This window comes from Glycine soja, chromosome 9 (genome assembly GCF_004193775.1).
Source record: "Glycine soja cultivar W05 chromosome 9, ASM419377v2, whole genome shotgun sequence".
Classification (NCBI taxonomy): Eukaryota; Viridiplantae; Streptophyta; class Magnoliopsida; order Fabales; family Fabaceae; genus Glycine; species Glycine soja.
The window spans coordinates 7003000-7147178 of record NC_041010.1 but is presented as its reverse complement, the minus strand read 5'-3'; the positions used below and the strand labels follow the sequence as shown (position 1 = coordinate 7147178).

At 31.6% G+C, this 144179-nt stretch overlaps 12 protein-coding genes and 1 pseudogene across 21 annotated transcripts; 4 read left to right on the top strand and 9 right to left on the bottom strand.

Moving 5' to 3' along the window:
* Positions 1–4580: 4580 nt before the first annotated feature.
* LOC114425354 lies at positions 4581–6793 on the bottom strand. The gene is made up of 5 exons (XM_028392249.1): positions 6686–6793; positions 6515–6593; positions 5455–5954; positions 5155–5338; positions 4581–4995 (listed from the first exon to the last, which is right to left on the bottom strand). Exons 1-5 carry the CDS (start codon positions 6689–6691, stop codon positions 4976–4978), a joined length of 789 nt encoding a protein of 262 aa, XP_028248050.1. The 5' UTR covers positions 6692–6793; the 3' UTR covers positions 4581–4975.
* Positions 6794–20713: 13920 nt separating this feature from the next.
* Positions 20714–25750, top strand: LOC114366940 (protein LAZ1 homolog 2-like). Of its 4 annotated transcripts, XM_028323982.1 has the most exons (10): positions 20714–20802; positions 21364–21583; positions 21990–22046; positions 22963–23071; positions 23471–23655; positions 23732–23820; positions 24010–24259; positions 24622–24855; positions 24972–25210; positions 25663–25750. In XM_028323982.1, exons 2-9 carry the CDS (start codon positions 21434–21436, stop codon positions 25206–25208), a joined length of 1311 nt encoding a protein of 436 aa, XP_028179783.1. In that variant the 5' UTR covers positions 20714–20802; positions 21364–21433; the 3' UTR covers positions 25209–25210; positions 25663–25750. The 4 variants fall into 4 exon arrangements, with proteins under 4 accessions (XP_028179783.1, XP_028179781.1, XP_028179784.1 ...); XM_028323980.1 differs by lacking the exon at positions 25663–25750 and having other exon boundaries at positions 24972–25387; XM_028323981.1 differs by lacking the exon at positions 25663–25750 and having other exon boundaries at positions 20801–20861; positions 24972–25387.
* LOC114366939 lies at positions 25540–31933 on the bottom strand. Its single transcript, XM_028323979.1, has 13 exons — positions 31369–31933; positions 30019–30171; positions 29656–29868; positions 29477–29572; positions 29267–29383; positions 28904–29173; positions 28383–28539; positions 28126–28203; positions 27601–27701; positions 27089–27259; positions 26519–26593; positions 26265–26369; positions 25540–25993 (listed from the first exon to the last, which is right to left on the bottom strand). Exons 1-13 carry the CDS (start codon positions 31762–31764, stop codon positions 25646–25648), a joined length of 2280 nt encoding a protein of 759 aa, XP_028179780.1. The 5' UTR covers positions 31765–31933; the 3' UTR covers positions 25540–25645.
* A 14028-nt stretch (positions 31934–45961) lies between these two features.
* Positions 45962–49954, top strand: LOC114368787 (methylthioribose-1-phosphate isomerase). 2 transcript variants are annotated; one of them, XM_028326043.1, is made up of 9 exons: positions 45969–46174; positions 46351–46406; positions 47372–47527; positions 47706–47805; positions 47929–48068; positions 48290–48395; positions 49081–49219; positions 49308–49576; positions 49676–49954. In XM_028326043.1, the coding sequence occupies exons 1-9, from the start codon at positions 46091–46093 to the stop codon at positions 49742–49744; spliced, it is 1119 nt and encodes a 372-aa protein (XP_028181844.1). In that variant the 5' UTR covers positions 45969–46090; the 3' UTR covers positions 49745–49954. The 2 variants fall into 2 exon arrangements, with proteins under 2 accessions (XP_028181843.1, XP_028181844.1); XM_028326042.1 differs by having other exon boundaries at positions 45962–46174; positions 49308–49954.
* Positions 49955–52496: 2542 nt separating this feature from the next.
* LOC114367681 (ATP-dependent DNA helicase Q-like 3) lies at positions 52497–66480 on the top strand. Of its 6 annotated transcripts, none has more exons than XM_028324878.1 (20): positions 52497–52588; positions 52674–52842; positions 53360–53467; positions 53552–53595; positions 53703–53786; positions 54069–54209; positions 54296–54330; positions 54774–54857; positions 57147–57235; positions 57595–57747; positions 57834–57930; positions 63254–63257; positions 63376–63525; positions 63595–63687; positions 63784–63849; positions 63928–64061; positions 64579–64673; positions 64769–64896; positions 65160–65266; positions 65671–66480. In XM_028324878.1, the coding sequence occupies exons 4-20, from the start codon at positions 53593–53595 to the stop codon at positions 66149–66151; spliced, it is 1944 nt and encodes a 647-aa protein (XP_028180679.1). In that variant the 5' UTR covers positions 52497–52588; positions 52674–52842; positions 53360–53467; positions 53552–53592; the 3' UTR covers positions 66152–66480. The 6 variants fall into 6 exon arrangements, with proteins under 6 accessions (XP_028180679.1, XP_028180677.1, XP_028180678.1 ...); XM_028324876.1 differs by having other exon boundaries at positions 52498–52588; positions 53588–53595; positions 57846–57930; XM_028324877.1 differs by having other exon boundaries at positions 52498–52588; positions 53588–53595; positions 63376–63504.
* Positions 66481–67566: 1086 nt separating this feature from the next.
* On the bottom strand, positions 67567–72487 carry LOC114367682 (protein STRICTOSIDINE SYNTHASE-LIKE 4-like). The gene is made up of 6 exons (XM_028324882.1): positions 72279–72487; positions 71955–72170; positions 71632–71702; positions 69638–69874; positions 68484–68616; positions 67567–68155 (listed from the first exon to the last, which is right to left on the bottom strand). The coding sequence occupies exons 1-6, from the start codon at positions 72423–72425 to the stop codon at positions 67883–67885; spliced, it is 1077 nt and encodes a 358-aa protein (XP_028180683.1). The 5' UTR covers positions 72426–72487; the 3' UTR covers positions 67567–67882.
* A 3349-nt stretch (positions 72488–75836) lies between these two features.
* Positions 75837–79294, bottom strand: LOC114367616 (annotated as a pseudogene).
* Positions 79295–80226: 932 nt separating this feature from the next.
* LOC114367858 (aldehyde dehydrogenase family 7 member A1-like) lies at positions 80227–86310 on the bottom strand. The gene is made up of 14 exons (XM_028325086.1): positions 86062–86310; positions 85848–85934; positions 85446–85577; positions 84674–84746; positions 84481–84503; positions 84334–84397; positions 83676–83721; positions 82474–82654; positions 81731–81907; positions 81462–81626; positions 81146–81286; positions 80964–81061; positions 80648–80797; positions 80227–80524 (listed from the first exon to the last, which is right to left on the bottom strand). The coding sequence occupies exons 1-14, from the start codon at positions 86197–86199 to the stop codon at positions 80470–80472; spliced, it is 1530 nt and encodes a 509-aa protein (XP_028180887.1). The 5' UTR covers positions 86200–86310; the 3' UTR covers positions 80227–80469.
* Positions 86311–98713: 12403 nt separating this feature from the next.
* LOC114368100 lies at positions 98714–99456 on the bottom strand. The gene is made up of 2 exons (XM_028325460.1): positions 99156–99456; positions 98714–98871 (listed from the first exon to the last, which is right to left on the bottom strand). Exons 1-2 carry the CDS (start codon positions 99454–99456, stop codon positions 98714–98716), a joined length of 459 nt encoding a protein of 152 aa, XP_028181261.1.
* Positions 99457–106003: 6547 nt separating this feature from the next.
* Positions 106004–107533, bottom strand: LOC114367458 (protein LURP-one-related 6-like). The gene is made up of 3 exons (XM_028324650.1): positions 107184–107533; positions 106534–106782; positions 106004–106372 (listed from the first exon to the last, which is right to left on the bottom strand). Exons 1-3 carry the CDS (start codon positions 107406–107408, stop codon positions 106229–106231), a joined length of 618 nt encoding a protein of 205 aa, XP_028180451.1. The 5' UTR covers positions 107409–107533; the 3' UTR covers positions 106004–106228.
* A 1737-nt stretch (positions 107534–109270) lies between these two features.
* LOC114367298 (guanine nucleotide-binding protein subunit gamma 3-like) lies at positions 109271–112993 on the top strand. The gene is made up of 5 exons (XM_028324455.1): positions 109271–109998; positions 111150–111202; positions 111329–111373; positions 111459–111503; positions 112375–112993. Exons 1-5 carry the CDS (start codon positions 109846–109848, stop codon positions 112730–112732), a joined length of 654 nt encoding a protein of 217 aa, XP_028180256.1. The 5' UTR covers positions 109271–109845; the 3' UTR covers positions 112733–112993.
* Positions 112994–114359: 1366 nt separating this feature from the next.
* LOC114367679 (subtilisin-like protease SBT1.8) lies at positions 114360–117209 on the bottom strand. Its single transcript, XM_028324873.1, has 2 exons — positions 115469–117209; positions 114360–115367 (listed from the first exon to the last, which is right to left on the bottom strand). The coding sequence occupies exons 1-2, from the start codon at positions 117114–117116 to the stop codon at positions 114703–114705; spliced, it is 2313 nt and encodes a 770-aa protein (XP_028180674.1). The 5' UTR covers positions 117117–117209; the 3' UTR covers positions 114360–114702.
* A 22451-nt stretch (positions 117210–139660) lies between these two features.
* Positions 139661–143367, bottom strand: LOC114425795 (serine/threonine-protein kinase RIPK-like). Its single transcript, XM_028392754.1, has 5 exons — positions 142604–143367; positions 141720–141855; positions 141454–141590; positions 141108–141231; positions 139661–140540 (listed from the first exon to the last, which is right to left on the bottom strand). Exons 1-5 carry the CDS (start codon positions 142985–142987, stop codon positions 139930–139932), a joined length of 1392 nt encoding a protein of 463 aa, XP_028248555.1. The 5' UTR covers positions 142988–143367; the 3' UTR covers positions 139661–139929.
* Positions 143368–144179: the final 812 nt, after the last annotated feature.

Here is a 144179-nt window from a genome sequence, read left to right as displayed (position 1 = left end):
TTGCCGACCACCCGAATAGTTACGCTTTAGGGTTAATTCGAAAATTATTAAAAAAAATTTAATGTGTGGAAAATAAGGTTTATGATTTAATTCACGTGTGTTGATATAAGCGGTTCAATAGTAATATAAAAAATATTTCAAATAAAATTGGCAAAATAAAAATGTTGTCAAATAAAATAAAATGATAAACATTGTGTGTACACATTTGCTAAAAAATTCAAAATGTCTTTATGCGTCCTCCATGTGCCGCCTTTGTCGTGACCGCACATATACATTGCAATTCACAGTCACACCTCTAGCGATCCTTAGACAGTCTTGCATGACATCGTATGTTTCGGTGGCTTCAGCCACTATCCTTAGGTTGAGCAACTACTCCAACCTTTCGACTATTGCTTGGCAAACCTCTTATGACATTCACAACAATGGATAAGGTTTAACCATATTGCATGTTTAAATAAAATGAAATTAAGAGTAAGATGAATATATATGTTACCACTGCATGTCTAGGCTGCTCGGCATGAGAAAATGCATGTACAGGTGCTTCCTCTATAGCTACTGCCGCCATCGGGTACTGAGGCATATTTGGTTCGACATACGTGTCATCTGGCACGATAGGTGGATGTCTGATTGGATCCCCAGGCTGTGTCAGCCTCATGAATGGATGCGAAATCATGTAGAACCAATCTATGTAGTGGTGCACATTGTCCAAGCACAAGAAAAATCTGGCCCACCGGTGCAAGGTAGTCAGAGAAGTGCATCCATCTGTCGTCAATATCTTCTAAGCATAATCTTGAACATGGAGAGTGTGGAGGAATCATCTGAACATTTCCAAACTACCGCACAACCCTCTCTCGTCGGTGTATGACAACAATGAGACTCCATCTGATATGTCCAAAAAAAAAAAAGAAATGAGCTCGAACTCTCTATCTGCACGGTGGTCACTATAAGGCATCTAGCAAACATCATCAGACGTCACTCGATCTAGACGCTTCCAATACATCGACACTGGTAATGTCTTCGTAGAGGTCCAACGATAGGCACGTGTATTCCTTTCATGATAGTCTTCAGCAATAATAGCCCTTAACAACAGATGGAAAATTCTCATAAATTAAACACTGCACGTATTTTCAAAACAAAAAAATAAATCAAATTCAATTACAATTACCTGTAATAGTGTGATATATCCAGCAAGTTGTTTGTCATTGCTCTTAGATGCATTATTCAAATTATCGTACATATGCATTAGGGCGACAACTCCTCATGCATAGCTTCCACTATGACTGAGGTCTCGAAAGGCGTCCAAGAACACCACATGTACGTGTGTTGCACTCTTGTTAGCAAAAGAATGCAACCTAGCAAATGCAACATATAAGTTCGAGCTGCTACAATCCAGTGTGCGACATCACATTTGCTACGATAAATGTCTCGTAGCCATGATAGTCATACATATGCCCCATGACACTGTACTATCTCAGCTCCAGCTTCATCTGCACTGACTTCAAGTAATTCTACTAACATCAACACCACTTTGTCAACATGAAGAGTCTCGAAGCTATGGAAGGCGCCTGTGATGGGCAGATGAAGCAAAGAGGCCACATCATCGAGGGTGATGGTGACCTCTCTTATTGGAAGATGGAAACCGCTAGTTTCCTTATGCCACATCTCCACAAAAACTGATAAGTCCCCAATCGTTAGTGTCCAATGAACATGCGATCAAAGGACTTAATCTTGTGGCAACAACTAACCCTTCAATCTCAGCAGCAGGCCTCCTGAATATCTTAACCTTCTTTTCATGGGAGGATAACTTCAATTCAGAACGTTCCTAAAAAAAATTAATTTTAACAATAATAACAAATACTTATTGAAATATAATTTATTTAAAACTATAAATACTTCTCCATTCCAAACAATGATTGCTACATGATCCGCATAGGCAATCAGAAATGATGTGTCACCAAGTGATGAACATCCTTAGCAACAGTGGCAACTTCCTATTGCCTACGTGCAAATGCTGTGGGCCTTCACAGGTGGAGAGCTTTATCTAAATCACGATTATCTTCTCTCTTCAGGGCTTTTCATATAACTCTGCCTAAAGCACGACCCAAATCTCTTGTTCTAACCATAATTTGCAAATTTGAATATACATACAAATTTATGTCAAAATTCAAACAATATTTCAATCAATTATTATACAATCATTCATAAATAAAAGATTATTATATATATATATATATATATATATATATATATATATATATATATATATATATTCAAATTTTATTTTTAATTAATTATATGTAATCAAATAACTTCTTTATTAAAAAGAAACTTAAAAAAACACTATAATTAATTAATTACATAAAAAATAATATATAATAATTATAAATATATTTATAATTAAAAATTAAACAATAAATTTTACAAAACAAAAATTAAAATAATCTATTTTTTATTAAAACATATTAACTATTTAAAAACGATATTCTAAAATAATACATTTATAAATTAAAAAATACAATAACTATTTGAAAACATAATTCAAAATAATATATTTTAATTAAAACAACAATAACTATTTGAAAACATAATTCAAAATAATATATTTTTTATTAAAAAAATTACTATTTCAAAACAAAATTCAAAATAATATATTTATAATTAATAGAAACAACTATTTCAAAGCAAAAATCATAATAATATATTTATAATTAAAATAACAATAGCTATTTAAAAAAATAAAATTAATATATTAACAATTAAAAAAATAACTATTTGAAAACATAATTCAAAATAATCTATTTTTATTTAAAAAAGAAACAATAACTATTTAAAAACAAAAATAAAATTAATATATTTAAAATCAAAAAACAATTACTATTTAAAAACATAATTTAAAATAATCTATTTTTATTTAAAAAAAGCAAACAATAAATATTTGCAAACAAAAAAAATAATATATTTACAATTAAAAAAACAATTACTATTTAAAAACATAATTCCAAATAATCTATTTTTATTTAAAAAATAAAAAAAAACTATTTACAAACAAAAAATAAAATAATATATTTATATTTAATAAAAAAGTAACTATTTAAAAACAAAAATCAAAATAATATTTATAAATAAAAAAACATTTACTATCAAAAAAATTAATTTATTAATAATAAAAAAATAACATACAGATTACGTAATCCGTATGAGTTATACGGATTAGTTAATCCGTATAACTCATACGGATCCATATCACTCATATGGATTAACAAATTCGTATGTGTTATATGGATTCCAAACAACAACCATTAAAGAGAAGAAGAAAGCTTATCTCGACGGCGGAAACGACACGGTGGTAGTGGAGACGTCCTCGACAATGGAAGCAACAAACGGTGGCGACGCGGCACAAACCAAAGAAGACGAAGGAAGAAGACGATAGAGGGAGGTGAAGGAAGAAGATGGGCTACAACGACGTACAAACGAACAAAGAAGAGGGAGGGTTTTAAAATTTAAGTAAAGGACATTTTTGTCACTTCACTTAAATTGTTGGGTGCACTATTGCTAGGTGCACCTAGCAACACCCTATCCACGTCATGTCCAAGCCCAATTTTTTTTAAAAAAAAAATCAAAACACAACAAAAGGTGTCTAACATTATGTTTATGTCATAAACGTGTCCAATCCCTGAACATGACGTTTATCTAATGTATTCATGCTTCCTAGGTCTCGTGTCTAAGTCCGAGTTTGTGTTTCATAGATGACAATTAGTGGTTAAGTTTAGAGATTTAGATGAAATAATTAGAAATTTTAGGAATATATTTAAAATTTTCTTACTTTTGAGGGACTAATGTGACAATTTTATATACACTTTTGAGAACTAAAATAATTATTTACTCTTTACATAATGTTTCGCAAAATGAAGTGATGTGGCTATAACAAAATTTGAAGTTAGCTCTTAACTAAAGTTAACCCTTTAATTATTTTACACAGATATGGAAATAACTAGGCCTTAGTTATTGTCATTGATGGTCCTGATAAATGGTCGTAAACTTTCTTTTTGTTTATTTTTCTTTTGGTGGAGACTTTCTTTCTGTTTGTTGTGCAAATATAAATTTATGTCATCATAAAGAATTGTTTCTTGTTTTGTATCTTTTGTTAGGAAAATAGTAGTTAAATTACTTTAATTCAATTTGTTTTATATGAAAAATCGAGTAATCCAAAGACTTTGGAGCTAGCAAAGAATTTCGTAGCTGCAGCTAAAGTGTGAGCTACGAAATTAGCTTGCCTCCTAACACCACTTAACTCAGTATTAGAAAAGACTTAGTTTGTATTTGCATATTTGAAGTATAGCACCTAACTGAGACTGTGCTGTACACTATTTACTCCATCTATGAAACATCAATGCTGCCCCGTCCTCTAGCCTTATTTCTCATCCTGCCAGATTGTAAAATAATGTACACCGGAGAAATTATTATTATTATTGTATCATCTAAAATTAATTTGGTTCCAATCAATTTTTGTCAGGTATTCAGTTTTTATTAAAAAGAAATTCTGGAAAATCGAATATATGTCAGGTAAAGATTAGTCGATATTATAAATACAAGGTGGTGTCGGACCATGTAATAATTTATCGTCCACAAGGCTTTAACACCATAATACAGTAAACCTTCAAAGCTTGAAAGAAAAAGAAAAAGAAAAGCTTGTTATTGTTGAATTAATCACACTTTATTACAAATATAGAAGTTAAGATCTCTCTCCTGTATGAAGCTGGAATTATGTTCTCTGACATTCATGTGCTACAAAGTTTTTTAAGTATAGAACTTTCTTCCCGATTCTTCTTCCAGTTTTGTCACCTTTTCCTTGGCGTGATTCATACATCCAAAAGAGTAGGTACACTACTTCATCTTGCATGATGTTTATGCTATACTATCTTCCATGTGCAAAGTTGAGCAAGTATAATCAAAATTGTACAGGAGAAGAAGCCAATTATATCTCAAGAACAATATCTGTTAAGAAAAAAATAAATTGTCAAAAATAGCTGAAATTAGCTTTGTTCCTAGATTGAAAAGGAGGAAAGCATTCTCACTAATTAAATAACTCAGACAAGATTACATGAACTTAAGTATCATATGATATAAATAAATTAATCAATGTGTAGAACTTACATTCAGAATCAGTCTTGACCCATTTACATCCATTTTCTGCTGCAGCAGCAGCAAGCTCCTCTTCATCATCATCATCCTCCCCATCATCAGAAATTGGTGTGGCTTCAAGATACTTCTTTACAAACGGTGTTGTTGAACATGAACCTTGGGGATATATCTTTTTGTGAAGTATTGCCCTCAAAATCTGTGATCACAAGCAAAGTAACAAGAGTAAGAAAAGCAATTTAAAAGGAGTAACTAAGTTAAAAGGTGAGAAATGAACAAAGCTTTGCATATATGGTTTATTGTTTTCTCATCTACCTTTTCCATTCTGGACTCAGTGGAAAGTAGATCTTTGAACAAAGGGGTAGGTTGAAATCCACTTTTGCAAGCAAGCATCTTCTTAAGAAGAAAAGAAAGTGATTTCTTCCCAACACCTTTCTTACTGCTATGATCCAAACTACAATCTTTTCCCCTGCTGAATATTATACTATTGCTTGGACAGAAATTACCACGGCTAACATTGGAGCCATCACAAGGAGACTCATTTTCTTTGATAAGATCATTGGTGTGTTCTTCTTGTTCACCTGCCAAATTTGGCCCCTTAAAGAATATGCTGAACTCATTCTGAAGATTGCCAACATCTTCAAGAGTGATCTCTTGTGTGCAATCCTGAAAGGAAGACGAATCCTCTGCGGTGTTGTTACTCCTTCCACCCGAATCTTCTTTCAAGTTGTTTCCCCCAAATGTTCCGATAGCAAGGAGTGCTTGAGGCCAGTCACTGAACTCTTGTTTGCAAGGTTCATGCCTCATATTGTAATCTGATGGAACAAAATCAATCATCAAAGATGATAGAATAGAAGGTGATATAAAATAGGAAACACAAAGTTGAAATGGATAAATGTTTCAAGTGCTTTAGAATTGAAGCTAGTTGGTTTATAAGTTATAACTATATCAACTGAATTATTTTTTTCCTAACTGTTACTTTCTCTTGTACTACACTTTTATTGAAAAATGTAATAATTGAAGCCTAGAATCTCCCTCTACCCAAATCTCCACTGACTCTACCTAATTAAGCTCAAGTGGCATGTTTCTTTTCCTGTAGAATTGAACAAGGTTACCCAACACACAGTAGACACCAACCAAACCTTAATTCTGTGAACATTGTTTTGTTGTTCTTAGCCGTGAGCATTATTGTGTTCTTAACTCTGTACAAAATAGTGTTTTATCATTATGTGCATCTAGAAAACAAAACTCATAGCTAGCCAACGTCATAATCAAGACCCGAGGAGTATACTAAACCATGTAAAAACTGTGGTAAAAATGATCCTTTCATTGGAGAGTGATGAAAGCAAAGAAAAAGAAATAAAAAAAAGCTTACTACTAGTAGTTGAAATTGAGCCACTTTGTTTCTTTTTTCCATTGCTCCCATTGATCCTGTTTTGCATCCATTCAAAAATCTGCAAAGGGACACATAACTTTGCTTAGAGATGCATGATAATTGGCAATGGACAATATAATATGAACATAAGAGAAAGCAAGTTTTTCTTACCTTCATTTTTGGTGAATCAGCTTTTGGCGATCCTCTAAGTAAAATATATAGAAATTTTTGCAAGATTGCACTGTCAAGAATGTACAGTGCTCAGATCCCACAATTGAGCCAAGTCCAGCAAGTGATGAGCTGCAAAAGGCTTTAAAGTTTAAATAGACTTGCTAATTAGTGGTTCAAGTTCCCAAACAGTGACTTTCGCATTTTCTTGATTTCTCTACGTTGTCTTTTTATCATCCCTCTTCCCAACCATATTTTTTTTTATTTCTTGTCTCCTTTATTATCTGATTTTTTATGGAGGAAAAGCTAAACAAATGTGGCCAATCACAAATGAAGGATCTAAAACCTTCAAGAATGATATTATGTTGCACCCAAATATTGAAGAGTTCAGTTTAGAGCCAAATGCATGGCATATAAGTTCATAGGTGATTATTTTTTCCATCTCTCCCCCTCTTTTTTTCAAGAGAGTTCACTAAGGAGTTTGCCCTATTCCACATTCATAATATGTCAAAAACTTATAGGTGTATATTTTTTTGGTGAACTCATATATCCCTTGATTCAGAACCAAGTTCTTAAGCATCACAAAGAAATCAAACCCTTGACACATATTTAAAGAGTAAGGTTATCTGCTAATTATGTCACACTATTTTAGTAACTTATAGGTGTGTAAAAAAGTAAACCTAAATATTTTAATTATGATTTTTTGCTTTGGTAGCTGGTTATAATTTCCCATTTTTTTAAGAAATTGAAATAAGTTTTAATATTTTTGTGGTTTTAAATTTTAATAGTATCAAATTTTAAACACATTATAAAAAAAATTGCCCTGATACCAAATGTACACCAAGATACTAATCTAAACATGTGAACAACTACCTAATGTATTCTTAAAGTATTATAATTAGATCAATACAACTAGGTTGACCCTGGACCCTATTCAAAGATGCAACAACACAAGGCTTACTTCTCCAAGTAATCCAAAAAAATGATTTTTTTTAATATATTTTTATGTTATTTTTATAACTAAATTGTAATTATTAATTTATTTCATATCTTTTTTATTCAAATTAAGATATGATATGTGATTAAAAAGTATTATCGTATTAATTGCTAGTTTATTTTTTATGTATATTGTCTTCGTAAGTTTATATTGAATGAGTTTTCAACTCACCCTGACATTTCAACATATAATGGATCTATGGTAATAGACTTAAAATATTTGCTTTTTTAACAAAATACAAAACACAAATAAAAACTCAAATTATAAAGGAATAAAAAAATGACAGTATATTAATATAAAAACAAAAATATATTAAGCTTTAATATGAAATAATATCTTGTCCATGATAGAAAAGAATGATTATACTAAAATATTTTCTTTTGAGAGACAAAATATAAAATTAAATTATAAATATAAAAATAATATTTAAAAATATATAAATAAATTAAAATTATAAAAATGTGAAAACTTCCTCACATGTATACCTAAATTAGATAAAACCCATCCGAGATGGGAATGTGTTTAAAAATATAAATTTATCTATTTTAAACTTGAATATATCCCACCTTCTATAAGAATAGAGAGGGAGAGAATGTTAAATATTTAGTAAGATTAAATTATTTATAGGCTAGTAAGATGGAGTGAATGTTAAATATTTAGTAATATTAAATTATAAGCTAGCTAAAAAGTTTGAAGCTTAATTTAATTAAAAGTATTTGATAAATAATAAGTTAATTAATAAATATTAAATTACTTCAAAATATATATTTGTTTTTAATAAATTGTCATCTTAAAAAGTAGGATAATGTTTTTTAAAAAATTGTATTATAAAAGAATGATAAATATTTGATGATTTTATTAATATTGTCTCAAATTAAGTTTTTCATGTTGATGTGAGAACTTTGTTGATAACCAATCTTGTAAGTATTTTAACAAGTGTTCATTGAACCATGAGGTCTATTCTGATCCTTGTGGGTTCTCAAGACTCAACTTATCTAAACTTTTATATTAAAAAAATCATTTTTTGTTTTGTTTTTTTAAAGGGTAGAATTTAATTAAATAAAACTATGTTGTTTAAAATCATTTTTCAATTTTTAAATATTTGTAATAATACTATCTTAAAAATTATATTTTTATTTATAATTTTCATTTTTCATCAACTTTTTATTTAGTCACTAAATATTTTAAATAAAAATAAACAATGTAATAAACAACATGCATGGTGCGGTGCAAGTAAAAAAAAAGTGTGTTAATAGATAGTACAGTAAATTAATGATCAAGGATAATAAAATTGACAAAAGATATTTTAAATTAAACAATAAAGTAAAAAGAGATTTCAAATAAATTAATGATAAAGGATAAAAGTGAGAAAACAAAAAAAGGCTAGTAGTTCATAAATTAGCTTACTTTCATAAGCTAGTTAAAGTAGCTTATAAAAGTAAGTTATAAAATACTCAATCCATTCATTTTTATAAGACTTTTTTCAAAACACTATTCATCTATTTTTATAATAATATTTTCTAATTATTTGTTGCATTAATTTTTTTCATTAGTATATCCTTAATTAATTAATTAACAATTTTTTAGCCAAAAATAATAAATTATAAAATTAATGAAAGAAACTATTTCTCTCTTTAATTGGGGTTGGAGAAGATGAATGTAACAATTGGGTGAGAAACAATTAATTAGTAAAAAAAGAGTGGCGATTAAGTTACAAAATTAAGAGAAATTTTAGAAGAGTATTATAAATTATTGATAAATTTAATGTTATTTCTTAAGGAATATAAACTAGTTGAAAAAATCTTATAAAAAATATTAAAATAAGTTTGTCTATCACACACTTTTAATTGAATCAGGTTTTAGGAGCTGTTTTTTATATCTAATATAAATTGTATTAAATATTAGTATTGTTCTTCAACATTGTATATATTGTTTACTTGAAGATAATTTTTATAAAATTATATTTATTTTATTTTCACAATTATTCTCAAACAAATTATATATCCACGTCATAATCAATTAGTATAAACCGTGCAACCAACGAGTCACCAATCCTCCATACTTGCGTGTGTGTGCACCCGCATTATTTGTTTATATATACTCTACAATACATCTAAATCAAGAATGCTTAACGTACGTGATTTAACTTATGGATGCTGGCCAAAGGAAGAGTTACATTGGTAAATAGAAGGATATGATGTAAAACCATCATGAATTAAAAAGCAAACTATGTAAAACGATGCACTGCATGCTGTGTGGCATCAGCATGAACATAATATTGGGGGTGGTGTGTCATTGCCAATTAATAATAAGGTATACTAATTGCTTTGCTTATCTTTGACCAACCAAGTAAAAAATTTCAACCAAGAATTTAGATGAGAAAATGATAATATACTTGCATGTAAGGTCAGGAAATGACAAAAGTTTATAATAAAATTTACATATTGTCTAGCTATCAACAGAAGAAATTAAAATCTGACACTTGAACATAAATCACAACTGATATGATGAATAGAAAATTAGACCAGATGTAGCAAGTTCTGTTGATTGACGAACAATGCGAGAAACGTGATGAAAAAATAAAAAGGAGGTAAAATGTATGGTGATAAGTTAATGTTTTTTTCTTATAGGTAGGAATCAAAATTTAGTATCAAATTATTTATAATAATTCATAAATCATTTTTAACAAATTGAGTTAGATCTTGTCCACTACAACTTAAAGTTATGCATTCACAATTAATTTGTAGCAGTTTTTGACATGCATGCTAAATTAAATCACGGGGAAAATATATTTTGAAAATCTTTTTCTAGCACAGTAAGAAGACAGGTGTAAAAATATTGGAAATTTGGAAACAGAAAAGATTTGGGGGCCAAAGTTCCCGTTAGCTGTCCCTTACTAACCGAACCACTATAAGTCTGCTTCATGTCATTCCCATCATCACCATATCTCCACCATGCATTTCATTGGGCAGTTTCTCTAGACAGTACCAAATTCCACTACCCTCATCATTTTATATCTGTTTTTATATCATAATTTTTTTTATTAATGGGTACCGTACATGCATGTGGTCATTGATGATATTTTGATAAATTTTATTCCTTCAATTAGTTTATGTACATTTTAAGGCTGAATTATTTAATTTACATGGAAAAAAAGTTATTTTGAGACTAACCAATATACTTTTCTAAGGCATGGCTTTAATGAAAGTTAAAGTAGATTTGCAACAGTTCACGTATCGATCATACCATGTATTTAATCAACTGTGTTATTCATAATAAATTATAACGTGAATAAAATTTAATAAAAGTAAAAAATCTATATCAATAACATTTTGTCAACATGCTTTAGGCAAAGAATATTCAAAACAAATTTTGGAATCAAAGATGTTATTCTATAAACCAAGTTTTGATAGGATACATACATACATATATATATATATATATATATATATATATATATATATATATATATATATATATATAATATATAATATATAATATACAAAGGTTTTAACATTTAAGTTAGTGAGTGTTGTATTAGATAATGGAGTGTATAAAATTAAAGAGAATTATTTACTTTAGAATTACTTATAGGGTTCTTCTTAAGTCAAAGTGATCGTAAATGAGACACGAGAGACATTTTTGAAGTGAACCCCTTAATTAGTGGTATTTTATTAAAGAATTGTGTTCGACTCTGTACTTTACATTTATAAGTGTCTTAGTGTATGAGAGAAAGGTTTACAAACCATGAAAGACATTAGGTTATAGTTAAATAATTGGGTATCACACAGAGACAAAGTGTTTGATTTATTCATTACATAAGCCTAAGTAGTCTTGATTAGGGAAGTTTAAAACACATTTAAAATTAACACAATTAAGATTCTTTTGAAATACCTACACGTCAAATGTTTTTTTGCTAGCTATTACATATATTGGGTTGTTTGGGTATACAAAATTGGGTGAAAAGGAAAAGAAGAGCGGAAAGAAAGGATAGGTGCCTTGTGCCGTATAGAAAAAAAAATTATGGTTACATGAAAGGAATTTTTGTAAGATTTTCCTCCACATATTTCCTTATATTTTTCATTTATTTATATTTTTATTTCATTTCCTCTATTGATAGTGAACAACTAAACATGGTAGCTATAAGAGAGATGTGAAAGCAATATGGCTTGATGGCCGTTCCCGGACTTGCGGCTTTTCAAAGTGGTTTTTGTTCCCTGCCTCTTTGGATTCACTAGTCTAAAGGTTAGTGAAGACTAATAATTTTGGTTGATACATAGAAAATTTTCATCTTCTCATTCATTGTTTTGGATTGAGCTCAAGCAAATGAGGTAGGCCACCTCTTGGAGTTTGAAAATCTGATCGAATTGGGATAATTGACACTGACTAAGATTATACTCAGGATCGATGGAACCTGCCCAAAGTCACGTTTGCCAAAGATTTGATTATAGACATAATAATATTTAAGTATTATTTATCTATTTTTTTATAAAATATTTTGTTTCCTTTTATAGTATATATTCATCGTGAAAATAATGATATTTTTTCTTCTTCTAGACAAATATATTATTTTTCTTTTTTTTAAGTCTTCATTCTAATTAAAAATACAGTTAATATAATTTTTTTATTATAAATTCATGAAGGTTATATACTTATATTTGTCCCCTTAACTTCTATACCTGGGTCCATCCCGGATAACATGTGTCTAAGGTATTTATTTAGACAAAGTTTGGGCAAAGGACTTTTGGGCAGAGGACTTAAACAAGCTTTTCTATAATAAAAAAATGACAATAAAAAATTAATTTTAAATTTGGAAGATAAAAATGCACTTATTTTAAATTTGAAGGACTAAAAACATATTTAAGACAAAAAAGTATATGCACTAATATTATAAAAAAAAAACTTTGTATTGTCATCCAATCATAAACTATTATATATAATAAGTTTATTGATTTTCATAATAACTATTCTAAAAGTTAGGGGTGATTATGGATTTTGATCAATTCGGTAACTCAATAAACATGAATTGAACCATTTTGAATTGAAAATTTTGTATCCATTTAGATCATTGGTTCACACCAAATTGAAAAAATGAAAATCTAATCAGATGATTCAGATATCAAATTTTAATTTTGAGGACTTGAATCGATCTGATCCATCCTATCACATAATATCTTTCATTTTTTTTATTAACCTTTAGAGTTTAAGGCTTTAGCCTTTAGGCTCTAGCCCAACTCATTTAGTTTTTTCCATCCTTAACAATCATACATTTAATTCTCACTTTACACTTCACACTTAATTTTCTAATTCATTTATTTATTATTTGAATAATAAATTTAATGGTAAGATCCAAACCTATATAATCATAGTTGAATTGGAGACCCATAATAAGCATAAAAATGATTAGTTATTTTTTTTAGTTCACAATTTAAAAGAATAAAAATAAAATCATAGAAATAAAATATAAGCATTAAACATAGAAGAAGAACAATAATAATCTTTATTGAATAAAAATAAAATGTAATTACATGAGTAGTAGTCTAATTATATTAAACCCTAAAGAAAGATGAACTTAGCTACTCATAGTCATATAAGGGAAGTAAAATTTATTGAAGAAGAAGAAGATGGAGAAGATCCTTAGGGATAGATATCACCATGAGCTTTTCTCTCTTAAAAAATAGCCAAGAATCAACTTCCCCTACAAAAGCTAAACCCAAATTATTTATAGGCTTAATGGGCTTGCTGAGTTGCAGGGAAATGCATGGGGTTCTGCATATTATGCATGGGATCGTATATATTTTCGAATCAGAGCCTAATCTGCACGTCTCATGCATTGGGTTATGCGCGTGGTTATGCATATTATGTAGGGGTTGTGCACAATTTTTTAAGCGAAGGTTGATCTACATGCCCCATTCCTGGGGTTATGCAGGGGGATCGTGCATAATTATGCAAGACGCCATGCTAATTTTCTTGGAGCCAAAATTTATACTTTTTTAGCTCTTTTTTCCTCCTTTGAAGCTTTCCAGGTCCTTCACTTTTCTTCTAATATCATTGACAATGCTCCGAGCCTTCTCCAAATTGGCCCTTCAACAAATTCCTTTAAAACTGACAAAAAATAAACAAGATCAAGTAGAAGGAAATAATACTAAAATTTAAACAATGAAAAGCATTTATTCAAAACTTAAACAAAAAAAAACAACTCAAACAAAGTTGAAAAGAATAAGAGACATTACATAATTGTACAAAAATGTAACAGTATATGACAATTATCACTATTTTGCAAAGGAAAAAGAAAGGATAGGTGTCATTTCTTTTCCAAAAATATACTTACCCTCTTTGAAAGTGTGTTCTACTTTTTTGTGCACTTCTACTTCTGTCTTCTTGTACTAAGCCTCGAATAGTAGCCTGCTTTTGACCAGAGGTTGAGTTTATAGAAATCTTTGTTTTTTTATTTATTTATTTAGAGCATATTCGAAAAACAAAGGAAATAACGGTATAAGGTTATACAAGATAGAATATAATTAAGCTCAGTAAACGTGAGCTTAATTAGCAATCAAACTTTATACAATAAAGAACTCTAGCACGTGTTTGCTTTGGATGAAAAAATTAAGTAAACATATAAATCACATGTGAGTTATCTTAATAAACATTGGACGAAAGCTTTTGAATGCATCTATTTTAAAAGCATTGGATGAAATATTAGCGTGTTGGACACTGTCTATATAAAAACAACTTTTTGTCTAAGGTAAAAACAACTTTACTTATATCCTTAAATTTATCCCAAGATGTATGTATACATTATAATTCAATAGTAAATACATAAAGTATAACAATTTCCATATATTAATCAGTGTTTTAAAAAGGTTATAATTTTCGTCTTCTTTTGTTTCTCTCCTTCTAATTATCAAGTCTACAAGGAAATCATTACGATGCGGCTTAGCCACAACATATGTCCCCCGCGTGAGATTCGGGCCAAAGTCGGTGGCCGTTGTAACATTATCCTTCCATGCACATAGTCTAGTTACCATCACAAAGATTGATAGGGATTTCTAATTACATGATAGTAGCAAAGAAAGTGACATTTTGACAAAATTAGTTGACATGATCATATTATATTAATGGTATAATCCTTGTTTCTCTTGCGTTGTATGTATACAGTACACTCCATTCATTTGGGGTATATTGCTTTTTCTTCTTCTTGTAATGTTCCTTTTTTTCTCTACACAGCACGTTTTTTGTCCTTGTTTTTGTTTCCTAGCACCTACACCATTGATTGCCCTATTATTTTGACTTTAACAACTATAATGTCATTGACTAGGAAGGCAAAGGATTTTTTTTATGAAATATGCATCCAATATGATCATAGTGCGTTACATGAAAGCTAATGTGAGCACATGATTGAGAAAATTTATTTTTCAAGAAAAAAATTGTTCTAGATCTCATCAGAAGACTTAAGATAAATGAACAAAGTCAATACGCTAACCCAATACTATTAGTTAGTTCAGTTGAAGGTTTGTAGACCCAATACTCTATAGAATTGATAATCTTTCAATCCTATATTTACGTTCATGCATGAAGCATAAGATCTGGCATATAAACTGTTGTCAATAAACAATATGAATACCACGAGATTGACTCCTAGATATACCATTCACATCTCATCAAGTAAGAATAACTACTATAGTCTAACACAAATTATATAAATGAAGTTATAAGTTTCACTTGTTGGTAAAAGAAGAAGGAAGAGAGGAAAAGATCATGAGTTTAATTTTTCTTGCTAATAATTAATAATTAATATTTATTGATAAAAAAATAAATTATATAAATAGATTATAAAAATTTGGGGTATAATATTTAGCTTTTGTACACTCTTAACATCCACATACAAATACTAACTTGGGCGTTTGAGGCTTTGTATGTATGTACATCTCTAGAGTTTGAGTTGAGTGGAATAATAAAAAAATTTATCAAATATTTCTTCTCTTGAACTGGTTCTAAGCACAATTATTTTCAAATTCTCTATCAGAGCTAAGAAAAAGAAAACAATTATTTCTCAAAATAAACTAAATGAAATACACACTAATTGATAGAGTACACATTCAAAGGTATATATCTTCAAAGCAATTTCTATCCTTTAATGAATTAATATAGTTAGTTTTATATCTTTGAAGAATTTACAACAAATTATTTATTTTGCAGATATGATTAGTTTAGCTTTGCAAAGCGAGGGTATTGGCAAATTAAGGAAGGGATTGGGATTGTTAATCAAACTAGCGTCACCACATATAAAAAAGGTGTGGAATTTACGCCGAAAGGGATCAGTGTGTTGCATCTAAGTTAGTAAAGAAATAATTAAGGTTAATTAATATCATGGCATACACAAACAGTGTCGTCGTGGCTCGAATGCCTAACTTTGTAAGGGTAAAACAAACCCTTTAAATTAAAAATGTACCCTTTTTAATCTCTAGAAGTTTGTCAAGTGGAGTAAAACAGAGTTTTCTCATTTGCCAAGTCCCAGATTTGAGTCCTTACTTGTCTTTTTTAAGTGAGATAAATTTAAATAACTCTCAAAATACTCTTTAATCTCAAAGGCTTTTTCTGTTTTTTGATATCATGGCATTGATGCTTGATTATTTTTGTCAAGATCAATGACAAATATAAAATGCATATTTATCTTCTAACATAACTTATTTCATACTTAAAAATTTCAATTCTGAATTACTTATTAAGAGACACAAATTATTATCACTTATATCAAACTGTTAATAATAATTTTTTTTTTATTTTCCACTATGGTCTGATTCGTTTCCCTAAATTAAAATATAGATAAAAATATGTTCCTTGCTAACTAACTAAATTCTTCAAGTGGAACATTTTTGTTTTGTACGGAACAAAACATAAGCATGTGAAACAGAGACTAGTTATGGGTTTTTTGCATTATAGTCGTGTGTCTGCCTGTCCCCAAATGGAAGTCTTGCCCTTAATAGAAAGTACGTAGCTCGCATAGCAAGGAAATACTAAGAAAAGTCACAAGCATTAATATTTAATACTAGTAGCTAGTACGTAATGATCATCTTTGCGTGTTTTCATTGGCCTTAAAATTCTCAAATAGGAACATTTAATATAGATAGATACGGTTTGAAAAAGATAAATTCCACCAATAATGATTGTGAAGGGTGCAAAATATAGCTATGATTTCTCCCGTGAAAATTAACCGAGAAGAGTGAGGTTATGATGAGTTAGTTACTGGGATTCAGTACTATAGGTCTTGATTACTTACTTGTGGAACTTGATATCCCCTCCCAATAAGTTATAATAGTGACATTCACCCACATTTTCGAACTTACAACGGGATTGTACTGTAGTTCACATCAGCTGCAGATCCAAGTAAAAGCAAAATATTAATGAAAAGAGAAATTCTAATAACAAATTCTTTAACATAATCTTTTAAAAATATATCTTTTCTTTTTAACTAAAATTTATTAGAAATTGTTGACGTCTTGAAAAATATCTGCAAGCGATGAAATCCAACTACGAAGAGTTAAACGGAATTGGTGCCCACTAGTGTGAAATTTAACTAATTTTAGTGTTGACTGAATATGGATAAAGTCAGTTAAATTGAATGTGTGGCTAACAATTTTTTAGTATTAGTTAAATACGAAGGTTAGCTGAGTGTGAATAAGATAAGTTCAACTGTTTAAAGTATTAGCTAAATGGGTACCTGATGCAAAAGTAAGTTGGCGAGCAGCATAAAAAAATTAACGAAATTAAGTTAAATTTAATATTAATTTCATTCAAAATTAATTATGCAAACACCTACTTACTGCTACTCACTTACAAAACAAATCACATTTTTTGACATACTTTTTAATTATATTTTTTATGTAAATTAACTCCGTGAAACTTCTGTTAGTAAATTTATAATGATTATTCATGCACTTGTCACCGTAGAATACTTTTAACCTCATTTATTAACTCCGTGGAACTTTTGTTAGTAAATTTAATAAAAGAAAAAAAAAACATTTATTTATGGAAGAAAAAAATAAAGGCAAAAGAAAGTGATGTTTAAATAGTGATATGAAGAATTTTATCTGTAACCATTTTAATACTTAATTACATGTAATTTTTTAGTTTACTTAATTGAACTTTAAATTTTGATTCTGTTTGTTGAAATTTAATGTGGACTATTTTACACACATGTATTTCTCGGATGTCATTCATTTTAATGTGAAGCAATTGCGAAGTTAAAAGGAAAAATCATGTGACAATCTTGTAACACCCTCAACCCTTACAAATAAGGAATAAAAGGAAATGAAATCATGCGAAATTTTTTTTTTAAAACACATTGACTTTAAATTAATTTCAAAAGATAAAGGGTTCACACTTACTTAATAAAAACATTATAGAAATTGTTCGAATAAAAAAAATAAAGTTATCCCGGCTTAAAACAAGGTCGTCCATGCTAAATAAAAAAAAGAAAACTAAAATAGAAAACATAACACAATTATATCATTTATGGAAATTATAACATGCGAAGTAAAATCCTATGCCCCAATGTCACACTTATCAGAGCATGTGGAAATTATAACATGCGCTTAGGAGTACATAACAAGACACACCACACAATGGGTATGCCATGTCACTCTCACTAAGTAAAATCATAGGGAGACCAGTCAGGGTTACGCTGTTTTGCGAGAATGCTCCAACCATATGGGATTGACACAGACTTAAAGGAGCACTCAAATCGAATGACCCCCAAAGCCTACACTCTGAAGAGTCTGTCAGGGCCTCTCCCTCCTAATTCAGGTCCAACCCCTAAAATATTTTTTTTTCTTTTTTTGCACGTAGACACTGTTCATGAATTATAAAATATTGACGACCTCACACTTATATTTTCAAACATGTTTAGCAAGTTGCGCAACAGTTCAACCCTTTAGAATTCTAACTAGGAATCCTACAATTTTCCTTTAACACTGCACATAAAAAATTTCTCGAGATAAACACTGGTCGGGTTACTGTATAACTCATAACTCACAAGACAAGTAATATTATAACAAATATCAATCACACTCTCATTCACAACCATATCCCATGTCTACAATTTAACTAATTACAAAATATACTTAACAATTAGGTAACAATGTATAATAAAAATAACATAACACCTCTAATTTCAAGACTTATAAACAAATATATATAACATATTAGTGCATAATTATGTAATATATATATATATATAACATTCACGTAAACATTTAAAATATTAACATAATTATATTAAACCATGTAAATAATATATTATATTCAATATAAATTAACGTAACATACGTTAACGTAAGATATTAAAATCTTAATATAAACTTATAATATATATATTGTATATATTAATTTGAACGTATATATTATATTATATATATATATTGTTTTATATGAAAAACATGTATACTCATATTCTAAATATATTTCAACTAATTCGCCAACATCAAGAAAATGCCTAATTACAATGTGAACACAGCTTTAGTTAATTTCTTCAAATAATTTTAGTCAATTCAATTATCTTATAATTGTTACACATGTGAATTTCATGATGAGAAATCAGCTACACAAAATAAAATATGAAGTTTCTAAAATAAGAGTGTCAATATCTATATGTATACACTGCGGTGTGAAAAAAAACAATAAAAACAAAAAAAATTGAAAGGCCAACATATCTGGTATAAACAAAATTATTACCACACAAATTTTTATGCTATTTATAAAGAATTCTAATTCCTAAGCTACACACCTAACATAGGAACATGTCAATTTTACAACAAATTCGCATCAGAACACCAATTAGTTCATCAAACACACTCAATCCGCGATTAAACATGAAAACATAATTAAACTTCATAAACACTCCGAAATAACCCAAAAATTGATCCTCTAGGGATCCCTACACATGTTCATTCTAACCCCCAAGCATGAGTAACTCATCTCTTATCTCGATGTAGTCACTCAAACATTCTCTGTTAACAAGTGTGGCGTCTCTGATGCTCTCTAGAACTTTTCATCTGATTGCTTTGTTAGGGTTCTTATGGTCAGAAGAAGAAGAAAGGAATAGAATGTGTTTTCTAAAAGTTGTTCTAGGTTAACATTTGGCTTGGCTTATAGGAAAATTATGACCTATTTACTTTTACTTATTTATTTATTTATTTATTACTTTATTCTAAAAGTTACTGCTGTTACAAATCTCAAACTCACGTTTCTCATGTATAAAACATGAAAGGGTGGCTTCCAAAAAAAAAAATCAAAGGGTGGTTAGTGAAATGAAAAATAACAATTAGAGTGTTTTTTTTTAAGGTTTAAAAGAAGGAATATCCAATATAATAAAAGCAAATCATAGGAGTGATTATTGTAATTTACTCATTAGAAAATGTAAAAATTATATGAATCTCGTAGCATTGTTCAAAAGTGAAAGAATGAGCTTACTTATGTGGAGAGGGAAAACTTTGGCTAAAACTTCATGTACTTTCACTATTTGTTTTTTGCACTTTTCATTATGTTTTGAAAATTTTATTGCGAAATATAATTTTTCACTTTCCATTATATTATGAAAAGTTTATTACATTTTGGAATCAACTTTCCAGAATGCGAAAGTGCAGTAAGCAATAGTTGCGGTGCACGAAACAACACCCGAAAACTTTTATCTGTTGGGCTTATTGAGCCCAGTATAAGTGAGTCGGCCTCAAACAGCACTTCAAGAGAGAAAAACATAGGTTGAACAAATATTTATTTAACTTAAAAATTGTATAATTTAAAAAATGAAAGAACATTGATTATATATTTTTGAATTATACTAGTAACCGTTAAGAAAACAAATTAAAATTGAAGGGAACAAAAATGTGGGATCCGTTTGTTAGACATGGCATGGATTTCACGATGAAGCTACACACGTGTCCTTTTGTAAAGTGACATAGCAAAACGTGTCAGTTCGTTGCCCAAACGTGTAAAGATCCCTTGTTAGATATGGCATGGATATGCATGGTTGTTACTTGTTTTGTTGCACTTACAACACTTTGTGAAGAGGTTTCGAGTTTGGCTTTATTGGGACACATGGTTGCCTCAGTAACATTTTCAATAGGTTGGTTAGTTGTTTCTTTTTCTGACTCGTTTAGCTTCATGGATTCCCTTCTTTATGTGGTAACTGATTCTTTATTCGTGTTTTTTTTTATTGCGTTAATTGAACTCCATTTGTTACACTCAGCATGAGCTTCAAATTTGCTCATTTATATTAGCAGAGTATAAATGTAAAATATTCCTTTTGTATAATGTTATCCCCGTGTGTTTCCTTAGCACAATGGTATTGATAAATGAGATTCATGAAGTGGCATTGACTTAATTAATTCTAATAAAGATGATCGATGGAGTTATTGATGAATGATAGTAAATGCAGATACTTAACCTTTGAATGGTTTCTATTAAGAACTTGAACCTTAATCATGTATTTTTTTTAACCACAAATGTTAATCTGTTAGAATGATAGTTTTTGTTTGCAGAGCGGATCGAATCCATGACCTTTCCCCTCTTCCCTTCTCCTTTAATCATTCAAGCCACCTTATATCCCGCCCTACTCATGTATCTTGTATTTATGAATGTTACATTTTGCATGCTTTGGTGTGATCATGGTCATTGACACCAATAGGACAAGCTACCATACATGCCTCTTGACTTGCAAAAATTCTGAAGTGCTTGGAGAGAAAGATGCATGAGGAATGGCATCAAATCACTTCTCAAACTTTGAAGGAACATACAAGAATCTTCGCCCACCTGCTCTCATAATTGCGGGGTGTTCTGTGCTTGTAGCTCTAGTGCTCTCCATTCTTCTCATTCTGCAACATCTTCGATCATATACCAATCCTGCAGTGAGTTATTTTTCTCATAGCTATTGAATCACTGAAGTTGCTTTTTTTTTAATTTTTTTTCTCTTGGCCTTTTTATATGCCATGAGGTGTTAGTGAGTTCTATGGTTCTTGGTCATTGAAATTTTATTCAATGAAATAGCTATTGAATCACTGAAGTTGTTTTTTTTCTCTTGGCCTTTTATATGCCATGAAAGTGAGTTCTATGGTTCTTGGTCATTAAAATTTTATTCAATGTAGTGCCTTCAATTATCACTTCTGCTTGTCTGGGAAGAAGAAAAAGAAAAGTAGAAAATAACACATTATGCGCTTTCACATATTCAAGTTGCAATGCAACCTTTCTAGCTTGAATGAAATATTTAAGGAGTTAGGAATAACTTCGGCTAACCCGAAATTGGTTTACATTCAGGAGCAGAAGTGGATTGTTGCTGTTATTTCAATGGTCCCTATCTATGCTATCGAGTCTGTAAGATTCTATTACTCTAAAACACATTCCTGACTTCTTTTTGGCATGGTTGGATTAGTCATTTGAAGGAACAACTACATCTAGTCTTGGATTGTTTTAAGGTTGTATTAGGATACAAGCAATTGGTAATAGACTGATAGGCCTTTCCAATTGTCCTAGAGTTTTTTCCCCCTTGGATTTCCATAAGGGGATCATGGAATTCACCAAATTGTGTTTTTCCTAGGCTGGTAGAATTTGGCTTTGCTTTTGCATCAACCACGACCACTACCCTTACAAGGCAGTTTTAAGGGTGGAACCTGAGGTAGCCTTGGCAGAGGAAATAGTTAATAGGTGTATGGAGGTTATTTTAAGCCAAAAAAGACTATGCCCTGACAGTGTAAAAAGGTTTACAGTATCATCCAATCACAACTCACCATTTACGGTAAATTTGTTAACTTTTACCAGATTATCTTAAAAGTCACGGAAATGGTGATTTGTGATTAGATAACAGTGTGTGTGGGGGGGGGGGGGGGGGGGGGTATATATGTCAGCGGTGAAATTCTCTTGAAATCAGAGATTCAGATGACACAGATCTATGATAACTAGTTAACTACAATTCCTATATTCTTCAAGAAATATGAACTATTTACAGTCCAAAAAGGGAGGGGGGAAAAGTTTAGGAAACCACCTAGATTGCAAACTTTTAGGCTCATGGTTTACTTTTGTGCCTCTATAGCCATGCAATTGCATGATAAATTGCATTGGTGCATGCTCTCATCTTTTCAATCCGTGTTACATCTCCCTTGTTAAACTAAGTGAAAAGCATATTTCATGATGATGTCTTGATCTAATTTCTACATCTAAAGAGTGTTATAAAGTAGCTACACAACATCAACATAACTCAGAGCTTTTGTTTTCTCTCTCCCTGTCATTCCAGATTATTTCTTTGTGGAATCCGAGATTATCTCTAGCATGTGACATTTTAAGAAACTACTATGAAGCCTTTGCTCTGTATTCTTTTGGCAGATACCTGATTGCTTGTCTTGGTAAGTTACAGTAACCTCAATGCATTAAGAATATTGCTAGGGATGCATTAATATCATGCATATCTAGTCTTCTTCTCAGCTAAAATTGGCTATTTGTGAAATTCAGGAAGTAAAAATAGAAGTTGCATGTGTTATATATGCTACTGAAAGCCGTTCTGTGGAACTGGAAATAAAAAAGGTTTTTAGAAACACTTCTGCTTCTCAAGTCAATATGCTGTGCCAGTGTTACTTCAGACACCTCATCTTAAATTTCTATAGCATTTTTTGGCTCATATTCTCTCTTTGTTTTACTGGGCATGCAATCCTGTTTTAGAGAAGACCACATATCATGATACATTGATACTCAATGCCATAACTATGAAAATATTTCACTTTATTTTTTCAAATACAATCTGCCAGGTGGTGAAGGAAAGGTTGTAGAAGTACTTGAAGATGAATCTGCAGAACAACTAAGTAAATCCTTGTTGGATGGTTCAGATGAGAATCACGGCATAGAAAATAGATCATTTTGGAACTTCTTTTGGTATCCATCCAAGCTTGGAAAAGATCTTCTCACAACAGAAAAATTTGGTCTTGTTCAATATGTAAGTCACTGAAGTTTCCCTAAATGTGTTCATTTTAGTTCTAAACTGACACTAATGTCACTTAGATATAGAGCAGATGATCCTGAAGACTGTTTGTGCATTGTTAGCATTTATATTGGAATTGGCTGGTGTTTATGGTGATGGGGAATTCAAGTGGTACTACGGGTATGTTTTTCATACAAAGGTGGAATCCAAGATCAGTTTTATCATTGTCTCACATCATAAACTGATATATCCCTCGTATGTTTTGACCATGCATTTTTCTTTTCTGTGAAATTGTACACACTGATTAATATTAAGCAAAGGAGTCTTTAACTTTGATCAACAATAAACATGGTCTTCCACATTTTGCAGGTATCCATATATAGCAGTGGTATTGAACTTCAGCCAGATGTGGGCATTATACTGCCTTGTTCAGTTTTATAATGTTACTCATGAGAGACTTCAACCAATAAAACCACTTGCAAAGTTCATCAGCTTCAAGGCCATTGTGTTTGCTACTTGGTGGCAAGGTGTAGGTATTGCAGTTTTGTGTACATTTGGAGTACTACCCAATGAAGGAAAATTTCAAACGGGACTGCAAGATTTCTTAATTTCCATAGAGGTAGTTCCTCAATATACTAAATCATTGCGGTCTGTTTACCTAACACTGACAAAAGGGATTGTGATCCATTTTGTTAGCTCTTAGAACTTTGTTAGGTTTATCTCCATTTTCTGCGTGCAATCCTGGAAAAATGTTATGAGTGAATGAAAAATCAGGGTTGACTCTTTTCAATATACTTGTTTTAGGGTGAAAGGTTTAAGCCTAGATGTATAGAAGTGAATATTTGGGTTACTGAATTCTACGAACCATTGCAACCCCAAATTTCTTTTACTTATCAGAAAATAGTCCTAAATTAACACACCTTAAAATATTTTTCAATACCTTTTTCATCCAAGACTACTTTCATGTCCATGGTAATGCAGATGGCCATTGCAGGTGTTGCTCATGTGTTTGTATTTTCTGCAAAACCATATCATTTTCTTCCTCCTCCTGCATATGGAAAAGTCTCAAAGGAAACAATAGAAGCAGCCTTGGAGATAGATGAAGGGAACAAACAGAAATCAGCTGTGCTTAAAGAGAAAATAACTCAAGTTGAGGCTCCAACAACTAGTGTCACAGAGAGCGTCCAGGATATTGTTGTGGAAGGTGGTCAACGAGTAAGTTCATTTCATAATAAAAACATAAGGTGTATTAATTATCATATCACTGTTAACCCCATCCTATCCATCATGCTTAATGAGAATCATTAATTTTGTATATCAACAAAAATCAGGTTGTCAAGGATGTTGTACTAACAATAAATCAAGCAATAGGGCCTGTGGAAAAGGGAGTGACAAGAATTCAAGAAACCTTCCATCACAAAACGGTCGTTTCATCGGATGATGATGATGATGATGATGATGATGATGATGATGATGATGATGATGATGATGATGATGATGATGAAGAAGAAGAAGAAGAAGAAGAAGAAGAAGATATACAGGTTGAGAAAGATGTCGCAAAATCTTAGCGGTAATGGAAATGAAATTGCAATGGTGTACTTCACGAGTGTTAGGACTTGCTAGAATAGATAGTATAAATATTATTTCTCGGGTAATTAACAAAAAGATTAAATGACAATAGATTTCCTTTCAATTTGTTTATTTTAAACAGTAAATATCCTTTGAGATAGTGTGTCTATTCTTCACGTAAAATAAGCATAGAGTACTGCAGTATTTGCAGAAAGTTGTTTCTTTTCTGAAGTAAAACATTGAAAATTGACTTTCTATTGCAAAATTAACCATGCCAGACTATATACTCTAGGAAATTTTAGACTACCCAATTATGGCAAGAAAATGAACTATAAAACAAAACTGATGACTCAAGCATATACATTTCCAAAATGACAACCCAGTAAACAGAAATTTCTATGTAGTATACAACAACCATACAACATATGTTGACGTTTCAGTTTTCATTTCCAGAACAACATATATCTGCACAACAGTTGATGCAGCTGAAGCATCCTAAGCCAACACAAAGTTGAGTAAATGCAATTGCACATTGGTTGTTTATCCGGGTAAAGGCCTGGATGCAGCACATGCAACAGCAGTAATTGCAGCAGGTGCCACAACAATTTGTGGCAGCCTTAACAAAGATTTCAGCCCCATCAGGCCCTTTTGTTTCTTCAGATCCTGGTTGAATGTTTTCAGCAGTTGCAGTTAAGTTGCCAAATCCTATACCTAGGGGAGGGAGCAAAATAACTCTCTGCTCTTGTTCTTTTGCTCCACTCTGAGGATTGCTCTTTTTTGACACCTTTTGCCATGATTTAGAAGAAAGGAAGTGAGAGATTTTATCTATTTTAATAGAACTATGTAACTATGTAAAACCACAATAGAAAATTGAATTATAAGCATTCAATTAAAACAGGCAAACCAACCGACTAAACTTTAGTTTTTCTGTCATGTTAAGATACATCTAATACAGAAAGGAATAAATTTCAAAGTGTGAAATGACAAAAAATAGGTTTACATAAAATAAGATCTATTTTATTAGGAAAAAGAACCTCAAAACTTTTGATACATACTTTCTTTCCATCTGATTCCTTGGCTTTCTTTCGAAGATCAATCTCAAGAATTGTCATACTCGTGTACTCCGATGTAAAGCCAGTTTGTAAACTTAGTTTGGCAACCTGCCAATTTAAACGATGTGACACAAGAAAAAAATATTAGAGAAAAGAATTGGCCGAATATCGAATAGAGGAACCATGACAATTTAGATGAAATTTCAATTCATGCATTTGAGTACGTGGAGTGGTGGCACAGAAAGCTAATAACAAACCATTTGTTCTAATTTTTCATCTTTTGAGAGCCATGCTTGAGCAGTAAGATACTCTATTTGATCTCTTGCACAAATCTGTTGAAAGAAAAGGCAGTGCAGCAGAATAACAGTTAACAGTAAAGGAAACGAAACGAAACAAAATAACAAAAATTGTGTATATTTATTAGGAGGAGGGTAACTGCAAGAGTAAGATGAAGCAAACCATACTTTTGGTATATGCACAGTTGCACACCATAGAAAGATAAAGAAGGCTATGGTTCTTTTATGTAGCCACAGAAAATCACAAGGATGGGACGAAAAAAAGGGAATTACGATTAGTTTCTCCCAATTCAATAGATCATATATAAATAGTAAAATGCAACTCATATATTACTCTCTGCTTCATGAAATAACAGATCCTTCAAAGTTCAAAGAGGATTGCAGAGTAACAAATAGATTCCAAGCAACCATAAACAACATGTGGAACATCCTCTCAAGAAATTTTAGACATAATTTAATTAGGGAGGGGGGGGGGGTTGGGGACAAACAAACTTGAATAGTAAATAAGCAAGGTAGTGCAGAGAACATTACCCTTTGTACAGGTATGCCCTTAGCCTCTTGAATCTTCAGATCTATCACAAAATTACTGAAATCAGGCAAGACACCTTTAATTTCAAGATCTTTGGGAAAACTTCCCTTATATCTTCCACATAAAAGCAATGGACCATCTGAGGAAAGATCTGGAATGTGAGAGGGGCACACCTATCACAAGATATTGCAAATAATGCCATTAGAGGAAACCACAAGTTCAAAGGAAGAGTGAGATTAAAAAAATGCAACATATAATAGCACACATGTTACAGAAACTTAATTGCCATAGTTGACACAGGACATGTGAATCCCATCATGGCAACACTTATAAGTCTTAACTCTAATATTTCTCTAAAGATATAAACAGGCAAAAAGAAACATGAAGAAAAATGCAAGTATCCCCAAAGGCATCAAGAAACAAGAAAGGTAGTTAATGTAAAGGAAAAAGCAAAACATGGGTGACACTTTTATTTCCCTTCTATCTAGCCAACGAGTACCAGTAAAATGCTTACCTCAACTTCATCCACATCATTGAATATGTCCATTGTGATATTTGCAAGAACAAGAGATGAAGCTTTGTCAAACAATTTCAGCATCTGAGGCTCGATCAAATCTGACAATAAATAATTCAAAGAGGTCATAATGCCACTGAAATAACTTGTCTTGTCTAACACCAAAAGTAATTTTGAAAAGGGTGACAAAAATGCTATCTCAATTCAAATCTGTTCTACATATTTATGCATCTCTTGCAAGATAAACATTGTGAAACTTATATGCAAAACCAGTGTAGGGCCTCTTATTTTTATGGCTAGTCAACCCAATCAAGTGCTCCAAATAGAATGCATAGTATAATAGTATATGCAACCAACATTTAGATAATACAATTTCTTGTTAAGTTGTTAGGTGTACGTTCATTGACATGGTTCAAAGATCAGGTTTTCACTAGAATCCAACATCGCCAATAGGCTCAAAATAATAAAAAAATGATAAACAATGATAATGATATTTACTTTTTGAAGTTAAAATTCAGAACTTGCCTACATCCAATGCTGCAACATGTTGGCCCCGACCAATCATAGAAAGCATCCGCAAGAAATAATGATTGCAGAATGAACCTGGGATTGAATGAGGTTTTACTATGAACATTAGGAAATAAACTAATAGCAAAAATTTCACAATTAATGAAAAAGCATAAGAATCTTTATGTAATAATGTTAAAATTTTAATTGGAAAAGAATGTAATAATGTTAAAATTCCAATCCAGGCTTGAAATACTGGAAAGAAGAAATCGTACCTATGCCAAAAGTGTAAATTCGGGGGGATATTGACTCTCCATTGGTCATATGATTCTTCATCATATCACAAATTTGTCTCTCATCTTCAACAGTTCCATCTGTAACTAGGAAAATAATTGGAACTGAACTTTGAGCATCAGATAGCATCTCTATTGCCTGAAAGAAAAAACAGTAAAAATATACAAATATACAATACAACTCTATCCAATGACAGTGAACAGAAAAGAACTATGATGCCCATCAACAATCTTAAAAGCTAGTCTGAGGGTACACAAAGATGAGATTAAAAAACAAACAATTTGGTTCTACATGCATCAAGTTGAGCATATATTGATTCCTTTGTTCAGTACACAGTACATTACACTTCGGTTCAGTGATTTTCTCGATGAATGATAAAGATTAGAACCAAAACATTTACTTGTTACTAACAAGACACTAAAGAAAAATTGATAAATAATGTCAAAATAAACATAAAATTCAGCTCAAGGAAAAAGAAAATTTTGTATGAATATTGAGTTACCGTGTTTAAGGGATGCAAAATATTTGTATCACCCCCTGCAATAAAATTCATGTTAATCCACTCGATGGCCCTTTCAACAGCATCCTTTGAAGCCAATTCCATTGATTTTGAAAATTGATATATCTCTCCATTGAATGCTATAATACTAAATGAATCATGAGGATTGAGCTTAGAGAGAGCAGCCGATAGTGCATTCTTTGTATGATCGATTAGCTTTCCCCGCATGCTTCCACTTATGTCAATCACGAACACGATGTCCTTTCTGAATATCTAGACATTGTAGGACCAGCAATGTGAACAAAAAATTTTTACAAAATCATATGTAAAATGCACAGATACAAAATCTTCAGATATTGTACCAACCTTCCTACCCTGAAGATTTCCAGGAGAAAGGTACATGCAGAACATCTCTCGTTGATCAAAATCATCCACCGATGGAGATTCCAAAAGAACACCACCACTTATATGACTTGAAGAATCCTGAATTTACACAACATGCGTAAGAGCAGCTTTCAAAAACTGAAGCTACAAATAAGAATGACATTAAAATTTAAAAGTGGCATTGAGTCTTACAGGCACAGCATATGAAAAGCTGAAATCAGTTTTTGACCATGAGAGAACATCTGACTCATACGAGAAACCCATACTCCCAGCATTATGCCTCACTTTCTGTTCAGTCAGGGAATAGAATCACATCACATTGCTAATTGGTTGTGCACAAATATACCACAAGAATTGAACCAAATATGAACCTTCAGGGGATGACTCATTGTCTTGCATAGAATCTCACTTCCAGTTATAGCATTCATAATTATTTCTATCTTTTCTTTTTTTTCCATTTTCTTCCCAACAGGGTTGACAAAATCTGGAAAGTTAAACGGCACATTCAAGCAGAACACATCATTGCTGTATAGTATCTTCTGGTACCAACTAATTTTAACAGATAAATTGGAACCTCCATCGATCTGTTACAAGCATAACAAGCAACTTCAGAACAAGATAATCAAACATTATGGACCTAGAAATCAACAACCTTCAGAATACACAGACTATAATATTTTTTTTTATTGTCAAATGTTAGTTTGTTAGAATGTTACATAGAATATAATATTTACCTGTGGTATACGCAAAGTAAACAAATTCAGCCCGACAAAGCCTCCATCTTGAGCTCGGATCATATTCTCCTTACCATTGTTGTCTTTCATATCAACTAGCTGAGTAGAATAAGACTTCCTATGAACGCTAACCTCCACACCTAGAATTGAACCCTGTTAGCCAAATGGTATCAGAACACAAAATCTGCAACTTCTTTAAAACATTCAAACGCAACAGAGTTTGGGAGTCATTATGGCAACCTTACATATAGGCCAGTTTTCAAAACATTTATTCGTGGATAATTCCACATTAAATTGTATAAAAATATATTTAATATACACAAACAACTGATAATGGATTTGGAACGCCAGAAATTCTTCTAGCCTAGGCTTCTTATTCAAACTATAAAGCATGGTGGTGAGTGTTTGTATACTTGATTTTGGGTAATATTGATTTTGCAAAATTTATTTTGATAAGTTTGAAAATTCTCACCACCATTTTGACTTGATTTTGGGTAATTTATTTTGCAAATTCTCACCACCAGTTATATGCTTGGAGTCTTTTATTTTAAAAGCCAGAAGCAAGTTCACATAAAAACTAGTAGAAAATTCTCAACTACATGCAAATTTTGTTTCCTTTAAGTCAAAAGGAGGTTTTAGGGACATAATCACCTTTGGTTGAGAACAAGTAAACATGATTTATTTTTTTATTTTAATTTTGATAAAATGTGAATGTAAATACTTTTACATTATTATTAACTAATTAGAAATCACTTTTGATATATCCCTTAAAGTTTATTTTCTATGCACTATTAGTGTAAAAAATTTCACATTGTCAACAAAGCAAAAACTTACTATATGTAATTAGATGTTAGTATAAAATTCTTTTACATTATTAATTTATAAACTAATTATTATAAAAATTAACACCGATATCTTATAGAAGTGATGTCTTATAGAAATTCAATGATACTTACTCTCCAAATGCAAGGGTTTTGGTATTGTTATTAAGAAGCTCTTTCTCCCTCTCTCTTGGGTGTGTCCAAACTTTTTGAGCTATTGATAAAAAAAAATTATACGAAAATCCTAACATTTCTAAGGATATAAAAAACTATACCAAATTTTTGTTTGGTCATTTAACAATTGCCAAAAAAAAATCAGCCAGAAAAGTTTTGTAATCAAAACACTTTCAATTTGCTGCGACTAAAACTTGCAAATTTGACCTATCCGGTAAACAAAAACAATAAAGTACTTATATGTACGAGAGATCGTTCCACTAAAAAAAACTAACTAACCTTCATGAGAACCAAATTAATAATTAGACCTAATAAAAATAGTATCAATTAATTTTTTTTTAATTCGAGGATGCACCTGAGGTGGCACGGGCAGGGCAACGATGCAATCGCAGGTGCGGCTGCCGGAGACGCAGTGGAGTCTCCACGAGCCGGAGACGGTGACGAACGCGACGGCATTGACGTAGCAATGTGCTTGAAGGTGAACATTTCCAATCATGTGGAGGGGAATGAGCGCCGGGGGGTCACACTGTCCATGCACGTAGGGCTGGTAGCTGGGAACGTCGGGGTTGTCGACAATGGCAGGGTCGTGAATGACGGCGTAGAGCATGGGCGCCGTGGGGAGGCAGGCGGTGTGGGACTTTGACATGCTCGGCGGCGGCTTCGGCGGCGACACGGCCCTGTCGTTGCCGAAGTATATGCGCTTGGAGAGCCGCAGCCCCTCCTCCACGGACTTGGAGAATTCCTCCGCCATTGTTGAGATTAAAGAAGAAGAAGAAGAAGATTTGGATTGGAGGAGGGAGACATGGGAATGGTGGAGATTCCCTCTCAAACCTACCTGCACCCTCTCTCACGCTGGTGACTTTCGTTTCATTTTTGTCGCCAAAAGGGGTAAAAATAGATACGCCCTCAACGGGCCACGAGCCACGAGCCACGTCGTCGTTTTCGTTATATTATCAAGTGCGCACTTCTGAATGCAACGGAACTAATAATATTACGTCAACTTTCAATTATGTCTATTGTGATGTGATTCGTTGGAACTTGCGTAAGTGTGATCATTTTTTCTCTTATTTTCTCTGTTTAATTAGGTTTTTCTTTTAATTTATTATATACGTTTAATTTGATCTTTTTGTTATTTTTAATTTTTTGATTTTTAAAATTAATTCGTTTTAATCATGCTATATCTATTTTGTGGTTATTTAAAATTATTTAATGAGTTTTAAAATTTAAATTATTATAAAATGTGATTTCTTAATATTATTTTATTGTCTTGCGCATCCTCTTTATTTGTTGTGTTGATGTTAACTTCCATGCTTTTTCGGGTCGGGTTTCATTCTCGTTTGGTCGGTGCTGCCGTGTCACTCACAGTCAAAGGCTTCATCTTCAAATTCAATCTTTTACTCCTTTTCCACCCAATATGATTTTGGGATTTGAATATAAAAAACATAAATTGATAATTGCATGTCAAATTATATATGTACATTGTATAACAAAAAAACTATGTATGCTTTGAATTGTAAAAAAAAAAATCCATGCATTAAAATAACTTTATATTGTTATTTGATTATTGATTAGTTATGAGAGTTATTGGATTGATTTGGTGATTGAAAATGAAAGGTTCAAGGGTTAAAGGGAGAAAAAGAAGAAAATAATAGGTTCGAATTTTTTTATTAAATATTTAAAAAAAACTAATTAATATTAATTAATAAATAAATTATTAATAATTTTTAAGATATTTATTATAAAATTTAATAAACTTATTATATGATAGTTTGTGATTGGATGTTAATGTAAAATTATTTTGAATTATTAGTATACAAATTTTTCTCTAAAAAAAATTTGATAGTTGATCAAAAATTTTAGTAAATGTCTTTGATATTCAAAAATATATAATATTAATAGATTATTTTGTAGGATGGATTTTAATAAATTTTCTATGACTTTTTATTAAAATGTATAAATAGTCGAACAGTCTTATCTTTGGATACTTGTTTTCTTTTTTCTTTTTTTCTGTCTTTTTCTATTTTATAACTTATAAGGGATCTCTAAATTGACTTTATTATAGGAACAATGTCATCTTGTGTCTTTTTCTAAATGCAAATTTAATTATTTTAATCACCATTTTCATTTTTTTTATTATTTCTCATGTCATATGATCAATAAATGATGGTTTAATTAATGATTTTGGTACATAATTGAAATTAACATGTGAAAATAATAGCTAGGTTTTTTTTAATCATGTGATGCACAGGGTGAACATTTTGAATGCATTTGTTTATTTGTAATCAAATCTACTCGAGGTATTCAAGTTTAAAAACACTTTAAAGAAATAAAAAAAATGATGATATAATATAAAAACGCATATTGATAACATAAAATTATATAGGAACAAATATCATAATCATTAATAGTGTATACATAATTGTTGGATATATATATATATATATATATATATATATATATATATATATATATATATATATAACATCTTTGTTGATTATTTTTAATATAAGACACATGATGCTTGCATTATGTAACTCATCTGGAATAAAAATGATAAAAGAAATCAATGAAAATCATGATTATGTAAATTCAGAATAGGAAAGAAATTAAATATATATTTATATAATAATTTGAAAATTTTGTGTAGCAATATCTTCTCTTAGTAATTGATGTATCAAAATGGAAATAATGTTCAATGGTTGTTATTACATGAAAATCTCCATTTGTATTGTTGATGTCAAAGTTTCTTTTTTCCATTCAATCATCATATATCTTGTCCCTCATAAAGAAGATATTGCTACACAAACATATTTTAAATAGCAATAGAATTTTATAAAGAAGACAACTTTATCCATATATGTGTTTCTAGAATATTGATTTTATAATTTAGAAAAATTTAAAAGATAAAAACTATTTCTATGATAATTACAATTTAATAAAATATAATATTTGATTTTAGATCATATTTCTCTTAGTAATAACAACATTTGAGGTGTTGTTCATAATTTGTCCCTCATTGTTACATACAAGAAATTTCAAACTTTTACGTGTTATAACTCTTGACATTGTAACATATAATTGGTCATGTGAGAAAACTAATATTAGAAGATAAATTTTAAACATTCTTGAGAAATTGTTCTTGACTTTTGGCGATTGTTATTGCAAAAGAAATTACCACTAGAAATTGTTTTCTCTGAAATTTAAATGAGATTCTAGGATCAGATGAAATCAATGATAATATTGAAATCAAGACGTTTTCTCCTATTTTGCTACCATAAATAACTTTTGCTTTGAAAATGTGATTGCCCAATTGAGTTATAGTGAGTCATGTGTCATTACAATATGCAAAAGATTGGTCAATATTTCTCGATAACATAATGGAAATCTCAATCTTTAGCTTCAATTTATGATTTAGAAGATTTGATGCAACAATTCTATTTAAAAACTTAGGAATATGGACAACATCTGGTGTATCAACATTTTTAATTACTGAACATGGGGCACCAAAACTTAAGTAAGTTATTGTTTCACTAGGAATCAATGTCATAATATGTTCATTCAACTCATTGCCATATCCAATATCCAACACCCAATCTACAAATTATTTCAATTGAGTAACATCTTCATTGAAAGACCCTAATTGAAGCCTCATATTTTTTGTTAAAGTGAGAACTTTACATAAAGACTAAAAATATGATGAATTAATGCTAACTAATATGAACAACTTCTTGTCTTCTTGCCACCAATATAATTGAACTGATTTTTTTTTTGCGTGAATTCGATATAATTGAACTTAATCCAACCATTGTCTTTCAAATGATAATGATTTAAGATATTTTGCATTTCATGTGTAAAATAACCATTGTTACGAAATTTGAGCAAAACAATTTCAATTGTTGTACCAACTTTATCAATGAAATGAACCTTAGTTGGAAGGTTTTTTTTCAATGGTTGATAAAAGTGATATAGAATTTGAACAAAATCCTATTAGAACAAATACAAAAAAATAATATTATTTTCATTTTAGTATGATTAGATAAAAATAAATAAATCAAATTATTATGCCACCAAAATATAAAACAACTTACAGACTATGCAAGGACATGTAAATAAAACTTGGTGTATATTTTTCCTTTATAAGAAGCTTTATTAGTTGTCATCACAAAATTTTGAATCAGAAATTAGAAAATCAAGAAATCAATTTAAACTCCAATTTATGAATCATATATTAATGTAATGTAGTTTTATGTAAATGTATATATAGAGAGAGAAAAATCTAAGGAAAATGATGCAACCACAAATTTTTAACAAAGTATTATTTTGTTCCATTTATTGTGCATGATTAATCATTTGTGTGAGTTTTGAAATGAGCAATCATAGTTGAATCCCTTCAACATCGCACCTATGTAAACATAACAAAGTTTATGAATTTGGAATGTTTTATTATTGTTTAATGTGAGTTTTGATGCATTTAAAAAAAAACAAATCTTATTTAAACTTATTTATTTTTGTTTATCAAGAATTTTTACACATTCTTTTTTTGATTTGTTTATCATCTTAAGAACTTCTTGTTTTCCTAATTATTTTAGTTAAGCAAAAATTCATTGTAATATCTCTTTTTTATATTGAATGATACCTGATAACAAAGACATTTTCAATAAGTGGTTCAATTCCTTTTCTGCTAATTTAGATCCATCTAAGGTATTATAATTGTCTTATATCAATTGAAGTGTGTGTACTTTTATATGCTTTTCAATTATAATCTTAACATATTTTTAATTTTATTTAGAACGGAATTCATATTAGTAAAAATTTCAATGAATATTGGGGAGACAAGTTGTTACTTAGAAAAGCGTACACAATGGATTCAAATGGAAATATATGAGTGTCATGTGTATATTTAAAGGACCATAAATAATAATATAAAATAATGTCATGTAGGCCATTAACGGTGGATTTAGAAAGAAAAGACCAAAATACCAGATGGAAAAAAAATTAGGGGACAAAGACTAGTCTCCAAAAAGTTAAAAGATCAAAAGCATAAAACTTGAAACGTTTGAGGACTAAAAACAAAATTTACTCTACATAAACATATTTTAAATAGCAATAGAATTTTATAAAGAAGACAACTTTATCCATATATGTGTTTCTAGAATATTGATTTTATAATTTAGAAAAATTTAAAAGATAAAAACTATTTCTATGATAATTACAATTTAATAAAATATAATATTTGATTTTAGATCATATTTCTTTAATTACCAAAAAAAAGGATTAGATTTCTTTATTGAATAAAAAAATGGATTTTTTAAATGGAAATGCACAATAAATTATGAATTATTCAATTTGGAAAAGAATTATGGGGACAACGTCCCCTTCCCTCTAACGTGAATTCGTCCATAGTAGCAAGTGCAAGTATGGGCATATAAGTACCCAAGGTAAGGGGTGGAGATTGAAATTGCTATTTGTGTGGGTATGAGAGTGAGTACATGCATTTTTAAAAAATGGGGATATAAGAATGAATATTATAATATCTTACCTAGACTTACTCATTATGATCCCTATTTGATGGATCATATATTACAGTAAGTCAGTAACGATGGTTTATAAAATATATCATGTGTCCTTTTATTTTTACTAAAGGCTTAATATCCAATTGGGTCATCAACTTTTATTAAAGTGTTCAATTGGATCCCCATGTTTTAAAAACTATTGTTAAGTCAAAAGACATTTATGTCTTAAAGACGAATCATCACTCCTAATTATTTTGATTAAATGCAAACAAATACAAATGATAAAAGTTGTGTCTAATGTATCATGTTTTGTATCTCTATGTCTATATTTTTATACGATACATCCATAAGACGATCTGCATAGCATTTATGAAGTATATATAAGACCTTCATTTAATACTGTGTCTAAGATTCTTTCATGCAGAAAATATTCTTCTAGGACCTGTCAAAGTCCTATGAAGAATAAATGGATTCCACAATCTAGAAGCATTTATCCTCATCAAAAGGCGTGCTCTACTGGTGTAGACCTGTTATGATGAAAGAAGAGACTTTCTTGCTAAAATACAAGACATGCTAGCCTATCAGCATGAACTTTGCATGAAGAAGGTTTAATGCAAGTATTAAATACTCCAATGGACTCAAGACTTCAAATGAAGAATAGAGTGAAGAATCCAACCATTGTGAGACAACAGATTCTTAAAGATGAAAGCTATAAATAGACAAAGCTTTGAAGAAACAAAATACAAATCATCTTGCACAAACATATTCTTTCTTGTAAAGCTTTCTATAAATCTTTGTATAAATATTAAGCATTCAAAACACCTTGCAAACCTTGAGAGAAAATACTAAAGTGTTGAGTGATATATCCTTCTATAAGACTATCACATATTAGTCATTGTGCAAACTTCTAACAAATCTTGTTGATTTGTTTAGAGCTAGCAGTGACTTAGTAGGACAAAGAATGTTGGGTTAAAGTCAAGCTTGGGGTAGAGCTTGCATGTGTAAGAGCCAAAAGTGGTAGTGGAAAATACTAGTAACTTTGCTAAGTCAGTGGAAACTTGATAGGTTGTAATAAATTGGATGTAGTATTGGATTTGAGATGATCTAGTATAATTTCATGTATGCTTCCTTTTATTGTTTTAACTGACAAATGGTTTGAATCTGTTTTTAGATCTTATTTAATGTTTTGATTTACTAAGAGATTGTTTTTCTCATCGTCTGATAAAGTATGTATCAAAATCTTCTTTACGTGTTTTTAGGTTTATCTACATTAGATGATAAGCATGTTTTCAGTCTTAGAAAAAGTTTTAAATTTATAAAAACAATTTAACCTCCCTTTTGTGCTATTTCCTTCTACAACTATAATTAGATCCTCAAAATTTTAAAAATGCATTAATGTTGTCCTTTCTGTCAATTTGGGTTAATGTCATTAAGAAAGTGTTTTTGTCTCTATTTCTTCTCCTTTTAATGGCGTTAGTCTAAATTGGCATAAATGGTTACTTAAAAGGACTCAATTGAACACTTTTAAAAAACTTAAGGACCAAATTGAGTATCAAGCATTTACAAAACAATGAAAGAGAAGCTAAAAAAATAATGAGTTAGTCTATTAAGCAATCAATGTTTTGTAACTTTTGGGTCTGACTTGTATATAAAAATCAATGTTTTAGAATTAGATTGTGGGCCCATTTAAACAAGTCTATAAAATATTGGTAAAAGAAATAATTATTTAACTTACATAAAAATAATATGATATTATAAAAAATATATAAAATAAGTTTCATTACTAAAAGATATTTAAAAAGTATTTATGGTATGATATGGATTAAAAGATAGAGCAAAACTAATCTCGAGTTATGTTTGTTGAATTTTATAAAAAATAGTTTAAAACTTATATCTATCATAAATTTTATTGATTTATAATGTAATTTTTTTGTATTAACAATATATAAAACTTAAACTAAAAAATTAAAAGTGATATTTTTTTAATAAAAGATTTTTTTGTTAACTTATTTTCATTTTCATTATAATTTTCAATGTAATTTTACCTATTTTTTTAATAAAAAGTTAATCAATATTTTCTTTCTTAATGAATGAATGTTAGTCCTTAGTTGTAGACAAACATTATTTAAAAGGGAAAAGAATAAATATCATTTTTGATCCATTATATTTTAATGTTAGTTGGTTTTATTTTAATTCTTTACATTTTTGAAAGTTTGATTTTGATACTTTTTTTCATTTTTCGTCAAAAATGTTAGTGTTTGGTCAATGTTTTAAAATTTAAAATAATTAATTGAACATAGTGATGATTAAACATAAAATATTGAATTAATTTATTATACAATGTGGTATATTACTAAATTACATAAGATATAAAAGTTCTATGTTAAACGATTGTGGTTATTACTATATTAAAAACATATGACATGTTTTAGCTCTCATTATCGAAAATTAATTATTTTAGAATTTAAAAGTTAATAGAATAGAAACATTTAAAATGAAAAATGAAAGAAAATACCAAAATAGAACTTTGTAAAATATAAAAGATCAAAATGAAACAACATTGAAACCTAATGGACCAAAAGTGACATTTAGGGAGTGTTTGCTACAAAAAAAATATTTTCTCGAGAATCTTAAGTTGGGAATGTTAATTTCCAATAATGGTTTGATTTTTTTAAAATAACATTCCCAAAAGCAATGTTTCCCGAGAATTTTTCAGGCCGAGTTTCACACGAAAATATTTCCATGGGAAGGGAAGGTGGAAATCTAAGTTTTTCGAGTTAAATAAAACAAGTTTAATTACGTTTAAAATATTATGTTATTCTATTTAAACTTTTTAATGAGGTAAATAATTAAAGATTGTGATAAATATACTATTTTACTTTTATATTCCTAGAAAACTTATATGATCATATGTTGATTGTTGGACGATGGACGATGGAGATAGGATGGACGACAATATTGGTTGTCTAATATAATACTCATGTCTTTTGTATTAGTCGATCATCTAATCTTTTATAATCTGGTGAAATGTTTAGTCTAGTGGTTCATTAACATAGGTTGTGTTGTAACTATAATTGTTTTATGTTTTTTGTTGTATCTGTTTCCGATTAGACAATTATTAGTTGTCTCTTTTATAAGGAGCTTTGTATTTTGGGTTCAATGAGCTTGAGGACACTTTAACCCCCTACATTGTAAAGTGTGTTATTCCTAATAAACTTAATAATTTGTGTGATATCCCGTCTCCTTCTATCATTTGAAAAATTCCACATTTGTTTCGTGGTGGGTCTAGGTCATCAAAGGTAAATCATTTTGTTTGTTATTTGATCATGTTGCATCTTCAAGATTCTATTAAGAAGATGGTCAACACAATCAAGATTGAGAAATTCACAGTGAAGAATAGCTGCAACTTTTGGTGCATCAAGATGCAAGCCTTGTTGAAAGAACAAGGCATTTGGGCACCTCTCTCTGGTCAACCATCGAAGATTGATAAGTCAATGCTTGAGTTACAAGAAGAAAAGATGTATTTGATATTTACTAATTCTCTTATCTCTGTTTGATGAGGTTATTTACGAAGTTTTTGAAGAACTGTCTGTTGTTGGGCTTTGGCTGAAATTTAAGAAACTCTTCATGACAAAATCAATTTCCAACAAGTTGCTTCTAAAACAACGTTTGTTTGGTCTCCAAATGAGTGAAGGTACACTACTGAAGGAACACCTTGATGAGCTAAACTTTGTTCTGATGGAGCTACGTAACATTGATGTCAAGATCGAAGATGAAGACCTGATAATGATTTGATTAGCCTTTTTCCCTCCCTCCTACGAGAATTTTGTGAGTTTTCTTAGTGTAGACAATGACTCCATTACACTTGAAGAAGTCAAGTCTAGTCTCTATTCTAGAGAGTTTCTACTAAAGACGTTTGGGAATGGTGATGAAGTCTTTGCATCTGGATTATCAATGATTGATTCTACTAAAAGACAGAAGATGAAGAAAGACAAAGGTGGCAAGAAGAGCAAAATTGATCCTAAGGACATATGTAACTACTGCAAAAAGTTGAGTCACTAAAAAAGAGACTATCCAAAGAAAGTAAAGAAAGATTTTATTGTTGTTTTTGTTCATAATGATTCATCATCGGAAAACAATTTAGTTTTGGTTGCTGGTAAACAACTACGACAACACTTTAAACAATAGGTATTGGACTCAAGTTTTTCTTATAATATGTGTCCATACAGGCATTAGTTTGTAACATATGAGAAAATGTTTGGTGGTAACGTTCTCATAGGTAATGATGCTCCTTGCAAGTTTATTGGTATAGGTTCTGTAAAATCAAAATGCATGATGGTGCTGTTAGAACCTTAATTGAAGTTCGTCATGTTCAAAAGCTTAAGAAAAATCTTGTATCTGTGGGTGCAATGGATTCAAAAGAACAAAGAAAGGAAATTCGTACATTGTTTCCCGACAGAAAAACTGTTCGATAATATTTTGCGATTAATCCGCGATGCTAATAAGCAAATGTACTGAGTCGCACAAGTAATATAAAACGGTAAGAACCGAGTATCGAATCACAGGGAGCTTGTTTCATTCATAAAATATATGTCCAATGAGCAAACATTTGTATAAAGCAAGTAAATATTAAAAGAAATTTTTATATGAAAATCTACTTAACTACAAACTAAAATATCTATAAATTGAGAAGTAAAACAATCAAGTGAAAGCGTTGGGTTATTCTACTGAACTTACTTTGATGTTGCTAAATATTTTTTTCTATTTAACATTGTCTTAGTGTTCTTTTGCTGAAAATAAATTACCCAAACCAAGATCCCTCGAGTGAATGGGCCTAACTCTATCTAAACTTCGTCCTTGATCCCTCAACAAACTTAGTCTAAATGAGTCACATTAAGATTACAGCATAATAGAAACTAAATCACTGCACTCCGTCCCCAGACATACAGTTCTCTAGCTTGCTCTATCAAGTTCTAAGGCTTTAAAGCACTTCCCAGTACTAAAAATCCTAACTATGCATACAAATGGGTGATCAAGTCACAAGCATACAGAAATAGGCATAGATAGAAGTAATGAACACATAAAAGTAACTTTAAATAGATGGTAAGAGAGTATTACATCAAAGGTTCGGCAGAACTCCCCAACAAGAGATTTAACCTTCCATTACAAGTTAGCAACTTTCAGCACAAATGATAGATTTTAAGGAAAGACTAAGGCTACAAATGGTTAGGGATGTCTCCTCCAACCTCTAGAACCCTAAAATCACTCCTCTAACCTAAACTCTCTTGAAGGCTGGTGTTTTGTCACTCTAGCTTCTTCTCTTACTCTGTTTTCCAACTCCTCTCTCTATTTTACGTCAACTTTAGTGTTTTAAAGGCTCCTTGACGTTTTAGATTATGAAGACTCGCTTAGCGAGAATGGCTCGCTAAGCATGAGTTAGTGAAATCTGGCTTAGCGAGCTGAGCGCGTTGAGCGCGAGAAGGGACAAATGACTCTTTGGACGAGTTGGCGGCGCGCTGAGCGCGAGCATATGTGACTGATCCTCTTCTAGGATTTCCCAACAAGCTAAGCGAGCTGAGTGTCTCGCTTAGCAGACATCACTCGCTAAGCGCATATGGCTCGCTTAGCGAGACAGTAGCTGCTTGAACCTCCTTCTTTTGGCCTAAAACTGAACTTGATTCACATTAATTCACAAAATTGGGAGTATCTACTGAGTAAAACCAAAACAAACATAAAAATATGTACAACTCCTACAAAAAGAACCATAAATTGAGGGAAAGATGCTAATTTGATGAAACTATTCAATGTAAAAGTTATTCATAACTAACGACCAACATATATCATTTAAGGGTCCATTGTGACAGGTTTTATCTTTGTTGTTTCACAATCTGGAAGTCATCCATCCAATGGCTTGTCTGATACTTCTTTGTGGCATCTGTGTCTAGGTCATTTAAGTGAAAAAGGTCTAGATATTTTGAGCAAGTGAGGCTTACTTGAAAATCACAAGGTGAAACCTCTTCAGTTTTGTGAGCACTACATCTATTGGAAGAAACATCATATGAAGTTTCCAAAGGTTATGCACACAACAAAGGCCATGTTGGACTACATCCATTCTGATTGTTGGGGGTCGTTGAAAGTTCCATCATTGTAAGGGGCAAGGTATTTCTTCTTCATCATCGACGATTAATCCAAGATGACATAGGTATTCATGAAGTATAAATTTGAAGTTTTCAAAATTTCCTAGCATTGGAAAATTCGTATGAAGAATCAGACAAGAAAGATAGTAAAGTGGCTTAGGACTAACAATGGCTTGAAATTTTGTTCTATTGAATTCAATGAATTTTGTAGAGATGAAGGCAAAGCAAGGCAACATATTGTATGCTATACTCTACACCAAAACGGAGTAGTTGAAATAATGAACAAAACCTTGTTGGAAAAGGCCAAATGCATGTTATCTAATTCAAGCTTGAATAAGAGTTTCTGAACTGAGGTTGTCAACATATCATGTTATCTCGTGAATTGCTCACCATCCACTACCATAGACTTTAAGACCTCTATTGAGGTATGGTCTAACAAACCAATTGAATACTCAATATTGAAGGTGTTTGGATGTCTGACATACTATCATGTAAGTGAAAGTAAGCTGGAGCCCATAGCCAAGAAGTGATTCTTTATGGGCTATGAAGATGGAGTCAAAGGATTCTAAGTTTGCTCTCCATTTGAAAGAAAGGTCATTATGAGTATAGATATCGTCTTTGAAAAATTCTCTATGATGCATTCTAAATCTGATGAAGATTTGGGAAAAGCAGAGGATGTTACTAAGTATGTGGAGTTAGAGAGTTCCACAATCAGAAACATTAATGATAAAAAACAGTTTAAAACACCTTATGAGACTAATCATGATCTTTAAGTGCACCATCAACGTTAGAATACAACGTTAGTTTAGGGGACTGACTGGATGAGTCAAAACAGTCTGAGGCATTCTAAAACCACAACAACCAGAAAGTCTCAAAGGCAAATCAAAGCTCCTAAAAGATGACTTTGATATAGTGTCTTATGCACTACATGTAGTAGAAGATATCGATTCAATCAAACTGTCCATTTATCAAGAAGCAATTTCCTATTCTAAAGCCAAGGAATGGACAATGGCTATGTGTAAAGAGATGAAATCCCTTTAGAAGAACCAGGCTTGGGATTTAGTTTAGCTACTTGAAGGCAGACGAGTAATGGGGTACAAGTAGATCTTCAAGAAGAAATATGGATCTTCTGTTGAAGAAGTCGTTTGTTATAAAGCACATTTGGTATCTAAAGGCTACAGTTAGAAGAAAGGATTGAACTACATTGATATACTCTCTTCAAAAGTTTGACACACCTCTATACATGTTTTATTAGCCCTAGTGACAACTCTGGACATGGAGTTAGAGCAACTCAATGTCAAAATTGCCTTTCTCCATGGAAGACCGGAGGAAGACATTTTGATATAACAACCTGAAGGTTTTGAGGTGGAAGGAAATGAATGTTTTGTCTATAGATTGAAAATGTCTCTTTGTGGGATGAAGCAATAACCAAGGCAGTTATACAAGAGATTCGATGAGTTCATTATCTCTCATGGGTACATTAGAAGTCCCCATGACTCGTGTTTATCATAACAAAATGGAAGATCTATCTACTGCTTTTATGTGGACAACATGTTCATAGCATCTCAAAATTTGTTGGTAATTCAAAGGTTGAAGTCACTACTCAATGGTGAACTTTAGATGAAGGACATGTGAGCTATTAGAAAGATTATGGGCATGGAGATCAAGAGGGATCAAGTCTAAAAGAAGATCTTTTTGTGTTAGAAAGAATACATTTTGAAAGTGTTTAATCATTTTGGGATGGCATTCACAAAATCAGTATGTTTTCCTCTAACACCGTCCATTCGTCTATCTGAACTCAATACTACTCGATCAAAATTAGAGAAGGAATACATGTTTTGTTCCTTATGCAAGTGTTGTAAGTTGTCTCATATATGTTATGGTATGCACTAGAATGGACCTAATACAAGCAGTTAATGTTGTGAGTGAGTATATGGGTAATCCTAGGAAGGAACATTGGCAACCTGTGAAATGTACATTCAAGTACCTTAAGGGTACAACTAATATTGGACTCGTTTACCATGATGGCGCATCTTGTGCTCTCGCTGGTTACTCAATTTCTAACTATGCACATATTTGGATGCAAGGAGATATGCTATTGGGTACGTGTTCATGATTGACAACTCTCTTGTTCGTTAGAAGACAACACTTCAGCCTACAATGACTTTATCCACTATAGATGTAGAGTACATGGCTTTGGCAAAAGTAACAAATGAAGGGATGTGATAGAAGGATTTGATTAGCAGTCTTGGGTTTCTACATGAAAATGCTATCATTTTCTGCAACAGTCTGAGTGCAATCTGCTTAGCCAATGATCAAGTCCATCATGAGAAGACTAAGCACATTGACATTAAATATCACTTCATCCGTATTGAGAAGAGGATCAAAATCCAGAAAGTTGATACAAGGGATAATCCAATTGATATTCATGAAACCTGTTCCAAGTAGCAAGTTCATGCACTGTCTGAATTTACTTAACGTAGATTGTTGGAAATGAATTGAGTTGCTTGTAATTCAGAAATGTTATTGAACTAAGGTGGAGATTGTTGGTTGTTGAACGATGGATGATAAAGATAGGGTGGATGATAACATTGGTCGTCTAGTCCAGTACTTTTGTCTTATGTATTAGTCGTCCAATCTTTTATAATTTAGTGGAGTGTCCACTCACATAGAAGGGAGTGTCCAATCTGGTGTATTGTAACTGTAATTGTTTTATGTTTTTATGTTGTAACCATTTTCAGTTAGACAATTACTTGTTGTTTCCTTTATAAGGGAACTTTTTATTTTGGATTTAATGAGCTTTTTTTGTTTGTTTGTTGAGTTGTGGTTGAGTAAGCTTAAGAGCGTTTTGAATCCCTTCATTGTAAATTTTATTATTCATAATAAACTTAATTTGTATGAACCCTAAATCTAACATATTTATTTAAGGTAACATAAAAAAATAATTTAATTAGTTAAAAAATAAAAAATAAAAGAAATAAAACATGAAAAAAAATAAATATTAACCCAAAATTATGGGTTTTCTATAATACAAGAATTAAAATTACAAATTTTTTTAAAATATGATAATCAAATATTTATATTTTAAAACAAGGGGATTAAAATTATAATTTTTTTAAAATAAAAAATCAAAATTATAAATTAAATAAAATAGAAATAACAAAATTATATTTGAAACGAATATTTATTATAACAAACAAATTTAGTCATTGTTCAACGTTTAAAAAATTTCTTGGACCAAAGGCTTGGGAAATTAAAAAGACAAATTGGCTGCTGGTGGCGAAAGAATCTACTATAAAAGAAGAGAAAAGCATGATTACAAGTTCATTGCACGCAGTTCCTGGAAAGTAGCAAAGTAAAGCTCTCTTGGTTTTGGGAACCGAAACCTAAGAAAAACGCAGAATCTGTTTCGGAAAGCGAAGGAGGCATGGCATTTGAGTCCAACGAAGTTGCAGCCACAACGCTCCAAGCCATATGCTACAAGCGCGGTTCCCTCCAGCTTCTCGATCAGGTCTTCTCTCCATTTCCCCTTTCCCTTCGCCGATTTTTCGCATGCAAAACCATTTTGCGTTTTCAACTTCTTTTAAATTTCAAAGCGTGACTTAATTAGTGATAGGAATGTTACCGTACGGATGCTGACAACCATGCATTTCGTTTCGGTTTTGTTTTGATCTTTACCTTCTGCAGAGAAAGCTCCCTCTGGAGACAGTTTACTTGGAAATTCGGGATTCAACGGATGGCTGGTAAGATATTATTCTAGTTGAATTTGAAGGGAGAAAGAAACTTGTTTGTGCCATCGCTGATGCTTTGTTTGAGTTGTAAAGGGAGTAATAATGTGATTATTGCATTTACAGGTTGTAATTAAGTGCTTATTTTGTGAAAAAAGCTTGTTTGGATAAGTCTCAATGTGAATTTGTTGAAATAAACTAAAGAAGGAAAACAAGGCTTATAGGAGGGTAAGGTTTAGGCAAACACCTATTTAAGGGCTTGTATGTTAAGATGAACTCGAATACGTTCAATAAAAGTTCTTCCAAATGTTCCCTCTCCGGGCACGGCTTGTTTGATTTATTGTGTGTTTGGATACGTGTCCCCAACCCAAGTCTCACTGCTCTTTCCATGTTAGATTTGACTATTTGAGAAAAAAACGTTTAAGCTGCTCTTTGTAGCTTCTGCTTGACGTGGATTGCTTGTTGGCAATTGTGTTACCAAACATGCATTTAAAGTCTGGTAGAATTGATTTTGATAGAATCAGTTTTTAAATTGTTGAATGCAGTTGGGATGTGTGCCAAATTAATTTTACTGCATGTTTGGATGTGGATACAGAGTACTTGATGTGGTGGAAGCTTGGTACATTAGCTTCTGTCAGTTCTGTGTCTTATTTCACTTTTTTTACATAAATTTTGACTAGAGACTTGAATTTTTTTATGTTGAATCAAACACACTAGTATTAATCATAGATCTTATACTGAAATGTGTCTCATGGTGAGAGAATTGGTTCTTGTAGTTTGCTACATGGGCACGTAGTCAATCTACCTGACTTGGTTTTCTGCTGCCTTGAATTTTGCTGGATCACTATAGATAACTTTTTAAGAGGTCAATTGTCATGTTACCATAGTAACAGATTTGAAAGAGCCTCTAGAATTTGGATTATGATCTTAATTTTTTCAGTTAGTGGATTCAAATATTTAAATGTTAATAACCTTCTCAGGAATGCCATACGGGAAATGGTGGTCCGGGGAGCACCTGCTATTGCAATTGCAGCGGCACTCTCTTTGGCTGTGGAGGTGTTCAATTTAGATTTTAATGGGTCAGCTACTGATGCTGTATCCTTGCTGCAGAAGAAATTAGAATATCTTGTCACAAGGTATTTCCGATTCTCTGCATTTCTAAGACAGCAGTCTACTTATTTTGATTAATATAAGTATGTCATTGCCTAGTACATAGCATTTGGCATATTGAAGTCTTTTTTTAAGAAGTTGATGTGGTTGTTGTGAAGTTCCTTTCAAGTTTCAAGCATAATGATTCCTTTCTTAATACTGCAGTCGGCCAACTGCAGTGAACCTATCAGATGCTGCGACAAAACTCAAAGAAGTGATATCAAATGCTGCTGCTACCACTTCAGAGGGAAGGAGTGTTTTCCAAGTATATCTAAAATTTACAATTAAGGAATTCTTGCCAATAAAGGAACATACATTTTTTTTTACACTTTTTACTCCTATTTTTGGTTTGGCGATTTGAAGCTGAATCTACTGGATTACTTCATAGGTGTATATAGATGCTGCTGAAGTTATGCTTGAGGATGATGTTGCGTCAAATAGAGCTATTGGTTCTTATGGAGCTAGTATTATTCAACAACAAACAGAGAAACAAAAGCTTTCTGTTTTGACTCATTGCAACACTGGAAGGTGCCTGTTACAGTACCATCCCTTATTATTATAGTACAAGGTCTTATTATATTTTTTATTCCCTGAAATTTGGGGTGAATCCAGTTTTGGTCTCCCAAATCTAAAAGAGAAAAAAAATCAGTTTAGTCCTTCAAATTTGAAAAAATAAGTTATTACTTGTTTGACAAATGAAGTGATGAGGTGTTTGGACTCACTTGTACTTGTATTTGATTAATACTCAGTCTAGCCACAGCTGGATATGGTACTGCTCTGGGTGTCATCCGTGCACTTCATAGTGCCGGAGTTCTAAAAAGGGCTTATTGCACAGAAACACGCCCATTTAATCAAGTGAGTGCACTTTTCCCTAGTATATTCAAAATTTAGGTATACCCAGAGCTCTTTTAAGAGAATATGCATCCTCTAAGTTATATTTAAATAGGATGATCTGTATAAGTTGTTTTATGTTTTATTATTTGACAACTAGGATTAATGGCATGACTTGAGAACATAACTGAACCATAATGATGTATTTACCTTTTGGTTTCTATCCATCTTCAAAGTTTCTATATGTAGCATGGATCTCTGAACAAGAGCACTCAACTAACAGATATTCTTCAATCTGTATCTTAGTGATAGTTGTAGTTTATCAAATTATTATATTTGAGCTTAGGTTGTCAGCCTAGTCATCTGTCGTTCATTTAAAAAGGGAAAAGATGAGGAAAAAAAATGGGGCCCATTAAACCAAAATACTAATTTTCATTACCAGAGTCAGAAATATTGCAGGTGATGATCTTGCTGATTACAGTGGTCCTGTATTTTTATGTGTTTTTTTTGGACAGGGGCAGTGGATTGATGACATGATAGCTGAAGATTGTAGTAGTTTTGACTTTTGAGAATGCATATCTAACCTTTATTAATGTAGCCATGTAGGCTATCTGTGTTAAGAATGACATTTCCATTGACTGCACACTATGAAATCAAAGTTAGATTGATTTGGAGGTTTTTGCTTACCAATCATAATGTTTAATTGCAGGGATCTAGACTTACTGCCTTTGAGTTGGTGCATGAAAAAATACCAGGAACTCTTATTGCCGATTCTGCTGCAGCTGCATTAATGAAGGCAGGACATGTGGATGCTGTTGTTGTTGGGGCAGATCGGGTTGCATCAAATGGTACTTTGAGTTACAATGAAAATAAGCTATAATTTGCTTGAGCATGAAAGCTATAATCAGATTCGTCTTCCTCTATATGACATTGCAGGTGACACAGCCAACAAAATTGGAACCTACAGCGTTGCCTTGTCCGCTAAGTTTCATAATGTACCTTTTTATGTGGCTGCACCCCTAACTTCCATTGATCTATCACTTTCTTCTGGACAAGAAATTGTCATTGAGGAGAGGTCTCCCAAGGAATTGCTGAACACACATGGAGGACTTGGAGAGCAGATTGCTGCCTCAGGAATTTCTGTGTGGAACCCAGCTTTTGATGTTACTCCTGCTAATCTAATATCGGGGATCATCACTGAGAAGGTCTTTCACTCTTTCTTAGCCCTTCCCTCCTTGACTTGCATAATTTGTATGGGGTTCAGTTGCATTTTGTTCTCTAACCATTTCATGTTCTTTGAGCAGGGTGTCATTACGAAGACATCTGCTGGTGATGCATTTGACATCAAAGCCTTCGTACAGAAAACAGGTTAAGGTAGAGTGAGATTTTTATCACACGTTACAACATTGTAGGCTTGAAAAGTATTGGAGTGGTAGGGTTCTTTAAGAGCCTCTTTGGTACGCAAGTTAGATAAGACTTATTAACTTTGAGACCTAATTGTATAAGATGATAACATCAATATATTATGCAATGTTTGGTATGGCATGGAAAAATATATTATATTGCATGAGATAATTATGTCATATGTGTAGTGATCCATTGTATAAACATTAGATATGATAAAAATTGACACCTTGTACAAAAATACTTTATTTTTTTTACTTAAAAATGTTGTACAGTCATATAATTTTTGGAGAAATAAAAGTTCTGGAATCTTCTTTTAGACTTAAAATCACTATTTTCATTCCTAACTGTATAATTTGTTATTTACGTATATGAAGCTTTAGTAGTAACTATTTGGATGCACTTCTAATTTAGTTGTTACAATTGCTATAAAGGTCAACAATAATTACTTTTGGATGCACTTCCGATTTAATTGTTGCAAAAGCCTTTTAGCATTAGCAATAACCATTTTTTAAAGGATTTTTCAATGTTTTTTTCCCTAAAAATAACTTTGGTGGCGACTCTCCTTTTAACATATTTTTTGCAATCCCAGTTGTTACAGATATGAGAGTAGACAGGATAAATTCTAATCGTATCCAACCTCTAGTGCATACAAATATAAATTATGTCAAATGAAAAAGTACTCTTTTGTTAAAATTATATATGATTTTCTAAAAAGTATTTTTTAGTTTAATTTTTACGAATTACTAGAAAATATAAAATATATAAAATTTCAAATCCCCTGACACCTGCTCCTACTCTTGTCATTGTGATCACCTTGCCTTCCTCCTTGCCACAACATTTAATGTCATCGTTGTTATTGTAATCATTTTATTATTATTATTATTATTGTTATCATTATCATCATCTTGATCTTTATTTTTTTCATTATTATCATTATTATAATTATTGTCATCACAACTATTAACACACAGGGTGTTAGTGAGGGTTATAGTAACGACAATAACAATAATGAGTATAATGATAATAGTGATAACAACTTTAACAAGTGATGATAACAATGTTATGGCGATGATAAAGGTGTTAGTAATGATAGATGTGACAACAATGGTAATGATAACAAGTAGGGATGAGAATAGGCCAGACCGGCCTACAGGGGCCTACGGCCTGACCTACATAAAGTCTGGTCTGAACTGGCCTATTTAATTAAAAGCCTAGACTCAAGCTTTTTTAAAAGTCTATTAAATTAAATAGACCAAGCTTAGACTTATTAAAAAGCCTTATAAGCCTGATAGGCTGACATATATATATATATATATGATATTATTTTTTAGGTACAATTATTTTTTTAAAAACTATCAGACTTTGATTACCTTCATAACTTTTATTCCTATAATTAAGTAAAAATGTAATTACAATTTAGGTATGAGTTATGTGTCCTTTTATATTCCTTATTATTTTTATTGACTTTCCTTTTTCTTTAACTTTCCTATTACGTTCCTACTTCATCCATAATAATATTAAATGTGAAGAAGGCTTTTAAAAAGGCTATCAGGCCTTTTAAAAAGGCCAGGCCGAGCCAAAATAAAAAGTATTTGATAGGCTATACGCCAAGCTCAAGCCTCAAAGATTCATCGTAGGCTAGACTCAGGCCTTTCAAAGTCTGGCCTGACCTGGCCTATTCCCACCCCTAATAACAAGAGATATATCTAGAGTTTTTTTAGTGGGGACAATACAAATTTATAATATTTTCACAAAAAGAAAAATATTTTAAGCTTTTACAAAATATATAATCTCATGATAAAAAAATTTCAAATACTTAAACTTTTACAAATTCCAATTGTTTTCTACACATCTTCGTATTTAAAAATGTTATATGATTTTTTTTATTATCAATTCTATTAAATTAAAAGAACAATATCAATTTATTCTCCTTTTTTATTTCTTATATTCTTTTCACTTTCATTTTAACAAAAAAAATATCATGGGGGTAGTGTTTGTTTTTTTATGGGAACAATTTTTTTATTACACAAACAAATAAAAAAAAAAATCTTGTGGGAGCAAATGGATCTCCTAGTGGCAAGAGTGATGGTGATATGATTGAAGGAGGAAAAGAAAAAGACTATCTTACCATATTGTGTCATAATCCAACCCAATTATTTTTCATGATAAGAAATATACTATATACTATACTATTAAAACGAAATAACTAAAAGTTACAGAAATCACATGTTATTGGTGTACCAAAGTTGATTAGAAGGACAAGATACACCATCAAACACACTCTTAAAGTTTTAGTTTCTAAAAAAATATATTTCAATTTACAATTAAAAGTGTTTGTTAAATAAGAATAAATCATATGTATTTCTTAATTTAAATGTTATAAATTTAAATCAAAATATACATGTCATAATTATCTAATATGATTATGTCTTTTTGAATTAAAAAATAAAATTAACCTAATTTTTTTAGAATAAAGTTAATATAGTAAAGTCACGTGGTATTTTTTATAGGAAAAAATCTTTTATGATTGATTATTTTTATTATTATTATTAAATTTAAAAATCTATAAACATCATTTAATGTAATTATTCTTTTCTTCCTATGCTAGTAAGTAAGAGATATTTTTCTTTTTTTTGTTTACTCCTTTTGCTCTAAATTGTTACCCTGTTTTTTCACTCACCTAAGCATATATAAAAGGCCCGACGCAATTCATTCACTGTCCAAATTCAATTTCTGACCCATACAGAAAATAAAAGAAAAACCCGCTAACGGCTTTGCACTGAGCGATTCACGAAACCCTTCGATCAAAGGTTCGCACTTTCGACGCACGTTCAAGCAATTCAATTCTCAAATTCTTCTTGTGGCGAATTCTTTGACCGATTTTTGGTTTGGCAGGTTGGAATCGAAATGCAGAAGTCGGCATTGCCACTGAGCGACGCGAATGCGAACAAGAAGAGGAAGGAATTGCGCAGCAAGGAAACGTTGGTGAAGCTTCTGAGATGGCATTTTGGGTACCCCGATTTCAGGGACATGCAATTGGACGCTATTCAAGCTGTGCTCTCAGGTGCATTAACCTTTTTCTCTCTAAAAGCATAGAAAAATTGAATTATGGTATTTTTTTCTTTGTGTTTGTAGTAATTGGTGCCTTAGAGAATTGTTGATGATTAATGATATCAATTCAACTTGTGTTCTTTGCATTAGGGAAAGAGAAGTGACTATTTGATTCACAAGTGGTTTTTGGATTTTCCAAAAAATCCGAATTGATTCAACAAACCACTTCACTTTATAAAAATGGTTCAATTTAGGTTCAGTTATAAAGTGGTTTGGTTTGTTTTTTAGGCTCGATTCGGTTCAATTTGATTATCTATTTTATACTCATATATGGTTCGGTTTTTCCTGAGAACCGAACTAAACCCCTTTATAAAAACGGTTTGGTTTTCTCAAACTGGTTCGGTTTATATAATTCAGTTCAATTTTAGATCAGTTTGGTTTGTTTGTTTTTTTCACACCCCTAGCATGTGGTAATTTAAGTTTGATTTTTCCATTGATTGTGGCTCTTTATTTTTATTTTTTGGCTGCAGGGAAAGATTGTTTTTGTCTTATGCCAACTGGAGGAGGCAAGTCGATGTGTTATCAGATCCCTGCATTGGCAAAAGCAGGCATTGTGCTTGTCGTTTGCCCTTTAATAGGTGAATCACATTCTTCTTTTATAAATTTTGTAACTTTTTCTGAGCTTATTGCTGCTTGGTAATTCACTTAGTTTTGTGTGCTAGGACACATGTGATTTCTGACTTTTGTTCCTCTGACAGCCTTAATGGTATGTGAATCTTTTAAATTACATCGAATTTATGGCTTTTTCAGACATGTTGATTTTCTGAATTAAAAGCTTGTTTTGGCTCATTTTTCTGTCTTTCTATAAGTTAGGAAAACCAAGTAATGGCACTAAAGGAGAAAGGCATAGCGGCAGAATTTCTCTCCTCAACGAAAACAACAGATGCAAAAGTAAAGGTGAGCTGTTAAAATGCTGGTATTTTATGATAGGCAATCTGATGCATGAGACTCCCTGCTCCTACCTAGTGGGGTCTGGGGTAGATGTAAGATGACTCATCTTGCAAGCAATGTGACTGATACTAGGAGCTTGAATCAATGACTGATACTATCACCTAGCGAGTAGCAAGGCAGCAACTTTATCATTGTGTCTAGCCTAACCATCTTTATTGTAACCAATTCCTCACTTGTTCCCTAGTGTTATTGATTCAGGAAAGTGATTTTTATCGTTTATGTTTTAAGATTCATGAGGACCTTGATTCTGGAAAACCTTCTACGAGGCTGCTATATGTGACTCCAGAGTTGATAACAACACCAGGGTTTATGACTAAGCTGACAAAGATTTATACCAGGGGGTTGCTAAATCTGATTGCGATAGATGAGGTGTGAGCTGGAAAGACCATTTCAAATTTCTGTTTCTGCTGGAATTTAATTGTTCTGTTAATAATTTCACTCTGCAAAATTTTCAGGCGCATTGCATCTCATCTTGGGGTCATGATTTCAGGTTTGTCATCCATTCTGCAACAAGCCAATTGGAGTTTGTCATGCTGGAATTCTTTCGTGGTTATCTTATTGGATCTATATGTTTCTGCTAAGGCAATTAAAATATTATATGCTAATATTTCCCTAGTGCCCGCATAATTAGAATATTAGATTCATTCTCTCTTTTGCTCCATTCACTTGTATATATGCTTTCTTTTATTTTTACATTTTATGCTAATGCTAAAGCTAGAATGTTAATATTGGTAGTACTTGATTGTACTTCAATAGATTCCAGCTGAATTCCATTATGTCTGTTATCTTTGCCTTTTGGGTTTTCTTTATCCAATATCTGAATATTTGATTGAGTTTGTGGGTGGTTGTGTTTAATTTCCATTATATACATATGAATTAGAGTTTATTCTCATGATATACAATTCTCTTTTCCTTCTCTATTTGGGAACACAGACCTAGCTACCGTAAGCTATCCTCTTTGAGAAGCCACCTACCAGATGTACCAATATTAGCTTTGACTGCTACTGCTGTGCCTAAGTGAGTCTTAATTTGATTTCTATGATAAATTAGCTTGTTTTTTTGTTACATTTTAATTTTGTTCATGATTGTATTTCATATTCAAGCTTCTGCTTTAGCAACCTTGCATATTGTTTTGAACAATGTTGTTAATGGTGGATGGCGGTTCATGGCGGAAAGTAAAAAATCCGCCATAAAAATATGGCGGATGGCGTAGCGGAAAATGGCGGATGTCATGGCGGACCAAAAAAAAAAAAACATATATATAAACTCATTGAAATTGAAAAAAACAAAGGATTGCATTCAAATAAACTAAAAAAGTTTCATGAGTTCATACAATAATCAAGTACCAACACCAAATAAACTCATTAAAGAGTTCAAATAAACTCAGCCATTTAAAAGAGGACTGAACAGAAAAAAAAATTGTGGTGTCAAATACGAAAAAAAAAATGGGACTGTTAAAAGTAAAAAGGGGTGTCAAATAACAAAAGGAAAAAAAAAGCTGCAGACAGAAAACAGGGGGTGCCAAACAGCAAAAATAAAATTAAGAAAACCTACGTCTTCTTCTTCTTCGCGACAGCTTCGTCTTCTCCGCGAGAACTTCTCGCTGCAGGCCGCCGTTCGTGACAGGTGCGTCGCTGCCGGAGCTCGTCGCCGCCATTTGTGCCGGTGCGTCGCTGCCGGAGGTCGTCACAGCTGCGTGTGCGTGCGGCTGCAGGTGTCGCGGCTGGGTGCGCGTGTGGGGTGCGGGAGGGACGCGGCTGGTGCAGGGGAGGCTCGCGGTTGGGTTCTCTCTTAGATGGAAGGTTGTTCTGAATCACAGAGCTGTGCTAGAGGGTCTTTTAGCTGAATGAATAACCGGGTAGGGTTGGGTCGGGTCAGCCCAACTCCTACCGCGGACAAAAAGCAAAAAAAAAAACGCCATTTTCCGCCACCCCGCCATAACCGCCACGACCGCCATGGCTATGGCGGCCGCCATGGCGCCGCCATCCCAAACCCGCCACGCCACCGCTATTCGGTGGCGTTTTTTCGAAAAACCGCCATGAAAATCCGCCATGGCGCCGCCATGGCCGCCATTTAACAACACTGGTTTTGAACAATAATTTGGCAATTGTCCGCTTGTCACAGGGTTTTGCAATTGTTATTCTCCTATAGGTGATATATATATGGCTAAATTACTGTTTTGGTTCTCAAATTATAAATGGTTCGATTTGATTCTGTAATTTTTAAAATCAGTTCAATTAAGTCCTTTTGTCTAAATTAAAGTTAAAAACCGCTAGTAAGTGATGTTGTTTTTTTATTTTTTATTTTTTATTTTTATACTGAAACCACACCTTCACTCTACTCTCTTTCTCTCTTTCTGGTGGTGATGAATTTGGAGTGAGTAAAAGCAAGCATGTGTGGAAAGTTGATGGGGGAGTGTTTTGAATTTGATAATGATGGTAAGCCAATGGAAAATTAATGCGAAACTGAATGGATGGTTGGGGCTTGAAATAAATATTTTATTGTGAGGGTGGAGATCCAATGGTCTTAATCGAGGATGAGAAAGCACGTGGGTTGCTTTAGTGGGATTGTGTTGGGGTTAAGCGAAAATTGAAGGTGAAAAGGGGGAATATCTGAATATGGTTGTGGAGGGAGATGCATTTGGGGATTCCAGAAAGGAACTTAGTGATATTGAAGGAAGTTGATTGTATCTATCAGTTTCGCATTTTGAATGCAGGGGGTGGATGGCTTCTGCTGGGAAGGGAAGAGATCAAGAGCGTTTGGTAGGGCGATGGCAATGGTGCCTTTGGATGGCTCGCTGTCATGTGTCTCAACAAAGATATCATTCAAAAGTTTTGTCCGCATGAACATGCTCTCACTGGAGATGCGGTATAAAAAAAGACCACATACTGGAGGTTTTTAAACCGCCAAAAAGTGTAAAAGCGACATGTGACCTTCCTATGTTAACGTCGTTAGCTTTAATTTAGACGGAAAGACTTACTTGATTTGATTTTATAAATTAGAGGACCAAATTGAACCATTTAAAAATTAGAGGACCAAAACAATAATTTAGTCTATATATATAACAAGCAACTTCTGGTATATTTTGTATCATGAAAGGATTTTTTGTATTATAGAATTGTCAAATTATTCTTTGCTAGTTATTCTGTCAACACTCATCTTACCACAATGATCATTGCACATTCTGGGTAATTTTTTTGGTACAGGCATTCTCATTCATTCTTATCTCAAATTTTTATGTTTTGAGGGGAGAGAAATGGGAATTACGCTGTGGCATTGATTCCTTGGATATTCATTTTTCTGTAGGGTTCAGAAGGATGTAGTTGAATCCTTGCAGATGCAAAATCCATTAATGCTCAAGTCTTCATTTAATCGTCCTAATATATATTATGAAGGTTAGTTCTGCTTTGTTGATTGGATTTATAACTAAAAAAAGCTTTTATGCCATGATTTCTATGCTAGTAATGGTGAAATATAGCTGTCCTATATGACATGTAATCTGACTGGTGCATAAATGATAAATCAATCCACACGCTACATAAATCTTAGTGTCTGCTACCATTGATGGTGAAGATTCAATGACAAAGATGATAGAACAAAGCAAAAGAATTGCATGCTATTCTATTTAGGCTACTTTAAGCAATCCAATTACATGAGTTTTATTGGTGATAGCTCTAGATGTTGATTTTGTATGAGATGCAGCTAATTTATAATTTTTAAATTCAAAATCTGATTTGATTTCTTAATGATACAGTTAGATACAAAGATCTGTTGGATGATGCTTATGCTGATTTATCTAATACACTCAAATCTCTGGGAGATGTCTGTGCAATAGTGTACTGCCTTGAACGTTCAATGTGTGATGACTTGTCAACTAATCTATCCCAAAATGGCATTTCATGTGCTGGTACTTTTATATAATTTTACTGTTCTTTGCTAATTGTCTACAACTCAGTTGTTACAATGTTCATATATTATGTTAGGTCTTTTCAGCTTATCATGCAGGATTGAATAATAAAATGCGAACTTCGGTGTTGGATGATTGGATATCTTCCAAGATAAAAGTTGTTGTTGCTACTGTTGCTTTTGGGTATGCTTTCCCCTTTTTATGTTTGTTTTAAGTAGCATGCAATTACATGTTGCTTTGTGGTGGTGGTGGGGGTGGGGGGAGGTGAGTTTTTTGGCTCCTGTTCACAGTAGCGGCCATAACAGCTATGAATTACAATGAATTCTGGTTTGATATTGGGTGCGACATCTGCTGAGCTAAAATGCCCTATCATGGGACTTTTGTAGTGGCCAAAGGCCATGACACCTTCATAGTGCAAAAGCGTGCTATTAACTATGCTTTTGACCAAACATGACAGGACCAATATAAAGATTGAAATTAATGTTGATAGATTAAAATATATAAATTACTATAATTAATTTTATTTATTATATTCCTTTTTATTAGTTTTATTATATGCACTTTTGTTTTAAAATTATACTAATAACTAATCAATTAACCAATTAATTATAAAAATAATTTCGTAGTAAAATAGCAGAAATGGAGAATAGAAAATATTTTTAAAGTAAAATAAAAAGGTAATAGCAATACATGTACTATAATTTACCCACCATTTTCATAACTACATTATTTTTTTGTTCAACATCCAATAATTGTTTTATGGTTTGCCTTTGTGTGTTTTTTATCTTAATTTTGAAATAGATTTGGTGATTTTTAATTTCCTAAGAAATGTTTCTATAATCTTGATATAATTTATTATTTTGTCATTTATATTCGGCAGATTATTTTTGCAGTTTTTCTTTTATACTTGTTTTTTTAACATAACCACCATTGGCTGCACAGTGCAAAAAAAAAAAAAACCACCATTGGATGCACTTTTGATTCACTGCCATGAGCCAACACTGATAACACTGCTTAGGACACAGTATATTAAACATATTTGATATATTTTATCTATAACTATTAATAATGGAAATTACCCCATTTGGTGTACTCAATTCATTGGACAATTTTACCCTTGCCACTTCTTAAATTTCAAAATTTTCTTCTAATTTTAATAAACTTCCCACTACTTTTATATTATTAATTTTTTTTATTCTGTTATTTTTTTATCACCCTAGTATAATCATAATGACAACTATATCCATTTAAAACAATTAATGTGTATGAGAACTGAACTGACTTTGAAGATATAACTCAGACGACTCAATAATCATCCTAGGCTTAACTGATGTTAACCATAAAACACAAGCTATGCTACATTTTTTGGGTATGTCTGACACTATGATACTCATATCTTGTAAAATGAATTAAGAAAAGGGTTTCAAAATACATATTAACTAAATATGTAACAATTAAAAAATAATCAACATGCCGACCTGATGTCCATGCATTCTCCCTCTCTCTTTCCATTTTTCCCACCATGTATCTTGTCATATGCTTGTCCTGCTGTTAACCAGTGTCTTGTCAACACCGCCACCACCTATCATCAATGATTGCCATCAATTGTTAGAATAGCACACCATTCTTGTATCCCATATTAAATGACTTCATCCATCACATGATAAATGTATTTAGTATTTAGACCACCAAGGTTATTGAATTGGGATTCAAATTGTGAATTGAAAGAGCTAATATCTGAATCGTGAATCAAATCGTATTATGAATAATTAAATGTTTTTATTATTAGTAGGTGGTGGTGTGCTCATGTTATAAAACACATTTATGTATTATAATTATCAAGAACCCCCTAAAAATAAATGACAAGCCAAAAAGATAACATTATATAATGCACAAAGTGTTCAACCCCTCAAAAAAAACATAAAGATGACAAAATGCAGATTACTGTTTCCTACTTTCTACGCCTTGGTTTTGTACTCTTATTCATCAGCCCTAAGATCAATGTGAGTTCATCCTTATTCTTATACATCTCCAACTATCTCTTCACTTTCATTCTCATCTATTATGGTAGTTTTTCCCTTATCAACCTTGACATTCAAGGTTCTTGGACCTATTAGAGAAAGAAAAACATAATAATGAGTTTGACAACCAAGAACATTTAATCTTTGTTGCTCTAAGCAATTTCTTTTCTTATTTCTTAATATGGACTTGATCAAATGTGCTCCAATTTCTTTCGCACCAGTAGCACTACAAATGAGACTCAAAACTCTCATTTCTTGCTTTTGTAACTCTTTGTCCTCTCCACCAAAACTTTCTCACAAAAGAGTTGCAGTGTCAAACTAAAAGACAAAATAAAAATCAAAACTATATCTTGACTGTCATGAATCATGAAATTAGTCTAAAGCTGACCAAGTTACTTCTTTTTCTAGTGTTCAGTGTCATGTTCTTACCAAAAAGTCCCTTGGGTGTCTTGCATCTATAATTAACTAATCCTTTGTTTGGGACCATTCTTTCAATGGTCTCATATAAACCAAATAAAAACTAAACTATACGGATTAAAGTTTTGTCTTGTCACAGTGAAGCCTAATAAAATAAGGAATCAGTAAATTTTCAATTACCAAAGTAACATGATTTGATCTCTAAAGCCTAAAATAAATAATTGTAGTCCATAAAACTTAAGAGTAGAATTACTTAGGATTATGGTAGTAAGAAATAACATGAAAGGCCTATGTAATTGTAAATTCCAATGAATATCAATCTTCCACACCTTTTTATATCTTTACTCTTTATTTTTGAAGTTTGCAACTATGTCCTTTAACTTTATCCATAGCTTCATGGATATATGACATGATAGGTTTTGAGTTTCCATCTATAATGCTTAACTTGCACAAGTGGAGTCACACACTTATAGCATTATTGGATGGATTTTCAAAATCTAGCACCCATAAAACAATGTTAATAACTTTTTTACCCACATTTTTACTAGAATGATTACTAGTAGCCCATTCCTTTGAAGCAAACATAGACCAAGGAACATTTTTTTATATATGGTTGGGTGTGATAAGAAGTTGCAAGTCTTATGACTGCTTGTTTAGCTAACTCCTGTCTATTTTCTATATTTTATAACCCATGTATGCCTATAAATGAAGTTTTTTTCATTTGCAATGGTATTATAAAATTTTTAGGCTATCCATTATCTTTAAGGATTAAATCAAGGTAGAGTTGAATATGGAGACAAGAAGCACCATTTGTCACAATTTGCACCACGTTGTCATCCATAGTTTCTTCTACTATGGAATAGAATAATTCAAATATTAGCTTGGCATCCTTGATAACATCACTACTGTAAACAAATTTTAAGAAAAAAGTCTCACTAGGAATATTAACCAAAACTTTGTAAGTGACTTGCCTTTTTCCATTTGTCGGACCGTTACACATAAAAGTATAGCCCTACTTTTCCCATTCAACCTTGTATTTCTCGAAACTTACTTGGATGTTGTCAATTTCCTTTTTCAAGATACTTTATTCTCATGATAAGTAGGATGCTTTAAATCCCTTCTATATTCACCAACAAATTTCAACATTTGTACAAATAAAACTTCTTACCAAATTAATGACAAAGCATTGCCATATATACATTTGCAAATGTCTTGAATCACAGACTCCCTATCTTTCAACACCATATTCATTAGTTTTTGCTTCATAGTTCCCTGCTTCTCCTTCATGGTTCTTTTTTTTTTTTACTCACGTCATAGTTCATTGGAACAAGGAAGTGTTTATGTCCATAGATTCAAGACAAAAAAACACACACAAGATTATACACAAAAAGGAACAACGAAGTCATTTGCTAAGGGAAAGCTAGGAACTATGAAGCAAAAAACAATGTTTGAGGTGTTGAAAGATCAATGAGTTGGTGATTCAAGACATTTCCTAATGTGTCTATGGCAATGCTTTGTCATTGAATCAGTTTAAGAATTCCTATATTTGTCCAAATGCTGAAATCTGATGATGAATATGAAGAGGGTTAAAATGTCTTACTTCCTGAAATAGATGTATCTTACTTGAAAAAGTTAAATACATGTTGGAATGGAAAAAATGGGGTTGTACTTTGATATGTGATGGTTGGATAAATGGAAAAGACATGTCAGTTTCCAATTTTTTGGTTTATAGTCAAAGAGCAATTGTTTTCTTAAAATTTCTTGACACTTGTGATGCAATCAAGGATGTCAAACAAATATTTGAATTATTGAATTCCATGGTAGAAGAAATTAGGGAAGATAATGTAGTGCAACTTGCCGAGCAAAAAAAAATGTAGTGCAACTTGTGGCAGACGATGCTTCACATCCTGTGGTATAACTGGAAAGATGTTAGAGGAGAAGAGAACAAAGTTATTTTGGTCTCCTTGTTTAGCTCACTACCTTGAAGACATTGGCTATCTTCCGATATTTTTTAATACCATTGCAGATGCAAAAAGTCACAACTTCCATTTATAGGCACACATGGGTCCTAAACTTGTATAGAAAGCATTCCAATGAAAGGAGTTATCTAAATCAACATTCACAAGGTTTGCAAATGCTTATCTCACCCTACAATGTATAATATAACAAAAGAATGCACTTCGATCTTTGTTTGCTTTTGAAGACTGGACTACTAGTAATCATACTGGTAAAATGAGGGCAAACAAGTGATGAATATTGTTTATGTGATGCATTTTGGAAATGTATCCAGTATATGTGTGATTGCACTGTAAAGGTTTTAAGGCTTGTAGTTGGTGACAGAAAACTTGTCATGCCATGTATCTATGAAGTTATGGATAGAGTTGGAGAACAAATAGCTGCAAATTTCAATAATCAAAATAAGCTATCAAAAGGTGTGGAAAATAATTGATACTTTGTGATTTGCAATTACATAAGCCTCTTAATGCTACTACCTAGTTTTAACTGCAATTATTTATTTTAGGTTTTAGAGATCAAAAAGTCATGATTTTTGGGAAAAAGTCGTCTATTCAGTTGACCGCCTCAAAATTTTGTGTAGGAGGACAGTTTGACAATGACCACATTGATCTATGTCAAGTTGTCAACTGATTTTTCGTCACTTTGTGGCATGTGTCTCAAAGCCTGCCACTGTGCATGAGATCATCTTTGAAATTGATATTGCTGGGGAAAATTTTTCTTCAAGTAATATGGTGTCTCATGAGCTAAACTACCTGAAAGCTTATGACCGTGAATCTTGGAAAAAAAAAAGCCTCCACCATATTCTCCTGGTGATTAGTTCTCTCCAAATTTAAGCTATTTTTATAAGGTTGAGTTAGGGCCTAAACCCACAATTGTAAGATGGTATAAATTACTGGTTCAAGTATATTTACAACATTTCTGATTTTAGTATGATGCTAAGAATTTATTTTTTTATTTGAGATTGTGATGTATTCCTTTTTTTTTTTTTTTCCTAATCTCTGCATGGAGCTGTGCTGTTGCATATAGTTACTGAGCCTTTGGTCTTCTTTCAGAATGGTACGTACTACATGGTGATTTTGTATTAGCTTGACTAAAATTTCTGTGATGTTTTAACATTTGTAATCTTCATTATACTCGTGAATTGCTGGTAATAACTTGAGACCAAATTAACCAGGGCATTGATAGAAAGGATGTCAGAATTGTATGCCACTTCAACATTCCCAAGTCAATGGAAGCATTCTATCAAGAGTCAGGCAGAGCTGGTCGTGATCAATTGCCATCTAGAAGTCTGCTGTACTATGGGGTAGATGATCGCAAAAGAATGGTTGGCTTACTTGATACTTTGCTCTTGTTTTTCTTATTAGACTTGTTTTCTCATTGCAATCTGTGTCAGGAATTTATATTACGTAAATCAGTGAGCAAGAAGTCACAGTCATCTAGTTCACAAGAAGAATCATCCAAAATGTCCCTGATTGCTTTCAATCTGGTGACATCTAATCTCTGCGTGCTTTTCCTTTAACAAAGTAGCTATGCACCATGCCATTATATACTTACAAAATGGAATGTATCTGTAACTATGTAGATGGTTGAATATTGTGAAGGGTCTGGATGTCGCAGGAAAAGGGTTCTCGAGAGTTTTGGGGAACAGGTAATGAAATACCTAGGTAATATGTGGTGTGTTCCGTGTTGACCCTTGTGGATTATTAATTATCTTTGTTAAAAGCAGGTAACTGCATCACTATGTGGAAAAACATGTGATGGCTGCAGACATCCAAACTTAGTTGCCCGATATTTGGAGGATCTCACAACTGCTTGTGCTCTACGCCAGAAAAATGGTTCTTCTCGAGTTTTTATGACCAGGTGCTTTTCATGGGAAAAGAAGCCTATTATGCATTAGGAATTGAACTTAAAGTTGATAAACTGAACAGATTTTGGGTATACATGAGCTGTTGTTTTTTGTGCTATGATAAATTTTATGAATGCTAGGTACCACATGCAGACCATGGTTTATTTTGTTACTCAAATGACATTATCTGATTTGGCTATATGGGTATAAAGATGGAATTTTAAGAGAGCTTTTTGCCTCAAGGTTGTGCTTTTTTAGTGTGTGATTTTATAGGACCTACCATGGGACTTTCTTCTCGCTTGTATTTATCCAATAACATAAAAAGAAAAGAAAACAATGGAGTTAACATAATTTGACTATTGAGTAGTTTCCTCCAACATGAGGATTGTATGGTCTGACTTGTTTGTATCACTCTATGGTTATTCTTTGTGTATTTTATAATTGGCTTGATGGTGATTGCCTTTTGCTATATTAATTAATCCAATGAAATGAAGTCTAGCTTCTGATTTATTCACAACTTCCAATTTTCAGTTCCACTGATGCAATTAACGGAGAACAGTTATCTGAATTCTGGAATCAGGATGAGGAAGCTAGTGGATCAGAGGAAGATATATCTGATTCAGATGGTAGTACCTAATTTCAGTTGCTTGTGTTTTACTCTTGGGGTGAAGAAGTGTGGTTATTAGACGATCGATTCATGTGGATGAATTTTCATTGGCAGATGGTAATGAGGTTGTCAACAACCTAACCCGGTCAAAGCTTCAATCCAAATTGGGAGTGAGTGAAAAGCTTGCTATGTTACAACGGGCAGAAGAAAACTTCTATCGAAATAATAATGCTTACAAACAGGTTTATCTTAATTGATCACTTTGTTAGTTAAAAACGTAAATTCTCCTATTCTTTTATGCCTTATCCTATTTTGCATGGTTAGAACCTTTGGGTGGTAACATAGCAAAAACTGTACCGAAGCAATCTGTACTGGGAAAGGCAGAACAGTTCTTTGATTCTTTTGTAGTCTCTGCCTATTTCTTTTTGAAGTTCAGTACTGTTAAGATCAATAGAGATAAACTGTTCCACTGTCTGCATACCCACTTATGTAATTTGATTTACAGAGCAACAAAGTTGACAAAAATGCTATTTCTGATCCAATGCGAGGATCAAGCAGGCAAAGGTTACAAAATGCTCTAAAACAGGTTCAGCAACGGCTTGACAACTTCAAGTATGCTTATCATCCTTCTTGCTTGTTTTAGTTTTTCTTCTATCACCCCACTCCTTCTGCCAAAACAAAATAAACCATCCACTCAATTGCTCGATAGTTTCTTGCTTTAACAGTGAAACTTAATTGATATGAATCTTGTTCAAAGATCACATCATTATATTGCTAAAGATGAATTATTTAAATACCAAAACCAAGTGTTTCCCCATAATATATTGATGGCGATGATAAATATCACCTTAAATTATATCACAGCTAAAGCATAAGTTCTCTAGTTCCAAGTCCTTGTTTACATGCATGTGTGCTTGTGCTTGGTACACCTTCCCTACCACTCAACAATTAGAAGCAACAATGACAGTTGAGATATGAGCTATATCCATATTTCTCAATTTAATACATTTGTTCAGGATTGAAATGGAAACATCAGCATCTTTCCTTGAAGAAGAATGCTACAAGAAATATGGCAAGGTTGGTAAATCATTCTATTATTCGCAAGTGGCAAGTACTGTAAGATGGCTGACAACTGCAAGTTCTAGCGAACTGATCAACCGACTTAGTGCAATTAATGCTTCTACCTCAATGAATGTCTTGTCTGAAGCTGAAAACCTCCTCATCCCAGCTAATCAGCCCCTCACACCAGCTGAACAGCCCCTCACATCGCCACCTGCTTTAGATCCTTATGCAAGAGATACCAGCAATGAACACTCAGGCACTGCTAGATCAGAAACTTCTGCATGTGTCTTGCCAATGGAAGGTTCTTTTAGTACCAATTTGCCACAGATACCATCCTTCTCTGAATTCGTAAATAGTAGGAAAGCAAAAGGGGACCAATTACATGACACCAAAAGGCATTCATCAAGAGTTGAAAAGAAGATGAGGATACAGTAGACTTAATCCAGTGGCTACTATTATTGAGTTCAGATTTTAGTTGCAAAGTATCGACAGCCAACTTTGGTTTTTCTAAATCAAATAGCTGTTTTTCAATCATTTTCGTTTTTTTCTTATAAGGATAAAATTCCATTTGAGCGTTCAGAGCACGATTGATGCTGTGTATTTTTGTTGGATCAAAGTCTTGTCTAAGCGATAACATTAAGGAAACAATCCTGCAGCAACTGTTAATTAAAAGCTAATGTGCTTTTTCAAGAATCAAGAGAAGTAATCATGTATTCGCCAAAAAGGAAAAAGAGAAGCAATCATGATCAATTTTTGTGCTTTTAGTCCACTACTTTTTGAATTTGATGAGATAATAAAACTCAGTTTTCTAATTACAAAAAAATGTCGGTTTTCTTGGCTTGTATGATTTCCGATTGAATTTGTTGCCATCTACCAGGGAATATCTTCCATGGCCATTTCTGCTGCGTTTCCTATTTTTGTTGGGTGAGTCCCTTTGATATCATGGGAGTGTAGAGTTATGATTAAAATATTGACCAATAAAGCACAAGTAATTAACTAAATATGATATGATATGTCTATTTATCCCAATGGATATGCATTTCTATATTCATTATGGAAAGGGATTGCAAAGAGTTTCACAGTCTAGAGTTGTGATGAAATTGGGAGTTGTGCGTGAGAAATTTAACAGTTGAACCCATCTCATTTTCTCTTGGTACATTTAGAGGTAGAGTGTTGCTAGGTGCACTCAGCATTATTGTTGGTGCATCCAATATTCTAAAAAAATGACAAAATTGCTCTTGCTTGATTTTTTTCTTATGGATCAACTTGATCCAGAAGTCTCTTCCGGATCAACTTGATCCGTAAGAGACTTCCAGATTAACTTGATTTGTAAGAGGAAAAATAAATTTTTTGTTAATTATACAAGATGTTTAAAGATATTTATTTTGCTAATCAATCATAATCATAATTCATGCTAATCAATCATAATTCCCTAAAAGAGGATATATCTATATATAATCATAATTCATGTTAATTATGATTGAATTAGATTCAATTTTCTCGGATATATCTTCTTTTAGGGAATTATGATTGATTGGCATGATTGATTGATTAGCATGAATTATGATTATATATAGATATATCCTCTTTTAGGGAATTATGATTGATTAGAATGAATTATGATTATATATAGATATATCTTCTTTTAGGAAATTATGATTGATTGATTAACATGAATTATGATTATGATTAATTGATTAGCAAAATAAATATTTTTAAATATATTGTATAATTAACAAAAAATTTATTTTTCCTTTTACGGATCAAGTTGATCCGTAAGAGACTTCCGGATCAACTTGACCTGGAAAAGACTTCCGGATCAACTTGATCCGTAAGAGAAAAATCAAGCAAGGATAATTTTGCCATTTTATTAGAATGCTGGGTGCACCTAGCAACACTCTTAGAGGTACTACACTAGGCAATGGTGCTATCCGATTGATGGTCTTCATATTTTTTTACCACTCAATTTTTCCTTTATTTTTTTTTCAGTCAAAAACAGAATACTAGTTCTAGTACTAACAAAATGTGAACAGAGAATATGCATTATGGAACAATATTCTCCTACATGTGCTTGGTCTAAATCATACATATCCATCATGGGATGCTTCTTTCGCTTGATCCAAGCTGAGGCACACCTTTATTCAAGGAGGGCTAAACTTGACTATTCTATGCACTATACAATGGTAATTTTCCAACAAAGTTGGAATTAAGACTACCAAGGTAAAGGTGGTCCTCAAACTCCACAGCTGAAGTCACAAAATTAATCACCTTCCCATCACTATCATCAAGCTTTCTTATTATCCTGCCATTAGTTGCCACATTCACCACCGTTGCTTTCTTCTTGCAGCCATTGACAAGGTTAATTAGCCTTGGAAACGATGCAACCAAGTGCTTAGTTATCTTGTAGTTGTGGACAAACTCAAATCCTTCAGAAGTCAACTGTGACATCAACATTTACCAAAAACAATTCGGTATCATGTCATATTTTAGCTCGCCAGATATGTTACCAACCCTCTCAAACTTTTTAACACTATCTGTTATTGAATGAAATTGATTGAAAATCACATATGTTTGTGGGTTCTACCTCTAAATCGAGGGAGTAATTAAATAAAAAATGAAATTCATTAAAATTTAAAATTTCTAAAAAAATTTAGTCAATAATAAAGAATATTAAAAATAGTATGACTAACATTTATCTTATGATGTATATACACCGAAAAATTTAAGATAGTGTGTGTGTGTGGCCAAGAATTCATAGTAATAATACCTGAATCAAAGCGATCCAGAAGGATCCATCGGGAGCAAGATTGATATTATCAGGTGCACCAGGAAGGTTTTCAATGAAAATATCTGTTGTGCCTTTGTTTGCTCCTTCTAACCAATGCCTCAAACACCTGTATCTGATTCACATAGAAAGATTATCATTAGATAAAAATAATTAGTTAAGATTATAGAAAACGAACAAATCAATATGGCAAGACTTATTCAAAAATATTTGAATTTTCTTGTAAATTTTTTTTTTTTAGTTAGGACATTTTAATAATATAAAATATATGTTTTTTTTTATCTTTTTATGATGCAAAACTAATTATTAATTTTATATAATTAAATTTAAATACATTTTGTTTTTCATCCTTATAATATTTTAGATAACACCTTTTTTTCATTATTCAAAGCTCTAAAGTGATTTAAAAACTAAAAACAAAACAAATATATAAAAACTGAAAATAAAAGAATAATTTTACAAGGATGAAAAGCAAAAAAATCAAATTACAAGAACTAATATTTAACTTTTAAAATTAATTTTGTTTCTTCTTAAATTTTATATACTTGTTAATATATATATATATATATATATATATATATATATCCTAACGAAAATGAAGAGCATCATTTTTATAATTTAAGCCGGTTGTACTATGAAATAGCAATAATGTTGGCTATGCTCATATATGTATATTTAATTTTTAGGAAACTAATTAAATATATTCGTTTTATTTTATTTTCACTTTATTTTTATTTATTTTTCATTATGTCATTTATAACATCTATCATTTTTTTTCTTTTCTTCTACCTCAATTTTCTCTAAAATGAGGTATATTTTTTTTATCATTTCTCTCATAACTTTGAAGGACCAGTACCTTGTCTCAACCTCTACTTAATTTATTTATTGAGTTTAATAGTTATGTATTACTAATATAAAAAATTACAATATCAATTAATTAGAGATTAATATTGATATGTTATTTTAAGGTAATTATTGTAAAAATGATTTTCTTATTATTATAAACGATGGTTTATAATAAAATTATTCTCTTATTTATTTGAAGATACAAAAATAAGTAAAGAACATCATTGTATTGTTTTGTAAACTCAATTGGCTAAGAGAGACATGAAAATTCCATGAAGAAATTTACTTACTTCCAAGTTTCACAAACCACAAGATAATCTTCGTCCTTAGAGAGTGCAACGCCGTTGGCAAATGCAACATTATCAAGAACAATAACAGTCTCATTTGATGTGGGATTGTACTTGAGAACTTGTCCACGAGGTCTTGCCTCTAACACATCCAAATACCAATCTTGAAGATCAAATTTTGTACTAACAACACTAAAATATACATTCCCGTTTGAGCCTTCTATCACATCGTCTGCAAACCTGATTTTAAGAGGATATTGTAAATTATTAAATTATGTTAAAATATTCTTCCATGACATATTTGAGTTAATTTATGAAATTTTACTTTTTTTAAAAAAATTCTATTAGTTTTAAAAAAATTTATTACCAAAATATATTTTACACTACATATCTAAGAGAAGTATTATACTGTCTTCCCTTTTTGTATTGAGATATACACTCTCTTTGTTGATAAATACAAATATATTACACTTTACTCTATTTTTAATTTTTTTTGTAAAAAATAGTCTTATGAGTAAACTATCTTTAACTCTCCTATCTTAAGAGATTTTATTATCACATTTTTCTCCTTTTTTTATTTTAAGATTAAAATTTTATCTTTTAATAGATAAAAAATACACCATAATTTTCTTCATTTTTATTTTCTACAAAAGTATAATAATTTCTATTAAGGAATATGTACACAAATTTGCAGCAAAAAAAAAATTAAGGAATATGTTTTTTAATCAGAAAATGATTAGTTAATATATGTGATTTTTTTATAATAAAAAAATATGTTCCTAAGTTATTTGATATTTATATATTCTCAATTATAAATCATTTCACCCCTTCCTAACTCATTGATACTACCAAAGTTTGTGAAATTCCTTCTTTTTTTTTTTTTTTTTTCCATTCATCAAATTCCTACACCAAACCATCTCCGCCATAGATCTGAACCCATCCACCAAGCACCACCCAACCCATAACCTTATCAGGGTGGTTGTTGTTCCGGTGATCCGGGATGTCCAACGGAATACGATTCCGTTTTTGTCCAGTGTATAACGAATCGTAATAAACTATAATAAAATATATTTATAATTAACAGAAATATAATTTCATTATATAAATATCTAATAAAATTAGATTCATGAAAAGAATAATTTTTTAAAATAACATTAAAAATTCATTCACATCAATAGTGCCAATAACAACTCTCTTCCGTGACGGATTGTACTGGCTAGCAGGCCTCACGTGCAACTCTGCCTAAAGAAATGTAATATGAATTTTTGTACACACAACTGTTTGTAGCTCAAGTATATGATTGGACTAGTATTTTCTAGATGTAATATGAATACAACAATTCATATAATATAATAGATTATATAATATCGTTTTTGGTATTTATCTTTATTCATTTATAATAAATAATATAGATGAGAAAGTTAGAGACACACAAAATCATTATTTAAATATTTTTGCACTTATGATATTTCTCTTTTGTAAATTTGTTTTTATAAGTTGATATTGAATTATTATTTTTTATCTAATAATGAAGTTTAAGTTATCTCAACTAAAATTAATTTTAAATTCAAAATCAATTGTTTAATTTATAACTAATCAAGCGAACTTTTATCATGTTAGTTATTATTTTAATATAATTTTAGGCAATTAAACATAAATCCAAACAGAATGTTTTGGTTTATGTCACTTCAAAGGTTACACACGTCAGATTCTCACGTTTATGCAGAAAGAGGATCCGTGCCCCATTTTTTTATGCTTTTTATGCACGTAAGGTAAGGCAAAACCAAACACGCAAGTGATTTTGTCTTTCTTTTTTTGGGGGAATCTCCTTATAATTGAGCTGAAAGCTTGTGGATACTATAAAGATAATTTCACATTTAATTTAAAATATAAACATACTAACCATATGCAAGTGATTCTGTGATAAAAACAAAAAAGTGCTGAAAACACAAAGCAATCTGCATATGAATTATATTAATTGTTTGTGTGGGACTAACCTTAACTGAGAACCATTTACGTGTGAAACAAGAACACTAAAACCATCTTCTTCTGTAACCTTGAGCAAACCCTGCAAATCATAATTATGTTCTTTAATCTTTCAGCATATATATATATATATATATATATATATATTCTACAATATTTCTACCTTTTGTAGCCTTTGTCCTTTCAACAAATTTATTATCCAAATCACAGAGACTAAAAATGTAACCATGCATGCATGCTCCTCTTGCTATTGAATATCCTAAACCATAATATATCTTGATTATCTACTATTGAAACAGTTTTACTTTTTCTTGTGTTCAAGAGTTTATTTTACCTTGGAAGTATCACAAACAATGAGACCACCTTCTTTTGCTGTTGCGATTCCTAGCAAAGTATGACTATCTATATGCTTCCAATTCTCCCATTTTCCATTATTCCTGCGCAATCTTTTAATCCAACCATCTCGAGTAGCTGTATAGAGAGTCCCTTCTTTATCTACAACAACATCTTCTGGTTCCTTCAAAAGTCCTTCTCCAAGCTTAATGATATTCTGTTAAGAAAACAAACATATATAGCAAAGAAAAGTAGCTAGTAAATACTAATTCTTCAACACCATAAAGACCATGTATATAAGAATTAAGAAGAATTAACTTTTCACCTGTAATTGATTGTCTTTGGTTGAAGGAGCAGGTTTTATATCCAGCAAAACTGGATCTATGGGTGAAATGTAGAAAATTTGAACTGTGAGAGCTACTAAAACTACTAGAACCAAGCTTGTGCTCACTCTAATCAGATTGGAAGCCATGCTATTTGAGCTAGATGCTCTAATATTATAAAAGACTGGCTCTAGTATTATGTTAGATAGAGTTCTAAAAATTTAAGGCATGGATGAATAATACATTTATCCAACAGTTGTACACGATAACAACATGTCTGGACATAATTGAAGCATGTGTCAATAATTAAAGTCATCAATAGTAATTAAATAAATTAAAAAGAATTTTATTTAAAAATAAATAAAATTTTAGAAAAATAATGAGATTTTTGTAATTAAATAAATAAGAAGAAATAATTTTATTAATAAAATAATGATTTTAAGGTAAATAAAATAAATATATGTTCTTAGAAAATAAAAAAATATTTTATTTATTCATTTGATAGGGAGTAAAATTGAGTTTCTTTTTATAAAATAAAAAAAATAAAAAATAGAATAAATAATAAGTTGGGAGTATCCTAGTTATAAATAAAGACATATTGTGTCAGCTTTTACATCTTACGATCTTTTTCTGTTACTTTCATTTTCCTTTCTCACTCTTCCAAAACTCCTTCTCTATTTCGCATACACTCAAATTTTTCACAGTAAAACTATTATCTCAGACTCGTTAACTGTTTGATTGTTATGAAATTTAAACACCAAGTTCGGAACTCATTTTCACACATCCCCACCGTTGGATTTGTAAAATAATGTCTGTTCTGAGAGAAATGTCCCTCGCACGGAGCTCTCTTTTTTCCGCATACACTTAAATCCGTCCAAGTAAAATTATGATTCCCGACTCGTTAGATCGTTGTGAAATTTGAATATCAAGTTAGGAACTAATTTTCACACATCCTCACCGTTGGGATTGGTAAAATAATGTATAGGGTAAAAAAAACATGTATAGCACAGAGACAGTGAAATGAATGTTCCAATTCGTTCTCTTTTTCTCTAATGCTTGAAAATCCTAGCAAAACAACCAGAGAAAAAACTTGAGAATCTTAGGAAACTGCTAGGAATGTTTCTATCATTGTCGAACTACACACGTGAGCTCGCTTAGAGGTAAGGGATGAGTTTATCGCAATTGAGATTAGAATGAACATGTGTAGGGATCCTTAGAGGATCAGATTAAGTTTCATTTTAGGATGTTTATTGTATTAAAATTCTTCCTTTATTATCATAATTACCAAATTTTTATGTTTGACGAACCAATTGATGTCTTGATGTGAATTGGTTGATAAAATTGAGTGTTCTTGGTATTTTTGTGTTTTTTACATATGATTTTGATTCCTTTGATTTTGATATGATTATGTGAAATTATTTGAGGGGTTTTACTCCCCATGTGTTGAGAAGTATTTTTGTATAATTTTTTTGTGTTTTGGATAAGATTTACTAGATTAGCGTGATAAATTACTATATTGAAATCATGAAATTGTGATTGAACTTGTGTGTAAGGGATAAATTGAGCATGTGTTAATGTGGGATAAACGTGAACCTGTGATGGTGGATTATGACATTGTGAGATGTTAAACTGTGGACATGTGATATGATTGTGAATAAGTGTGTGATTAATACTTAATGTAACAATACTTGTATTGTGAGTTGTGAATTATAAAATAACTCAACTGGTGTTTACCTTGAGAAAAATATTTATGTGTGAGGTGTTAGAAGAAAGTATATGATTCGAGGTTAGGAACCTAAAGTGTTAATTTGTAATGCAATGTGTTAAACGTGTTTGAAAACAAGTGTGAGGTCATAAGTATTATATAATTTGATTGGTGTCCGCGTGCAAAAGTTGTTTTAGGGGTTGGACCTGAATCAAGAAGGTGAGACCCTAATGGATTCTTCGGAGTTTAAGCATTAGAATTAAATACACTCAGTTTGAGTGCTCCTTTAAGCTTATGTTGATATCACATGGTTGGAACATTCTCGCAAAATAGAGTGACCCTGACTGGTCACCTTATGATTTTACTTAGTGAAAGAGACCTGACATACTCATTGTGTGGCGTGTCTTGTTATGTACTCATAAGCACCCTAGTGTGATTTTTCACTGACATGGTACCACATTGCATATATACTTGAGTCATAGTATAATTGTTGCACAAAGTCTGTGAATTTTTTATTATGAAATTGACGAGTTTTGTTACGTCTTGACTCGAGTGTGTGATTCATGTGTAATGTGATTGGTGATTGTGAAATGAATTTTAAATGATAAAGTGGTGAAGTGACGTGAACTGTATTAAGTTGAACTATGTTATAAATATTTTTATGATGTATTTTACTTATGTCTTTGTTTATTTGTATTTAATTTAGAAATGTGATAACTCACCCTCCTTGTATTGTGTTGTGTTTAGATCCTGTGATGATGCATGAGTTTCTGTTTTAATTACATGGTAATTTATTTTATTTTGTTGTTTAACTTGAGTTCTTTTGTAAACTTAGAGCACCTTTCTTTGAGTCTCTGATGATGTTTTTAGTAAGCTTTATGTGGTAACAGTGAAACGAATATGACCCTTCTACCCACGTAAAAATTTATTTAAGTGATTTGAATAAAATTGATTTAATAAAATTTTAAATTTTTATATATTTTTTTTTAATTATATGTATATCAGAGTAAAGGGTGTTAAAATTGGACAATCTTCTTCACCACGTATTATGATTATATATTGTGAAATTTTGAACGATAAAAAAGAAGAATAGGGTGTGGAAATTTCAAATTTCTGAGTGCGTTCGTTGCGAATTCCATATCAAGGCAAAGTGTCAATGCCGTGCTTACTAGAATTTAGAACTTTACCTTAATTATTCGTGAATTATGCTTCTTTTTTGGTCCTTCCGTTTTTCACCACCGTGCTGTCTTTATGCCATTTGATTTGTTTCAATGTCTTTTACGCAACGCATTGGACCGCATGCGCAAAGCAAGATGATACGATCCTCTTTCTTCGCTTTTTACCTTTCCTAAGTAAGGCTTAATTATACATTGGTTCCTTCATTAAAATTAAAAATTCAATTGAATTTTTTAACAATAAAATCTTCCAATTATTTAAATACTTCAATTGAATCTCAATTATTAAAAAATTCAATCATATTTTTTATTTATTTAAAAACATTACAATTATACTAATAAAGAGCAAATACTTAACCATATTTTTTTAGTGAAAAATACTTAACCATATATGACATGGTTATTTATCCTTATTGATATTCAATTCTTCATTTATTCATTATGGAAAGAGATATTGCAAAGAATTTCGCATCATGAGAGTGAGGTGAAATTGGGAGTTGTTGCGTGAGAAATATAACTGTTCAAGTTTTCTTATTTTTTGGGTACATTTAGAGGTATTGAACTTTCAAGTGATGGTGCTATCTGATTGTTGGTCTTTCTTATTTACTCAACCCTCAATTTTTCCTTTATTTTCTTTCAGTTAATAAGAGAATACTACTAGTTTTGGTACTTACCAAAAGTGAACAATAAATTTGCTTAATGGGGACGATATTATCTTATTTAGTATCTGTTTGGTTAATTTGAACTCTGAATCATACATATCATTAGGAGATGTTTCTTTTGCTTGATCCAAGTTGAGACACACGCACACCCTTATTCAATGAGAGCTGAACTTCATTCGCTTTTCTATGTGCTATTCAGTGGTAATTATCCAAGAAAGTTGCAATTAAGATTACCCAAGTAAAGGTGGTCCTCGAACTCCAAAGCTGAAGTCACAAAAGTAATAACCTTCCAATCAGCATCATCAAACTCTCTAATAATCTTGCCATCAGTTGCCACATTCACCACAATTAGCCTTGGAAATGAATCAACCAGGTGCTTGGTTGTCTTGTACTTGTGCACAAACTCCAGTCCTTTAGAAGTCAACTGTGGCATCAATGTTGAAGAAAAATAATACAATATCATGTCCTATATATATGAGGTTCAATCTTCAAGTGTACTTAATGCTATTTTAGTATGTATATGCACCGATAAAAAATTGAATAGGGTGGGTATATACGAAAGATTCTAAATAAACTAAAATTGTCAATGTTAGTATAGAAAACTGACTAAAGTATTAATTTGATCTAACAAACACAAAATAAGGAACCAAAGTGAAATTTTTTGAACTTATAAAGTGACAAAAACAAACCCTAAAAATGTAGATGATTAAGGAACTAAAATTCTATTTTAGTCAGAGTGTTAATATGAGAGTATGAAAGAGTCAATCTAACCATACATGAATTATTAATTAAATCACAAAGTTTTATGACTTTTTTAAGTGATCATTCAATAACTTTTAATCCTAATTATCCATGTATGGCTGGACACTCTAGATTTACTCCTCTCACTCTTTCATTATAAGCACTCTTCCACTTGATACGCCTCCTGTGTACATGCATTAAAAAGAATAAATAGTGCTTGCTGGAGTTAGTTTACTGTTATCTTGGGTTTAATAAACACATGGTCACACAATAATCTCTGACTATTTATATAGTGAAGAATCATAGTAATAGTACCAGAATCAAAGGGATCCAGAAAGATCCATCAGGAGCAAGATTGATGTTATCAGGTGCACCAGGGAGGTTTTCAATTAAAACATCTGTTATGCCTTTGTTTGCTCCTTTTAACCAATGCCTTATACACCTATATCTGATTCACAAAAAGATTAACATTAGATAAAAAAAAATATATTGTTAAGATGATAGAAAGTGCACCAATTAATATGTAGAGACTGATTCAAGATATTTGAAATTCCTAGTAAAAGTTATATCAGGACCTTTTAATAAGGGAAAATTGAGCTTTCTTCCTTCCAAATCTTCTAAAATGACATTAACACTACCTCTAATTTTTAAAAAACTTTCACCTCCCCGAATATAGTATTAAAGAAGAAACAATGACCAATCTTTGTTGGAGACTATAGCGCACATAGGTGAATATTTTCCTTCTAAAATAATCTATTTCATATCCAATAGTCAATCAGAATTTGAACCCTGAACCACTTATTTAAGAAATACAAGCTGTTAACACTTGTCAATCATTGTTGATAAAGAAAAAATGTTTGTGTCACTTTATTAAACAAAATAAGAGGAGTGAGAGCCACTTCATTAAAAACATAACAGAGTTAAATGTCTATTCAAAAACTAGAAGGGACCAGTACATTGTCTCAACCTCTCTAGTTTATCTTTTTTAGTTATTTGTGAAGATAAAAATAACACTATTGCATTGTTTTGCAGTCTGCATCTGCCTGCATCTGCAGGTAACAAGAGATTCAATTAATTGGCAAAGAGAAAACAGAGGAAAACTCCATGAAGAAATTGACTTACTTCCAAATTTCACATGCCACAAGATAATCTTCGTCCTTGGAGAGTGCAACCCCATTGGCAAAGGCAACAACATTATTGAGGAAAATAACAGTCTCATTTGATGTGGGATTGTACTTGAGAACTTGTCCATGAGAGCTTGCCTCTAGCACATCCAAATACCAATTTTGCATATCAAATTTGGTATTAAGAACACTGAAATATATGTTCCCGTCTGAGGCTTCTATCGCATCGTCTGCAAAAATGAGATTGCATTAAAATTCATGGCAGTAGCAAAAATGAGTTTCATAGTTAGGGGATGCAATAAAATTGCCTCTGAATATTCATTCAAGTGAAGCTTGGAATTGTTAGGAATATCTGACATTTATTATGTTTGTGTATTATGTTAGATTTCATAGTATTTTTCTTGACAATATAATTTGTGGAAGATTGCACGATTGATATCATCATGGTACCCAAGTCCTACGGAACTATGAACACAATACTATATATGAAGATAATTTCACATTTAAGATACAAAAATTAAATAGTAACTATGCAAGTGAATAATTAAGCTTATCCTGTGATAGGAACATAGAACTGAATAAAACACAAAGCAATCTGCATAAGAATTAGTTGTTTGTCTGGGACTAACCTTAATTGACAACCATTCAGTTGTGAAATGAGAACACTGAAACCATCTTTTTCTGTAACCTTGAACAAACCCTGCAAATCATAATTGTGTTCTTTAATTTTTCAGCATATATATGTTCCACCTGTCAGACTTTTAGCTTTCTTAGAAATGAAGTTATTTGCCGAATCCTAGAGACTACAAATCATGGTTTTAAATTGCGGCCCGTAACCACAATTGCGACCAAAATATTGTTGTTGCAATGTGTCTGCAACCGCAATTTAGTAAAAATGTAATTATGCATATGCTCTTCTTGCTATTCAATATCCTAACCAGATAAAATATTTCTTTATCATATACTATTAATAAGACAGTTTCATTTTGCTTGGGTTAAAGAGTTTTTTTAATCCGTAAGAATTGAACACACTTTACAACACTCACAAACCCTCAGCCAACTGAACTAGACCCCTTGGTTGGGTTAAGAGTTTATTTTACCTTGGTAACATCACATACAATGATACCAACTTCTTTTGCGGTTGTGATTCCTATCAAGGTATCACTATCCATATGCTTCCAATTCTCCCAATTTCCCTTATTCCTGCGCAATCTTTTAATCCAACCATCTCGAGTAGCTGTATAGAGAGTCCCTTCTTTATCCACACAAACATCTTCTGACTCCTTCAGAAGTCATTCTCCAAGCATACTGATATTTTGTTGAGATGGAAAACAATATATATAGCAAAGAAAAGTAGCTAGTAAATACTAATTCTTTAACACCATAGATAAGACCTTATACAAAGTATTAACTTTTCACCCGTAATTTGTTGTCTATGGTTAAAGACACAGGTTTTATATCCAGCAAAACTGGATCTATGGGTGAGAAGTAAAAGATTTGAACTGTGAGAGCTACTAAAACTACTAGAACCAAGCTTGAGCTCACTCTAATCAGATTGGAAGCCATGCTATATATTTGAGCCAATCGCTCTAATATTATGTTAAGACGGAATGTTATAAAAGTTTAAGCCATAGATGAATTACTGTTGTACCCGAATAACAACATGTGTTGTCATAATTGAAGCAGGATTTGTTTGTTCAGATATCCCTACCATGTGTCAAAGTCGTCAGTAGTCAAATTTGAACTGTGTTCCCCTACTCAATTTAGTTCAAGCTTATGGTGTGTACTTCAGTAAATGGCCAATGTCCTTCGTCATGTACTTTTTTTTTATATGTAAGAATTGAAAATGATATTGGAGTTTATAATAACTTATGTACTCTACTTAATCAATTGAGTTAGAATTTTTTGATAAACTAAAAAAGCATTCGCCATGTACTAAGATGTAAAGTTTTGAAAGAAAAAAAAGTGTTGATACTTGTCGTGCTGATAAGTGCTTTCGTGAAGAATTCTATATCAAGGCAAAATTTCAACACCTTAATATAATTTACTAGTAAATAATTAAGCCAATCAATCAAGGCGGTGGTAATTTTAATACAATACACCCTTTTTTTTAGAGGAACAATACACCCATTCTAGTGCATGTTACATTAAATCAATACAACCATTCCATTCTCTAACATTTCATAGAGGGAATTTAACATCCAGTTAGTACCACAACATTTAATTCATGTCTTATTACAATTCATGAAGAATTCATATCTACGATTGTTTGAAACAAAGTTTAACTCGTTCAATAACTTGCTGAACCAGGTATATATCATTATCAAAATACACATTTTAGTCTCTAGTCCCTTATCACACGTTTTTAGTTTCTTGTGAGACACTAAATTCATGTCATTTTGTTGAATATTAAGTCTAAAAAGAATAAATTTTTTATAGCAATGAATACATACATACATATATATATATATATATATATATATATATATATATATATATATATATATATATTATTTTTTCAATGGCCAAAATCACAAAACACGAATTTAAACATCAAACACTTTTTGACTGGGAAAAGAATTCTCAGCTTATTCATTTAACATTTATTTAAGATATCTTATACATTGAAACTGTCATATCAAGGTGCCATCCTTACAGCAAGCATGTCTTGTTAAGACAACACTTTGAACCCATGTCAGCCAGACTAACATCTCGGTATATATAGAACTCTCTTCAGACTGCAAAATCGCATTATTTTGTGCAGCCTCATGTGCTAGGATAGCTTTCTAGCCAAAGTTTATCCCCTGAGCTAATGGTAGTTCACTTCCATAATTGATGGTACTGCCAAGAACAGCAATTATAATGTCATTACGAGCATGCACAGAAAAAATATTAAGATATATTCACCATTAACAGAGCTTATAACCAAGGAATGTAACAATCATAAATTCAACGAAGACTTACCATGTAGAACGCCGCATGTATTGCTTCCATGAGTCACTTCCCGCTTCACGGCCACCACCTGTCGCCTTTTCTCCACCAAAGGCACCACCAATTTCAGCTCCATTTGTAGGTATGTTTGCATTCACTATACCACAATCACTACCTCGTGGCCTGCGCACCATATTTACACCCATGAACAAGTAAAATATACTATTTGTGCAACTATAAATCACCACAAACATCTTATAGGATTGTTAGTCAAGTACTGAAGTGTGTAGGCCAAACTCATTAGCAGAGATCCAAAGGATAGGACAAAAATAAGTTTGTGAGTACTTACCCGATCCATTTGAATATAGTTCCAGGTCTTTGGGTAAAGATTGAACTACTTAATCCTTGAGGTACAGAATTGTTCAAGGCAATTGCTTCTTCTAGAGTCTAAGTAGAAAATCATGAAGTTTGATCATAAACTAAACTCCAAAAGAAATAGTCCGATGAAAGAAGATATAGAATATATGCTACCTGAAATTTCATAACATACAGAACTGGACCAAACAATTCTTCTTTAACTACAGGAGCATCTGGAGAAATCTCAACAATTGTTGGTTGTACAAAATTTCCTCCCGACTCTAATACAGATCCACCGGTTAGGATTTTCCCTCCCTGATAATCAGAGTATCAAGTAAATTATCTCTACACAGAAGACAAGCATCCAATCCGTGGTATATGTATGAGAAAAAGCTTGCATATCCTACTGAGCAAAATTACAGACATGAAATGGAAGGTTACATCCCCTAAATATTTAACTTAACTAGAAAAAGAGTAAAATGAACCATGCCTGAGATTTTATGACTGAAATACCCTTCTGAAAGTTTTCTACTGAAGTACGAGTATGCAAGGGCCCAACTAGAGTCCCCTTCTCCAAGGGGTTCCCAATTTTGACTTGTTTGTAGACTTCAACAAGTTGGTCTAGTACGTCTGTATAAATACTTTCATGCAGAAACTGCAGTACAAGGAAGCTAAATTAAAAATTAAATATATCTTAAAAAAATCACACGTGATTGCATTAAAATTATGAAATTCAATTTTTTAAATTGGTTCTAATACCAGTCTACGACAAGTTGTACACCGCTGACCAGTAGTACCCACAGCAGCAAACAAAATAGAGCGTACAGCCAATTTGATGTCTGCATCATCCATGACAATTATTGCATTGTTACCACTTAACTCAAGCAAGCATTTGCCAAATCTCTCATTAACTGTTTGCTGGACCATCAAGCCAACCTATATAACAGGGAACACATCATTATGAACTAAACAGCATAGATCGTATTGTCCAAATCATTATGAAATAAGTAAATGTTTGCACAGTTTTATTTTAACGTGGGGCACAAGAGCAACATACACAATTACCCAGTACATGACACATGGAAGTAATTTCGCTAAAGGGGTGATATTTTAGTGTGTTTGATATCACATATCTTTAGACAGTGACTGCAATAAGACCGATACTACTAGTACCACAGGCAACTAAACTGAGCACCATTAAGGTGACATCAACATCTTTTAACACAAAATATAAATTTATAAATCCTATTCAGTTATTTTAAGAGAAAAAGAGTTATGCACTGACAGTGTAAAAAGTTTTACACAGCCATCCAATCACAACCAACCATGTATGGTAAGTTTGTTGACTTTTAAAATAATTATCTTAAAGTAATTCAAACGGTGATATGTGATTGGAAGACAATGTAAGACAGTTTTATACCGTCAGTGTATATGCATTAAACTTAGTTTAATTATGTTTCCTGTTTAAAATTTCATGTCCAACTACTTAGTACATAACATACCTTTGAACTTCCAGTAAATGAAACCAGGGGAATGCGAGTGTCTTTTGCTATTGCCTGACCAATGTCAGCACCTCCACAGAAAGAGGTGAATATTGCACCAGGTAATTTGTTCCTCTCAAGAACTTCAGCTACTAGCTTTGTCACAGCAATAGTTATCAAAGGAGTTGTTGGAGCACCCTTCCTTTAATGGATGCCGTAGAAAAAACATATATTAAAAAGATAACATGATTGCCATTGAAAATTTGAAACACTCAAGAATCTGACAAGTGAACATATATCACATAAAAAATCCAAACAGATCTACATAATTGGCACCAACAAAGATAATTTTATCATCTTTTCTAATAGACCTTCTTTCATGACTGTGTATATTATATGAACTTTTTTGGGGGGGGAGGGAGCTGAAGGGTAGGCAAAGTGCAACATGGAGATAAGCATGAAGTATGCAATCATTATGGAGATAAATCAGAAATCAAGGATGATTGAACTACAAAAATATATAGCGCTTTAACCATTACCATTTCATGAACAACAATAAAAACCACCACCACCAAGCCTTATTCCACTATGAGAGTTAGGCTTCATGGATTGATGTCATTGGTTATGACACTTCGTAAAAAGAAAATAAGTCAAAGGAACTGGAAGTGCAATTGGAGAAGTTGGAGGGCATATTATCTCCAAATCTTTCAGCTTCTCTAGCAACAACATTTTGTCATCTAAGATATATTCACCTAATACGTTTAAATTGGATAGGAGATCCATCGAAGAGGTGAATTTCCCTAACAAGATGTGTGGTTGCAGGAAGCCAAAAAGTCAAGGAAGACATTCACTATATCTCTGTTTCTGACCAATCATACAAATTGGTGCTGATAAAATACATACAACTAAACACTAATGCATCAAGAACTGAAGTATTGGTTAAATAGAGTTGAGTCTAACTGAAGTACGGGTTCCTACACTAGTTCAAGTCAAAGAAAATGGTGGACACAATAAGACCAATGAAAATTGATCCGAAGTCCATATATACCATTATTCCAACCAATTTTGCAAATGAAATATTCGATCAAAGCTGATTGTCACATGAAAATAGAGAAGAAATATTGCAGAGGTCATGAAATATTAACAAAACAATCATGATCTGACTTAAAAATGTCCAGTTGAGTAATCTCATAAAATATACAGAGATAGATATATAGACTTACCACACAACACAGTTACCACAGACTAAAGCAATGCAAGCATTCCATCCTGAAGCACAACAGAAATGAACATGTTTTAGTTACAATAAAAAAACAACACATAAAAAAAATCAGATCATAGAAAGTGGACTGTATGATGCAAAATGCAGTCAAACTAGATGGAAAAACTTCAAGAAAGCTATCTGCTCATATATGTTGGCACCCATCCATTTATTTAAAGTAGGAGTCAGTAATGAAACCAGTAGTATGTTTAATTGACAAAGATTCAACGTCACAATCCCCATTCTGACTTACTTTTGTATTATATGAAAGATTGAAGAGCAGCTAAAAAAGTAACAAAAAGCTAAAACATATCACCAAATAAAAATGATCTAAACATGGAGATGAATTTGATAACAAGAAGTTTAATGAATTGATGATATTGCAAGCTTTTATCAGAACAACAGTTCACACACAATCTGATTGATGACAGATCAAGATGGCTCCTAGACACAACAGATTTTCAGGTAAAGTTTAAAATACATGCCTAAATTAGATGACCAAATGACAGTGAATGAATGCACTAACATTTTCAATCTGATTATAAGTAACTTTGAACTGAATCTAAGATCCAAAGGAATTTGTTGCTATGTGCATTAAGACAGGATGAGAAAATACATACCTAGAACAGCGCATGGAAAGTTGAAAGCACTGATTACACCAACTATTCCTAGTGGGTTCCATACCTGTGGTGTAAAAGCATGGGTTACAGTTAATATCATATAAATCAGTACAAAAGTCAGTGAATAATTATACTTCAAATACGCACCTCAAACATCATATGATCTGGACCTGTTAAAAAACAAGTAGAAGAAAACAAAAACTCAAAATTGGAATATCTTGGAGAAAACAGTATAAAAACAAGAGACTATCGCTAACTACATATGATTTTAAATAACTTTGTAACCAGAAGGATTATAAAGAAAAGATGGTCAATTAATATAGATACACAACAATCTTACGTTCTGATGGTATAATTGATCCATTCAATTGTCTGCTTAGCCCAACACAATAATCACACATATCAATAATTTCCTGTAATGGATAAAGATCACAAACTATATCATATAAAAATGTTATGTGCAAAATCTTTAATAATTTTCTCTTTCCCATGGTGTATGTGATTAATTTAGTTCTGTGCATAATTAGAAAAAACACTAAAATGCTTTCAGAGTGCAGTTAGCCTATATACACACCAAACATATATGGAATGCTCCCAATAGAAAGAATGAAGTAACTTTGAAAAGCAACCATCCTCAGAGAACCATGGGGCCTAAGCCAAGATGATGCAGTGAATATAGAAAATTCTGAAATATACGCAATTTACTAAAAAAACTGAATAGAACAGCCATTTTCTTCTGAGAACAGAACCTTTTGATTAGGTGAAAAACATATGCGATCGATGAAAATAAAATGTAAATGTAGTTAGATATGAGCAGTTGCTCAGGAAGACCCCCATGAAAAAGCATCAAATCCCTTCACATTTCTAAGAACATTTGCAATGAAAATCACCGGATAATCAGCTAGAGGGCATAAATTTCATCAGAATGACATAAATTTGTATGTCCCTGAATATATCACACTGTTCTAATTAGAAACAGCTAAAGCTCACCACCTTATCTTGATTTAGTTGCCATCAAAGAAGTATTATAGCCTTATACACAATCTAAACTCTGATTTCTTTGGTGTCAGGACATGTAACAAAATATGGCAGAACAAAGAGAATTGCGATACCTGAACTTCCCCAATTCCTTCTGGGAGAATTTTTCCCATCTCAAGAGACACCAGCCTACCCAAAGGATCCAATTTGGCCCTCAATGCTTCACCAATCTGTCTCACAATCTCACCTCTCTTCGGTGCCGGTATCTGCAACAACATTACAAGCACATCCTCAATTAGTTTCCAATAGCACGTAGATTCAGTACTAGGTTACCAGGGAGATATAAGGTGGGTTGAATGTTTGATCCTTTTGCTAACAAAAACTAACATTCTAACATTTGTCCATAAAAAAAAGGCTACTAGCTACCAACTCTACCACATATAACCAAAACACAACTATAACACACACACATCCCCCCCCCCCCCCCCCCCCCAAAAAAAAAAAAAAAAATTAAAAGTATTTTTAAAAGAACTCACAGTCATCCATGTCTTAGCTGCTTCACTGCAAGCTCGCAACCCCTCCTCAAAATCTTGCAAAGTTGCTTCGGTCACTTGAGCTATACTCTAATTTTCAAATCACCAATAACCAATAATCACATACACATGAAAACAAAAAAGACAAGAAAGCCTCACAAAATAAAGAAATAAATAACAAAAATTGAAGAAAAAAATTAATTATGAGAAGGTGAACCTGATTGTTAGAAGGATTAACAGAAGTGACAGAAGAACCAGTGGCTTTCCACTGGCCATTAATGTAAGAGCCAATGTTGGAAGAGCCCAAACCGATCTCCTTCAAGAACTCCAAGTTCTGGTGATTATCGGAACCCATTGTTTTCCTTTTTCTTTTTTCCTGAAACCCAGATGAAGTTACGTGTGTGTGTTGTGTTTGATTCAGAAAGTGGGAGAAAAAATAGTTAATTTATAGAGTTTCTCATATCATACTCTGACAGGGACACACATACGATGGGGAAGAAAGTGATGGGGATTCAGTATTTGTTTTTTTTTTACAATAACAAAGCTTGCACTTTGAGATAACGTGGGACAAAAATAAAAATTAATTTCAAGATATTTAGTAACTTTTGTCCCTCTATGTGTTCCTTAGATTTAATTGATTGAAAGATGCATTATTGAAAATATAAAGATGTGTCGTTCATGGGAGGGACAAATTTGTCATTGACATATAAGGACATATTTATTATAATATTTTTACTTTTTGTTTTTTCACATTAATAAATGTGTTCAGTTGAAAATATAAAATTTAATTTTCTAAAGTATAAAAAGTGTGATACTTATTATTATTATATGTTTATAATTTATTATTCCTATTTATTGAGTAATTATGTAATATATTTTTTAAATTGCCTTTTAATATATATATTTTTATTATTTTAATTTTCTTGTCAAACTTTAATCTTTGCTGTTAAATTTTTTTTATCTTATATCTTATATTTTGTCAAATTTTTATTAAATTTCTCTCTTTTAATCTTTAAAATTATTTCATATCCTAATTTCAACTTAAGTACATATTTAGATTAAAAAAATAATGTCTTGAGAGTTTTGAGTAGATAAACACGACGCGTAGTGAGACCAAATTTATTTATTTTTAAAAAAAAAATTAATCAACTATTTTTTTTTAAAGAAAAAAGTCTCACAAAATTTAAACTAGATAAAGTTAAAGTGAAATTATAAGTCTTTTTCCTTAATCAATTAAATGTATATATATACCTCGAATATGAAAGAATCTCATAGATAAATCTTATGTACTTCCACTCGAGACAACACTTATTATACATAATGTGAATGAAATGAAAACAATTACTAACAAATAAAAAACTCAAATAAATTTAAATAAAAAATACAATAATGCTCAAACTAATATAGAAGTTAACTTAAAAAAAACAAAAAAAAATATTATGACAAATATGCTTATATGTTGTCAATCCACTTTGATCATTATTTTAATGACAAATTCATCCTTTCGTGTCACATAGGCTATCTTATTAATGGTGACAGACGGAAGTTAACGATCAGATATATTGATCGCACTTTTTACTCTCTTTAAAGGACTAAATTTTGTATTTTCATCATTCATAGATATATTTATCATCAACGAATTACATATTGAGAGATAAAAGTGACTATTTACCCTTAAATGTATTTGATTTTTTTAGTCATCGAAACAAAGAAGACAGACGGATAATGATAAAAGAAATTAGAAGTCTTTTTCCTAATAATCCAGTAATTTCTTACTCATTGTATTGTATTTGCATAGTATACACTATTACTTGAAAGGAAGAGAATATCCATTCCTTAAAATTATAGAGAGAAAATGCTATTAACATGAAAACATATTTTATTATTGTTGAATTTTTTAGAAACCACTAACAAGGATTTTTTTTATATTATGATATAGGTATAAAATATTCATGAATTTTATAATAATTATCTTTTGTTGGAAAATCTATGTGATCATCTTTAATAAATTTTTCTTCTTTTAATAATATTTTTTTATTTATAAAACTTGAACATAAAATCTTACCTAAGGAAAAAGAATTTGATGCAACTTACGAATTATTTACTGATTGGTTGGTCTTATATATTGTTTAATTAATTTTTGATAAATTTTAATTAATTTTAAAATATGTGTTCATTTTAATCTATGAGAAAAAATCCACAGTTTAAATAACAGTTTTTTATATATAATTTATTTTTTTCATACTCAATAAATAATAAGAAAAATTTTAAGGATTAATATAAGTATATAAAGACACATTTTCATAAACTAATTTAGCCATTTACTCAGAGTCGGTCAAACAAGTGAGGTCTGAAATAAATCTTGTTAGATTTATATTTTAAATTAAAGAGTTATATATTGGTCTTTTTGTTAATGCATTTTTTTAAAACAAAAATTAATATTAAATAGTTTTTTTAAAGAGACAGATATTATTTTGTTTATAGAGGTAAAGTTTAAGTTTTAATTATTTTACTATTGGATCTACCTGTATTTACTCTTTATACCCTGTTCTCAACTACAATCATACTGCCAAGGCTTGGCTTTTGAAGTTTTCAATGCATTACAACATTAATTACGACTGTATCAATTATATTTGTTGTTTTCTCTAATATATAGAATTTTTATGGTTATTATATATGAAATTATAACTGCAATTTAAAACTTTATTAACCATTAAAATTGACCAAGTTTTATCAAGGTTAGTTGATTTATTGATTTATAATAAAATATAAAATTGGTCTATATTCAGAATTTAAAATTGATTTTCATTTAAAATTAAAAAAAAATAGAACTATAATAATTCAATTATGAAATATTAACTTTGCATGTCAACTAAGGTTAACTGAGCTGAGCCACACAAATTAGTTTGATTTTACTGAATCAGGGCTGAGGAATATTATTACTATCAAACTTGACACATTTTAAATAATATTTTCTTTTTGCAAAAGGCATGGCTTTTGGGCCCGACAGACAGGGAAGGATAATTCAAAAGATAATGCTATTGTATTATCAATGGGACCGAAATTGAAGTACTTGCGTGGGCCGTGAAGAAACCATTTTGTAATGGGTTTGTATGGTGACCATGTGTCAATATCGACAAATATTTGTTTGAATCACATTGGCATTATTAAATAATGTAGATCGTGTATATAACTAACATTATTATTTTAGAAGGGGATCCATCCTTCTTATTATATTTATTGTTTCTTATAAAAATTAGTAATTATTTTCAACTATAGTTATTTCATACTATAACTATACTAATATTATGATAAACAAATAAAAAATAATGTAAATCTTATCTTTTACTTTTTCCGTCTTTAGTTATAAGATTGTTTGGATGTTGTGAATAAATTTTTTAGTCCCCAGAACATTATTCCTAGAAATAAAATATAAAAATGTTATTTTTGAGTATTTAATAAAAAATATGTTTGATTAATTATAATTTTTTTACAAGAACTATAATTAGTTGGGAATTTTTTTATATCCCAGGAATAATTACAACATATGTTTAGTTAAATTATTTTTTCTTGGGAATATATATTATAATTACTAAAATATCCTTATTATGTTAAAGATGTTATTTTTTTATAAAACAAATAATTTTATTATAAGACCAACAAATGAAAAATAAAATATATTTTAAATGTTATATATCTCACGTTACTAACAAATTATTATGGGTAAAATTTATGAGAGTGGTGGTAAATAAAAATTAGCACATCAAAGAAAATTTTAAAAATAAAAAAAGATAGAGAAGGTAAATTAAGGAATCATTAAGAGAAGAGTATGATACTGGACATGAAGAGAGTATATATGTATTTTTACTTACAAAAAAGATTTTTATCCCATGGGAATAAGTATTTTCCATCCCCTTTGCCAAAATTAAATATTGGCTTAAGGTGGGATTATTGTATACTCATATAAAAAATATATCCACAATTAATTATTTAATTACCTTATAAGAAATACATGATTATTTTTCTCCCTCGTGTATTTTCAGGACTAAAAAATCTATCTGTGAAAGAAATTTCCCCTCTCAATTTATTTATATTTTTTTAAGAAAAATAATTAATTTAATTAATCACATTAAATTTAAATTTGTTAGAGAGTATTTTTTGTCTTAAAAAAAATAGTTATCTCTCTTTTTACTTAATTATTTCTCATCCAATTAATTAACGTCTAGAAAGAGAGTAATTAATTAAATATAATTTTAAAAGAAAAAAATAACTAATACATTTGAAAATTAAAAAATGATCTTATAAAAGAAAACAAACAATTTTTCTGCAAAAGATCTAATAAATAAGGAGGAGATACTTAACAACAAGTCTAATAATTTAATATTAATAAATACTAGCCAATAACATAAAGTAAGTATATTTATTTATTATAGATTTTATTATTCATTTAGTTTTTATAGTTGTACAATTTTTACCTTTTAACCTCTGCTGAAAAATCACCCATTTTGGAATTAAAATTCATAGGAATTAAAATTAAAAATAGTATGTATAAGAATTAAAAGGGGATGATTTTTAAATATAGGAACTAAGGTAAAAAATTTACAATTATAAAGACTTTGATCAGTCTAACTTTCATTCAGAAACTAAAATTTAAATTAAAAACTAAAGACTTAATTAACTTTTTTTTTAAAATAACTCCTGATTCATTAAGTTTACTTTTGTAGTTGAAAGAAGATTTGCAAGACGAAGACTTCATCTTACCCTTTGGTGTAAACTAGTTTATGAATAAAATCATTTTTCTATTTTTGAAAAATGTATTTTTGTAACACCTAATTTTTGTTTTTCTATTAACTTGATTTGCAATATTTATAAGTAAAAATATCAATTAAATCCTAAAATTTAATTAATTAGAGTTTCTCATATTTTTTAAGAAATTTTCAACTATTAACTAAAAAAAGGCAATCAAATTTATTAGGGATATTATTATGGTTAGTGACAATTAATCATAATTAACCTTCTGAAAAATTTTGAGGTAATTTTTGTCTGAACAACCTCCTAATAGCTCTCATATTTTGAATTTCAAATGCAGTTGATTATCTATTGTAATGTTACTTCAGTTTGTTACCAATCATCAGTAGTTTATGATTTATTGTTATTCTATCTTTTGTTAGTTACGTTTAAATACAAGCTCAATAATCTCATTTAAGCATGAAATAATATTCAACAATTATCCTCTATATGGTATCATGCGCCCTTTAAGCTCCAAAGTCTTTTTTTATCCACAAAAGATCTCCTCTAATGCCTCATTTAACACAAGAACCATTGTTAATTTCCTGACTGGTTGAGTTTAATCTCACCAGCAATCTCCTGATCAAACTATCCTACATTAATTGCACAAGCAAATTACGCGTTTTTGGCACAATTCCTTGCCCTCTCGAAACCATTAAAGGTAATGGTATTGAAACTGTGAATCCCGATCACTCTCTTTGGTGTAAGACAACCATGTTTCTCTTGCTCTCCTCGGATCTGAATCATGTGGATCACAGGCACAAATAGTTATGTCCTTTGTTGTCTCATGCGATGATGCATGGACCAAACTAAAGAAGGCTTATGCCAATCGCTCTCATGCTAAAATCCTGTCCTTCAAGCTCAAGGAGCAGCTTGCCACGATCTCCAAAGGTTCACCTTTTGTCCATGATTATCTTCACCAATGTAATTTTGCTCTCTAAACATATCTTAATATTATTACTTAATTACACTATGTATGTAATGTTGGTAAATATTTGTGTTTTAATTTAAAATTTATAAATATATATTAATTATATTAATTCTATTTTATAAAATAAAATATTTATTTTAGATTTTCTTAAGATTTTGTTTTAATGAGTCAACTAGTTTGTTACGTTTGTTGTGAGAAGTATAGATTGGTTTCCAATGATCATATTTCTAACGGTCATATTTTGTTGTTGCAAAAATGTTTATATATATTTTTTTCTCTTCTCTAAAAAAAGACACAGAGCAACGTCTGGTTTCTTTCTCCCAAAAAATTGTCTCTTTCTTTTCCTATAAAAAAAATTTATTTTTGTGAGAGCAAGAGTATTGGTGTTCAGAATTCGGGGATCCTTTCACTGCACACGATCGGAACCAACCGGTTGTCGTATCTTGGGAGAGGAGTGTAATCAAATTTTCCTACCAGTGCAGTGGGGCGTTTTCTCTCTAAAGATAGTGTTTACGCACTTCAACCCAAGCTATATCTTTCTTCCCCTAATTTATTTTTTTCTTGTGCTTATTGTATGTTATAATGCATTATTCATGTGCTGTCAATTAAATTTATTTTACTACTGTTATTTTGTTATTTAATTCAAGACTGTGCATCTTCTTCGTATTTATTTTCTTTCATTTTTATTTTATTTTCTAACAGTCTTAGAGAGAAAAATTATTTTTCACCTTCTTCTTGTATAGTCTTTTCTACAGTAGCATTCTATTTTATCAAAATGTCCATCATGGATATGATTAAGTCCCTTTCCGGTAAGCCTAAAAAATTTACAAGTGAAAATTTTTTCTATTGGCAACAACAAATGAAATTCTGGTTTACTGAATTGGATTTATACTCTGTGATTTTTAAAAGAGAAATAAAAATTTCAACTTCCTCTACTGATATAGTTCAAACTGATGCAACCATTAAGCATAATGTTTCTGATAAAGATATTTTATGTCATGGACGCATTTTAAGTGCTTTGGCTGATAACATATATAAGATTTTTTGCCATACCAAAACTTTTGTTGAGTTATGGGAAGCACTTGAATTGAAATATGGATCTGCTGAAAAAGGTTTAAGTCGTTACTCTTGTGAAAAAATGATTGAGTTTCAAATGATTGATGGAAAATTTATTTCAGATCAGATCCATGAATTTGAAAACATTGTTTATGACATGAAATTGAAAGGAATCGTTTTGCTTGACATTATGCTTGTGGCTTTCATGATTTCAAAATTGCCTCCTTCGTGGACTGATTTTGCTCGAAGTCTGAAACATAAACATGAAAGTTTTACCTTTGATGATTTGCTTGTTTGTCTCCGCATTGAGGATAAACATTGTTCATCTAAAAAACACTTGCAAAAATCTGATTCTCACCCTAAGGCCTATCTTGTTGAGAGCTCTAGCAAACCTTTCTCTAAGTCCTTCAAAAGACATGGGTTTAACAAAAATAAATTTGGTAGAAAGCCTTCATTTTCTAAAAATAAGAACAATGCTTTTAATAACAACAATAAGCCTAAGGATAAAAATTCGGGGAATGAAATTTTTTGCTTTGTTTGTGGGCGAGCTAATCATTTGGCCAAGAATTGTTTTCAACGTCAGCGCCAACCCACGTCTTTCCCTAAACCTCAGGCTAATGTTGTTACCATCAGTGCTGCCTCTGATTCCCCATCTGACAGGTATCATGTCACTAGCCCTGAGTTAAATTGTGTTTTTAACTCAAATGATTGGTTTATAAACTCCGGGGCTAATGTTCATGTGTGTGCTGATAAAAAATTATTTTCTTTATATCAAGAATCAAGCACACGTACTGTGAGCATGGGGAATGAGAGTATAACACATGTGTTAGGAGAAGGTCAAGTGAAGCTAGAGTTATCTTCAGGAAACTTTATTTTTTTAGATGGTATCTATCATATTTTTGATATTAGGAAAAATTTAATAAGTACTTCTTTGTTAGTCCAACAAGGGTACAAGGTTGTTTTTGAATCCAATAGAGTTGTTATTACGAGACATGGTAATTTTATTGGTAAAGGCTGCATTTGTGATGGTTTGTTTAAGTTAAGTCTTATGTCTCAGTCTATTAATAAAATATCCAATATTTCTTCTTTTGTTGCAAATGTTGAATGTTCTAATATGTGGCATGCTAGACTTGGACATGTGAATTTGAATTCTATCAAAAGAATGATGTCTCTTAATCTTATTCCTTAGGCTTTCATTGATTTAAAACAAAAATGTGAAACATGTATTCAAGCAAAGCAACCTAGAAAATTTTTTACTACATGTATTGAAAGAGAAACTAACTTGCTTGAATTGGTTCATAGTGATGTATGTGATAGTAATGATGTGTTAACACGTGGTGGTAAGATATATTTTATTACTTTCATTGATGATTTCTCCAAATATTGTTATGTGTATTTAGTTAATCACAAAAGTGAATTGTTTGATAAGTTCAAAGTATATAAAATAGAAGTAGAAAATCAATTAGAAAGAAAAATTAAAATTTTACGTTCCGATAGAGGTGGAGAATACACATCTTTAGAAATGAGTAATTTTTGTGAAATGCATGGTATTATTCATGAAGTGACACCTCCGTATGCTCCTCAATATAATGGTATTGCGGAAAGAAAGAATCGTACATTGCTTGATATGGTGAATGCTATGCTTGTAAGTTCTGGTTTACCAAGTAATATGTGGGGTGAAGCTTTGTATTCTGCATGTCATATTCTTAATAGAGTGCCTTATAAAAATTTTGAAAAAAACCCTTATGAGCTATGGAGAAATAGAGAACCAAACCTGAAATATCTTAAAGTGTAGGGGTGTCTAGCAAAGGTAAACATCCCCATTAGTAAGAAAAGGAAAATTGGACCCAAAATTGTTGATTGTGTTTTTGTTGGATACTTTATGCATAGTACTACTTATAGATTTTTGGTAGTTAATTCAGAAGTGTCTGAAATTTCTAATGGTACTATTATGGAATCTAGAGATGCTACTTTCTTTGAAAATATTTTTCTTTGAAAAATAAATTGTCTAAATCTGTTTGTGATACTTCTTGTTCTAATTTGTCTTCTTGTAGTAATACTAATAGGGACATTGTGTTTGAACCTAGGAGGAGTAAAAGATCTAAAAAAGTTAAGGATTTTGGTTCTGAATTTTGCTCTTTTTTGCTTGAAGATGATCCTAAAACTTATGGTGAGGCCATGAGGTCTATTGATGCACCTTTTTGGAAAGAAGTTATTAATGATGAAATGGGTTCTCTTAAAAATAATAAAACTTGGTTTCTTACTGATCTTCCCCCTGGTTGTAAAAGTATAGGTTGTAAGTGGGTTTTTCAAAAGAAATTAAGAACTGATGGATCTATAGAAAAATTTAAGGCAAGACTTGTTGTAATTGGGTGTAAACAAATAGAAGGTGTAGATTTCTTTGATACATATTCTTCTGTTTCTAAAGTTACTACCATTAGGGTCTTAATTGCACTTGCTTGTGTTTTTAATTTAGAAATTCATCAAATGGATATAAAAACTGCCTTTTTAAATGGTGAATTAGAAGAAGAAATTTATATGAGCCAACCTGAAGGCTTTGTAGAACCGGGGAAGGAAAAGAAAGTTTGCAAATTTGTTAAATCTTTATATGGTTTGAAACAAGCTCCAAAACAATGGCACGAAAAATTTGATCAAGTTGTTCTTTCGTATGGTTTTCAAATCAATAATACTGATAAATGTGTGTATGTGAAACAATTTGATGATAATGGATGTGTCATTTTATGTTTGTATGTGTATGACATATTGATATTTGGTAGTAATATGCAATTCATAAATGATGTGAAGTCTTTCTTGTCTAGAAATTTTGATATGAACGACCTTGATCCTGTAGATGTGATTTTGAGTATTAAGCTTATAAAGAAAATTGATGGCATGATTTTAACCCAATCACACTATGTTGAAAAGCTATTGAAAAAGTTTAGCTATTTTGATGTGAAACCTGTTTCTACTCCTTATGACTCATCCATCAAGCTAAAGAAAAATTTGAGTAAAGGAATTTCTTCACATAAATATTCTCAAATTATCAGTTCTTTGTTGCATTTGACAAACTTCTCTAGGCCTGACATTGCATATGTAGTTGGTAGATTAGGAAGGTATACTAATAATCCTGATCATTCTCATTGGATTGCATTAGAAAGAGTTTTTAGATACTTAAGAGGAACCATCAATTATGGCATTCATTATACATGTTTTCCTACAATAATTGAGGGGTTTAGTGATGCAAATTGGATTTCTGATTCTGATGAAACAAAATCAACAAGTGGTTATGTTTTTACTTTAACTGGTGGTGCAGTATCATGGAAATCTGCTAAACAAACTATTATTTCACGTTCTACTATGGAAGCAAAAATTATTGCTTTGGATACTTCTACTAGTGAGGCTGAGTTTCTTAAAAATTTGTTATGTGATTTTCCATTGTTGAATAAGCCTATACCTCCAATTCCAATGCATTATGATAGTCAAGTTGTTATATCTAAAGTTATTAGCAAAAATTTCAATGAAAAAAGAAGACACTTAAGAGTGAGACATAAGTCTATTAGAAATTTGATTTTTCATGGTGTCATTTCTCTTGACTTTGTCAGGTCAGAAAATAATATTGCGGATCCGCTTACAAAAGGGTTGACGCGTCAACAAGTACTTGAGTCGTCGAGGGGAATAGGACTAAAGTCCATTATTTAGTTACAACAATGGACACCCGTCTCTGTGTGATTGGTGATCCCATGAATGGAGTTCAACGGGTAACAACGAAATTGTTTGTTGACTAAAGTACACCAAAATGAAATTTGGCGGAGCTGTTCCGTTTCGCATTCCTATAACGAGGTGTATTATAAATTGTGACAATATTAAGGTTGAGGTATTTATATATGTGTATTTTTGGTAAAAAAAATACCTCTTAATGAATCCGATGACAATTATTGTAAGGGTGGGGGTCACAACCCACTCTTTGAGGATTCACCTAGTGAGTGTAGTGGTGGGGCCGCCACTGTGAGATATGGGCTAATCTCTAAGTGACACTCACAAAACAAGATACAAGCGCAAGGTCGTGTAACACGCTACCACTGATCAGAACCTAATTGAACGCCAATATTGTAGGGGTTGCATACTAAAGTCCGGTTAAAGAATATGTAGTTCAAGACAATCAAGTCACTATATTTTTCTCGGATGGAAGTTCATAAACACTAGGTATAAGGCTCAAAGCTGGAAGGTTCCTTATACCGAAATACAATATCACATGCTCTTTCTCTTATATTTTTATACAAATTATCTTTTAGAAAATATATTTTAAAATTTTAAATTATGTGGGGGAATGTTGGTAAATATTTGTGTTTTAATTTAAAATTTATAAATATATATTAATTCTATTTTATAAAATAAAATATTTATTTTAGATTTTCTTAAGATTTTGTTTTAATGAGTCAACTAGTTTGTTACGTTTGTTGTGATAACTGTAGGTTGGTTTTCAACGGTCATATTTTGTTGTTGCAAAAATGCCTATATATATCTTTCTTCCCCTAATTTATTTTTTCCTTGTGTTTATTGTATGTTATAATGCATTATTCATGTGCTGTCAATTAAATTTATTTTGCTACTATTATTTTGTTATTTAATTCAAGACTGTGCATCTTCTTTGTATTTATTTTCTTTCATTTTTATTTTATTTTCTAACATGTAAAAGTTGGACTAATTTAATTGATGGATTTCACTTTTAAAAACTTTGTACATTAGTTTCAAAAACTAAAGGGATAGCGTTATAAACGTTCATGAATCAAAATTAATTTTTACCCAAAAATTAATCTCATGTTGAAGTTTAATGCATGTGAAGATTCAATTATTATTACTTTATAAAATTTATCTTTGTAAGATTACAACGTCTGATGAATGCATGATAATGCATGGATTGGTTGAAACTACATGCACAGACAAATATTGTTATAGCAGCTAGACTTTTAAATCACGCAAAACATAGGCTCTCGGCCTTTTCTTGTCTAGTTAGGCGAAAATTCGACGAATCCTATGCTTAGAATCATCTTTAGTTGCTAATTAAGAGCATCGCACCAACTCTGTTTATATATAATTTACACAAAACTAATCATAATAATTGGATATAATACATGCATGAATTCACAATCCTTGTGATTCTTTTCAGCCAAATTAGTCAAAATCCGTACCTAATTTATTGAATTAAGCGGTACTTATATAAAGTTCCAAACTCATTCATCACCAATCAATTTCACACAGATTCTGTTAAGAGCACAGAAGGAAAAGGAAATAGGAATGGGAATGGGAACCAAGCTTTTGAGGCCTAGGCAACCTCCAGAACATAAGAGGGAAAAATAAAGGCTTGTATATTGGTCTCCCTTATTAGCTATTTATAAGCAGCCTATAAGATGCTAATGCTACTATTCGATCATAACAGGAATGCAATAACAGAATTGTAGCAGACAAGGTATAACAGAATGATGATGGCAAACAATAACCAAGCATCCTCTCCAATCCTATCGTGCCAGCTCAATAGATGGAAGACAAGGTATAACAGAATGATGGTGGGAACCTGCTGCATCTTCTCCTTTCTATCATCCCTTATGCCATCCAAAAGCACCTTTTCCTCAAGGTGATAAGTGGTCTTCAACTCCCATGCTTCCCATGAAGTATCGTCAGGTGACAGGCCTTCCCACTGAACTAAGACCTGCAATTTGGGATCAGTAGTGGCAGATTCCCAACAAGTACCAAGTATAGCTAAAAGGGTGATGATAGGTTGATTTTCAATTGCTGTGGCAGGTAGAAGTAATGGAGAGTTGATTTCTGCAGTTGAGTGATGAAATGGTTTAAGCAGAGAGCTGTGGAAGACAGGGTGGATAAGTGATCCCTCAGGCAATTGAAGTCTATAAGCAACCTTGCCAACTCGTTCCAAAATTTGGTATAGCCCATAGTATTTCTTAGCAAATTTGGAGTAAGGTGGGCGTTCCTCGGAAGCAGATAGTTGCCTGTGAGGCCATAATTTAACCATTACCCAATCCCATACGTTGAAAGTGACTTCCCTGCGCTTGACATCAGCAGTTTGCTTCATGGTTTTCTAGAATTTCAAAAGCTTTTTCCTTAGATCTGCGAACACCTCCTCTCTCTTGGTCATGAAGTCATCAACAACCTTAGTGTTTGAGGTTCCAACAATGTACTGTGGGATGCTAAGAGGTTTCTTGCCAAAGGTAGTCTCATATGGAGAAACACCATAGCCTGAATGTATGGAGGTATTGCAAGACCATTCAACCCAATTCAAGAACTTCCCTAATGAAAAAGGTTTCTTGTGCACAAAAGCATGGAGATACTCCTCGATGATGCGATTCAAGACCTCAGTTTGTCAGTCTGTTTGCGGGTGGTACACAAAACTCATGTTTAGTGCCACGCGACCAAAACAACTCCTGCCAAAATCGACTGATGAACAGAGGACTACAATCCGAAAAGAGGCTTTTGAGCATTCCATGGAGTTTTCTGACGATGTCCATAAAAAGGAGCGCAACAGTGTAAGAAGTATGATGAGGTGGAAGCATCCCCAACTGAATCCCTTTCAAAAAACGATCCATAACCACAAGGATAGTGGTATGGTCGTGATATGCCGGCAAGCCCATAATAAAATCCAGAGTGATCTTTCCATGGCCGGAACGGAATTGGTAATGGACAAAGCAAACCCACTACTTTTCTGGTTTCATACTTTGTATGTTGACAATCGACATAAGCTACTACAAAGTGTTTGGCATCCTGTTGAATCCCGGACCAATTGAAGTTCTCGCGGATCCGTGCAAGAGTTTTTGCTATTCCCATGTGCCTACCTCTGGGAGATGAATGAAACTCTGTTAATAGAGTGTGAATGAATGGTGATCCTTGAGGTAGACAAATGCGACCGCCTTTCATGATGAAATATTGGATAATAGTGTTATCTGGATAAGCGGCTGGGTCATCAGAGATGGCTTGTCAGGGTGCAAGAAAATCGAGATCGTTAGATAATTGCTGTTTGAGTTCCTTTAGACATGTAAAGCAGGGGGGCGACAACACCAAAAAAGTGCATGGGGAAGTCTCAGGAATTTAGGATAGAGCGCTCGTAACCACGTTTGTCTTGCTGAAGCAATATTGGATCGAATAGTCATAGCCAATCAGTCTGGCTAAATACATTTGTTGCTCTGGTGTTTGCACCACTTGAGTCATCAACTCCTTGAGGCTCCGATGGTCCGTGAGGATGATTAAGTGATGGCCCAATAAATATTGATGTCATTTCTTTACTGCAGTAGTAATGGTGAAGAGTTCTCGGACATAGGTGGAGGCATGAAGCAGCTTGGGACTGAAGGATTTGCAGAAAAAAGCAATAGGGTGACCCTGTTGAGACAAAACCACACCCATTCTGACGTTGGACGCGTTTGTTTCCAGAATAAAGGGTAGTGCGAAATTGGGCAGAAGCAAGACCAGAGCTGTCGTAATTGCATTCTTCAAGTCGTTGAAGGCTAGTTAAGCTTCGAAAGTCCATTCAAAACGGTCATGTGTCAATTGTAACACCCTGAAATGTTATTAGTAATTATAATTGATATTTGATTTAATTTGCTGTGTTATTTTATCCGTAATTATTTTCAAAGAGGTGAATTTAGTTAATAAAGGGGTGTGGGTAGATAAAAATATAACTTCTCAAAGAATCCTCATGAGAAAGCTTCTCAAAGAAGCCCACGAGGAAGCTTCTCGAGGAAGCCTCTTAATGAAGCTTCTCAAGGAAGTTACATGAAGCTGTCTCGGTAAAAATGCTTCCCAGCCATCGTTTACCGTTGGATCTTTTCGAAATTTGGTCTGGAGGTTCATAGGATAGAGGTCCATGATTTGACCGTTGCGATCTACAATACGACGTCCGGCGTGTGAGGAACGCTTCCTTTCCCGTGAGCATAAGCACTTGAGTGTTTCAGCCTTTGCTTTTCGTGTAGACTTGGAAAAACATCATTTCCTTCTCCTTCTTTCTTCCCAAATCCATTTCCAATGTGCCAAGCTTCTTCTCCCAAAGCCTTTTCTTGTAGCCTTGGAACCCGTCGATCGGAGTGGAACCGTCCAACTTGGCTCGCGGTTTCGATAGAGAACGAAGCCCTAATCTGACCTTTCGTTTTCCTTCGAGGTAACCATGGTTCTGCGCTTGTTTCTTATTAGTTTCATCTTACCTTTGCATCATTTCTGAGTTTGGAAACCGCCATTGCATGTTTTACGCTTCCTCTGAATAACCCTAGAGCAAAGAAACTTTGTAAAACGTTATTTCTTCAGGAAATGGGTGTTATTTTCGTGACCTACACTGAATCCCGGTCACATTGGCGTGATCGGAATTTCAAAATGATGTCCCTTTGTAAAACCCGAAATGCCCTCAGCCCTTTCATGTAGTGACGTGGGCTTGCGTAGAACCGACGAGCGGGGACGAAAAAGAAATCTCCAAGTGACGTGACGAGGAACCCGTGGGGAGCTCACAATAGGTGAGGAGAGTTTATTATAAAACTTACCGTTTTGACACCATAGTTAGGGTCAGGGAACCTAGCTATGAGAATATCTGTCTGTCCTTGTTGCATGCTGATTTTCTTTCAAGAAAACTATGTTTTTAATTAATGGGATGCGATATAATTGTCCTTGATGTGCATGCAGGTTTTCCAAGAGAAACAATGTTTTTAACTAATGGGATGCGGTATAATTTGTAGAAGCAAAGCTTTATGGTGAATCAAAGGTGATTCAAAGGTGTTTTGATGATAACAATGATGATAACAAAAGATGATGACAAAAAGCTCAAAGATCAATCAAAGAACAACTCAAGTGAATCAAGAACAATTCAAGAGTTCAAGATAAGAATCAAGAACAATTCAAGAGTTCAAGATAAGAATCAAGAAGAATTCAAGACTCAAGAAGAAAGTTTAGAGTCAAGAATCAAGATTCAAGGTTCAAGATCTCAAGAATCAAGATCAAGATTCAAGACTCAAGATTCAAGAATCAAGAGAAGGCTTAATCAAGATAAGTATGAAAAGTTTTTCTGAAAAATTGAGTAGCACATGATTTTTCTCAAAACATGTTTACCAAAGAGTTTTTACTCTCTGGTAATCGATTACCAGATTGTTGTAATCGATTACCAGCAGCAAAATTGTTTTGAAAAAGTTTTCAAATTGAATTTACAACGTTCCAATTAATTTCAAAAAGCTGTAATCGATTACAATGTTTTGGTAATCGATTACCAGTGCCTTTGAACGTTGAAATTCAAATTCAAATGTGAAGAGTCACATCCTTTCACATAAAAGCTTTGTGTAATCGATTACACTTATTTGGTAATCGATTACCAGTGACTATTTCTAAATAAATCAAAAGATGTAACTCTTCAAAAAGGTTTTGACTTTTTCAAATTGGTTTTAAGTTTTTCTAAAAGTTATAACTCTTCTAAATGGTCTTCTTGACCAGACATGAAGAGTCTATAAAAGTAAGGCTTTGTTTTACATTTTCAATTTAATTCATTCTTTCAATCTTGAATACTTTTCCAATCAATCTCTTACAATCCTTTACAAGCCTTGAATCTCTTTGAACCTCTTCTTCTTTGTACCAAAAAGCTTTCTAAAGTTTTCTGGTTTTCTAAACCTTGAAAACTTGTGCTATTCATCTTTTCATTGTCTTCTCCCTTTGCCAAAAAGAATTCGCCAAGGACTAACCGCCTGAATTCTTTTTGTGTCTCTCTTCTCCCTTTTCCAAAAGAACGAAGGACTAACCGCCTGAATTCTTTTGTGTCTCCCTTCTCCCTTGTCAAAGAATTCAAAACGACATAGTCTGAGAATTCTTTTGATTCTTCCTTTTCTCTAATACAAAAGTGTTCAAAGGACTAACCGCCTGAGAATTCTTTTGTATCCCCATTCACAAAGTATCAAAGGTTTAACCGCCTGAGATCTTTGTCTTAACACATTGGAGGGTACATCCTTTGTGGTACAAGTAGAGGGTACATCTACTTGGGCTTGACTGAGAACAAGAGAGGGTACATCTCTTGTGGATCAGTTCTAGTGGAGGGTACATTCACTAGGGTTTCAAAGAGAACAAGGGAGGGTACATCCCTTGTGGATCTTTGCTTGTAAAAGGATTTTTACAAGGTTGAAAGAAATCTCAAGGACCGCAGGTCGCTTGGGGACTAGATGTAGGCACGGATTGTTGCTGAACCAGTATAAAAACTCATGTGTGTTTGTCTCCTTCTTCCCTACTTTTTTACTTTCCGCTGTGCATTTTAATTTCCGCTTTTACTTTTGGTTTAGTTTCTCTTCTACTCCTTATTCTCTTAACAACATAAGTAAAAACCTTAGAAGAGTAAATTTTTTAATTAGTAAAGGTTTATGAATAATTAATTCAACCCCCCCTTCTTAATTATTCTGAGGCCACTCGATCCAACATAATTGTTATTGATATGCATGCTGGTTTTTCAGGAAAAACTATGTTTTGACGAATGGGATGTGATATATATTTATTGTGATGAATGAAATTGTTGTCTTTATTTGACCTGTGTTGTTTGAAGTCTCGGGGAGTGTGAATCTCAGGCATGAAAGATATATGTATAGGCAGAATACAACTTACTGTTAATGTTGTTATTGATGACTTTAATTGATATGTGGTGATATGATATTTGTGATGATATTGATATGAGGTGACGCTATTAATGGTGGACATGTCAACATGAATTGATGATATTATTGATAATTATGTTAATTATGAAACGAGGTTGTTGTGGTTGTTGATAATGTCATAAAGATGAGACGATGATTATGTTGAGAATGATATTGAAATGGAATGTTGATGATGTTGGAAATGCATTGACATGTGCATGTTGTGTATGTTCATAGGGGGTGCATTGACCTTGTCGGACGACCCATTCGTGGGGGACTAGAGTGGTTAAAGAATTTAAGCATTTCTGAGGAGATGCTTAGGCGTTTTAATTTGTCCATGGTCATTGCATTTGATGGTGCCCATGTTCGATACGTTGGATGTTGTGTATGTTCGTGGGGGGGTGCTTTGACCTTGTCGGATGGCCCATTCATGGGGGACAAGAGTGGTTAAAGAATTTAAGCATTTCTAAGGGGATGCTTAGGCGCTTTAATTGGTCCATGGTCATTGCACTTGATGGTGCCCACGTTCATATGTCGTATGTAGTGTATGTTCATGGGGGTGCATTGACCTTGTCGGACGGCCCATTCGTGGGGGACTAGTGTGGTTAAAGAATCTAAGCATTCACTGCAGGGATGTTTAGGCACTTTAATTTGTCCATGGCCATTGCATTTGATGGTGCCCATGGTTCATACCTCATACGACACAGGAAATAGAATAACTGTGGCAGAGTGTACTTTGTACTAAGGGGGCGCGTCACCTGGTAGGGAACTCCTTGTGGCCCCAGACTGATCACCTAGGGGAGAAGTTACGGTGCACGACTGGGTGGTCTCGACGAACTCTGCATGGTTTCCTAAGTGAGATGTCGTGTGGACACGCTTAGGCTATTTCTTGGGATTAGGTTGTTGGTACATACCACATTGCATCTGAGAGTTGAGGTCAGGTGCATGCATCATTCTGTGCTTGATTGAATCCATGAGTGGATGATGAGTAATTGTTGAATGTGGATGTTGAATAACGAATGTTGTGTAAGCTCATAATGTTTACCCATGTTTCTTGCTAATTGTGGTTATTTGGATTGGATATTGGTTCTTTTTATAATGAACTCACCCCTGTAATTTTGTATCGTGTGGTTGATACCTGTGATGATCGCGAACCTTGTTCGTGGGAGCAGAATGACAGCAGCAAGGTGCAAGGAGTAAGATTCTGGTGAGGAGCTGCCGAGCCGACGTGATGACGTTGGCATTAAAAAGGGAGAGAGAGTTGTGTTTTGTAATCAACTCCTCCATAGTTGGTTTTCAAGTTTTATTTTGTTGAGTTAAAGATGTAAACCTCAGATTTTATATATATGTATAAACAGATTTAATTTCCATTATGTGTATGACAAAATTACTTTATTTTCATAAGCAAAAAATTAAGGGAGTTTTTATTTAAAAATTGAATTTATCGCGGTTTAGAGTGATGATATCGTAGCGACGAGGCGGGTCGTTACATCAATAGGTTGGTCAAGGGAGATGCAAAGGACGCATGGTCACGAATGAATCATCGATAAAATCCAGATAAGCCAAGGAAGCTTCACAATGCTTTGTGAGACTGTGGTGTAGGCCACTGTTGGATTGCCTGAACTTTAGCCGACACTGGTTCGACACCCTTGGTAGAAACCAGGTGACCCAAGTACTTGATCTATTTCTGAGCAAAGGAACACTTCGATAACTTGAGGAAAAAAATTTCGTCCATAAGTACCTAAAAACCTTTCTCCAAATGAACTAGATGTTCTACAAAGGTCCTAATATAGATTAAAATATAATCAAAGAATACAATTATGAATTGACGGAGATACGGACAAAAAATTGTGTTCATGGTTGCCTAAAATGAAGATGGAGCATTGTATAATCCAAATGGCATAACCCGAAACTCATAGTGACCATGATGAGTTCGAAAGGTCATCTTACTGACATCGTCCTCATTCATCAGTATTTGATGGTAGCCATGTAAGAGGTCCAATTTCAAAAACCGGCACATGGCCCCTAAATCATCAAGAAGTTTATCAATAATGGGTATCATAAATCTATCCTTGATGGTTATTGCGTTTAGTGTGCAGTAATCGACAAAAAATCGTCATGAGCCATCATGCTTCTTGACCAAAAGAACAAGGGAGAAAAAAGGGTTGATGCTTGGGCGGATGATCCCCTTTTGCAGCATCGATTCCACCTGGATTTTGATTTCCTGCTTTTGGAAGTAAGGATAACGATAGGATCAAATATTTAGTGGCTCCAAATTCGAAAAAAGGTGAATGTTATGGTTAGTAGGTCTCAATGGGGTTAGGGATGTCGGGGTCTAAAACAAGACGACAAATTTATTGATAAGGGTAATTATTTCCAAAAAAAATTGTTTTGGGTCAAAGGAAGCTCGCTAGAGATGATTTGAACGTGGAAGAAGTCACTTGTGCCGTCGATTGAAACCAAACGACAAAGTTACGAAGGTGTAATAAGATCGAGATCCAGGTCCGAATCAATATCTCCCTTAAACTCAATAATCCAAATTAATCAACTATGTTCATATATAATTTACACAAAACTAATCATAATACTTGGATATAATACATGCATGAATTCACAATCCTTAGATTCTTTTCAACCAAATTAATCAAAATCCATACCTAATTTATTGAATTAAGCAGTACTTATATAAAATTTCAAACTCATTCATCACCAATCAATTTCACACACATTCGAAATCAGCCTATAAACGATAAGCACTAGGAATAATACTTAAATAACTTTCACATCCATCATTGTCAAACAAGTCATTCAAATTAACGAAATTACAAGCAACAGCTTAACGTGAAGTAACAATCCAATTTCCCTTCCATAATATACTAGGCATATTTGTCAGATCATATATACATATTTGTGATACGTACTAGAAAACCACTGTATTGGTTATTTTATAAAATAATAATTCAGCAGTGCGTGGATTCGCCATAAATGTTGTCAAGGATGGCAATGACTCCAAAAACAAACGCTTGATCGATCCCTGGTTTCACAACAACATGATACAAATCCTTGCTTTCCATCAATTTCTCCACTTCCTTGTTCACCCCAACCTGTGTATAAGTCGATCATCCACGTACTCATTAGTTATCAACTTATTTTTTTATTCATAAAAATAAAAGATATGTAACATAAGTTTACAATAACTTACACACCTTACATAATTTACAAAATAAATTAACATATTAATATATAGACTTGCATAATTACTTACCTGTGCTATTACGTTGCCTCTAACGTCAACAATGCTGCAACTTCTATCGGGGAAGTAACCCCTTACCTCAAAGTCCCAGCCCTTGTTACTAGCATTCCTTGGCTCAATGGAGATTCTAATGGCATTGTTCCTAACCAAACAACAACTGTTGGGCTCTTTCAAGCTGAAAACCAGGCTCTGCAATCCTTCATAGTTTACACTATAACCATTCCACTTCTTGTAAATGCTAAGGGCTTCAACCATGCCTCCCTGCACATTACAAAAAAGTTAAATTCCAGTTGCAAATCTTACCTTTGTGTACATATAAATTGCTTTGTGTACAGAAGACTCCCTAGATATAGCAAATTAAAATAGTTAATTAAGCATACAGACATTTAGAGTTATTTCTCATTCTCATCATTTTTTTTTTAAGATCTAATGATTATAATAAATAATTAATCTTAATCACTAGATTTTAAAAAAATGAATAATAAAGATGAAAGAATTACTCCTCATATATATATATATATATATATATATATATGAGATGCATGGTAACCTATTTTATATGCATAGACATACACACAATACATGCATAATATAAAAAAAACTTTATAACGATGAGGGCATGAGGCATAACATTTTCACACACAGATATTATATATATATACCTTTCGACGCATGAGAAGTAAAGCATCTCCTTCCCCATCTCTTAGAATCAACTGTCCCTTAGTGCCATGAATCCCACAACCATCAACTCTGAAAACAACCCTCTGGCCACTACAATCCGTGACCACAAAACCCCCTCCATTCACCACATGAGGTCTTTTCCTGACCCCAAGCACCGTCTGAGAAGATGAACAGTATAGTTTGCTAATGATGGCCATCATGCTCATCTTCCAACACTGATTAATGCTTAGTTTCTTTCTCTATCTTTTTGTATGTAAATACCTTAATTTCTTGGCTCTATCTTTCGACGTGCTCACAATAGTTGCAAAACTTGTTGGCTTTTCCCAAATGCCAACCCATTAGTTTTATATATATACACAAAGCATTAGGGCCTATCATTGAAACAATTAATATATTAACTAACGAAAAAAGGGTTTTTCTCACTTGTGTGACTAGACTTCTCTGGTTAATTTATGCTTGTAGGCTTTAGGTTTGGCAAGTTTTGACGTATAGGAGATAGAAGAATATTACGAGGCATTATTGGTTGAGGTTGCTTGTGGATGAGATGGAAAGTTTGGGTTATGTTCACATGTGAATTGCTTAAGAAACTTTTTTATTTTCTCTCTCTCTCTCATATATAATTAGCCCAATTGATAGCATGCGTAGGCGTGTTAGACTACTCTTTTAGTTACGGTAGATTGACTTGCCATATGGGGTTTTAGCTGTGTTGGAAATTAACATATGGAATGCCAAAACCTTGAGAATTCAATCAGAAAAGTCTCGGGACAATGTTGACAAAAGTAAAATACGAAGTGGTTAGAATCGTTAGATAGAGATTTTCAAAATAGTGTTCCAAAGCTTTTGAAATTCGGTAGAGCTAATCAAGCCTAAAATTCAAAGAGGAATAATTGAAACTTTAAAGTATAAAAGAATCTTATATATGCTTTTGGATGGAGAAAACATAAGCACGTTGGGTACTCAGATGACTCGATGATATATAGCATGCACCTTCATCAAAATTTTATTTTTCTTCACATAAAAAGGTTATTATATATATTTATTTATCGAAACATCTTAGACGAAAGACTTTTGTATAAACTTCATGCATTTGGTTTAGGTACAATAGAAGCAAATAAAATATTAATACAAAGTTGGCATGTATTGATAAATATGACTATATCGCATAATAAAATTAAAATTTAATTATATAGTAGTATTTCATTGACTTTAGTACCCAACAATAGAATGTAGCATCTTCTTACCTTACGAGATAGTTGTCTATGCCGTGCTCATGACACGTGGTGGACTGAAGATGTGAATCATGGAGACGCGGCCAATAGTCGTTTTCTCAGATATCTCAAGAGCATTTGGAGTTTTGGACCTTCTAAAATTAAAGAACGCCTGGCTATAATTTTCATCGTACCCAATTTACTAACAAATTTTTTTTTTTGGTGAAATTAACAAACCCCAATTTATTAACATGATAGTGTTACTTTATTAAAGAAATATCAAAATATATTTTTCATTCTCGTAATAATTAAAATATTCATAAATATTTAAAATTTTAAGTAATTCTTTTGTTCTTACAAAATTAAAATTTAAAATTTGATACTTTTGTGTTTAGACATAGTTTCAATTTATTTTTTGGGGTTGAATTTGATATTTTTATTATTAAAAGATTCAATTTGATCCCTTACTTTATTTATTGAGTTCAATTTGATTCTTTTATTTTTAAAAGATTCAATTCAATTTGATCATATTTAAAACCAAACTTAATCCCAATTTTTAAAAATGTTTAAAGGTTGAAAAAAATTACCCCCTTGATAAAAAAAAAGCCACTTTAAGAACTAGTAATTACCTCCTTAAAAAAAGAACTAGTAATAACCTCTAAGAACTACCCATACAACTCCCGTTAAAATTGCCCTAAGATTGAAGTCCCTAGATTGATCCAAGTTGGGCCTTGGTTTAGCCCAAATATACAAGACTTCGTTCAAAACAATTATTTACAACATCTCAAAAAAAAAAAAAAACAAGTTGGTAATTGAATCATGCATTTAATAGATAAATAGTAGTAGTAATTAAGATGGTAATTCAAAATCCGTTGCAGCCAGGCTCAGTTTCCATCAGATTGTCGCTGGTCACTGCCACTCTCCTTCATTTTTCCTTATTTCCCCCAGCCTGCAATAATAATGACTCTCTTTCTAGCCACTCTCATTTATGACCCTTTCCACTTTCCATAATGAAATTCAACCCTTTATTATTATCTCACTCTAAAAAACCGATCCTTGTGACACTATTGAGGCCTTGTTTCTTCTGGCAAAACTCCAATCTCTAGTTCGTTTTTTTGTTACCTTGTGTGTGTGTGTGTGTGTGTGAGTGTGTTCTTAACTGTCCCTTGTCTGTGCCCCCTATTTACTGCCGCTGCCACAGTCATTTCATGTGGCATTCACACCTTAACAGACTCAAATAATATTATGATGTGCCTCCTCTCCTTTGCCACTTACAGTTACATTACTCACTCTTCATCACCCTCTTATTTCTTACTTGAGCATCAACAATGACCAATACTATTACTACTACTGCTACTATCCCTTTCTGCTAACTAGCACTGTTTATTTCTTCTTCTGTTGGGGGCATTTACTAAGTTCAATTGAGAGAGCAGTGATGAGCACTTCCACAAGGGCAACTTCCAACATCCTTCTCTCTCTGCCACTGCCCTCTCCTAAGGCGGCGCCTCCTTCGTGCCCAGATTTGTATGGAAAGCGTCGCGAAATGGCCAAGATTCAGATGCTGGAAAGAGAGATAAGTTTCCTCGAGGTTGGTTTTACTTTGTTAAACTGTAAATTCACCACTTAAACTCTCTTTCCAGACATTTACTACTGAGTTGGTTGAACAGAATACCTGTGTTGAGTTATTGTATACTCTATAATACGTGACTGTTAATTATGACTTTGTCTAGTGTGAGGTGTTGATTTCTACTATTACCAAATCCTCTTCACTTTTAGCACCTGTTAGTCTGTTACCATTACATTTCATGATCAAAACCATACTTTTTAAGTAAGAAACAGAGTGATGAATGCACTGTTCATTGGGGATGTGGGAATCATTAGTAGATAGACTTTCAACGTATAATTGCACATGAACATAGGGTGTTCTTTAATTTTGCCAGAAGATTTTGCAACTAATTGATTACCACTTCGAGTGGTCTTATGCCTTTAGAGATTACCTTTAGATCGAAAGAAAGAGTTAGAATTGAGTGAAATATAATGTAATGATTATAGATTGTCTTATTGTCTTTTTTCTGTGTTTCATTGCAATCCGTTTTAACTTTATTTTTTCCTTTTATTTTCGGTGTATGGGACCTAGCCTTTTTTTTCAGGACGGATATTATTTTTTTACCCTCTACTGCATTATGCTTCATTTCACATCCAAACACAATAAATTAGCATTTATTAATATTCAATAATTTACTGAATTATAAGTTGTCATTGTGAGCCAACCACTAACATTTATTAAGCATGGAGAGAGGAAAAGTAAAAACAGTGCTGAACTTTTAAACTGTGCTCCTTGGATGCCAATTGAAGGACTCACAGTAGGTCATAGTTTCCAAGATTGTGAATCTTATGTAGTTATGGAATTGCATGTTAAAATTATTTTCTCTGTTCTAAAATGACTGTAATTTATAGCCTTTGAAAAAACTTTCAAATTGACTGGTGTTCTCAGTTTTTAATGAGATATTCAAACATCAGTTCCAATTTTATCCTCTAACAAATATTGTTGTCTTAAGAAAATTGCAAAGAATGACGCATTACATGGCATCGTGATACCACTATCAATCTTACAATTTTGCATTAAATCTGTGCATAGACACTTTATTTGCAACCTTGTTAAATAGTACTGATACCTTCCCTTTCTGGCCTCTTTTGGTGTTAATTAACAAAAATTATTGACAAATTTGCATCAAACAGGAAGAGTTAAAATCTTCTGAAGGCCTTCAACCAGCTTCAAGATGCTGCAAAGAGTATGTGTATTTGTGGAATTGCTTGTATAACATTTGGATTATGAAACTAGAGAAATTACTCAGAATATTTTAATTCATTATTGCTAGCTAAGTCCACTTTGTTAATTGAATGCAACAATATTGCAGGATTGCCGATTTTGTGATGGCAAACTCAGATCCTCTGTTACCTACGTAAGAAATGCTCTTGCCAAACTTCCCTTGTCAGTTTAAAAATAAAATATCATGATTTTTAATTATATCTTTCTCATTCAAGCAGGAGCAAGAAGAACCACCGGTCATGTAGCTTCTGGAAGTGGCTGTGGTACCCTTTTTTGTTAATAAATTTTGTTAGTTGATTTATTAAGTTGAAAGTTCTTGCTAACCCAGTGACCTTAAGTGTCATAAGGACATTGATTAAGGGATTAAAAGAAAAAACATTTTATTAAAAATTATATGAGAACACATTTAAAAATTATAGAGGAATGTAATTTTATGTATCTCAATTTAAAAAAAAAAAAAATCTATTTTTACTTCCTTAATAAGTGTCCTAATGTCACTAGTGACTATTTGGGATTCTGTGTAGAAGGCAATGTTAGAGTCTGATTTAGCAATGACACGCTGACTTATGCCTAACTTCAAAAGATCATGCCTAGTTTTCTAGCCACTTGTATCCTTAGCTTAGCTTCATACTCGCATACTGCTGAATCTAACAAGTGTTGTGTGTGTATATCTGAGATACACTTTCTTATGTCTGAGATGAACCAGATAATAATTCATAAGCTGTTTTCTTTTTTCATTTTATACCAGCAACTTCTAATGTAATAAACCTTTTACAATAGTTAATGATGCATGTATGCTTCAAAATTGTTGACATTCCCATACCACACTTGCACCAGCTACCTAAAGAACTTAAAGAACCAACAATTTAAAAAAATAAATAAAAAAAAATAGACAGGTTTTAAAATTATGAGTAACCATATTACTTCTTTCTTGAAGAGTAACCATTTTCTTTTTAGAAGATATAAGGTTGGTCCAGTGGTTGGGGAAGAGTGAAAGAAGAAGCGAGGGAAGAGAGGTCACGAGTTCAAATCCCCCAATGGACATTTCTAACAAAATAACAAATTAATATTTTCCTATCAGAAAAAAAATATCACTACTTACTTGAATAACATGAGTGTGGCCTTTTTCTGCAGTGACATCCCTTGCTTTAACTTGTCTTGGATCTGCCATTGGTGCTGTGATGGGTGCTTTGAACATCAAAACATGTCAAGTTGTTGTTCCCACTGCATGCCATGCAATTGCTGTTCTAGTTGTCTTCCATCTACCAATTGCTCTTGCTGCCCTAATGGAATATCACATTGCTGCAAAGATAGTTGTGGTTGCAAAATTTGTTGCACTCTCCCAAGTTGCAATATTGGGTGGCCTTTTCCCTCTTGCTGCATTTGCAAATGCTCTTGCTCTTGCTCTTGGTCAGGCCCAAAAAAATGTCCCAAGGTTCGTCCATGTTGCTGTTGTACAAATTCCTGTTGGAACCCCTGTTCATGTTTCTAGTATAGTATCACAAAAAAATAAAATTTGTCTATAAAAATTGTATTTATAGTAGCAATTTTATGAAATTGGAAATATAGAAGTTTATAATTATAAATGTCCTGTTAATCTTTTTCATCATGTGGATACTACTACTTACTAGAAGCAAATGTAATATTTCTCACTAGCAATTATGGGTTACAAAAAATTTGACCTCTTTCATTTCTTTGCTGCACTGAATTTCCAGACAGTATCATTACATGTGAAATGAAAGATGCAATAGGGGAAAAATGCCGTGGAGTCCGGATCCATTGTATGATTAGCATATTCTTAGCATGGAAGCTAGTAACAAATACCTTGATTATTAATCATTTTCTTTAATTTCTATTGATAATATTATTATTTTTTTAATATACTCTTGAATGATAAATAAAGTCAGCATCCAATAATTTTTTTAATTTGAGGAAACAAAAGTTGTTTCTCTTAAAAGTAAAGTAAAGATGAATAATCAAAAGGTTAAAGCACACACAAAAAAAAAAAAAAAAACAATTAACGGGCCAAAACTTTTTGTTTTAGCTCATTGCCTCGTTCGTCGATTTGAATTTGTTTAGTTTTTTAAAATCCCTTTTGATTTTTGAAGTCAGGAATATAAATATTACCCTTTTTTTACCACCCCCGTTTAACCCTGCAAGAAAAAGTTGGTGATCGATGAAATTGGAATGGCAGCGAAAAATATGTGATGACCATGTGCTATCTTTTCTTCGTAACTGTTTGTTTAATGACACATGAAGTGTCTTTTCCTTTCAGCACCTAGATTTGAAATAATGTTTCAAGTTTTAACTCAGAGGACACTATAGTTTGTTTGTACTATGGTCGAAGAACTAGATAACACCTTCACTCGTCTAATTAATTGCACTCATGTAGATGAAATGAAAGAGAACGATAAAAACAAGAGAAATTCAGTGTGGAGTGTTTCCATATTTGTAAACATAGCCCATCTGACCACAGGAGAATTGGCAGCGATAAGGTTTTTCGATTTTCATTAACTTAGAGATTCGAATCTTTTAAATGAAATATTCTTCTGGAATAAGTTGATTCTGCCCAAAATAACTTTGGGCTTCTAAAATATTCGAATCATGCCAAATTAAAAAGCAATGGGAAGTTGCAAATTAATGTGGTAGTTAATTACTAAAATTCATTAGGAAATAATTTAAATACAGATCTGTGAATATTTGGGGTAACGTTTTCCGATGGTAAATGAAGTTTCACGTCAATTATTTACATGGACTTCTGAAATCAAACTCTGATCAGGAAACAACACTACAAATGCAATTGTATCTAAATTAAGTTGTCCAATTTATCATTATGATTTTTAATAAAATAAAATATATTTTTGTCTCTCAAGATGTTTCTAAATATTGATTTTAATTCCTATAAAAAATTAATTTAATCCCTAAATTTATAATATAGTTTTAGTCCTTTATGAATTAAAAACACATTTGTGCTATTCAGTACTAAATTTTTATAAGATTAAAACCAACATTCTAAAATATTTCCACGGACTAAATAAAAGCGTGGTTTACCTTTTTAATATATATATATATATACACTGAGAAAAATTGTAACAAAAAACATATAATAAGTAAAAAAATTGAGGAGAAAAATGAAATCTCATTCTTAAGGATAATTAGAGCCAGTCGTTTATACATACCATCAACGCCCTTGTTTTGTAACATTTGTTTTTACTGGATACACACAATAAACAAAGAAAACAAGCATCTCTCCTCGCTCTTCTTCTCAATCTCACCTCTCTTTTTTTCTTCAATTCTCACAATTAAAAAAAAAATACACAACCTTCTAAATGTCCAACTAAATAATGTTAATAATAGTGTTGGCTGACATCAACAAAAGCCTCAATCAGCTCCAGGCAAAAGGCATGTTTGGTTGGGCTTGGAATAGTGGCTGTGCAGTTAAAAAAAAAAGAAGCAATAATCTCACAACAAAGTCCAAGAAAAAGCAACTGGGCTCCTAACTTGGTGTTGCGCATTGCTCCACAGAATGCTTCCAAATCCATACCTAACGGAATCCCCGACACCATTCTTGGACACAAAGGTTGCCGTGTACCTTTGCCTTTCCCCTACTTTTCCAAACACGAGCGCGACAGGCTTCACCGTTACCGTCACCGTGGAAGGTGCATCCACGGTGACGTTATAGACGGAGCCTGCCTCGCCCACGTTGGTCAGGACTCGTGTGTACCTCACGACCCTCTTACCGCCAAAGAGAACAGAGAATGAAGGGTAGTTCAATTGGCCAGGGTCAGAGAACCTCTTAGTACAATTAACACCTGAACGCTTAGTAATGAGTTGTATGCGTTCAGGTGTGTACTCCAAGGAACATAGGAACTTAATGTAGTCACTTGGTGTGGCATCATAGACAAGCCCAGGGGAAAGTGCCTTGTGTGGGTTCACGTGGCCCGCACCATGAGCCCATGGGTTGGAAAATGCACCCCCTGCCGCATCACGGAGTTGGGACTTGGTGTTGTCGTGTACATCTGCCGTTGTCATTAGTGCTGATTTTATCGCACTAGGACTCCATTGCGGATGTGCAGCTTTCAACAAGGCAGCCAATCCACTTATGTGTGGACAAGACATAGATGTACCTACAATAACAATTCAATTGCATGACATGAGTTATTACACTAGTTGTTGTTAAAATCAAAAAAGAAAACAAAAATTCATTGAAGATGGAAACAAAATATACCTGACATGATGTTGAACTGAGTTTTCCTAGTGTCATCGGATAACCCTGATGGCCCAATTGCTTCGGACCACCCGGCCAAGATGTTAACCCCAGGCCCAATAACGTCCGGTTTCAGAATCTGTCTGGTAACCATATTGGGCCCTCTGGAACTAAAAGCTGCCACTACTGGTGAAGGCTTAACGTTCAATACTGTTCCACGGAAATCAAGATGCACCGTTGGATTACGATCGGAAGAAGCATAGGCTCTGATCTGGTCCCCCACGATTCTTCCAACTGCCACAGCCGGTAGCAGGTGACTATCCGCAACTAACTCCTCCCCACTCGCTGCTGTGTTCGCGAGAATCATCCCAACACCACCGGCATCACGCACCACCTTACCTTTCTCCACCCGCGCGTTGATTCCACGGTCGCAAACAACCACCTTCCCACGAACCAGACCCGGTTCAAGCGAACCGGGCAAGCAAATGCTACCTGACTGGTTCAAGCCTTTGTCATAAACCAAACCAACCGGTTCGTTCCCCATTCCTTTTCCACTATAGAGAGAAACACCGGAGAATCTTTTTTTGTTACCGAGAGAAGCGTAGGCAGGGAAATCACGATCTAGGGTTCCTGCACCAACCGTCATTATCCACGGTGCCACGTTGGCAAGCGAGGCCTTCTGGGGCCCACTGTTCCCGGCGGAGCATGCAACGAAGATACCTTTCGCCATGGCGGCGAACGCGCCGATGGCGATTGTGTCGCGGAAGTACGGTGCGGAACCGCCACCGAGGGAGAGCGAGAGGACGTCGACGCCGTCCTCGATGGCACGGTCCATTCCGGCGAGAATGTCGGAGGCGAAGCAGCCGTCGGTCCAGCAAACCTTATAAGCAGCCACACGTGCGGTGGGAGCCATCCCACGCGCGGTCCCGCTCGCATAACCTAATAAGCTCGCGTTCGTCACGTGCGACCCCGCGGCGGTGCTCGACGTGTGGGTCCCGTGACCATCCCTGTCACGTGCCGACGCTGGCTCCTTCTCTCTCACCCCAATCCCTGAGGCCATATGGAAACCTTTAGAGAAGCTTCTAGCGCCGATGAGTTTCCTGTTACACATTTTGGGGGAGAAATCTGGACCCGTCTCGCACTCGCCGCGCCACCGGGCCGGAATCTCCGGCATTCCTGCGTCGTCGAAGCTCGGCGACTCCGGCCACACTCCGGTGTCGAGGACCCCAATGATGACGTCATTGGAAGCCTGGTTGAGATCCTGTGCGGTGTGACCCTCCCAAAGCCCTGTTTCCTTTTCCAACCCTAGAAACTCAGGAGTGCGGGTGGTGTGCAACTGGTACACCGTGTCCTCGTACACTCCGAGAACATCCTCGGATCTGAGAAGCTGTTCCGCCTGTTCGTCGTTGAGGGACGCGGCGAAACCGTTGTAGGCGGTGGTGTAGGAATAGAGTAACGGATTGGAATCGGAATCTGAATCGGCAGTGGTGAGAGTGAGAGATTGTTGAAGACTGGCGCTGTACCAGTCAGTGTGTGTGGGGTAAACCGAAGGCTTTTCGTGGTGTTTCATGTGAACTATGTAGGTTTTCTTTGCTGAAGTTAAGAACCAGCATTGTGTGAGGAAGAAGAAGAAGAAGAGAACGAAACAGAAAGTAGAAACGGAAGCCATTATTTCATGGAGGAACGAAACGAACGAGGTTGAGTTTCTTTCTCTCTTTCTTTGTTTATTTAATGGGGAGAGTGAGAAGGGTGTGTCATAAGAAAAGAGGGGTTCATGTTCGGGTTTATAATGAGGGTGGAGTTGCTTAATGAGACTCTCTGTTTGGTTTATTTACGTTTTTGCCATTGCTTCTTTGTTTTATTATTACTACTGTGTTTCAGTTTCTTCTCTTCTCTGTCTGTGGTCTTCTGTGCCGTTACCTGTCCTTCTCCACTTTTTTGACTTCACATTGGACTTCAAATTCCAGGGCTGCACTTTATTTATTGCTCTTCCTAATAACTGCTGTAAAATTACATTCAAGACTAGATTTTCTGTAAAACTACATTGAACTTGTATTCAAAAATAAAGATAAAGGGAGTACCCTCAAATGAAGAATAAAAGATACTCACTTTTGATTTTTTTTTTAGTGTACTGATTTTGTTTTCTTTAATGTACTTATAATGTCTATTTTATAAAAATAAAAAAAAAACAAACTTATAATGCTTATCAGAAAAAAGTTTTGTTTAAGTTAAATTTATATCTCATTTTTTTTACTATATTAATAATTTAGTTTGCACAATGTATAGAATAAATATAATTTTATGTAACTAATATTTGTAATAAATAATTTTAAATATGTAAAAAAATTTATTAACAAATATTTTTAAATATAAATTATATTTTCAATTTAAGATGAATAATTTTTATTGTGAAATTAAGAAAATTTTCTAAAATTTTATCATTAAAAAAACTGCTAAAAAATAACTCTTAAAAACAATCATTACAGTAACTTAATCTGTTTAATTGATTCGAGCCTATTTTTGTTATTTAAGTTTAATCAGATACAATTAAATAAAATTTAATAGCGTTAGCTTCAGTTAATGATATTAAATTATTAATATCGGTTTCAAACACGGTTTTCCACTTTACTTGACTTCATTTATGTGTATGAGATTAATTAATTTATAAAATATATTTGAAATTTCAAAGTTCAAATGTGCATTGTTATAATAAAAAGTAATTTTGTGCCACATGTTTTATTTTTACTTTATGTCTATTGCCTCTTACTAATTTCTATACAATTATGCATATTTTTACTAAATAAACCACTTCAAATCACTGTAATATTTGATATATTTCTTTCTTCAATCATAATTTCATTAAAAAAAATTGACAACTCACATTAATAATCTTAAAAAATAAATCATCTTAAAAATGTTATTTACAATGATTATTTATAACAAACTGTAATTTGCATAAAAAAAAATTTACATACTATTTTATCCTTATAACAATGTTGGTAAATCACTATTTCTCTCGCTATCTTATATTTTATTTAATTTTCTTCTCTTTTTGTTCTATTTTCTTATTAATTACACTCTCCAAACCATTTCACACCCTTTGTTTAAAGGAATTTTGGCACATCCAAAGAACGTGGTGGATTCTTAGACAACAATAACGATTTCAATTAGAAGCAAAATTTGTAAATACTTACACGGTCAAGTCAGAGTGTAAAATATGTGCAAAATGAGCTTAAATTTATACTATATAGGCTTCAAATACCTAATATAGTAGTATTTGACAAGTAAAGCAAATTTGTTGTCATGAGCCATGATTCAAAATAATAGCCCCCAAAGTCTGTGGCTCACGTTGAATTTTTGGAGCTTATGCCATAATTGAAGCCTGGGTTCGATGATGTTAGAAAATGTTAGACAATTGTTGGTGTCCGTGGCTCATGTTGATGTGAGGTATATATAGCCTTGTTATCTCTGAGTCAAGGGGCAAGCCCAAAAAGGAGTCCAAAATACCCTCCAATTATACCTCGTAAATCACTTATTATTATTTAACTTCCATTATCTTTTTTTTAATTATTATTTTTTAAGAAAATATAGAGATGCTCGATCAAAGTCTCTCTTTTTTCCTAATATTCAATAAAACTAGTGCAACACACTCGTATTAAGCTGAACACTATCCAAGAAATTAAGAGTTACGGCCTCCAAAAAAATAAAAGAAATTAAGAGTTAGGCCCATCCTTTACTCGTTAAAAAAGTTATATTGTACAATTTTTTAATGTACTATTTGTGGAACTATTGACACATGTTATAGCTATGGAGCTATGTTATGAATGTTTTTGGTTTTCGCCATCTTTATTCCTAGTTCTTCGTGAGTATATTCTATATGACACTTTTACATTTTCGGTGCCGGTAATTTAGATCATGGGGTCGATTCGGGGGGAGAAAATATGAGATATTTGCCTTTATCTTAAATTATAATTTTCATCCTCTTGACTTTTTAAATCCATAATTTTTTTTTATTTAATTTTATTAGTCTTATAAATTAATAATTTTGATTCTCTTAATAAAATATTAATAAATAATTTTAATTAATTGTGTTATTAAATTAATTATAAATTAATCAAAACTATTGATTATTAAAAAATTATTAATCACAATTTTTCATAATACTATGTTCCCCTGCTACTCTGCAAATATTTCTTTTACTTACACTATCGCACACAATTCCACTTACAATAATTATATAAGATTAATATCACATTAATAGTCTTTTATTAAAGGTTTTTAATAATTTTTAATTAATTTAATATGTCTAATAATAAGAATTATTAGTTAATAATTTATACACGAATCAAAATCGTAAATTTATATGATTAAAGAGAATAAATGTTACTACTAAAACAAGTGTCTAGTGAAGACAAGCCCTAAATAGCTGGATACGCGTAATAGTAAAGGGTCCACAACTCTACCCTTCTGTGTGGATGAAAAAAAAAAGAGAGAGGATATCAAGGTGGAACTTGTTGATAAGCTTGTTTCGTGTATATTATATTATTTCAACTAGCCAAACCAAATCTTCATCTTGATATGAGCATGGGCACTCAGCAATGTACTCTTTAATTGAATATTTTAATTTCCACCCTGAAAAGAACAGTTATATATATATATATATATATAAGCATTAAAATATTTTACATGGCATAAAGCATAATGGATGGAAGGAATTATTTTATGTTGGGAGTGAATGAACAAAATCATTAGATATATAGATGTTGAAAGTTGGTTTTGTAAGTGCTTTCTTCTTCTTTACATTAAAGGTTCGAGAACCATGATAAAAGATTTTATCTCATTACAATTATGAGAATGCAAAAGGATATGGAGTTTAGTGGAGTTTTAAAGTTGCATTTCAATATTATGTACTAAAAATAAGTGTACTTCTGTTTTGTTATCCTTGGCGACAATAAGAACTATTTGGTTCAATACCATCCATAGATCCACCCAAAAAGCACTGTGGAATCTATATTATCTTTACCAAATCATTGCTAACAATTAAACATATTAGAATTGGACTTTAACTGAAGGTTACGTTTCAGATAAAAAATATCTTAATATTTTTTAAAAAGTGGCATTAGAATAAAAACAAATCTCATGTTTAATTGAAGAAAATAAAATAATTTTTAAGAACTGCATAATTTCTGACATTGGTAGGTAAGAATAAAAACTTTTCGTCATATAAGAAGAAAATGTTGGGAAAAGTATGCTTTTTGAATTGGCCATTACTAAATTATTTTTCAAATTAAATCAAAAGTTAAACATGTTTTAGATATTTTTTGTATACATAATTTTTTTTCTCCCATTTACTATTATAGATAACAAGAGAACGAAAATATTAAGTTTTCTCTTTTTTTGTCCAACTATAGAAATTATTTTTCCATAAATTTAATTTCTTCCTGTACCTAAACAGGGTGAAAAAGGAACATGCTAGCTATTTATATAACTCAGATTTTCTTAAAAAATATATTGTATTTAAATAAAAGTGAGATTCTAAAAAGTAGGGGGGGGGGGGGGGAATACAAGAAGGAAATTGAATTATATTTTGAAATCCTTTTTTATAGATAAAAAAACCTTTTACAAGATGCTCATTAAAAAAAATAAATCAATATAGATATTTTTGCAACTGAAAACTATGTATCGTTTCATGAATTAAGACTATGCAAAAACATTTTTATGAAACCACAATTATCGTGGAAAGAAGTGCAAAACAACCAAAACCGAAAAGTAGAAAAATCAATATTGTTCACTACAAGAAAATCACGAATTATTGAGAGAATGTTTTCTTGTAAATCCGTCGTTAATAAGTTTTTTAGGAATTTAAGACAGATTTGTGAGGAAATATTCTCTAGCTAAATCCAAGTCACCAATTAGACGTGGAGAAACAAAGAGAGAGAATGAAATAAAGTGGAATAAAAAGAAAATATTTGAATTAAAGTTTAATAATTATATATTAATAGTGTAAAATAATTTTACATGCTCATTCAATAAGAAATTATTATTTATGATTTTTAAGGTAATTGTTTTAAAAGTCAATAAACTTATCATATTTAATAATTTATAATTGAATAATTGTGTAAAATTATTTTATAATGTTAATGCTTAATCTTTTGTCTCTTTAAATTAAAGTTATTTAATGGGTAAGAAATAAAAGTTATGAAACCCTCATTAAAATTAAAAAAATTCCACACAATTTCATTTAACCAAACATACATACACACTACTCCTTTTGTCCCAAAATAATTATAGTTTTATGTTGTTTTATACAAAAAAAAAAGTATGATAAATAAATAAAAGAAAATAATAATTTTACAAAATTAACCTTACATCATTAATTAATTGATCTCTAAATTTTGTAGTTCATCATTAATATATAAGGAATTTAAGCGAAAAAAATAATTAACATTACATTTAAAATATAAAATGATCATTATTATGTGATACTTTTTTTCCTTACAAAATAATTATAATGGTATAGAAGGAGTATATTTTTACACAATTTTCTCTTTTTTTCTCTTATAAGTAGGGATATAAATAAGTTAGATCATTCGATAAGAACCTATGACCTAACCTATGTTAGGATCACACTGGACCGGACCTTTTAAAAAAATAGATCATATCAAAGTTTTTAGTAAAACATATTTAGTCATAGATCAAATCCTAAATCATTCAAAAAAATCTTGTACGCCTAACATGCTGGCCTAGATTCATTGTTAGTATTATTATTATATTAATTTTGTTATGGTTTATTAAAATATTACACTTATTTGTCTTTTTAAATGTTAATTAGGTTCATTTGTATAAAAAGTAAGTTAAAATTTATATTTAAATTTACTAAAAAATAAATTTGTCGTATTTAAATGTCTTATTGTAAAATATATTTTTAAATAAGATTGTATTTTTAAATAAGATTGTAAATACTATGTTAAAGCTTAAAAAACATGTTTATATCATATGAATAAATTAGATTTAATTCTTAAAAGATGTAGCATACTATTTTTATATTTATCCTAATGTTAAATTATTACACGTCCTTAAAATAGACTTCTCCATTAGATCAAACTTTCATATAGACTAAATTCAAGCCATTAAAAAAACATTTAACGGATAAATAAGTGAGATTTACAATATACTTTTATTTCAATGCAAATTTAAACCTAACAAAACCTACGTCATTTGAACCTATTTTCACCTTACTTGTAAGCTAACGGATTGATTTTTGTTGCCCAATCATTGCTTGCATATTTGACAATGACGTAACCTTGCATGCCATAAATCTCTCTAAACTTGAGTCAAAATGCATCATCCAATCTCACGCGCAACCGTTGGCACGTAAACTTTATTGTTGTGTTTTTATGATTTTTTTTTAAAGTACCTTTCAGTGGTACTTTAAGATGATAATTAAACTTGTATTTAATGAATATTTTCTATAAAAAAAGAGAGTCTATAATGATAAGGTGGAGAAAGTAGAGTTTGAATATAACTATGAATCTAAATAAATTATGAAAACAGATGGACATAGATATCAACGGATACCTTTTTATTTAATTAATATGCCAAAGTATTTAGTTGTATGTTCTTAGGTTTGGAAATTTATAATAAAGAAAGAAGAGGAAAATAGAAAATTTCTAAAATTAGTTTATTTAAAAGCTTTTTTTATATTATATTAAAAATCCATTTATATACATTTTAAAGTTTTTGTGAAATTATATTTAGTATAACTTTTCATATTAAAAACTAAGTTTAAAATAAATTGAGTCAAACATTGACTAAATTATTAGTTCATTGAGCAAGTCATTTATTGAATTGGTTCAAATATACAAGTTTCGATTCAACAAAGTTGGATTCAATCTTGAAAAACCTAAAAGCGGACTAAGAGATGACCAACACCAGTGGAAAATAAAAATAAGAAGATTTATAATAATTTATGACATATTTAAATTTATATATATATATATAAGTAAAATATAACTAAATATAATTATTAAAATAGTATTTAATTAATGTTATTAATGTAATATATATATATATATGTAAATAAACTGATATTTTTTTATATTATTAATTATTATATTTATTGAATATAATTTATATTTACCTTTAATAACATTATCAAATATTATATTTATTAAATATATAATTATTGAATTTCATAAAATTAATAATAATATATGAATGTTAAATGTATAACTTTTTAAATGAATTTATAAACTACAAAATTAATATTAAATCAAATTTAATTATTAAAATTAAATTTATATATTCTAGAATTATATTAGTTAAACATATATTCTAGAGTCTTTTAAAGATTTTTTTTTCATGGTATTAACTAAATGGAGGTAAACTATATATTTCAATGTAAGAGAGGAAAAACAGTGTAATACTCACATTTTAAGGGATAAATATGTAATTTAATTTATATTTGAACATAAAGAGGGAGAGCATTCTAATACATGCATCTCTAAGCGAGGGGATAATAATTTACTTTTACAATGTTAATTCAAATGAACTAAATTATATATTTTAACATAAGAGGGAAGGATAGTGTAATATTCACATTTTTCTGGAGATGAGAGTATATATATATATATATATATATATATATATATATCAATTTGAGACATATTTATATTATTATACATATTTCTTTTAAAAATTAAATTATTATAATTAGTCAATGGAAAGAAATGTAAGTGTGTTTGTTTTGACTTTTAGGAGTGTTTAACATAAGATAATTTTTTATGTAAGTGAATCATGATTCTTAAAGATCACAAATCTTAGATATATTAATTTATTGGAATAATTAAAATATGTTTGATTGATCTTTTTAGAAATATTTATATAATTTCTTAGAAATTAAATAATAAATTTATATTTTTAAAAAAAACTTTAGTTATTTACCTATCTAATAAAAGTAACATGTCATTTTTACTACAATAAGAGTTTTTTTTCTAACTTGAGAAAGTTAAATTTCCACCCTTTTCCTATCGGAACAATTTTGTGGAAAACATAACTAAAAACATTCTTACGAACACATTGTGCAATAGAAATATTTTTTTTTAAAAAAATAATTAAACATGAAAAACAAACATTTCTAACTTTAAATTCTCGGTAAACTATAAAAAATCTTATACCTAACTCCCCTTTAAGTTAGTTTCTTACTTATTTAATTTGATTAGTTTAATTAAGCTTGTTTAACTAAATTAACTTATTTTGTAAATGAATTTATTTTAGTTGCTTGTGTGGTGTTTTGTAGCTTTCTTTGAAAATTTATCTTATGCAATGGTTTCTTTTATAGAAATTAAATTTAGATATAAAAAATTTATAATAATTACTTAATTAACCCAATTATATATATATATATATATATATATATATATATATATATATATATATCTTTATTCTTATGAAGTACTTTAAATTATAAGCTCTTGTTTTTCATTTTTATGTTCACTGTCTTGTTATAATTCGTTCGTTTATGCCTTTTATATTATTTTACCCTTATCAATTAATTTTCTCAAGCATTTCTGATTTAATATGTTAACTTGTCATCTTTTAGCTTTTAACTAGTATGGCCATAATAATAAACTAAATAATATCTTTAATAAAAATATAACATTAGTTATTGTTTTTAATCTCTATACCATAACCTTAAACAATATTTTAAAAATCAGGTAACTAATGTATGAAAAATAGGATTATTTCATTTGAGTATTATTTGAATTTAATTTTTGATAAAAAAATATTTTTATTAGATTTTATTTATCTTTTAATCAAATTTTTTGAATTGGTCAATATCTCTTTCATGTGATCTAATGAACTAAAAGCTTAAGATAAAAAAAAATACTATTTAAAACAGTAAAATAATTATTAAAGATGCATTAAGCAATGTATTAAAGAATGTGGTATTTAACATTTCACTTAAGCCGATTAATCAAAGTGAGCTGTAAACATGTTCCAACAAGGGCAGGAGGCCCAATCAAGCTCCGAAATGACATCTACTTTTCAAACATATTTCAGCCAACAATTTCATTTCAGCGATTAGACATCACCTAAATACTTTTCTTAACCCTCTCTCAAAAAAAAAAAAAAAAAAACCTTGTCTTAACAGCTTTGATTCAGTTTGATTTATGACAATTAATTAATTTTTCATATAATTGTATTCGTCTTAATAAAAAAATTGTGTCTGAAATCACAGTTACAATTTATATAACTTGTTTATAAGTTTATTTACTAAAAATAGTTATTATATTTGATGAATCAACTTATTTTACTAGTTTTAACATTTTTCAAACGTTAATTACTCGGAATAACATTTAAACTTGTAACTTATACCTCATTATAACATTTTCTATTTATACCCTAAATTCCCAATTTACTGCGTTCATTAATATGCCATTATTTACTTTAATAATTTTTTTGTTATATCGCATTATTTTTATTTTTAATCAAATACTAAAAGACTTCAAAAATTAAAATTATATTTACATAAAATATACTTTTATCTATAAAAAATATATAAACATACCAATTTATAAAAAAAAGTATTCATATTTAAAACAAACGAATACTTAATCTCTAAAATTTAGTTTTGTTTGACTAATTACTTTAACAATATATTTTTTTTAACTCTTTAAGATCTAACTAATTCAAATTTCAGTAAAAAAAGAAAATAAAATCTGAAAAAAAAATAATTTCTGTTAACTATTAAATTTAAATACTATTTAAATGATTTAATTTTAACTTAACACATATTAATGATTGATGTTCAATTATTTCACTTAACCGTACATTGGATGTATATTTACATAGAATCGTGGAGCGGTGATAGTGGCGCAATTCGAGCAGCCAATTACTTTGTTAAAAACATATTCTCCTGCCACCGCCATCCAAGCTTCAACTTTTATTTCACCTTTTCATATTGGCCATGCCACCTTTCATCTCCCTCATATGCACACATTATCTCTCTAAAACCTAGAAAAATATTACTAATATACTTATCATGCTATCTTTTTTATGAGATCGATACTTATACACGCGGATCAGAAATTTTTTAGTAGGTAAAAAATAGTTTAATGGTTACATAAATTGTGATCTTTTTATTTATTACACCCAAAGTTTTTTAAAAATATCTAATAGGGGCAATTCTTTTTTACACATTAACAAACAAACAAAATATCTTGCAAGGATAATTGCCCTCACAAGTCATAACCTGCATCCGCCATTGCTTACACACACGTACATGTATGAATATAATGATTATACAATAAAAACTTTTATACTATTAATTAAGTAATTATTGTAAAATTTAACATATATATATAAGTTAATTTTAATTTATGAACAAAATATTTAATTTATTTTCTTTTTTTTTACTTTAGAAGTATTTATAAAGAAGTTTAAACTTGTAATATATATATATATATATATATATATATATATATATATATATATATATATATATATATAATGACCAATATTAGGTTAAATGGCATGCTGTCGTGATTTTATACCGTTGCCTTTTATTTGTCGGCTTTTGTACCTCACTGTTTATTTTAATATTTTTACTGTATTTTTTTGGTTTTTTTGTATTTTATTATACTTTTTTCTTTCCCTTTTTTTAGATACAAGTTTTTTTTTTCCTGTTCGGGCATATGCATGGAACACTACATCTGGTGTATATATATATATATATATATATATATATGATCATTCATGCAATATACAATTTGTAAAGAGACTTATAATAAGTATTTCTTTGAGAGCTTATAACAAGTATTGATATAAACTTTTCAGAAGATTCTTATAAAAGGGCATATCCAGTAGTATTTCTTAAACACAACGGCACGACTAATTAATTTGGGTATTACTATCATCTTATCAACAACCCATAATGTTATGATTTATGAAAGAGCCTATGAAAGCAACAAAAATCAATATTTTGTCACACGCACGCATGTGCTCATCAAACTTTTTGCTCCATTTATGTAATACTAGGATTTATGTACCGCTGGCATAGTCTTGTGCAACCTTCCTCACTGCTTCAGAATATAGAAGCTATTAACATATCTTTGGCAACATTAATTTGTGGCACTACCATATATCTAACTCATTCCTATAGTACCCTTGTTTTTAGTTAAGGTTAAAAGAGTTTATTTCAGTTAGTTAAATAATATATTTGAGTTATTATAAACTCTCTATTTGAGTAATTGAGCACAAGTCATCGAGTAGAAGACTTGAAGGAATAATCCCCACATATAACAGTTTGGCCAAACTCTGGTCAAGATTTTGAGAGAATAATGACTGTGCAAAACAACTTGCAGTTCAATCGCTTGCAAATAATTAATTAATAAAAGCTCGAGTTTAGATTGATACCATGGTGCAAGTTAGCGTAGCAACAGAGAAAATCTACCAGCTGTGAGATAAGCTAAAGATGTGCATAATCTTCAACGACCTATCTGAACTTAATGAATATATATATGCTCAGGTTCATAAAAAAATGAAAACCAAGCCTGAAGCAAACAAAGTTCATACTTGTGTTCATTATAGAAAATTGTAAACCAATGCTCGAGAAGAGAGAGTGAAGTTTAATATTCCCTAACTTTTGGCTGGAAAATAGCCGCATAGCATGGGACATATTTAAAACTGTTTCTTCCAAAATTTCTTGGAAGTTACTACTGTATCTAGGATGAATCGTCAATTTATTAAATATCAATTTTTTAATAGAGAATTTAGTTACAAGAGTTCAATAGGCATACACACTTTTTGGGAAAAAGTTGATACAATTATCAATATGCTCACCATGTTATTTTAAACGATTCAATTTAATTTCTAAATCTTTAAAATATTCATTTTAATTCTCAAATTTATGAAAATAAATTAATTTAACCCCATTTTTTTTAAAATGTTAAATTTAATTCTCAAATTTTTAAAAACAAATTAATTTGGTCTCTAAATTATTTTAAATGGTTCAATTTGATCTCAAGTTCTTAATTTTTTTTAAAAATTAAAAACTAAATTAATTCATTTAAAACTATTAATTTGAGGAGCAGATTGATAATTAATTAATCAGCAAAATTTCTAACAATGTGAATTAATTAGAAATGATTTTTACTATTAACTTTTATGATAATTATTATAATAATCAATATATTTATTATATATAATAATTTGTGAATAAATAATAACAGAATAAAACCTTTACATTGGATATATTATTTATTCTAATTAGAATATCTTAACAATATAAAATCATTCCAATCATTATCTAATTATATATTATCATATATTATTTATAACACTATTGACTTCTATAATAATTATTTAAAAAACTATCCATACATGAAAATTATTTTTTAATAAATCTTTATGAATACATTAAATATAACTAACAATTAAGAAACATTTAACAACTTAAATAAATATTTATGTTTTTTTTTTAAAAAAGTAAGATTTAATAATTTAAGAGAAAAAAAAATAAGGGCATCAAAGCAATCCAATTTCTTCACAAAAAAACACAAAAAAGCATCCAACTTCATATGCAAGTTACGGGACATCTGCCTGACTTGTTACCTATTGAAGATGTGAGGAGAGATATTAGGCTGAGAAAAACAAAAAACAAAAACAAACAACTCTAATATAAGTTTAGAACTCTTTTCTTTTCTTTTTTCTTTTGGACTAGAAGAGTCCAAGTTCAACAGAAAAACAATTTACTCAACTGGTTGTCTAATCTCTATTATATGATGAATTACCTTGTATGAAAATGTTAAATAAAAGTAAACTATGCAGTACTGCAAAGTAATATTAGACGAGAATTTTATATAACTTGAAAAAATATAGGTTTAACAAGAAATTTAAAACAGATTAAAACTTTTCAAATGTTAATTATTTTAGAATAAGAATACTTAATTAAAAATTTTGAAGCATCAATTAGAGAACCGATCTTGTTCATGCAATCACGCAACAATATTATCATTATGTGTCTGCTCATTTGAAGGCGTGATAAAAGATTCAATGGCCTCAATGAGTGTGCCTTAAAGGGAAAATAAAAGTACTTTAAAGAATAAAGAGTGTTTGATTGAGGGCGCAAGGGTACAAAACTACAAATCAGAAAGTTCCGTGCATCTGTTTCTTAGCTGCACTACTGCTCATGCTCATTTGCACTCTACTATTCCAGCAAAAGCATGGGTAATTGCACAATAAAACTGTTCATTGCCCTGACCCCATTGTTTGCGTCCTTTTATTTAAACAATACTTTCAAATTTATAATAATTCACATATACATATAATTAACTTAACTGAGTTAGCTTCGTGAGTAGTTGGATCTCTTAAAAATGTTGAATAGTTTTAATTCTTATTGCGTGTGTAAAAAATGCTTCATTATTAAAGATAGACTTTATTTTGATAATCCTTCCTTATGTTTTAAAAGGGATCATTTCTAACTATTAGTTAGATGATATATTATTTTATGCAAAAAAAGACTTAACTCTCTTTTAATTAAATTTTAGATTCAAGTTTTGTGAATAAAAAAAACATATTTACAAGAGATTTGTTTGTTTATGGGGTCTTCTCTTTCTGTTTCTAATTAAATAACACGAGTTATAATATTATTTTTGGTTATCACGTTAAAAATCATGTTATAATTTATACTATAGTATTTGATTCATTATTCCGGCCATTGAATGATTTGTCCCTTGTCACGGGTCTAGCCTAAGCCGAGTAATGCATGACCTATCCACGTAAAATAAAACTTAGGTGATTGACTTGCAATATGAAAAACGCGTCCTAGATTTTATCGAATCGTACCATGTAGCTACCATAGCAAGGGTTTTGGGCACTATCATAGCCCACACAATAACATGATGCAGTGCAAAATAGAGAAAAGGGAAGAATGAATCAAGTTAATAATACATTATAATTATTTCACACCTAACGTCCATCCTTGGTGTTTCACATCTCAGCATGGGGCTTGCAATTAATTGTACAAATGGAATATGTTGGTGTATAAGTGTGAATTAATTTTTTTTATTGGATATAAATAAAAAAAGTTGAATAATATATAAGTAAATAAAAAATTCATAAATGTTGCTTTGGTTTAATGTACAAAACTGCATGGGGCTTTCCCCTCAGAATTAGAGTCCTAGTGTTGATGACATAACTTGCTACTTTATTTGCCACGTTAGATGGCATGAAGAGATCCGAGACAAACGCAATAGGGCAAAGGAATCTTTTCATCATGCTAGTTTATTAGAGATCATGATCTGTGCATCATGTGTACTACCAACAATGGCGGAACTATAAATACAAAAAATGAATTAATCGCACTTTCAAATGTGATTTATAATAACTTATACGGTTTATCTTGTGTAGTTTGGCCTTTAAACGTAGAATAGTCGCAATGAAGTTTTTAATTAGAATTTCATCTAAACTCCATATTAATTACCAGGGAAGGACCTAGCTAGGTTAAGAGCTGTGGGGGCAGTAGTTCCTACAAGCTTTGTAACTTGTCTTAATATAATATATAGGCTTAATTATGTTTTGATCTCTTAAATTTAGGTTATCATTGTTTTTTTCTTGAAATGTAAATATGTTTTCTTAGTCCCTTAATTTCAAAAACATATTTCTTTTTAGTTTCTCTTGTCTGATTTTTGGTGATTTAAATATATAATTAATTTGTGACAATTTTTTTATCACAAGAGGAACTACAAAGAATAATTTTTGAAATTAAAGTACTCTAAAAAACAGATTTAAACCCGATAGAAAAAAAATTAAACCCGACAGTTACTCCAATTTAAGTAAAAAAATCATATTTAAGCCTTAAAATATATAAATTGTCCTTATAATTTAAAATGTATTAAGTATAATCAGTGCACAATATGAGGTTTCGTGAAATTATTAGGGCCTTAATGCGTGTTTGGAATGGTGTTGATTGAAAACGCACGTATTGTTTGATTTCCATGTCCAATTCTTGTTTTGATGCAAAATTAATACTAGCTGTTTCACAAAATTCACGTCACATCTGACCCAAAATTTTATCCAAATGTGCTATTAGTGACTTTATCTCATGGCCAAACCTGTTAACATATTTTTAGATTATTCTTTTAGAATAAATTACAGTAATTACTTCTTGGATTTGGAGTTATAAGGTGATTTGGTGGTTGGAGACACATAAGAGTTTGAGCGATAAGGTTAGCTGTTTAAATTTTTCCACTAACATTGTATATTAACGCCGATAAGAAAAATTCAATCATAAAGTTACACAAATACTTTTTTCAATATTTACAGTAATCTCCTTTATTGGAGAGCATGGTGTAATGTTTTTAAAAATAATTAAGGAAAATTAGTGTAATGTATAAAGGAGCGTCAATGTATATTTCTAAAAAATTAATGAGGGTTATCGTAAAAGTAGATAAAAACATAAAGAATTTGTATAATTTCATAAAATCTCATGCATGATTAGTCTACTTTTTTTTTTCATTTAAGGAATTCTTTTTGAGAATACTAAGATATTTTTATAAAATTTATTTTAAATATAAATAAACTAGTTTAAACGTATATTTAGTTTTTTTTTTTCATGATCAATGTAGCTAGTGAAAAATTTTGTTTGAGTCCATGATGCCATTGTGCATTTGAGAACTGCTATTGACACTCCTACTTTTGCTAATGGCACTACTCATGTGAATGCTTTTTACTAATATTCCAAAACTGCCATCTAAAAAATTACACATGGGAAACATGTTTCTATTGTATAATTGAAGGTAAAAAAAATACACAATGGAAGTACATTTTCCTCATGCAAGTTGTGTATTTTTTTTCACCCCAATTACACAATGGAAACACATTTTTGTTCTACATTGGTAATAACAAAATGAAAATGTGTTTCCATTGTGTTTTTTTTCACACCCATTTTCTCAATACACGTTTCTATTGAGTAACTACCAATGTACAATGGAAATGTGTTTCCATTGTTATTTTTTCTGATAAACTTTACAAAAGGGAAACATGTTTCCGTTGTATACCTACACAACAAAAACATATTTTCATTTTGTAAATTATTTAAAAACAACAAAAACATGTTTTTGTAATATTCTAGAAATTTTTAAAAATACGAAAATATGATTTTATTGTGTAAAAAAATTACCAGTGGTCTAAGGGAATGAGAGAGAAGAGAAGTGATGGAGAAATAAGAGAGGGAAGGATAAGGGTTGGGTGTGTTATGAAAGAGGAAGGGGAAAGTGAGAGGAAGGGAGAAGAGTTGGGGGTGTAGGAAAAAGGAAGAAGGGTAGAATGGTCAAATTGCAATGGTTGATAATGTCAATAGCAAAATAGGTAGTGAGAATAGTTGTTTCCTATGCATTTTTAAAAGGGCCTTTTCAGCCTAATATCTAATAATGAGTTGCTATTGACCCCAATGACTTTGCTATTGGCCCCTACAATCATTCAAAAAATTTAAAATTATCCTTCCATAAAATGTACAACAAAATCATGATTTTGTTACATTAGAGGGGATGAAAAAACTTTGTAAAAGGAAATGGTGATTCCATTGTACATGAAAAAATGGATAAAATGAATGAAAAAAGGAAAGGAAAGGATACATAGGGTGGAGTGAGAGAGTATATTTTGATATTTGCTCTTGGCTGGAGCAAGAGCAGTTTAATTGGGACCAATATCTGATCAAATACCCACCCCGTTCGTTAACAGCTGTTATGTACCACAAGAGCAGTCCGTTGGGCCACTAACTGTTTTTGCCTTGAAGGGACTACTTAAAGAAACATGCATAATAATCCGCCCTTGCCTATATAGAGTATTTTTAGATTTTAAAATATAAAATATAAAATAAATGAGCAAAAAGTTAGAATATCTTGTTTTCTTATTTCAAATATCTTCAAAAGGAGATATTTCAATAAAAATAAAGAATACAACTTGTCTTATATTTTTTTTATATGTTTAGATTGTCTATTAAGAAAATCTAACTCAGTTGTTTAAACAAAAATACATAATTTATTATAAATTTCTTGATATATGTTTTTAATTCTTACAGATAAAAAAATGCATTAAGCTTGCCTTTTATTTTAATCCAAAGATACGTGATTCCTATTTTTCAATGAACCAAAATTGAAATATGGGAAACACTAAAAGAAAAATATATAATAAGGAGAAAATGATGGCCACGAGAAGGAAATAAAGAGGCCTTTTAAAAAACAATTGTTCCTTTGTGTTTGGGTAGGGTACATTCTATTCGCTCGTTTTTTTTCCCTTTACGTTCCTTACTTGTATTTTGAAAATTATTTTTTGGAATGTAAAATATACTGCTAAAACTAATTTCAGAAAAATTAAAAAAAAAGGGAGAGGCGCAATGAGTAAAACAAATGCAAAAAGAATTTTCCTTGTATTTTAGTGCCCAACGCCTTTTAGCTTCTGCAATTTGATTGGTTTATGTTGGACCTTAGTCTTTTTGTTGGAAAATAGGATGTTATGATGGGAAATATGATTTTTTTTATCACTAGTAATTTTGTTAACAAAAGCTTTTAAGTCGATTTTATGCGAAGAACTTTTATATAAAAAAAGAAAGCAATTGTTACATAAAAGATGGAAAAAAGTAACAGATGTTTTTTTTTTTCTCAGAAAACCCTTCTACTTTTAGTTGGTTTGAAATCAACTTGAAGGATTGAGGTAAAAAAAATATTTTATAAAAGGCATAATAGTTTGATCCCTTTGATTTTATATCTGTGCAATTTTGGAGTTTGAAGTTTAAATTGTGTGAATTTAGTCTTTCTATATAAAAATTATATGATTTTAGTCTGCGTCAATTCTCCATCAAATATTTAATAGATTTTGTTGACATAATTATTGATATGTTGCTCAACATATCTGACTAACAACACTTTAATTATAACACACATTTTTATCTAGTGTCATGTTAGTAAAATTTGTTAAATATTTAATAGAAGATTAATGGAGAGACTAAAATTTCATTATTACAACAGTACTCAATTTGTGCCATTAAAATCTAAGGACCAAAGTCACACAATTGTGATACAAGAAAAAAAATGTATTTAAATACTACTTATTAAGTATAACCGGTAAATTCTAGTCATCCTTTCATTCCTTTGATAAAATTATAATCTATTTTTCAAACATAAACCGTATAACAACACTAGAGAGAGAGAGAGTAGAGATTTGTTTATCTATACTTCTTTGAGTTCTTTCTATCTCAAGAAAAGAAACATACACCATGCTTCAAGTCAATGACATACATTATAAATATCTCATACACTAAAATATCTATTACTTTTTTTTCGTCAAGAAAATCTATTACCTTAGTCTCTCCCTTATGGCGTTGCTTGTTTGAGTTTTAAATAAATTCTCGCATTTTTTAAATAAGAATACATATTTCATCTAAATTCTCGCATTTTCTACCAAATTCGAAACCAAAGGTCCACTTTACCCTTTTGTTTTTCTGTAGCCAGTTCCTGCAATAGTACTCTCTAGGCAAATTTACATTAGAGAGTCTTTTTTATAAACTATTTACGTAATAAGGTTTGTTTCAAAAGTTTTTTCGAAGGAGATCGGTTTTGCATGGAAGGCGCTAGTGTCAACCGTCATTGTCATTGACAAAAAAGGAGATGACATGGACGGTCCCGTCATCGCGGTTGGCGAGACAGGCTAACGTGGTTGTCCCGTCATTGCTCTTGGCGAGTCTGATGACGTGGAGCGTATCGCCCTTCCCATTGGCGAGACAAGCACAACACGGGCATACTAGGGTTGCAGTTGCAGCAGCAGGTTGCAGAGGCAACAGTAGAAGACCAGCTTTTTTGAACATATATTGCCATTACTAATGGCGAGAATAATGTGACCGTTGCACCACCTTTCTTCCATAAAAAAACTCTCCCATTAGAACGCGTATAATTCTTCTAGACATTAAAAATTATTACTCCAATTAAATAATTTTTGGATAATTCCTTAACTTCAAAAATTGGAAGGGAATCACGTAAATATTTTTAAGGCAGAAAAAACATCAACTAAGGCTTATAAATAATTAATCTAATAAAAATAAATTAAAAATAAAAATTCTAATTACAAAAATTAATACACTTAAATTTCAGCTTAAAATTTTATTCTAACAAAAAAATTATTACTTCAAATAAATAATTTGTGAATGATAAAAATAAAAAAATCTATTTGCTTACTCTATTAAACTTAAACTAGAGATTAAAACTTCATTCTAACAAAAAAATTATTACTCCAATCAAATAATTTGTGAATAATTCTTTAACTTAAAAAACTGGAAGGGTCACACATAAAAATTTCTAAGGCATAAAAACCATCAACAAAGACTTATAAATAATTACTCGTAATAATTTTAAAATAAAAAATCTAATTCCAAAAATTACTACACTTAAACTTCAGCTTCAAATTTGATTCTAACCACACAAATTATTACTTCAAAATAAATAATTTGTAAATGATAAAAATTATTCAAAAACTTAACTTGAAAGAGAATGAACGCAAGACTTGTAAATTATTGACTGAACAACAATAACAATTGTTACTTCAAATAAATACAATTGTGAAGGATGAAATCAGAAACTTCAACGCAAAACTGGCTATTTAAAGAGAATGAATGCAAGATTTATAAATTATTGACTCAACACGCTTTGTGCTTTCTTTCTTTCTCTCTTCGGTAATCACTACAAATTTTCAAGGCAAAAACTATCTATTTAAAGGAAACCAGAATCCCCGACACCAGCCTCACCATTTCAAGTGGTGAGAAACCACTAGCTTGCAACCTATATCGCAAGAAGCATTGGCGCTCCACATCACCAGACTCGCCAGCAGCAATGGTGGGACGGCAACATCAACCTGTCTCGTCAAGGTGGAACTGTCCATGCCATCTCCTTTCTCGCCAATGACAATGACGATTCCTTGTTATCGCTAATGACACTGGCGGCTTCCATACAAAACAGACCCCGTTCGTAAAAACTTTCAAAATAGACCCTATTATATAAATAGTTTATAAAAAGGACCTTCTGACGTAAATTTGTCTACTTTCTACTTATCATCATAAGCCTAAAATGAGATAAAAGACAAAAAAAAAAAAAAACTAAGGACAATAGGACGATTACAAGAAGAAAGCAACAAAAACCAGCCACTTGACTATGATGGCAGCGAACTCCATTCATTGTTTCTTCTTTGGTGACGATGCCTTCGCAATTTGATTGCTTTATCTATACTTTTGTCTCGGTCCATTATTTTTCCTTCAGAAAGGAAAAATCTTCTAATTTTGTTTTGTGAACACTACACAACCCTGAATGAAAATCCCACGTAGGTTTTCTAACTACTAAATAGGTATACAGTAGTGGAGACAAATGTAGGAATTAATAGAGCGCACACATATATATATATATATATATTAATGGGAAAATGGTAGCTTGAATTTTTTATATATATAGATCATCATGAAAACCATTTAATGGGGCAAAACCCCTGATGGTTGTTTCGGTGGCAACAACATAAGAAGTTTCAGGAAGTGATGAAACCACTTAAATCTTCGTTTCTACATAAACCATTTTTGGTTTCACGTTTGAAGAACATACTAGTTTTTGCTGGGGTTTTGGTTCGAACATTTTAAACGGCTCATCCTTTTTATTTATTTAATTCAGACACATAGTAATTTGAATAATCATGTTACATATACCAATTATCTATCAATTTTATTGATGATTAATATCTATCCCAAAAATTAATTAACTCAGTTCTTTTGACAAAGTTTTTCTTTTTAATTATTTTTTTTCTTTTTTCACAATATTCGAATTCAAGATTTTGTTTTAAAAAATCCAAATCCAAAAACATGTTAAACACGGTGTTTAATTGGTATGCAACAAAGTGTTGATAATTTCAATAGGGTAAAGAAGGGTTTGACCGTAGACATTCTAGTTTGTTTGGATGGCTAACACATTTGTTAATACCTGCAAGAAGGATCACTCTAGTTTTGTGCCTTTTGCGTTTGTTCTTTGTAATTTTTCTGAAGATTTTTTTTTTCTGTTAAAAAGTGGGTATAAAAAAATTATAATGATTATATAAATTTGAAAAAGCAAAAATATTAAAATATTTATTTTAATATTTTGAGAAAGCTAAAATATTATTTATTTATTTAAATAGTTTCTAATTTGTAACATTAAATAAACGGAACATTAATATTTATCTTATTTCATTAATTTCTTTTGCATTGGTCGATCGAATACCTTTGTAGGCAATAGAAACTGATACACAAGAAATAAAAATTTAAAATAATATTTGTTAAAGGTATTTCTCACCTTTTTTTTTTATCATTATTCTTCTTTCTTTCCCGTTTGTATAGCTGGTCAAAAGGATTTAGGCCCCGCCCCACTTTTGGTTTAGAAGATATCAAACTTTGAAGGCACACCCTTTGGTTTAGAAAATGTCTAACTTAATTTGAAGGTACATTAAATGCTATAAGAAAATACTCTAAACATGCCTTTTAGTAAGGTTTTGTCGCATTTTATGATACTGTGAGGATTTGTGAATAAATGCATTTCATGATATTAGCACTGTAGAAATTTGCTTATGTATAATGCCACCACAATTGCGGCATTGTGGTTGCCCGCATTTTAAAAAATCTTGACATTCTGGTTGAAATTGTAGTGGTGAACTATTTTTAAAACTTGACCTATAGTAGTGTGTTTGTTTCCTTTTTCTCAACTAAGCATTTTTTTTAAGAAATCAGAAAGATATATTAAAGAAAGGCAAAAAGGGAATACAATAAAACATCTACACAAAGCAGCTAATTTTATGTTCTTATATTAATTTGAGATGAAAAATGACTCTTATGTGTATTTCCAAAGCTGATGCAAACATGTTGATGTAGTGCATATAAGATGAGGTTAATATAAACATAATTATATATTCTTTTTTTTTTTTCCATCTTATTTATATTTCCCTTTTGTGTTCTCTCTTTTATAGCAGCACTAGACCTCCTGCTAAATTATTAAACCGCTAGTCCATCCTTAAAATTGATCATAAACACATTTTAAATAAAAGTATCGCTAGAGCTAAATTGCCATATTATAACTTGGGTGCTGTGATGAATTGTGATCTGAGATACGAACAACCTAAAAGTCATATATAGGTAAAGGGAAAAATAAATGTGTAACCAAATGTACATTCCATTGACGTTCTCTTGGTCTAAAAGAGTTGAGACCAATAGCCTTGAGTCACCAAATCCATTTGGATTAGTTGCCCTAAACATCCATGCAGGCTTTAGAATCCATGGATCACTGATCTAAACACCAATTCGAACCTAGCTAGTTCCGTATTCTCCATCGTTACATAATTTATCTTTTAGAAAATTTTGTGCTTTCAATCTCAAATTTGCATAATATGATGGTTTTGATTAGGACTTGATTCTAACTAGAGAGGCAGTTTTCATAATCAGAGACCAGTCCTTGGAGATATAGCCTTGATGTTAAAACTTTTCTATCTAGATCTATTTCTCTTTATTGGATGTTAAATCACTATTATGGAAAATGGACCGGCTGATTAATTAGAGTGTAAAACTAGTGAACCAATTAAGTATTATTATTATTATTATTATTATTATTATTATTATTACAAGCAGATTCGATTACACTATTAAAGTTTGAACCAATGCCTTGAATTGTTAAATTAACAATCCAATTTTAAAATTCTTGTGTCGAATAGACTAGTAGGGTACTCCAATTACTTTTGTTTTTCTAAGCATTCCCCCCAACCCCATCATCATCATCATCATACGTAATGATTATCTTTCTTTTGACGAAAGAGATAATCATAGGTTTAGTTATTTAATCATCAAGTGCGCATACGAGGGAGGCTTTCCTTTCTGTCTCCACTTTGATAAATATTAGTATTAGTACTAGTATATCTAGAATTAGCTTACGTAGTGGCATGTTACTCACCATCATATTCAATATTACGTGTTGTTTGGTCAAATCTCTTAGCTGTAACCCCCTCTCTTGTTGAAAGATCATATCTAAATTTGTTCAACAACTCGTAGTTGGTAATTGTCCAATTATTGAACCAGTCTTTTGATTCGTCCAGAAGAAAACCTCATCACAATATTTATATACACAACTTAAAATAATCGAAGAACTTTCCCTAATCCTTTCCTAATTAATTGAAGAAATTAAATTACTATAGAAAAAAATTAACTCAAGCATGTTTTCCATGTGTGGACCATATATATTCTATATATACTTGCACGCTCACTCTCCTCTTGTGTCTTTGTCTGTTTTTTCTTGGCATGATATATGTATGCATCATTACACGGGGCCTAGTAGCTAGCTAGTTGGTATACAGTACACAAAACTAACCAATTTAGAGGGAAAATATCTCTATGTATGTATATGTACAAAATATAATAAGTTATCAATTTATGCCTCCTAACAAGCAATAACTCCTGGCCTAATTATTTTCACATGTGATGGAGGAGAATTTGGTCCACTTCCTCTTCCATTTCTGTGTTTGTGGTCATTTGGACGTAAATGTGACTGTGATTGTGATTGTGATTGTGACCTTGGGGCCTTGGGGGATTTAAGTGGATGATGCCTGTGGCCATTCCTATGAATATTGTGACCATTATTATTATTTTCCCTCCTCTTAGGTGTCTCACATTGATCCTTATGCTGCACTTCATTATTATTATCTGGTGGAGCTGTGTACACAAATGTTCCAATTGGAATGTCATCAAAATCTTGAAGTGGCTCAAGGGTCTTGACCACTGTGCTCATTGAGGGTCTGCTCCTTGGCCTGTGGCTGAGGCATTGGTATGCCAATGCTGCTGCTTTTTTTGTTCCCATTTCTGAATATTGGCCTTCAAGTCTAGGATCCATTATTCTGCTGAGTTTCCTTGAATCGTTTAGCATTGGCCTTGCCCACTCCACTAGGTTTTGCTCCCTTGGAGGCCGGTTTTTGTCCACTGACCTTCTTCCTGTTAACAGCTCCAATAGCACTACTCCAAAACTATACACATCACTCATTGCTGTCAAGTGACCTATAAAAAAAAAGTATTGTAAATTTGAGTTAGCTACAAGAATTCTAGCTCATCAAGTGCATGATTAACTACTAATTATATATTATATTATTATTTGGATAAAATATATTTTTAATCTTTGTATTTTCAGTAAAAATTAATATTAGTTTTCATACTTTAATCTTGATAAATTTAATTCCTAAATTTCATAAAAGTAATGATTTTTGTCTCTTATCAAATATGATTTTTTATCGTGAATGAAGAATGATAAAAACCATTATTTCTTATAAAATTTAGGTACTAAATTGATTAAAGTTTAAATTCAGGAAAAAAAAATTTCACTAAAAGTACAAACCGAAAGCATATTTGACCTTTATTAATTAATATTACGGCTTTACTTGAGTTAAGAAATAGTTATAAAATTTTATTGGAAATTAGTACATTGTTAAGATTAAATGTTACACTTTTTTTTTTTTATAAGAAAATGACTTATAAATCTTTAATTATCATGATTATGTTATCTTTTGGTATTATTACTATTATTATATGGAAATTGGATTAATTGAAAATTTAAAGTTGTAAGGTTACCTGTCATGACATATTCTGGAGCTGCGTAGCCGTGTGTACCCATAACTCGGGTTGAAACGTGGGTGTCATCTCCTTCGGGACCGTCTTTTGCCAACCCAAAATCAGATAACTTTGCATTGTAATCCTGAAAGAATATTAAATGAGAAGAGTGAGTATTAAGAACAACATTATATCCCATATAAGAGCAATCCTTGAAGAATATAAGAATATCTTATATCTATTTCACATTATTTTTTTTAAAATTCCTTTACACTCCTTATAAGATGTTAAATCAAATGAACACATATAGAAAGGTGATATGAACTTCTCTATACAATGGAACAGTAGAAGTAAAAGTGACACTTACAGAGTCTAACAAGATGTTGGAAGCTTTGAAATCTCTATAGATGACTGGCTTCTCAGCCTCATGAAGAAAGGCTAGGCCCTTCGCAGCTCCAACAGCAATTTTCATTCTCGTTGACCATGGAAGTGATGCTGAGAATCCTGAATTAATTGCCACAATAAAGAATAATATGAGGTTAATTAATTAGTTCTTCAAGAATAATTTAGGCTTATTGCATGAATACATTAATAAGGAGTATTGGGTACTTATTGTCATAACAAAAATCTTACTTCTAAATAATTGATTCTCCAAGCTTCCTCTTGGTAAATATTCATACACCAAAACCCTGTGTTCTTCTTCACAACAGTATCCTATCAGCTTCACGAGATGTGGATGCCTAAGTTGCCCCAGAAAAACAACCTCAGTCTGTCGTCAGCACAAAACCAAAAGGTCAGAACCGATCAAATTAAAGGCGCGTAATCTTAAAGACCTTATTATATAAATTTATAAAATAATCCGTGACATGCATTCATATAAAATATTGTTAACTTATTATTAGTTTAGGGAAAATTATAAAATATAAAATTTATTTCAATAAATTTTACCTTCAACTTGATAGAGTTGTTTCATTTAATGATTGCCTCATCCAATTAAACACTTAATCAAACTATCTATTAAAATATGCATGCCACGTTAATTATTTTAGTAAGCAACTTAATTAAGTGTTTCTACAATAATAACTTGTTGTATGAGAACTTATGCGGTAAACATTTAATTTAATAAAGTATTTGTAATATAAGCTTTACCATTTTTTTGTCACAAGTATTTTTTTTAGTAGACAATTTTGATAAAGGCAAACCTAATTAAATGAAGTAAAAAAAAATGCAAGTATTTCTCTTTACGAAAATTTGAATAGCCAACCCTCTACCTAACCTCCATTTGTTTTTAATAAGCTTTATCATGAATTTATCGAAACATTTTAAAAAATCATGAAAGAATAAGAAGCCACTTTCATCAACTTAACTATGCACGTTCTAATTAAGCAAATGTCTCTAAAGGCACTCATTATTAGACCATGTCTGCATATTTTTGATTAAGACCACAAATATGCTGCACGATCGAAATAGATAGGACCATGATAGTTACGAGAAAGAAAGCAAAGGAGCATACATACCAACCACTCTTTGTGGCCCTGCGAGCCATCCAAGTTCAAGAGCTTAACAGCCACGGGTTGAGCCTTGAGGCCATGCCTAAGCTTGTCATCAATGAACCCCTTATGAACCGGTCCGAACCCACCTTCTCCAAGAAAATTGCTAGAAGAGAATTGTTGAGTGATAATCTTGAGCTCAGCGATTGAGAAAACATGGAGGTTGGTCCCCGCTAGAGAAATAGAGAGATCCTCCGAAAGAGTCGTGCTTGGATAACTCAAATCCGTCACAGAAATCCTGTGTGAAGAATTTGGCTTTGTAGCCACCACTTTCTTTGGCTTTGGAGAGGGATATTCACCCTTGTAACAACCGGGGAAGAGTGATTTCCATAGGATTTTCATAAGGGTCATTGTTGATGAATACTGAGAAAAGAATGAAATGAATGAATTCAAACTTGAAATGGTTCTTTATGATATAGTAATTAGCCTACAATCTCATAGCTATACTTTGCTCCCAAAGTGTTTGTATAGAGATATATACGTACTTGAGGAAGGTTGGACACTTGGTGAGATATTTGTATGTATTAGGTATGAAGAGAGATAGGGTTTGTAGAAATGGAAAATGGGTTTAAGACTTTTGTGGGAATGGTAGAGAGGTTGTATTCAAAATCTTCAACTATGTTTAGAGAGAAAAGAGGCTTTCAGCTCCTTTTTATATACTAACCCAATGTTGATTTTTTTCCTATAAAGTTGTTTTTGATTAATTGTCTAGGTCCTATATGCCATGGATTTTCTTCTTTTTTGTATATAATATATATAGACATAGGAATGAAGGGGTTGTAATTGTTTGGCCAAAGATCTGAACCAATTGTTTAATATTATTTGATTATTTGATAACGGGGAAGCGAGTATCCCAAGTCTAAGGTGTTGGTTAAACGCAAATGACGTAACTACCCCTCTTGACTTTTATGCATTTTTTTGACGTGTTCATGCATTTGTTAAATGGTGACAAATTGGGCAAAGAAACTTTGACTTGTCATATTTCGATCTTTTCAATTGCGAAAGCACCTCAACATTTCCTTTCATTTTCTAATTTCTACTATTTGGTAAAGAATTACACACTGTCACGGTTCCGGAAGCTGCTATGATTTCATACTGCTCTCTTAATTGAACCATATTTTCTTCTTTGTTTTGTTCGGTTTTCGTTGACCTTAATTTCTGAAACTCAAATTAATGTTTGGGTATGCCCTTCTGCTTTTCTCCATTGATCTAGACTACTTTTCGTAGTGCCAGCTGTTTATTTGAAAGCTGAATAAAATTGATTTTGATAGAACTAAATTTGAATTATTTAATATATATAGAGGGCGTTTGTGTTCAAATAAATTGCGATCGATCTTAAATTTTATCATTGAAATTTGTGTCGCTTTAGATGAAAAAAAAAAAGCACGTACGACGTGTTTGTGCACATATAAAATGTTTTACTATGAAGATAGTACAAAAGAGTAATATGTCCCATTCCCGAGTGATCTAGTCAGAGGACAATTCTGTCACACGTACGACGTGTTTGTAGTTGTACTATTTCTTTTTTAGGGAAAAGGTGTGT

Excerpts from the sequence above, each read along its gene's own strand:
- LOC114425354 (XM_028392249.1), bottom strand. Across the intron at positions 5,955-6,514 it reads CTCAATTTCAACTACTAGTA|ATTACAATATGAGGCATGAA; the intron begins GTAAGCTTTTTT and ends TTGTTCCATCAG. Across the intron at positions 5,339-5,454 it reads CTGAGTCCAGAATGGAAAAG|ATTTTGAGGGCAATACTTCA; the intron begins GTAGATGAGAAA and ends TTGTGATCACAG.
- LOC114366940 (XM_028323982.1), top strand. The coding sequence starts at position 21,434 with ATGGCATCAAATCACTTCTCAAACTTTGAAGGAACATACAAGAATCTT. Across the intron at positions 22,047-22,962 it reads CTATCTATGCTATCGAGTCT|ATTATTTCTTTGTGGAATCC; the intron begins GTAAGATTCTAT and ends CTGTCATTCCAG. Across the intron at positions 24,260-24,621 it reads ATTTCTTAATTTCCATAGAG|ATGGCCATTGCAGGTGTTGC; the intron begins GTAGTTCCTCAA and ends ATGGTAATGCAG.
- LOC114366939 (XM_028323979.1), bottom strand. The coding sequence starts at position 31,764 with ATGGCGGAGGAATTCTCCAAGTCCGTGGAGGAGGGGCTGCGGCTCTCC. Across the intron at positions 30,172-31,368 it reads CCCTGCCCGTGCCACCTCAG|GGTTCAATTCTAGGTGTGGA; the intron begins GTGCATCCTCGA and ends TTTGGCTAACAG. Across the intron at positions 27,260-27,600 it reads ATGATGTGGATGAAGTTGAG|GTGTGCCCCTCTCACATTCC; the intron begins GTAAGCATTTTA and ends ATCTTGTGATAG.
- LOC114368787 (XM_028326042.1), top strand. The coding sequence starts at position 46,091 with ATGGCATTTGAGTCCAACGAAGTTGCAGCCACAACGCTCCAAGCCATA. Across the intron at positions 47,806-47,928 it reads AGGGAAGGAGTGTTTTCCAA|GTGTATATAGATGCTGCTGA; the intron begins GTATATCTAAAA and ends ATTACTTCATAG. Across the intron at positions 48,396-49,080 it reads AAACACGCCCATTTAATCAA|GGATCTAGACTTACTGCCTT; the intron begins GTGAGTGCACTT and ends GTTTAATTGCAG.
- LOC114367681 (XM_028324875.1), top strand. The coding sequence starts at position 52,686 with ATGCAGAAGTCGGCATTGCCACTGAGCGACGCGAATGCGAACAAGAAG. Across the intron at positions 64,062-64,578 it reads TCTCGAGTTTTTATGACCAG|TTCCACTGATGCAATTAACG; the intron begins GTGCTTTTCATG and ends TCCAATTTTCAG. Across the intron at positions 65,267-65,670 it reads CAACGGCTTGACAACTTCAA|GATTGAAATGGAAACATCAG; the intron begins GTATGCTTATCA and ends ACATTTGTTCAG.
- LOC114367682 (XM_028324882.1), bottom strand. The coding sequence starts at position 72,425 with ATGGCTTCCAATCTGATTAGAGTGAGCACAAGCTTGGTTCTAGTAGTT. Across the intron at positions 71,703-71,954 it reads TTGTTTGTGATACTTCCAAG|GGTTTGCTCAAGGTTACAGA; the intron begins GTAAAATAAACT and ends TATGATTTGCAG. Across the intron at positions 68,617-69,637 it reads GTGGTTTGTGAAACTTGGAA|ATACAGGTGTTTGAGGCATT; the intron begins GTAAGTAAATTT and ends TATGTGAATCAG.
- LOC114367858 (XM_028325086.1), bottom strand. The coding sequence starts at position 86,199 with ATGGGTTCCGATAATCACCAGAACTTGGAGTTCTTGAAGGAGATCGGT. Across the intron at positions 84,398-84,480 it reads CAGATCATATGATGTTTGAG|GTATGGAACCCACTAGGAAT; the intron begins GTGCGTATTTGA and ends TTTACACCACAG. Across the intron at positions 83,722-84,333 it reads CTTTCCATGCGCTGTTCTAG|GATGGAATGCTTGCATTGCT; the intron begins GTATGTATTTTC and ends GTTGTGCTTCAG.
- LOC114368100 (XM_028325460.1), bottom strand. The coding sequence starts at position 99,456 with ATGGGAATAGCAAAAACTCTTGCACGGATCCGCGAGAACTTCAATTGG. Across the intron at positions 98,872-99,155 it reads CTCATCATACTTCTTACACT|GCTATGGTGTTTCTCCATAT; the intron begins GTTGCGCTCCTT and ends CCATACATTCAG.
- LOC114367458 (XM_028324650.1), bottom strand. The coding sequence starts at position 107,408 with ATGAGCATGATGGCCATCATTAGCAAACTATACTGTTCATCTTCTCAG. Across the intron at positions 106,783-107,183 it reads TACTTCTCATGCGTCGAAAG|GGAGGCATGGTTGAAGCCCT; the intron begins GTATATATATAT and ends TGTAATGTGCAG. Across the intron at positions 106,373-106,533 it reads GAGGCAACGTAATAGCACAG|GTTGGGGTGAACAAGGAAGT; the intron begins GTAAGTAATTAT and ends ACTTATACACAG.
- LOC114367298 (XM_028324455.1), top strand. The coding sequence starts at position 109,846 with ATGAGCACTTCCACAAGGGCAACTTCCAACATCCTTCTCTCTCTGCCA. Across the intron at positions 109,999-111,149 it reads GAGAGATAAGTTTCCTCGAG|GAAGAGTTAAAATCTTCTGA; the intron begins GTTGGTTTTACT and ends TGCATCAAACAG. Across the intron at positions 111,504-112,374 it reads AGCTTCTGGAAGTGGCTGTG|TGACATCCCTTGCTTTAACT; the intron begins GTACCCTTTTTT and ends CTTTTTCTGCAG.
- LOC114367679 (XM_028324873.1), bottom strand. The coding sequence starts at position 117,116 with ATGGCTTCCGTTTCTACTTTCTGTTTCGTTCTCTTCTTCTTCTTCTTC. Across the intron at positions 115,368-115,468 it reads TCAGTTCAACATCATGTCAG|GTACATCTATGTCTTGTCCA; the intron begins GTATATTTTGTT and ends TTGTTATTGTAG.
- LOC114425795 (XM_028392754.1), bottom strand. The coding sequence starts at position 142,987 with ATGACCCTTATGAAAATCCTATGGAAATCACTCTTCCCCGGTTGTTAC. Across the intron at positions 141,856-142,603 it reads AGGGCCACAAAGAGTGGTTG|ACTGAGGTTGTTTTTCTGGG; the intron begins GTATGTATGCTC and ends TGCTGACGACAG. Across the intron at positions 141,591-141,719 it reads GGAGAATCAATTATTTAGAA|GATTCTCAGCATCACTTCCA; the intron begins GTAAGATTTTTG and ends CAATTAATTCAG.